Source organism: Oncorhynchus keta, chromosome 34 (assembly GCF_023373465.1).
Source record: "Oncorhynchus keta strain PuntledgeMale-10-30-2019 chromosome 34, Oket_V2, whole genome shotgun sequence".
NCBI lineage: Eukaryota > Metazoa > Chordata > Actinopteri > Salmoniformes > Salmonidae > Oncorhynchus > Oncorhynchus keta.
Window position 1 is genome coordinate 20,517,199 of NC_068454.1, and position 134,474 is coordinate 20,651,672.

Below are 134,474 nucleotides of genomic sequence, written 5' to 3' on the forward strand. Positions count from 1 at the left end.
AGTAACAACATTTTTTCCCAGGACATAGACATATCTGATATGGGCAGAAAGCTTAAATTCTTGCTAATCTAACTGCACTTTCCACTTTACAGTAGCTATTACAGTGAAAGAATACCATGATATTGTTTGAGGAGAGTGCACAATTATGAACTTGAAAATGTATTAATAAACCAATTAGGCACACCTGGGCAGTCTTGATGATAAAATACGTTAAGGCCTTTCTCTTGCATTTCAAATATGTTTTTTCTTTGTATTATCTTTTACCAGATCTAATGTGTTATATTCTCTTACATTAATTTCACATTTCCACAAAAGTCAAAGTGTTTATTTTCAAATGATATTAAGAATATGCATATCCTTGCTTCAGGTCCTGAGCTACAGGCAGTTAGATTTGGGTATGTAATTTTAGGCAAAAATATGAAAAAAGGGTCTGATCCTTAAGAGGTTTTAAACCCCCATGGCAGTGATTCGGTATGTTAGAGTACAAACAGAAAAAGTGTGTTGTTCTTATTGTCTAACTCTATAAACCAACGCCTCTGGCCAACACAGTACAGCACAGCACACAGAACAGTCTGCCTTGTAAAATTCTGTTATGTTGATGGTGTTTGGGTGCTGTGCTCTGGCAACCAAACCACTACAGTGTTGGATACTCAACAGACAGTGTTGCTTTTTTTCAGATGATGTAGTAAGACGAGGGGATACTTGGTACTGTGACCAGACAGCACTAAAGCGGCACCAGAGTTTGTCGACCATCCACTAAAAGCCTACATATCAGTGAAACTATGTTTTAGTTTTTCTAAGAAAAAGAGTAACTGAAAAATGATGGAATGATGTGTGTGTGGGTAGCATTACCTGGATACTTTGGTCCTTTTGAGGCTTCAACTAAATGTATTTGCACCGCTAACATACATCATGTAAACTCATTTCAGTTGGGTTCAAAGGCAGTCCAATATGTTTTGATCCTGTGAAGGTTTTATGATGCTATTCTTGGCTCACCTGAAGAGTAATGTACAGTATACACCTGAATACACTTGAATGATCCCACCTCTCTCTCACGCTCTCATTCTGTCTCATTCTGTCTCCATTTACTCGCTCTTCCATACTCTAGGTCAGAGGAGAAGGTGACAGTTTATTTCTTCAACCGTGACACTATTTAATCAACCGTGACAGGCAGAAGATCACCACTTCCTGTGCCAAGGGCAACAGTTTTCTAGACCTGGTCGTCGACCAAAACGTATATATCGATGGCTTTGGTAAGTTTGTGCCATGGTGAAATTGGTCAACAGACAAGTGGATACAGTCCTGGTTAAATGCTTTACTGTATATGGTGCATGCACTGTTGGCATCCCAACATGGGTCCATATTTCTGATGCTGTGTTTATTTGATAAGATCCAAGACACATTTCCCAGAATAAGCTGAGAAGAAGATGGAGGATGGTATGGCATTGTGTCCATATTAGGGCATGTAGTAAGACTGTCACCCTCTCACTAAGAGTGGCACTTCAACATGCTGCCCATTTACCTCTGGCACTCTGGGCACGTTTGGTTGGTTTCCACTAAATATTTGCATGACTTTATATGGATGAGCCCCAGGATCAAACAGTCTATCCAGACATAGTGATAGAACCGATGGAGGGAGGCAGAGAAGAAGCAGAGAGAGAGAGGGTCAAAGAGAGGGGATGAACATCATATGCGCACAATATGATGTTTGCAAGACTTTCTTTCTCGCTCTATATTTCCCTTTCTCTTCCTCTGTCACTCTTTTCTGCTCTTTTCTTGTGCACATCTGTCCTATTTAGGCATTGACATGATACAATCTGGATTCCTGGAAGGACTCCGGTCTGGGAAACCGGTCTGGTGTTCTCTTCTTTTGCAGATGTCAGGACTTCAACATGGTTCATTTTAGAGTAATCTGGTGAATCATTTTTATGTTCAAAACATTTCCAAAAGAGACACTTAATTGTCTTGATTTTCACATGCTGTTATTAACACTGTCCTCAGGTTAGGTACTTGTCGTACGTGTGTAAGAAATTTACAATTATTAGTTTTTATGAGGAAAAACCTACATTCATCACATTCTTAGTTAATTCTTAGTGACTACCGCATAAAGCTGGTTGACAGAATGCCAAGAACATGCAAAGGGTGGCTCCTTTGAAGAATCTAAAATATATTTTGATTTGTTTTATACTTTTTTTGTGGTTACTATATGATTCCATATGTGTTATATCATATTATTGATGTCTTCACTATTATTCTACAGTGTAGAAAATAGTAAAAACAAAGAAAACCCTTGAATGAGTAGCTGTGTCAAACTTTCCACTCGTACTGTATGTTTTTTTGTGTTTTTCTTACTCAGACTCCCGTGACCCATTCAAAACTTCCAGCGACCCAAATTTTGGTTGTGACCCACCAGTTGAGAATCACTGCTATATAAGACCTCTACGGTAGGGCTACTCAACTCCCGGCCCTCAAAGTATTGCTGGATTTCTACTAAACTAACACCTCGTGTCAAATCATGTGGGGCTCACAATGGCCCGCACAGCCACAAGCAATAACCTAAATGCAACCATTAAGTTGGACAGGCATATCTGGCAACCCAGACTAATAAAGAAGAAACTCAAATTGGGTGCAAAGTTATCAACAATGTTGATGGAGGGCCTGGAGAAAGTAGTTAAGCCAAAGAGGCCCTGGGTGGGGCTGCAGAAAGAGTTCGTTAGCGGGTGGAATGTGGCTGCAGAACAGTGTAAGAGGCGCGAAGGGAAAGGAGAGAGGGAAGGAGAGAGAGAGGGACTCCATTCGTTCTCAATCCTACTTGGACCATGTGAGGCCAAGGCTGGTAAAAACCAAGTGCTCTGATAACATTCTCCTTATTCAGAGAGAACTCTCCTCTCGCAGAAGGAAGGACGTCCTGAATGGAATGTGCATTTCATAGGCTGAACTGATTTTAATGGACTGTTTCTGGGCAGGTCCAGGGTGTGGGTGGAACTGTGTTTTGAATGAACCCAACGCGTGGCTCAGCCAGGTGTAAAGCTCCCAACCTCTCGCCTCTCACAGTGAAAACCGCTACATGCCTTAGAGTAGACATTAATCCAGTAGCTCCAGAACTTTATAGTGCCTTGATCCTCTGAGCCTTCTGGACGTCCATGTCCCATCAAATGAACAAAACAATGTTTTTAGCTCCAACCACACACATGGTGCCTCACTCACTCACTCACTCACTCACTCACTCACTCACTCACTCTCCCCATACTGAAACTGCAGGGTGAAGGTAATACAATGATGTGTTCCTCCAAACGTTTCAATCAAATGAACTAAATGAAAGTCAGTCAAGTCTTTGGCTCTGCTCTACCGATAGATCCTGATATACATCATCGCTTATCCCTCACCCTTTGAGCTGGAAGAATTTAGAAACATGATGTCCTAAACCAGCAATGTACAGTGCACTGTAATGTATTTCAATTGTAATGTAGTCAACATCTGTAATGTACATGATCTAATCCAGTACAGAGTGGTCTGCAATGTACAGTCTCATTGTATTACATCCATTTCCTTTGTAGTTCCCCAACGCAAATTCTTTAGAAACATCTAGTCCAGTTTAAACTTCAGCAGTAACAGTTGAACAAAGCTATACAGTCATTACATATCTTACAGAAGTATAACTCCAAGGTGACACATTCAAACCTGTGCAGTATGGCTACCTTTGTTCTGCCTGGTTTCAACACCCAACCCTGTGTACTCTGTACATACCGTTCATAATGGAGAATGGCCTTGGATATCATTCCAACTAGCTCTCACAGTCTCACATCAGAATTAGATGTGCATACATGTTTCTCAAATGTCAAAAGTGTTTAAGGTTAAGTTTAGGCATTAACTCCACATGTTTAAGGTTATGGTTAAGTTTAGACATTAACTCAGAAATCTTAAGGTTAGGCATTAACTCTGAATGGTTAAGGTAAGGCTTCAGTTATACAAAAGTTATATTTAAATCCAAACTGGTTCTCTAGCAAATTAGTAAGAATATCTCACCCTATGTTCAAAAATGGCCTTTTCCCCTTTATTCAGATTACAACCTCTAACTTTCAGTTATTTGAAAAGGAAATTATCTCCCAAATTGCTATTTTTAAAACAAGCCATAGAAAGTTTGTTGCAATTTCAAGTTAATCCACCAGAAAAGAAAGAACAAATAATACAACAAATATTCTGGTTAAACTCAAATATATTAATTGTTAAAAATACTTTTTTTAAATAAAAAAAGGTATAATCTTCGAAAATGATATCATAAATAGGACTTGTGGAGTTGTCACACATGCAGCTAACAAAAACATATGGAAATGTCTGCTCTACCCAAAATTACACCCAACTGATTGTTTTTTGCATTACCACAAAAATGGAAGAGGAAAGAGGAAGGGGAAAAAAGTAAGGAACTTCTCTGTCGGCCCTGCATTAAAGACAATAATTGGTTAAAGAAAATTGTGATAAATAAAAAGTATACCAGTTTATTAATGACCAAACAATTGACAGCCGTGCCATATACAGTTGGGAGAAAAATAATTTGATACACTGCCGATTTTGCAGGTTTTCCCACTTACAAAGCATGTAGAGGTCTGTAATTTTTATCATAGGTACAATTCAACTGTGAGAGATGGAATCTAAAACAAAAATCCAGAAAATCACATTGTATGATTTTTAAGTAATTAATTTGCATTTTATTGCATGACATAAGTATTTGATCACCTGCCAACCAGTAAGAATTCCGGCTCTCGACGACCTGTTAGTTTTTCTTTAAGAAGCCCTCCTGTTCTCCCCTCATTACCTGTATTAACTGCACCTGTTTGAACTTGTTACCTGTGTAAAAGACACCTGTCCACACACTCAATCAAACAGACTCCAACCTCTCCACAATGGCCAAGACCAGAGAGCTGTGTAAGGACATCAGGGATAAAATTGTAGACCTGCACAAGGCTGGGATGGGCTACAGGACAATAGGCAAGCAGCTTGGTGAGAAGGCAACAACTGTTGGTGCAATTATTAGAAAATGGAAGAAGTTCAAGATGACGGTCAATCATCCTCGGTCTAGGGCTCCATGCAAGATCTCACCTCGTGGGGCATCAATGATCATGAGGAAGGTGAGGGATCAGCCCAGAACTACACGGCAGGACCTGGTCAATGACCTGAAGAGAGCTGGGACCACAGTCTCAAAGAAAACCATTAGTAACACACTACGCCGTCATGGATTAAAATCCTGCAGCGCACGCAAGGTCCCCCTGCTGAAGCCAGCGCATGTATATGCCTGTCTGAAGTTTGCTAATTACCATCTGGATGATCCAGAGGAGGAATGGGAGAAGATCATGTGGTCTGATGAGACAAAAATAGAGCTTTTAGGTCTAAACTCCACTCGCTGTGTTTGGAGGAAGAAGAAGGATGAGTACAACCCCAAGAACACCATCCCAACCGTGAAGCATGGAGGTGGAAACTTAATTCTTTGGGGATGCTTTTCTGCAAATGGGAAAGGACGACTGCACCGTATTGAGGGGAGGATGGATGGGGCCATGTATCGCGAGATCTTGGCCAACAACCTCCTTCCCTCAGTAAAAGCATTGAAGATGGGTCTTGGCTGGGTCTTCCAGCATGACAGCGACCCGAAACACACAGCCAAGGCAACAAATGAGTGGCTCCATAAGAAGCATCTCAAGGTCCTGGAGTGGCCTAGCTACAGCCCCGAAACCTAAAGGATCTGGAGACGGTCTGTATGGAGGAGTGGGCCAAAATCACTGCTGCAGTGTGTGCAAACCTGGTCAAGAATTAAAGGAAACGTATGATCTCTGTAATTGCAAACAAAGGTTTCTGTACCAAATATTAAGTTCTGCTTTTCTGATGTATCAAATACTTATGTCATGCAATAAAATGCAAATGAATTACTTAAAAATCATACAATGTGATTTTCTGGATTTTTGTTTTAGATTCCGTCTCTCACAGTTGAAGTGTACCTATGATACAAAGCATGTAGAGGTCTGTAATTTGTAAGTTGGAAAACCTGCAAAATCGGCAGTGTATTAAATACTTGTAGATGGACAGGTAGATGGACAGGTGGCATCTGTCCTTTTGTCTGATGAGTCCAAATTTTTTATTTTAGATTTCAACCGCCGTGTCTTTGTGAGATGCAGAGTAGGTGAACGGATGATCTCTGCATGTGTGAAGCATGGAGGAGGAGGTGTGGGGGTGCTTTGCTGGTGACACTGTCTGTGATTTATTTAGAATTCAAGGCACACTTAACCAGCATGGCTACCACAGCATTCTGCAGCTTAGTGCTTAGTGGGACTATCATTTGTTTTTCAACAGGACAATGACCCCAAACACACCTCCAGGCTGTGTAAGGGCTATTTGACCAAGAAGGAGAGTGATGGAGTGCTTCATCAGATGACCTGGCCTCCACAATCACCCGAACTCAACCCAATTGAGATGGTTTGGGATGAGTTGGACCACAGAGTGAAGGAAAATCAGCCAACAAGTGCTCAGCATATGTGGGAACTCCTTCAAGATTGTTGGAAAAGCATTCCAGGTGAAGGTGGTTGAGAGAAGGCCAAGAGTGTGCAAAGCTGTCATCAAGGCAAAGGGTGGTTACTTTGAAGAATCTCAAATCTAAAATATATTTTGATTTGTTTAACACTTTTTTGGGTACAACATGATTCCATATGTGTTATTTCATAGTTTTGATATCTTCACTAATATTATACAATGTAGAAAATAGTAAAAACAAAGAAAAACCCTAGAATGAGTAGGTGTGTTCAAATGTTTGAGTGTGTGTGTGTGTGTGTGTGTGTGTGTGTGTGTGTGTGTGTGTGTGTGTGTGTGTGTGTGTGTGTGTGTGTGTGTGTGTGTGTGTGTGTATATGGTTTGCGATAGGCTTAAAACAAAAATCTCAAAGACAATTTTCTATCACTGGATTTGAACTTGCAACTTTTGGAATCAGAGGCAAATGCTTACGCCAATTCACAACACCCCAGCAAAACTGAAACCTACTTGAAGGTAACAGAACTCACTGTTGCCCCGAGTGGCCATTTTCCACGTAATCTCCCGACGTCCTCAGACATGGAAGGACGTCAAATACTGACTTGTATCACAGTTGACCTTCATTCACATCATCACATTGATATCCTAATAAAGTATCATATTCTCATCCATTCATCCCGTAGTCTCTGAGGGATACAGCCCATATGATGGTGATGCAGAGCCAGAATTAGCTCATGGCTTTGTAAGGGCTTTGTAACCATCAACAAGCATCAACAAAGAGAGATGCTAGAGGTGCTCAGCTGTACCATCCGAAGGGCCAGTACTAATTGGAGCTGAACTGACTGGGGAGGTCTTGCCTCACTCGCACTGACCTGTGTCCCTGGAATGAATTATGCTCTACAGTGAATTACATCCAACATAATAAGGCATTATTATGACATAATAGGGCATTCCGTTACTCAGAATGGAGCAATTGTGGAGGCTGGGGGGTTTGCCAGAATGACCCACCCACCACTAACCCCCTACACTCAACTCCCCAGATAGCACAGCGCCAGAGTGTCTAGGGATTCATCCAGAACCAGACATGATATTAATTTAATGCTTTACATTGATATAGCACATTTCACTAGGTCTGAGTTCATTAGCTATATTGATATAGTATAAGCTGTGTCTTGACAGTTTGATTGTGTGTGTGTGTTCCCCAGGTGCGTGTGAGGGGACCCCGGCCTGTTCCACCTGTCATGTGATCCTGGATCAGAAAGGGTACGACCAGCTGGGGCCCATCATTGATGAGGAGAATGACATGCTGGACCTGGCCTTTGGCCTCACTGACATGTGAGTCTCGCACGCACACGCATACACACACAAAGGCATACATACACACACACGTAAGTAGGCATTCCCAAACGCACATTGACATGAAGATCAATGTGGCTTAATGCCTCACAAGTGACACACTTGCTGATGCATACCCATCACATACTTTATACTCTCTCCGAAACACACAGAACACCTACAGTATGAACATGTTGAGCCTGGCCCATGTCTAACCAGCACGTGAGTGACAGCTGGCTAACACCTTCACACCTTCTCATTAGTCACGATACCTCAGGTAGGTTTCAGATGCGATGAGATGAGCAGATTAAAGATATAATCATACTTTGACTATTGACGATTGTTTCTGCCCAATTCACTTCACATTAGAATATAATCAGTTTGGTATGAAAATTGTACAAACTCCCCTCAGGTGACAAATCAGATAAGTACAGTTATAAAACATTTTCTGATTAAATATGTGTTTTTTCTCCCTCACAGGTGCTCTGTGTCAGCAACTTGAGGCTCTCAGCCACCTTGTAGTTTTTAAAAACGTTTTAATTCACCTTTATTTGACCAGGTAGGCTAGTTGAAAACAAATTCTCAACTACAACTGCAACCTGGCCAAGAATAAAGCAAAGCAGTTCGACACATACAACACAGAGTTACACATGGAATAAACAAAAATACAGTAAATAATATAGTAGAAAATATCTTTATACAGTGTGTGCAAATGAGGTAAGATAAGGTAGGTAAGGCAATAAATAGGCCATAGTGGTGGCGAAGTAATTGCAATATACCATTTAAACACTGGAGTAATTGATGTGCAGAAGATGAATGTGCAAGTAGAGATACTGGGGTGCAAAGGAGCCAAATAAATAAATACAGTATGGGGATGAGGTAGTTGGATGGGCTATATTACAGATGGGCTATGTACATGTGCAGTGATCTGTGAGCTGCTCTGACAGCTGGTGATTAAAGTTAGTGAGGGAGATATGAGTCTCCGGCTTCAGTGATTTTTGCAGTTTGTTCCAGTCATTGGTAGCAGAGAACTGGAAGGAAAGGGCGACCAATGGAGGAATTGGCTTTTGGGGTGACTAGTGAGATATAAATATGTGTGTCCAAACCCCACCTCCCCTCAATGAATGTAATTCAATAAATAATTCATCAATTTCATCTCTACAATATAATTGCAGTAGCATTCACTTTTTTACAGTATGATACAATACATTTTTACAGAAATGTACTGTGTGTCATTGGTCTGATGTACAGTAACTTACTAGCAGCCAGTTAATTACAGGAAGAGTATTATTCACAGTAAAATTACTACAGTAGCATTATTGGTATCGTAAATAAATTACAGTAACCATATTGGATACCAGGAATTCTGTTATGGGAACATACTGTAACTCTTTCTAAGGTAACACTACAGGCAACTGTCTGCCAGTAAGTTACAGTACAAACAACAGGACATTCTTACAGTGTACAGGAAATAGGTAGTAACCTACAGTAAATAGCCAGTAAGTGAACATCAAGTTTCCACCTAATTAAAAACAAAGACTTTAATTGTCAGTTAAATACATTCAGTTAGACAACTGATTAGGTATCCCCCTTTCCCTTTGAAATTATCAAATAAAACAGTTTTCCAAATTATTAAGATCACTGCATCCACTCTGTATTTTGTCTCCTACTGTCATTTTACCTTGTGTCATCCATGTTCAGGTAGGCCTAAACCATGATACAAATTGGACAAAACGTGCTTAGCCTTGGGAAGTAGGGGTGCGGAAGTTGCCGTCTATGGCACGGGCAAATCTCCCTCCCCCCACCTAACATAAGATTCTCAGCACGCCCACTCCCGCAGCTATGAAAATGTATCAAACTTTTCAGATTTATAATTTCTTGAAGACATTCTGAGCATTCTTCCTCTGTTCAGCATCTTTACACTGTTGCATTTTTCATTTGACAGACACCTCCTTTCCCCTCTGAGAAATGTGCGTTATGTTGCCTCCACTTTTCCCACAGTTCTAATTGAGACATAACTCTGATGGATTGTGTGGAATCTGTTGAGGCGTGATTAGTGAGAGCAGGGGAAGAAAGGTGGCTTTTACACACTCAGTCACTCGTCTGAGATGTCTCACAGTGATGACATCCTCTTTGTTCTGAGAGAGAGAGCCGCTGACAAACATGTCAATCAATCTTCACTCTGAAAGAGGGAGTGGAAAGAGGGGAGAAATGGGTGAGGGGAGAGACGGGTAAAGGGGTGAAAAGGGGGGAGATGAGCAAAGGTATAGAAAATGAGGTTAGGTGACTAAGTAAAAAAGATACGTGTGAGAGAGGGTTGACGAAAATAGAAACATGGAGAGGAAGAGAGAGGTTAGGTAAAGAGGTGGTGAGGTCAAGGTAGGGGTGAGATGAGGGCTCACAGATAGGTACAAGTAGAAGGAGATATGGGTTTAGGCATATTTTAAGAAAAATGTGAGAGTAGGAATAGAAGAGGGAAGATTGATTTATATATAGAATATTGATTTGATGCTAGGAGGGAAAGACATGAGTTGTAGAAGAGACTTGTAAAGTACATAATTTTTTATTTAACCTTTTTTAACTTGGCAAGTCAGTTAAGAACAAATTCTTATTTACAATGACGGCCTAAGAAACAGTGGGTTAACTGCCTTGTTCAGGGGCAGAAAGACAGATTTTTACCTTGTCAGCTCGGGGATTCGATCTAGCAACCTTTCGGTTACTGGCCACTAGGCTAATAAAGAAATTTGGTTGCCAATCCGAGAACAGAATAATCCTTTACATCATTGATTGGTCTGTACAATGTAACAAACAACTCTGTTTAGTCGCAACACTGTACTGTAGATCCCTGTACATCCCTCACCATCCTAAACTGAGGAATCCTGAGTGCAGATTCCTCTCTCAGTCAAAAGTAAAGGGTTATTAGAAGCAGAACTGCTATAATGATATTGTACTGTAGCTACGTGGAGGCCTTGACACAGATGTACAGGTAGCACAGAACCTTGTGTAACTGAAGAGTTCCATCTGAGTTATGTGTCAAAGGTTATTATAATTATAGCCACCCACCGTCAGGTAATTAGAGGGTGCACACACTCCTGTGGAGTCTAGACACACTCTCACCTCCATCACATGTCTCACACACACACACACACACCCCTCTGTTCCATCTCCACCCATCTCCCCCATCCCTCCCTCGCACAACCCATTGCCTGCATTTAGCGGTCACAGGGTTCACTGTTCTTGAAGTTGCATAAGTGTGCACATGCGCATTCACACAAGTTTAGGTCGCAAGGGGGTCAGTGGGTAATTTGAATAACTGTCGATTCTGAGTTGTAAATCACACACACAGGCGATCACAGGATGAGGGTGGAGACAGTGTCAGGAGTTAGGGTCATCTTCTGCTTTTGGAACAGCTAACCGTAAATACAGTGTTACATCAGGAGTCAAACAGCACCTAAACCTTGTGGTCAGTGCAGGGGCTTTTTAGTGGAGAAACATGTGTTGGACATTATCTCTATTAGAGACTTCTAATCTAGGAAGAAATGGGGTTTAGGCTTCACCAACATAGATATAAGCGCACATGTATGGAAGCAGGGCAGCACAGACACACACACATACACTATTAAGTGTGCTGTAGGGACATAGGGGAACATTTTGTTTTCCAAACATTTATAAGAATGACATTTGTAGCGCTGACTCATACTCATACATGTCGTGTAAAAACAGAAGTATTTCTAGATGAAACGTCCAAAGCCAGGGGATGTTGGGGGGTCAGATTACAGCATGTGAGGTATGCTATGGGGAAGAGAAGTGGTGGTGGGTGGGAATAGGCCATTGGATGAAGGTTAGCCTAATCCTTTTATTTTAATGCCAGCGAAGGTCAGTCCCCTGCCCTCCTCACCCCCTCTGACATGCACATGAAAGGGAGTAGGGACCCATGCACATGGGCCAGGAAAAAGGGCAGCTTTAAAGCCGGGGAATGCATCCGGAGGTTTCCGCACACTGATCCTCAAAGCATCCAGAGAATTCTTGATAAAAGAGAGACTGGTGGCTGATAAGGCAGAGTGTGTGTGTGTGTGTGTGTGTGTGTGTGTGTGTGTGTGTGTGTGTGTGTGTGTGTGTGTGTGTGTGTGTGTGTGTGTGTGTGTGTGTGTGTGTGTGTGTGTGTGTGTGTGTGTGTGTGTGTGTGTGTGTGTGCGTGCGTGCGTGCGTGCGTGCGTGTTAGGACAGTCGGGCAGGGTATGCTCGGGGTATTCGTTCATGTGAGGACACACGTCTTTGAAGATCAGACAGAGGTTTCCGGTGATCTGTTTAGAACACAGCCGAGGCCAGGTGCTTGGAATACACCCCACTGAGTACAGAGACATCACTGTCATTGAGCATTCAAGCAACGTTGGATCAACATGAATTTCCATCACTGCTTGGCTGCTCTTCTGAGACTTTGGCCAGTCCCTGTCTTCCTCTATCACATTTTCTTTCCCTTCCTATCCCTATCCCTCTACCTCTCTCTGACAGGTGTCTTCCACTCTCATCAGCCTGCATCCATCTTTCCCTCTCAAAGCCTAGTGTCCACCTCAGAATCAACTCCTCAACTCGACCAGTCTGATGTTATGTCTTATGCAAACTGGGCTTGGGATTTGGTGTCCAGACACATTTTTCCAAGGCCTGTAATTTTGCAATATTTGGACTACAGTATTTGGAAAGAAAGATCTCAAAACACCTTCAGTAAATTACATGTTTATCTCTTAAAGGAATAGTCCAATCAAGATTGTTGGGGGGTACTTCTTCATTAGTCCAGTGTTTATGAAGTCCCTAATATTTTTAATGTCAGCAATCAAATTTTCAAGTTATGAGTTTCAAAAGGCAAATTGTCACTTGCCACATCGTCATTGTGATGCATTTTGCAACATATGATGCATTTGGCATCTTCTTTTTGAAAGATAGCTTTTGAGTGGATGTTTTTAATAATATAGTCCTAAACTTTTGTTTTAGTACCTAAAGTGTCCAGGCTTGTAAGAATTGCCTCTGTTGCGTTTAACTTTTCCAAAAACTATGAGAAATATTAGTTGTATATCCTTATTTTGACAACGGTATGATTGCCAGAAAGATAACTAATCCAGATTGTACTCAACATTTGCAATAATAAATATAATTTGTCTAACATATTTGTAATGACATAATATGACACATATTGTGATATTATTATCTCTGCCCTAAAGTAACATCATATGCTGGGTCCCACAGCACATTAGGTAGGGGGGACTCACTCCTGCTTCTCATTGTAACAGTGTAACAACACCAGTATGTGTGTTAGACAAGTGATAGCTGGGAGATCAGGATTTCTATGTAGGGAGGTAACATGTTATATCACCCAGGTCAAGAGTGCAAAACGAGAAAAAAATACAGTTAATGGCTGTTTTGACTGGGATTGGTAAGAGAGCCAGATATTATCAACTGTGACCTCATCAGAGAGGGCCTGCCAAACTATCCCACCCAGCACAGCACCCCCCCACCACCACCTCCACCCTCCCCCCTCTCAACTGGTCCCAATCAAAACAAAAGCAAACGCACCATCGCCAAGGAAACCAGAGAGGACCCGGGCATGTTGGCTGCACCTGTGCTATGGGCAACGTGCCCCATTAGAAATAACAATCCCAGAGTGGAAAGAGTGTAGACAGGCAAGAGTGGCTGTCAAAATACAAGCGGACAGATGCTCAGTGTCTCAGTCTATCACTACATGGTCATGAGTTCAACAGGTGATTCTACTGCCTTGGAATTCAACAATGCTGCCAATCAGATGATGTTCTAAATAAGTGTGTATGTTTGGATGGGGTAACCAATCTCGAATGACGAGAAACATTTCATTTGCTCCCCAGTCCCCAAGCTAATGCCTAGGCTTTAGCTTAGCTGGCAAATACAGTCTTTTGACATGCAAGAGACTGGGGTTTGGGCCCAGTCGGTCACATAAACCTGCACTGGGACCTTGTCAGAAGTTCTGTCATCTCTTGCAAATTCTGTCCTCTCAAATGGCTCAAAGTGTCAGGGACAGTAGATCAATCATGTGTATTGCAGGTTGTTAGAGCCTAGGAATGCTCGCCTCTTCAAAAATGTGACTTCTGAGGCCAGTTTAACTTCACCGACTCCAAGGCATCCACAACATATCAATTTCAAGAGTCAAACTTTAGAGTTTGCGTTTCCAAAAGAACACGCTGTTTTACAAGCAGTTGTAATACCCTGTTAAACCATAAATGTTTTACTACAGCCTCTGCTGTTTAGCCTATGTTTTTTTGCATTGCATAGACTAATTGTGTTGCTTTCATGTACAAACTTCAAAGAAACAACATGTCAATCATTTAAGAGGCACTGTTGGTTTGAATTATTTTATGTGCTGTCCACTTAATGTAAACTGGAATGGCCTGATTTGGTTTAGTCAATTAGAAGTTTTTGGGCCAATCACGACTTCTCAGTGGCTTTGCGGTTGCACAGGACTTTTGTGAGCAAAGACAGACACTATTTTATTGAAGTAAAAAATGTGACAGATGAAGAGATTACAAATTGCATTTAGCAAAGAGACTGTTGCTTCATTTTACTTACCTATTGCAAGTCTAGTTAAAGTGGCAGTGCAGTTCAAACATGATTTTCTAGTTTTCCAGCAGAAGAGAACCTCCCCCGACAGTTTTTTCTTCTTCTCGTCAAGACCAGTATGTAGGGATTGTAGTTTCAGGCATTTCTTTTACGCCTGCTACTTTAGGTTATGTGGGATGGAACAATTGGCCCACATAATGACATCACAATTTGATCTGATTATAACAGACCAATGACTGTTCATCTGGGTAAGGGGGTGGTCTCCAGACCATCCTACAATCAGACTAAGCATTTCGAGGGACAAAGGATGTTCAGGGAAATAAATTATTAAAAACATTTGGAGTTATTTTCCTTAATAATTAAATTAACAGACACAGTATTTATTAGACATACACTACAGTGATGATTTAAAAATACAACTACAAAGTCTGCTGCGGGCTTTAAACATCTATCTATCGAATTTTCTTGATTTCGCCTGCTGCTGTTTGGAGAATTTAGACATTGTAGCCTAGGTTGTCAGATCAGGAGCTGCTTGGTTTCAAGCAAGCTCAGGACTTTTTTTTGTGACACTGAACTTCTCTTATGTTGCATGCAGGGCATTTTCCGCCATGAATTATAGATCGGTATCGGCCTTGGAATTATTGTTTCAGGGAGTTTGCTACATGAGTAACATTGGGTTTCACATTCATTTGCTGAATAATTTGTCATACCTTCAATGAGCCCCAACGTGCACCAACATTAGCTTGCAAGCTTGCTAGGTCGACCATTGTCATCAACATCATTTTAAGAGTGCACGCAAATACCCGGGGGTTTTGTTAAATTTCTACAATGAACACAACTATAAATCAATATACAACAATTTCAAAGAGTTACAGTTCATATAAGGAAATCAGTCAATTGAAATAAATTCACTATGGATTTCACATGACTGGGAATACAGATATACATCTGTTGGTCACAGATACCTTTTTAAAAAAGGTAGTAGAATGGTATCAGAAAACCAGTCGGTATTTGGTGTGACCACCAATTGTCTCATGCAGCGCAGCACATATTCTTCGCATAGACTTGCTCAGGCCATTTTTTTGTGGCCTGTGGAATGCTGTCCTACTCCTCTTCAATAGCTGTGAGAAGTTTATGGATATCGGTGAGAACTGGAACGCGCTGTCGTAAACACCACCATGGGGCACTCTGTTCATAACATTGACATCAGCAAAAAGCCCGCCCACATGACCCCATAAACACTGTCTGCCATCTTTTTCTTAATCTAATAATACATTCTAATCAAATCGAATGTACAGTGCATTCGGAAAGTATTCAAACCCCTTAACTTTACCACATTTTGTTACATTACAGCCTTTTCTAAAACTGAGTAAATAATTGTTTTCCTTTAATCTACACAATACCCTATAATGAATGACAAAGTGAAAACAGGTTTTAGAAATGTTTGCAAATGTATTAAAAATAAAACAGAAATACCTTATTTACATAAGAATTCAAACCCCTCGTTTACACCGTGGGACAGACAATGTTTGTTCCCACACTAGCGACTCTGACACTCTATCGGTTACACTGTGTATAAAATATCACTTTTTCCAGAATGTTCTCCAATGAAAAAAGAATAAATGCAGTATGATTCAATGAAATAACCACTCTTGGCCTCCCATCCTATTCTAACCCCCTCTCGTCGGCTTTCTATTAATGTTACCTGATGAAATTGCTGTATAATATGACCTTGTTGCCATCTGATGCACATTCAAATGTCATAAAAAACACACTGCAAAGCTATCCTTGTCCTCTGCAGTTCCCTGATTGCATTACTGGTGATCATACTGTATCTGGAAATGTGAATGTACACCCTGGTCAGTCTACTATTGCTAGCCCATATTCTGACTTCTGAGCTCTGATTTCTGCTTCACTGATTTCTGCTTTCATGAAAACCTGGGTTTTCTGAACATTAACACCAGAAGTTTATTACCTAAAGTTGATCAATTGAAAGTGTGGGTTCACAGCTCCATTCCAGATTTGTTGGTCTTTACTGAGATATGGTTAAGAAAGAGTGTTCTACACACTGATGTTGACCTGTCTGGTTTAACCTTTTTCGACAAGACATGTCTTTCAAGTGTGGTGGAGTGGCAATCTTTACCAAGGAACACTTTCAGTTGCTCGGTTGTCTACACCAACTCTGTTCCAAACTATTTGATTTGCTGGTTTTAAGCATTAAGCTTTCAAATAGCTCTTTGTTGACTGTTGCTGCGTGTTATCGTCCATCATCAACACCGGCCTGTACCCTACCTGCCCTAAACTCTCTCTTGACCCCTTACACTTTACTTACACAATGTAAGTAACCTCATTTATGTCTCTCTAACTGCCCTGAATGCTCCTGCTGATCCCAAAGCTATTGTATCCAGTAATCATGTGCCTATGAAACATAATTATCTCTGAGACTCACTGAGATAATACCTTTGTAACACAGATAAACCCGTCTTCAATTTGATCGATTATTAACGTTTAAAAATAGCTAAAGTTGTATTACAAAAGTAGTTTGAAATATTTTGGCAAAGTTTATAGGCAACTTTTGAAATATTTTGTAGTGACGTTGCACATTTTGGAAGCTGTTTTTTTCTGGATCAAACGCGCCAAATATATTGACATTTTGGATATATATGGACGGAATTAATCGAACAAAAGGACCAATTGTTATGTTTATGGGACATATTGGAGTGCCAACAAAAGAAGCTCGTCAAAGGTAAGGCGTGTTTTATATTTTATTTCTGCGTTTTGTGTAGCGCCTGCGGGGTTTAAATATGCTACCCTCTTTGTTTACTGTTGTGCTATCATCAGATAATAGCTACTTATGCTTTCGTCTGAAAGCCTTTTAAATATCTGACATGTTGGCTGGATTCACAACGAGTGTAGCTTTAGTTGAGTATCTTACATGTGTGATTTAATGAAAGTTAGATTTTTATATCAATTTATTTGAATTTGCCGCTCTGCATTTTCCATGGTTTTTGGCCAAGTGGGACGCAACGTCCCCTATACCATAAGAAGTTAATGTGTTTGGACACCAGGAAGAGTAGCTGATGCCTTATATGTATTTTATTTAACCTTTATTTAACTTGGCAAGCTAATGCAGCTAATGGGGATCCCTAATACATATAAAAACAAATACACTAAGTCTGAATTTGTCCTGCTAGGTGACCTAAACTGGGACATGCTTAAACCACCTGAACAAGTCTTAAAACAATGGGACTGTAATGTGGTCGGTGTGTAGCTTGTGTAGAGCAGTCTGGCAGCAGATATGAGTAAATAAACGTAATATACTCAAAATAGACAAATATAATACAATAAAGCGAGCCCACATAACGGACCGTATTACAGGCTGGTGACGTCGACCTCCGAACGCCACCCGAACAAGGAGAAGGACCGACATCGGCGGAAGTTGTGACAACTCCAGCAGAGTGCCGACACCGACCTCGGGGACAACCTGGAGGACGAGGCGCAGGGAAATCCGGATGGAGACGGTGGAACTCCCGTAGCAACGAAGGGTCCAAGATGTCCTCCACCGGCGCCCAGCATCTCCCAGTCACATTATTGTAGACGTAAGTCCAATAATCACATACACAATAATATTTATACATTAAAAAACAAAAAGTGTGCACCCTATACTAAAAGCTATTTTTGTGTTTACAGCTGACATACAGCCAAGAAGGATAACCTTATGAACCCTGAACGACTTTGGCGGAGCAGATGACACATCAGATGGCACAGAGGCAATTCTCCCGTTCTGTACGAACGTTTTTTCAAACACACCGAGAACAGAGGATTTAAATGTCCTGGCAACTCCCCCAGGAACCTCCACCCGCTCGCTCCATATTCCAGACCCTAACAAGCAACGCACAACTCGGGCTATAGTACTGCTCAGAATCAACTCGGGCTATAGTACAGTATTGCTCAGAATCCTCCACTCCAGAAAAGTACTACTGGGCAAGGCTTCACGAGACGGCGCTCCATGGACACGGTATGAAGCCATTATATATATATTATTGGTTATACATAGTTTATTATTTATTAAAAAAAATTGGCTTGAATATGTTAAAACACGGACAAATAATGTTTTTTCAGGCTCCAACGAGACAGGCCCTGCAGAATCGGGAATGCTTGATAAAAAAAAGTTACCTCCCCGCAGTTTCAGCAATTCTTCAGAACAGCCCTCGTCAAAAAAGCAGAGGTATTTTAATTATGTCTTGTTAAAATATACAGTAGTATTATACCTGAAATGTATTTGAAATTTTTGTATCTAACATATTTGTATATTTAATAACCTATTTTGTATGTATTATTTTCTTTCAGACTCCTCCCCGGCGTATAATGGCACAGAAGACCACACACATCTAGAGCACGTGGAGGATTCCGGCTCACCGAATATTCCCAATGAAACAACCAAACCGGAGGATTTCACCGTTTTAAATGACATTTCAGAGGCTATTATGGGATGCGGCCAACCTTCTTGATTCAGCCAATTCTTTGGCGGAAACATCCGGATCTGAAATAGAACAAGCTAGGTTTTTCACAGCCTTTTCCAGGGTGTTAAAATCCCGAAAGGTTTTGCTCCACAAACGAGTGGGGTTTTTACTTGAGCGACAATACCGTCAGGATCTATCATTCTGGTATAGAACAATTCCAAGTATGTAAAACAGCATTCCGATTAAAAAACGCAAATACAGGTGCTAAAATCATATATGTAACACGGATCCTTCCAGAATAACCCAAGAACGTACATCATTAATTATCCAAATGGCAGAGCCAACAGACCTAATTGAGACAGTTGAAAGCCTCTTATCACAGATTCCAGCCGAACTCCTAGAAATTATTAATCGTATGAACGAGTCAGGGACGTCCGATGAAAACCTGTTATCACAGGTTCCCGAAGCCCTCATATCCCTAATAAATCAGATTAATGAGAGTCCGACATCTTCGGGATCGCACACCCCTCAAAACCAGCCGTTAACCTCTTGCTCCTACCTGACACGCAGGCGTCCCATCTAGACATCTGGAAATGCAAATGCGCTACGCTAAATGCTAATAGCACTCGTTAAAACTCAAACGTTCATTAAAATACACATGCAGGGTATTGAATTAAAGCTACACTCGTTGTGAATCCAGGCAACAAGTCAGATTTTTAAAATGCTTTTCGGCGAAAGCATGAGAAGCTATTATCTGATAGCATGTAACACCCCAAAAGACCCGCAGGGGACGTAAACAAATAATTAGCATAGTCGGCGCTACACAAAACGCACAAATAAAATATAAAACATTCATTACCTTTGACCATCTTCTTTGTTGGCACTCCTAGATGTCCCATAAACACTATTGGTTCTTTTTTTCGATTAAATCGGTCCATATATAGCCTAGATATCGATCTATGAAGACTGTGTGATCAACGAAAAAAATAGCGTTTTATAACGTAACGTCATTTTTTTTAATTAAAAAAGTCGACGATAAACTTTCACAAAACACTTCGAAATACTTTTGTAATGCAACTTTAGGTATTAGTAAACGTTAATAAGCGATCAAATTGATCACGAGGCGATGTATATTCTATAGCTGTACGTCTGGAAATAATGTCCGGGTAATCTCAACCAAAATTTCTGGTCGGAGACCTGAAGAAATGGGCTGTCTCTTCTTCGTTTGACCAAGAAACAAAGCCTAGGCAAATGACAGGACTGTTGACATCGTGTGGAAGCTGTAGGTATTGCAACCTCGGCCCCATTTAATGTGGATCACCTTTATCAATCGGTTGAAGTGGCGCATGGATATATTTTTCCATTTTCAGTGATCAGATTTTCCTTCACTTTTCGATGAAACGCACGTTCGGTTATAGTCACAGCCGTGATTTAACCAGTTTTATAAACGTCTGAGTGTTTTCTATCCACACATACTAATCATATGCATATACTATATTCCTGGCATGAGTAGCAGGGCGCTGAAATGTTGCGCAATTTTTAACAGAATGTTCGAAAAAGTAGGGGGTAGGAGTAACAGGTTGACGCCCATGTCAGAAGAGTCTGAAACGCAATACGATGTTTTTGAGGAATTGGAAAATTGTCTAATAAATCAGGATAGAGCCGGTATTGATAGAAGTGTTCGGGTTGTGTACCGAATTACATTCAACAATACAGAGATTCGACAGTTTTTAAATTTCACATGGGTGAATCAGAATCTTGACTATGCTGTGTTTTACGTAATGATATTGGATACTCTGAAGGAACTGTTAGACATGTGAAGAGATTATGGCGAACCACGCGATGTCTTACGGTTGGAAATTTGTGGAGCCTGCATAACACGGTATCTCTTATTTTACCCAATGGTGAAGTAGATCTTGAACAATTTATCGCCCTGCTAGAACGACTTGTACAGTCAAATTTATCCATCATAGCCGATAGAACCCTCGAGCTTGTAGTGCAAATAATATGTCAACCCCAGGGTGGCGGGGGTCAGAGAAGGAAGCTAGATATCCTAATGCAATCAGAAAACATAAGCAATAAAACGGCCTACCTCATAAACGTTCACAATCCAGGTAATAAGCTATGCTTTACAATAGGGCTATCCCATTTACTCAACCCTGGGTGTACTGATCTAGCGGCGTTACAAAAGGCTAGAGAGCTCCAAACGGCCGTGGGTCTCGGTATACAGGATGCTGTGGCTTTCTCTGACATTGTCAAATTTGAAAACTTTCTAAATATCAAGATTGTGGATATGTACCACAGTAGAGCTAATGCAGCTCTCTTGAAGTTCCAAAACAACCCCCAACCTCATCCTCAGATTCTGTACTTTTATGTGCAAAACGAACATTACTATGCCATTACTAACATCACAGCATTTTTAGGCGCACCATATGTCTGTCTGTACATCGTGCCATACCGGCTACACCCGGATGGGGGGGCACTCGTGCCGGTATAACTGTTCAGTATGTCTGGATGAAAATTGTCCTATGCAACCCTTAAACTTGACACCCTGTGAGGATTGCCACCGCACATGTCGTTCGGCCTACTGTTACGAAAAACACTAAATTGAAACATTAACAAGAAATGTCCTAAATGCCATTGCAATTACAACCTTAAAATAGATAGCCCTGAACGGCATGTGTGTGGAATCATACATTGTCCAATCTGTAAAGGGCCTTTGAAAAGCAGAGATGCGGAAGTGGTTCAAGAAGTGCCACACGAGTGTTATATTCAGCCCTTGGATGAAGATGAACATTCAGAGAAATACGTGTTCTATGATTTTGAGACAAATCAGCAATCAGGGGTTTCATCTGCCTATTTTTGTATCTACCATGACTTTCAAGGGTGAAAAGTGGTCGGCAGAGGGACCCAATTGTGCACTGCTCTTTCTAAAACACTTTAGAAAACCTCAGTACAGAAACTTCACGTTTATAGTGCACAATGCTAGAGCCTATGACTCTTACCTTCTTCTGAACCACTTGATACAGCAAGGCGTTGCACCCAGTGTCATAGCTCAAGGTAGTAAAATCTTGTGTTTTGTAGAACCCGCCTTCAACCAGAGATACCTTGACAGTTTAAGCTTCTTACCCATGAGATTGGCTCAAATGCCAGAGGCCTTGGGTTTTGAAAACTCTGTGAAAGGTTAGTTCCCCCACTTCTTCACATCTGAGGAGAATCTACATTATATTGGATCTTATCCCAGCCCCGAAACGTACGGGTGTGATCAAATGTCTCCCAAAGAGCATGACAGATTCATGACGTGGTACGAGACAGTAAGACATGGCACATTTGATTTCCATAAAGAGATGGAATCATACTGCGACAATGATGTGGTTATACTTCGTGAAGGATGCCTCAGATTCAGAGAAGAGGTAATCAAAGATGCAGGCATTGACCCCTGGAGTTGTACAACTATTGCATCTGAAATATCGTACACACTTTCTACTTACAGCATCTAAAGCTATCCCCTCGCCTGACAATAACCAACGCCAATATGTAGATTTTACAGCCCTTTATCCTCATGTAATGAGTTCCTCATGCTATCCTATGGGGCATCCGGAAATTATTAATCGCGACTTTGACTTACCTCAACTATTTTGGTCTGATCAAAGCAACTGTCTACCCTCCTAGGGGTTTGTTTATACCAGTGTTGCCTTACACGGGCCCTCAAGGAAAACTTTTCTTTCCCCTTTGTCACACCTGCAGTGAAACCACAACCAGCAAAACCCATGTGATCATTCAGATCAAGAAAGAGCCCTGACAGGGGTATGGGTCACAGTTGAATTCTCTAAGGCTCTAGAGATGGGGCATCGTGTGGCCAAAATCTTTGAAGTGTGGAACTTTTCCAGGAAATCAGACACTCTTTTTAAAGAGTACATCAAGACCTTCTTGAGATGCAAGCAAATGGCTTCAGGCTATCCTGCATCGGTCACAGATCAAGAGAGACAGGTACATTCAAGACTATCACGACAGAGAAGGCATACTTCTTGACCCTGACAGAATAGAGGTCAACAAAACCAAAAGAAATGTGTCGAATTGTACTTGAACTCACTTTGGGGCAAATTATCTCGGAGATGCAATATGCTAACAACGTCGATCATTAAAGACCCCAAAGAATTTGGGGGATTTGTTTTTTTCGGACCAATACGAAATTTCACATTTTTCATTCTTGAGTCAAGACATTGCCCTGGTGCAATGGAGGAGCAACAAGAAGTGGGTTCTGCCCCCGGGTAATGTAAATGTGTTTCTTGCAGCATTTACCACAGCCGACTTGAACTGTACACGCTCATGGAGTAGATTCAGAGCCGGGTTCTTTACCACGACACAGACTCTGTGGTCTATGTAAGCAAACAGGGCGATTGGAACTCAGCAACTATCTGGGTGGTTTAACGTGTGAACTCGAAGATGGTGACCATATCACAGAATGGTCCTCCTGTGGTCCCAAAAGCTATGCTTTTAGGACTAAAGACAATCACATGTTGAAAGCCAAAGGCGTGACTCAAAACTATGAAAATGCACAGTGTGTAAACTTGGAATCAATCACACTCTTGGTCGAGGGGTTCATAAACGACAAAAATAGTGACTTGGAGATTTTGAGCTCCTACAAAAAAAATGCCCCACTTACTAAAATATTCAGGGTGGTCTAAGACAAGAGACTGCTTTTGCCTCACGGGACCACATTGCGCTTTGGCTACTGACTTATGCTACAAGCTACAGCGTCTTAAAGCTTAAGATATAATGACTGCTGTAGAAGGTTTTGACCCCCGGTTGCAACTACCATTTTCGGCCTTAATCGCAGGCCCATCTAATAGTGGTAAAACTTGTTTTGTAAAAGGTATATTAGAGAATTCTGAACATGTGTTATCTCAAAAGCCTGATAATATTGTGTGGTGTTATTCGTGTTATCAACCTCTGTATGATGAATTGTTGAAGAAAATAAAAATCAAGTTTGTTGAAGGAATACCTGAATCCCTGTCTGATGAGGAACTTCTCCCTCATAAAAACAATCTGCTGGTTTTGAACGATATGCTATTTGCAGGTAGCGAACATCCCGAAGATGTCGGGCTCTCATCAATCTGATTTATTAGGGATATGAGGGCTTCGGGAACCTGTGATAACAGGTTTTCATCGGGCTTTCCTGACTCGTTCATACGATTAATCATTTCTAGGAGTTCGGCTGGAATCTGTGATAATATGCTTTCATCTATCGGTATTATGTCTGTTACCCCCACGTCATTCATATGTTTAATTATAGCTTGGAGTTCTGGCGGTATCTGTGATAAGAAGCTTTCAACTGTCTCAATTAGGTCTGTTGGCTCTGCCATTTGGATAATTAATGATGTGCGTTCTTGGGTTATTCTGGAAGGATCCGTGTTACATATATGATTTTAGTTGGATTGATGTTTAACACACGTGGAATTGTTCTATGCCAGAATGATAGATCCTGGCGGTATTGGAGCTCAAGTAAAACCCCCACTCGTTTGTGTAGAAAAACCTTTCGGGATTTTAGAGCCCTGGAAAAGGCTGTGAAAAACCTACCGTGTTCTATTTCAGATCCGGATGTTTCCGCCAAAGAATTGGCTGAATCAAGAAGGTTGGCCGCATCCCATAATAGCCTCTGAAATGTCATTTAAAACAGTGAAATCCTCCGGTTTGGTTGTTTCATTGGGAATGTTCGGTGAGCCGGAATCCTCCGCTGGTCTTCTGTGCCGTTATACGATACATACAAAATAGGTTATTAAATATACAAATATGTTAGATGTCAAATACATTTCAGGTATAATACTACTGTATATATTAACAATACATAATTGAAATACCTCTGCTTTTTTGACGAGGGCTGTTCTGACGAATTGCTGAAACCGGGGGGACGTGACTTTTTTCATCAAGCATTCCCGATTCTGCAGGGCCTGTCTCGTTGGAGCCTGAAAAAACATTATTTGTCCGTGTTTTAACATATTCAAGCCTAAAAAAAATGTATAAATAATAAATTATGTATAACCAATAATATATATATAATGGCTTCATACCGTGTCCATGGAGCGCCGTCTTGTGAAGCCTTGCCCAGTAGTACTTTTCTGGAGTGGAGGATTCTGAGCAATACTGTACTATAGCCCGAGTTGATTCTGAGCAATGTACTATAGCCCGAGTTGTGCGTTGCTTGTTAGGGTCTGGAATATGGAGCGAGCGGGTGGAGGTTCCCGGGGGAGTTGCCAGGACATTTAAATCCTCTGTTCTCGGTGTGTTTGAAAAAACATTCGTACAGAATGGGAGAATTGCCTCTGTGCCATCTGATGTGTCATCTGGTTCATAAGGAGCCCGTTATCCTTCTTGGCTGTATGTCAGCTGTAAACACAAAAATAGCTTTTAGTATAGGGTGCACACTTTTTGTTTTTTAATGTATAAATATGATTGTGTATGTGATTATTGGACTTACGTCTACAATAATGGGACGGGGATTGGCTGCAGGCGTTTTGCTCCTGAGAATCCCCGTCTAACGCTGTCTGTTCCAGATCATTTAACCCTCAGAGCAGCTGTGTAAAGGATTGAGAACCTAGTAACGTTAGATAATATTAACATTTATTTATCCTATATTTTAAAAATGAACTTATAAGAATATGTGCAGTGCCTCTCCAGTTTTAAAACACATATAACTCATGTTTAATATTCCAATAATATCAATAATATTCAAACAATTCCCCGACTCCAAATCTTAAAATATATTATTTTCCCTAACTCACCTTCAGAAAGCGCCATTAGGATGGATTCACGGATGATCTTTTAACTGTTCGGTCTGATAACTCTAAAGTATCTGTTTCACTAGACTTGTTCTGCGGAAGTGTCCCTAACGAGAGATAGTACGGAATGAGTTTACAGATCCTGGGGTGATGTTTTTTCGGGCGATATCCTGTATGTTAAAAATGGGCCTGGAGTACAGGCCCATTACAAAGGCAGTGATTTAAACCAGCAGGAGGGGATGTCTATACATTATGTCTACCGGTATTGCCTTTTGATTTCCTACATCCTCAGGGGTAGCAGCTTGGGGGGTGTCCGATGTCAATTTATAGACCGGGGATGGGGGGACCGTTAGTATATGCGCTGATTATAAATAACAATGTTTAACCTCCAGGGGGCTGTCTGGACATATTGTATTCTTTCTGGGGCTGTTTGACTTTTTAGACCCCACATCTTCTGGGGTGAGATAAATTCGGATTTGAAAGACGTGTGAATCGTAAGTTCCCATTTTAAGAGACGCCAAGACACTTTTTGATGGGGGGTAGGCATATATCTGTACATACTGTTGGCCTGATAGTGCAAACCATGGTTTCAAACGAACCCTGCAGAGACACACACCCCCAACCCTTTGTTTTTGAAACACACACCCATGCACACCCGCACACGCACACAGCTTTTCAGAAATATTTTTTCTCCGAGACATGCATGATAGAGAGAAAAGACAGAGCTCCTTCGTTAAATGGTGAGATACTGCTTTCAAAAACATGTATTTAATTCAAAATATTTAGTACATGCAGCTTAAAACATGTTATAATTAATTAACCAATTTTACTGCTCAATATTTAAACATGCCCTAATGTTTTATGTATAAACATTGGTGTACAACAGTTGTACATCATTACCAAACACAGTACTACACTTTTAATAATCTATAAAATGTTTAGAACTATCTGTTGTACGAAGACTGTATTCGTATAAAATAATACTTTTTTTTTTTGAAAACGCACATGTCCATTTTCCCAGAAAAGTCTTTCTCCGCAACAGACCGGGGCGCAATAGAAGATGAGAGCTTCCCGTTCATTAGGGGGTGAGATACAATTTTAAAATCATTTATTGAATTCTAAATCTTTAGTACAGCTAGTTAAAAACACCAAAACCAACGCCAAGACAGGCTCTCTTGCACGCTCCATCAAAGCTCCGTAAGTTTTCACTCCAGGGAAAGATCCTCTGTCGGGCCTGTAGATCCTGGGTATGTTTTAAGGATAGATGCGGCCAGCGCCATAATTGTTCACGATTTTGGAAAAGACTGTCCAGCTTATTCATAAGGGTTATGAATATGGGATAATTAATCAATTTTAAGCTAAACACTGGCATAAAAAAGTTGACATCCTTGCATGCTTTGGAAAATACATATGAACTTACAGACTTCATCGCATTTGCACTGTCAAATTGTTCACATGCTAAAATTGTTACTTTGGAGTCAGGGCTATACACCATTGAAGCGATTCTTAGGGCCTTCAGATCACTGCGTCCGCAGACCAGTTCTTCCAGTGCATATCCAGGGAGCGTTGTACCGCTCAGGGCCTGTTCAATTTGACAGAGTGCTAGCCTTATCTTAAGCCATTCTCTCATCCGCAGCGCAGGAGAAAAACTCCCGGGTTTTGCCTGATAGGGGTTTGGGGCCGCTGTCTGTGAATATTTTAACCGTAGATTCCTCAGGTTGGAATATGTAAGACCTATGGCCCTCACTCGTACCCAAAACTCCTTTAAAACATTCTGGGGTCTCACAAAAAACTTTATCGAGGCTTTTGTCATTGGGTTCATGACAAGAGACACATAGCACCCGAGAATCGGCCTAGGAGACATAATTTTCTGTTTAATGTTCTGGGTTTTATTTTTAAAATCTTGTTTAGTGTTCTGGGGCCGCATGTCTTGTTCTGGGCTTTATTTATAATGCATCTGCCACACCCAATACCCCCGGACATTCCTGTTTCATAGACAACAGCCCTACGGTCAATAAAACAGGGGGTGGGGGGGCCATACTCTTTGAAATGTTCAAACACATCCTCCCAGTTCAAATAGGTCCCTAGACATCAATCATCATGACAACTTCAAAGGAATAGATGCAATATATGCATAAATTAGCACACCCTCTAACGCGTGAGAACAGGCCAGGATGTCCTGACAGGATGCCCAAACATGGGCAGGCACACGTCATCCGGACATAGGGCCATCAATCAATATTTTGATGTGTGCCGTACTTTATTCTCTCTATTTTATATTTGAGATTCTTCAAAGTAGCCACCCTTTACCTTGATGACAGCTTTGCACACTCTAGGCATTCTCTAAACCAGCTTCATGAGGTAGTCACCTGGAATGCATTTCAATGAACAGGTGTGCCTTGTTAAAAGTTCATTTGTGGATTGTATTTCCTTCTTAATGCGTTTGAGCCAATCAATTGTGTTTGAACAGGTAGGGGTGGTATACAGAATATATCCATATTTGGTAAAAGACAAAGTCTGTATTATGGCAAGCACAGCTTAAATAAGCAAAGAGAATCGACAGTCCATCATTACTTTAAGACATGAGGATCAGTCAGTCAAATTTCAAGAACTTTTAAAGTTTCTACTACATGATTCCGTATGTGTTATTTCATAGTTTTGATGTATTTACTATATTTCTACAATGTAGAAAATAGTGAAAACAAAGATAGACCCTTGAATGAGTAGGTGTGTTCAAACTTTTGACTTGTACTATATATATATATTATGTATTCCTTGGGTGGTTATTTAATTCAGTCATGCTGCATTTTTTCTTATTTCATTGGATAACATCCTGAAAAAGGTATTCAAAGCCTGTATACACTTTGTGTACAAAACATTAGGAACAACTTCCTAATATTGGGTTGCTCCCCCTTTTGCCCTCAGAACAGCATCAATTCGCCGGGGTATGGACTTGAAAGCGTCCCACAGTTGTATCAGGTTGGCTGCATGTCCTTTGGGTGGTGGACCATTCTTGAAACATACAAGAAACTGTTGAGTGTGAAAAACCCAGCAGTGTTGCAGTTCTTGACACACTCAAACCTACTACCATACCCCATTCAAAGGCACTGAAATATTTAGTCTTACCCATTCGCTCTCTGAATTGTACACATACACAAACCATATCTCAATTGTCTCAACGCTTAAAAATCCTTCTTTAACCTGTCTCTTCCCTTTCATCTAGACTGATTGAAGTGGATCTAACAAGTGACATCAATAAGGGATCATAGCTTTCACCTAGATTCACCTGGTCAGTCTATCATGGAAAGGTGTTCCTAATGTCTTTTACATTCAGTGTCTATATTTCAGTAATATCTCTAGCTTCTTGTTTTTCCCCTCACTTATCATACAAGTTCATTTACAGAGATGTCATTTTCACCATTATTCCCAAGGTGATTTATCCAAGCCTTGTGGTGAGGGGGTTACACAGTGAATTCTAATGAAGCATGTTCTGTGAGGGCCAGGAGTCTTTCCTGTCCACCCTAGTTATTATAACTTATAACTACTAATGACTCCATCAAGCTCCCTCGCTAAACCAACCATTCCTACTTGTGCTGCTTTCCCACTAAGCTTCTCACCTCTGTAGAGGTGTGACAATTAGACATAAACAGGCAGAATCACTTCAACATCCAGCTAGACCCCTGACCTTAGAACTCCACAGTGCATGTTAACATGACCCATGTGGGCCAGCATATAGTACCTTTTAGACTAGAGACGTAACACTTATTACTGATGGAGTTATGCTCCAGTCATTCAAGTACAACAGTATCCAGCCCTACACAACTTGTACACACACATTTTGAGCAGATATTATACTTTGAGGCAGGTCCAGGAAGGCGGGCCAAACCCGTGGGCTTCATGGCTCTGCTTCCATTACATAATTGTCCGTGCTCATGTCTCCCTGTCTGGTGTGTGAGAGAGAGACTCTCTGGCTAACTCTATCACTTCCAGATCTGTCTATCCACCTAGACCCAGACCTACATCACTCAGCCACCAGAGACCATACAGATGAATTATTAATGGAAATATTATGCTTACATCACACTATGAGTCTGATGATTCATGCTAAACAGGTGTAAAGAGTTGACATTTTATCACTAATACAGCACTGGGCTTTTAGTATAGTACAGCTTGTCCTACTTTGTCAGTCCTGCAGAGTCGTAGCCCAGAACCCAAGTCATGGAGACCCATAACATCAAAAAGAAGGCACAAAATAACAGAAGAACAATTTTAAAAATGTTGCCTTTTTAATAAAGAGAAATTAATACTCCTGTTGATACATAAAGATACTTTCACAAGAGCAACATTTTGTTATAATAGTTTTAATTAATTTTCATAAGCATTAGACATCAGATATACAAACGGTGTGTTCTGTAGCAAATATACTCTATAGGACAGCAGCAGGATTGGCATCATGTACAAAAATACACATATGATTTCTTTCAGGTCGTACAACACTATAACAAAGCATCATATGAACATAAATATAGAGCTCTACCTGTTGTTGAACAACAGACATGCAGAAACAGAGCTCTACCTGTTGTTGAACAACCAAACATCTACTATGACCAGGGGAAAATAACTGTACATATATGACAATATAAACACCAACAACAATACCATATAAACATACAAACGATATGCTATAAACAACATTGATCAGCCATATAAAACAAACCCAGACACTCTTAAAATCCTCTTGGATGTATTAAACGTAGGACTCTTCAGCAAAGAACATTTGGTCAAAGTCGTCAACACACGGGTCACTACACTTCCTGCTCTGCCACTCCCTCTTCCCCTGGACGAGGGCCAGAGCCACCTCTTGACTCCTACCCAGGCATGCGTCTCCATCCACCTGCCCCTGCGAGGAAAAGTAGTCCCTCACTGCCCGCGTGGTGGATGGTGATAGGCAGATCCCTGGCACTGAGTTTGAGCCTGCTCCGTTCCGCTGTGGCTCCACGTCAGAGACTCTAAGTCCGCTCTCAGGGAGCTGCTGATCTTTGACCCTGTGGGTCTGGGACTTGACCCTGGGCCTCTCAAGGGTAAGGCTAGAGGCTGCATCTGTCAGGCATGAGGGCTCGGAGGCTCTGCGAGGCATGGTGAGGACCTTGCGGCTGGCCTCCATGGCCGGGGTGAGGGAATGAGACTTATGCCTCTGGAGGGTAAGTGTTGAGCTACTCTGTCCATAGAACACACACTGGGGGGGCTGAGTGACCTCACTTCCTATTCCAGTGGGCTGCTGGGTGACGTCACTTCCTGTGGGGGGTCTGTGGGTGACTTTGCAGGACTGGTAGTGCAGCAGCCGTAGCTCCCTTACGGTGAGGGGTTTCTCTGTGCCTCTGTAGAAGGGAGACCTACTCCCCTGTAGCTGTAGGATAGCCTGCTGGTAGGATGGAGGGCTACTGGACCTCCTCTTGGTGGTCACCTCTACACCTTCAACCTCTGGGGATTTTGGGAGGCTAACCCCTTCCCCCTCCCCCACTTCCTCCTCCAGGTGTCCGTTGTCAGGTTGCCGAAGCGACAGCCGTCGGTCCCTCTTGAACCAAGTGTTGGGGTGCAGGCCGTGGTGGGTGGACGGGGTCCGGGAGGAGTGGGAGGGGTGGCTTTGGATCCAGTCCACTGTATCTCTCTTGGGGGTGAGCCCTGGGGGGAGCGGGGTAAGCGGGATGAGAGGGGGAAGAGGTGTGAGAGGGGGAAGCGGGGTGAGAGTGGGGAGTGGGGGGAAGGCTCAGCCAAATGGAAGCCGGTGCTGGTGACATAGTCTGTGGAATACTGGGAGAAGGCAGAGTCTAGGGAGCTGAGGGAGGAGCCTGTGGGGGAGGTCGCTGGGGACGACAGGCTGGAGCAGCTTGCATCCAATCGTAAAGGAGGGGGCGGGGCGTGCTTCAGCGTCCTCCGCTCTAGAGTTCCAACCCCTCCTCTTTCTCCATCTGTGACTACAATGTCTTTCAGCTGCAGAGCCCTGAGCCCCTGCTTCAGAAACACTTCATCTTCCCCTTCCTCCTCCTCTTCTTCCTCTCCCTCCATCGCCGCATCGTAGCTCGCTTTACGTGATGCCAAACTGTGCTTATCTGATTGGACAATCAGAGCTCCGGGGGTGTGTCCAAGGGCGGGCTCCGAGCTGCGTCGTAACCTCCGAGGGCCATGTGATTGGACAAAGGACTGACGTGGCTGTGGTTGGCGTACGGCGGAGGTGAACTTCCTGGGTCTGGGCAGTGGAGGGAAATGTAGGAGGTCAGCCTCAGGGTCAGGGTCAGGGTCTGGGTCACAGTCACTCAGCGTGATGACAGAGTCTCTGCTGTGGCTGTCTGGCATGGCCTTGTCTCTCAGAGGGAGGGACTCCTGGAAGGGCGACTCTGGGTCTTCGTTTAACTCGTTCTCCAGGCTGTCGTAGGATGAGTCATTCATCTGGAAAGATGACACATCTATGGAGGGAGCGAGAGAGGGAAAGAGAGAAGGGGGAGTTTGAGTTTGAACAAACCTCCATTTCGTTAGATAGACACAGGATTTGAAAACTAAGCATAAAGTGCTGTAATGGTCCCTAGCATACAGCTGCCATTCAAAGAGGTTGGTTTAGGTGGTTTAGGGGAGAAGGAGGAAATTGGCTGGTGTGTTAATGAGTCACCGAGAGTGTACTAATCACTGAAGTGACTGAGGTCAGCATATTGACCCCAATCAGCAAACCTCACCGAGACACAGGCTTATGGAGAGGCCACGTCTGAGAAAACACTCAACTCGGACACACACACACACACACACACACACACACACACACACACACACACACACACACACACTGCAGCTAGTCAGGGTTAATTTGCTTTTTAACGATGATAAGGGCTCCAATACACAGAACCACTGTCTTGCTGTCGACACACGTACACACACACTCGTGACTTTTTTGACCCTTGTGAAGAGCCGTGTCAAATTAAACCACCTCTGTGTTGTTTCAGTTCTGCTTGGTTTGTGACCTCTGTCTTCCTCACTCCACCTCTAGGAGGCATCTCTTTTCTCCCTGTCTTTTCTGTTCCTATCCAACTTTATCTCATCAAGTTTTCTGCCACCAAAACAAACAGCATTTGTTTAGAGCACTGTACAACATCATTTGGATTTAGATGTTATTTCTTCAGACTTTGTTTACCTGATCCATGGTCGCTGCTGTTGGTCTTCTGAGGGAATGCACCAAACAGAGAGGTGACATCATCTCCCAGGACCTTCCTGCAGTTCTCAATCAGTAACCGTACCAGCTCACAGACCTGGAAACAGATCATAGACCTTGTTACACAGTCACACAAGTTAATGACTGGTCCCAGATCAGGGCTCAGACTGAAATTTATACTGTAGGTTATTTCACAGGTAGTTTCCCGGGTAGACTGTGTCATGGTTTTCACAATATGTCAGCCTGTTTTATACGCCTCTGTTCAGAGGGCTACGGGAGTGAATGGACTGACATATACTGTATTTTAATTTCACAGGCTAGTCTAACACAACAGAACTCCATCAAGGGAATAAGGCTAAACTGTCTTCTCTCTCGCTCTCCTTCTGTCCCTCCCTGTATTTAGCCTGGTTCTGTCTATCATGGGGGCTGCCAATCAAACTCACTGAGATAAGATCTAGAAACTCAATCATTAATCCAGAACCTGTTGTCATTGGTGAAGAAGTAGGGGGGCTTTTTCCGAGGTAAACATTTGACAAACATTTACTCAAGCGACTCAGAGACTAACATGTCTGTAGGAGCCACAAACATCTAAATGATAACCGTGGAGTGATGGAGAAGGGAGCGGAAGTGAAGTGGGTGAAAATCTGGGAGTGGAGGAGAGGGGAGGGTAGCGGAGGAGAGCGGAGGAAAGCGGAGGGAAGGGGAGTGTTCCAGACTGCCCAGTGCCGTTAGAGACCAGACCCATGTCAGCCCACTTTGACTTGGCTCCTTGTGAGACCGCGACCGACGAGGGGAATGTCAAAATCTCACATTTTCCCCCTTCAGAGGCCTTGGAGCCAGTGGGCCACACATACAAACAAACAGAAAGAAGTGTGTGTTGTGTGTGTGAGAGAGAGTGTGTGCTAGAGAGAGCAAGAGTGTCTCCGTGTACGTGTGTGTGTGCGCGCGTGTGTGTGCGTGTCCATGTGAGTTTGCGCAAGTGTGTGAAGACAGAGAGGAGTGTTTAAAGAGGTGGGTTTGTCAAAACACACTCGTCCTCAGGAATCTGTAGGAAATGCTTTGGATTTTTTCCCAGTGAACCTCAACAGGCCCGAGCCTCACCAGAAACAAACACACATTTGACACGGATTGAGAAAGATCGGGAAGCAACCAGATTGAGTGTGTTCCAACAACAATGTGTCCAAAATCGACCGTAATTCAGAGAGTATTATAGACGTGATGACTTATTCTTGTTTATTATTAACCTTACAATACATCTGGGGCCACTCGTGACATATTGAATAATTTCAGGACTAGCATGTTTTGGACACAGTCTAGTGATAGGGCTAGTACTGTCATGTGTTGGACACAGTCTAGTGGTAGGGCTAGTACTGTCATGTGTTGGACACAGTCTAGTGGTAGGGTTAGTACTGTCATGTGTTGGACACAGTCTAGTGGTAGGGTTAGTACTGTCATGTGTTGGACACAGTCTAGTGGTAGGGTTAGTACTGTCATGTGTTGGACACAGTCTAGTGGTAGGGCTAGTACTGTCATGTGTTGGACACAGTCTAGTGGTAGGGTTAGTACTGTCATGTGTTGGACACAGTCTAGTGGTAGGGCTAGTACTGTCATGTGTTGGACACAGTCTAATGGTAGGGCTAGTACTGTCATGTGTTGGACACAGTCTAGTGGTAGGGTTAGTACTGTCATGTGTTGGACACAGTCTAGTGGTAGGGTTAGTACTGTCATGTGTTGGACACAGTCTAGTGGTAGGGCTAGTACTGTCATGTGTTGGACACAGTCTAGTGGTAGGGCTAGTACTGTCATGTGTTGGACACAGTCTAGTGGTAGGGTTAGTACTGTCATGTGTTGGACACAGTCTAGTGGTAGGGTTAGTACTGTCATGTGTTGGACACAGTCTAGTGGTAGGGCTAGTACTGTCATGTGTTGGACACAGTCTAGTGGTAGGGTTAGTACTGTCATGTGTTGGACACAGTCTAGTGGTAGGGCTAGTACTGTCATGTGTTGGACATAGTCTAGTGGTAGGGTTAGTACTGTCATGTGTTGGACACAGTCTAGTGGTAGGGCTAGTACTGTTATGTGTTGGACACAGTCTAGTGGTAGGGTTAGTACTGTCATGTGTTGGACACAGTCTAGTGGTAGGGCTAGTACTGTCATGTGTTGGACACAGTCTAGTGGTAGGGTTAGTACTGTCATGTGTTGGACACAGTCTAGTGGTAGGGCTAGTACTGTCATGTGTTGGACACAGTCTAGTGGTAGGGTTAGTACTGTCATGTGTTGGACACAGTCTAGTGGTAGGGCTAGTACTGTCATGTGTTGGACACAGTCTAGTGGTAGGGCTAGTACTGTTATGTGTTGGACACAGTCTAATGGTAGGGCTAGTACTGTCATGTGTTGGACACAGTCTAGTGGTAGGGCTAGTACTGTCATGTGTTGGACACAGTCTAATGGTAGGGCTAGTACTGTCATGTGTTGGACACAGTCTAGTGGTAGGGCTAGTACTGTCATGTGTTGGACACAGTCTAGTGGTAGGGCTAGTACTGTCATGTGTTGGACACAGTCTAGTGGTAGGGCTAGTACTGTCATGTGTTGGACACAGTCTAGTGGTAGGGCTAGTACTGTCATGTGTTGGACACAGTCTAATGGTAGGGCTAGTACTGTTATGTGTTGGACACAGTCTAGTGGTAGGGCTAGTACTGTCATGTGTTGGACACAGTCTAGTGGTAGGGCTAGTACTGTCATGTGTTGGACACAGTCTAATGGTAGGGTTAGTACTGTTATGTGTTGGACACAGTCTAGTGGTAGGGTTAGTACTGTCATGTGTTGGACACAGTCTAGTGGTAGGGCTAGTACTGTCATGTGTTGGACACAGTCTAATGGTAGGGTTAGTACTGTTATGTGTTGGACACAGTCTAGTGGTAGGGTTAGTACTGTCATGTGTTGGACACAGTCTAGTGGTAGGGTTAGTACTGTCATGTGTTGGACACAGTCTAATGGTAGGGTTAGTACTGTCATGTGTTGGACACAGTCTAATGGTAGGGCTAGTACTGTTATGTGTTGGACACAGTCTAGTGGTAGGGTTAGTACTGTCATGTGTTGGACACAGTCTAGTGGTAGGGTTAGTACTGTCATGTTTTGGACACAGTCTAGTGGTAGGGCTAGTACTGTCATGTGTTGGACACAGTCTAGTGGTAGGGTTAGTACTGTTATGTGTTGGACACAGTCTAGTGGTAGGGCTAGTACTGTCATGTGTTGGACACAGTCTAGTGGTAGGGTTAGTACTGTCATGTGTTGGACACAGTCTAGTGGTAGGGCTAGTACTGTTATGTGTTGGACACAGTCTAGTGGTAGGGTTAGTACTGTCATGTGTTGGACACAGTCTAGTGGTAGGGCTAGTACTGTCATGTGTTGGACACAGTCTAGTGGTAGGGTTAGTACTGTCATGTGTTGGACACAGTCTAGTGGTAGGGTTAGTACTGTTATGTGTTGGACACAGTCTAGTGGTAGGGTTAGTACTGTTATGTGTTGGACACAGTCTAGTGGTAGGGTTAGTACTGTCATGTGTTGGACACAGTCTAGTGGTAGGGTTAGTACTGTCATGTTTTGGACACAGTCTAGTGGTAGGGTTAGTACTGTTATGTGTTGGACACAGTCTAGTGGTAGGGTTAGTACTGTTATGTGTTGGACACAGTCTAGTGGTAGGGTTAGTACTGTCATGTGTTGGACACAGTCTAGTGGTAGGGCTAGTACTGTCATGTGTTGGACACAGTCTAGTGGTAGGGTTAGTACTGTCATGTGTTGGACACAGTCTAGTGGTAGGGCTAGTACTGTCATGTGTTGGACACAGTCTAGTGGTAGGGTTAGTACTGTCATGTGTTGGACACAGTCTAGTGGTAGGGCTAGTACTGTCATGTGTTGGACACAGTCTAGTGGTAGGGCTAGTACTGTTATGTGTTGGACACAGTCTAATGGTAGGGCTAGTACTGTCATGTGTTGGACACAGTCTAGTGGTAGGGCTAGTACTGTCATGTGTTGGACACAGTCTAGTGGTAGGGCTAGTACTGTCATGTGTTGGACACAGTCTAATGGTAGGGCTAGTACTGTCATGTGTTGGACACAGTCTAGTGGTAGGGCTAGTACTGTCATGTGTTGGACACAGTCTAGTGGTAGGGCTAGTACTGTCATGTGTTGGACACAGTCTAGTGGTAGGGCTAGTACTGTCATGTGTTGGACACAGTCTAATGGTAGGGCTAGTACTGTTATGTGTTGGACACAGTCTAGTGGTAGGGCTAGTACTGTCATGTGTTGGACACAGTCTAGTGGTAGGGCTAGTACTGTCATGTGTTGGACACAGTCTAATGGTAGGGTTAGTACTGTTATGTGTTGGACACAGTCTAGTGGTAGGGTTAGTACTGTCATGTGTTGGACACAGTCTAGTGGTAGGGCTAGTACTGTCATGTGTTGGACACAGTCTAATGGTAGGGTTAGTACTGTTATGTGTTGGACACAGTCTAGTGGTAGGGTTAGTACTGTCATGTGTTGGACACAGTCTAGTGGTAGGGCTAGTACTGTCATGTGTTGGACATAGTCTAGTGGTAGGGTTAGTACTGTCATGTGTTGGACACAGTCTAGTGGTAGGGCTAGTACTGTTATGTGTTGGACACAGTCTAGTGGTAGGGTTAGTACTGTCATGTGTTGGACACAGTCTAGTGGTAGGGCTAGTACTGTCATGTGTTGGACACAGTCTAGTGGTAGGGTTAGTACTGTCATGTGTTGGACACAGTCTAGTGGTAGGGCTAGTACTGTCATGTGTTGGACACAGTCTAGTGGTAGGGTTAGTACTGTCATGTGTTGGACACAGTCTAGTGGTAGGGCTAGTACTGTCATGTGTTGGACACAGTCTAGTGGTAGGGCTAGTACTGTTATGTGTTGGACACAGTCTAATGGTAGGGCTAGTACTGTCATGTGTTGGACACAGTCTAGTGGTAGGGCTAGTACTGTCATGTGTTGGACACAGTCTAGTGGTAGGGCTAGTACTGTCATGTGTTGGACACAGTCTAATGGTAGGGCTAGTACTGTCATGTGTTGGACACAGTCTAGTGGTAGGGCTAGTACTGTCATGTGTTGGACACAGTCTAGTGGTAGGGCTAGTACTGTCATGTGTTGGACACAGTCTAGTGGTAGGGCTAGTACTGTCATGTGTTGGACACAGTCTAGTGGTAGGGCTAGTACTGTCATGTGTTGGACACAGTCTAATGGTAGGGCTAGTACTGTTATGTGTTGGACACAGTCTAGTGGTAGGGCTAGTACTGTCATGTGTTGGACACAGTCTAGTGGTAGGGCTAGTACTGTCATGTGTTGGACACAGTCTAATGGTAGGGTTAGTACTGTTATGTGTTGGACACAGTCTAGTGGTAGGGTTAGTACTGTCATGTGTTGGACACAGTCTAGTGGTAGGGCTAGTACTGTCATGTGTTGGACACAGTCTAATGGTAGGGTTAGTACTGTTATGTGTTGGACACAGTCTAGTGGTAGGGTTAGTACTGTCATGTGTTGGACACAGTCTAGTGGTAGGGTTAGTACTGTCATGTGTTGGACACAGTCTAATGGTAGGGTTAGTACTGTCATGTGTTGGACACAGTCTAATGGTAGGGCTAGTACTGTTATGTGTTGGACACAGTCTAGTGGTAGGGTTAGTACTGTCATGTGTTGGACACAGTCTAGTGGTAGGGTTAGTACTGTCATGTTTTGGACACAGTCTAGTGGTAGGGCTAGTACTGTCATGTGTTGGACACAGTCTAGTGGTAGGGTTAGTACTGTTATGTGTTGGACACAGTCTAGTGGTAGGGCTAGTACTGTCATGTGTTGGACACAGTCTAGTGGTAGGGTTAGTACTGTCATGTGTTGGACACAGTCTAGTGGTAGGGCTAGTACTGTTATGTGTTGGACACAGTCTAGTGGTAGGGTTAGTACTGTCATGTGTTGGACACAGTCTAGTGGTAGGGCTAGTACTGTCATGTGTTGGACACAGTCTAGTGGTAGGGTTAGTACTGTCATGTGTTGGACACAGTCTAGTGGTAGGGTTAGTACTGTTATGTGTTGGACACAGTCTAGTGGTAGGGTTAGTACTGTTATGTGTTGGACACAGTCTAGTGGTAGGGTTAGTACTGTCATGTGTTGGACACAGTCTAGTGGTAGGGTTAGTACTGTCATGTTTTGGACACAGTCTAGTGGTAGGGTTAGTACTGTTATGTGTTGGACACAGTCTAGTGGTAGGGTTAGTACTGTTATGTGTTGGACACAGTCTAGTGGTAGGGTTAGTACTGTCATGTGTTGGACACAGTCTAGTGGTAGGGCTAGTACTGTCATGTGTTGGACACAGTCTAGTGGTAGGGTTAGTACTGTCATGTGTTGGACACAGTCTAGTGGTAGGGCTAGTACTGTCATGTGTTGGACACAGTCTAGTGGTAGGGTTAGTACTGTCATGTGTTGGACACAGTCTAGTGGTAGGGCTAGTACTGTCATGTGTTGGACACAGTCTAGTGGTAGGGCTAGTACTGTTATGTGTTGGACACAGTCTAATGGTAGGGCTAGTACTGTCATGTGTTGGACACAGTCTAGTGGTAGGGCTAGTACTGTCATGTGTTGGACACAGTCTAGTGGTAGGGCTAGTACTGTCATGTGTTGGACACAGTCTAATGGTAGGGCTAGTACTGTCATGTGTTGGACACAGTCTAGTGGTAGGGCTAGTACTGTCATGTGTTGGACACAGTCTAGTGGTAGGGCTAGTACTGTCATGTGTTGGACACAGTCTAGTGGTAGGGCTAGTACTGTCATGTGTTGGACACAGTCTAATGGTAGGGCTAGTACTGTTATGTGTTGGACACAGTCTAGTGGTAGGGCTAGTACTGTCATGTGTTGGACACAGTCTAGTGGTAGGGCTAGTACTGTCATGTGTTGGACACAGTCTAATGGTAGGGTTAGTACTGTTATGTGTTGGACACAGTCTAGTGGTAGGGTTAGTACTGTCATGTGTTGGACACAGTCTAGTGGTAGGGCTAGTACTGTCATGTGTTGGACACAGTCTAATGGTAGGGTTAGTACTGTTATGTGTTGGACACAGTCTAGTGGTAGGGTTAGTACTGTCATGTGTTGGACACAGTCTAGTGGTAGGGTTAGTACTGTCATGTGTTGGACACAGTCTAATGGTAGGGTTAGTACTGTCATGTGTTGGACACAGTCTAATGGTAGGGCTAGTACTGTTATGTGTTGGACACAGTCTAGTGGTAGGGTTAGTACTGTCATGTGTTGGACACAGTCTAGTGGTAGGGTTAGTACTGTCATGTTTTGGACACAGTCTAGTGGTAGGGCTAGTACTGTCATGTGTTGGACACAGTCTAGTGGTAGGGTTAGTACTGTTATGTGTTGGACACAGTCTAGTGGTAGGGTTAGTACTGTCATGTGTTGGACACAGTCTAGTGGTAGGGCTAGTACTGTCATGTGTTGGACACAGTCTAGTGGTAGGGTTAGTACTGTCATGTGTTGGACACAGTCTAGTGGTAGGGCTAGTACTGTCATGTGTTGGACACAGTCTAGTGGTAGGGTTAGTACTGTCATGTGTTGGACACAGTCTAGTGGTAGGGTTAGTACTGTCATGTGTTGGACACAGTCTAGTGGTAGGGTTAGTACTGTCATGTTTTGGACACAGTCTAGTGGTAGGGCTAGTACTGTCATGTGTTGGACACAGTCTAGTGGTAGGGTTAGTACTGTCATGTGTTGGACACAGTCTAGTGGTAGGGCTAGTACTGTCATGTGTTGGACACAGTCTAGTGGTAGGGTTAGTACTGTTATGTGTTGGACACAGTCTAGTGGTAGGGCTAGTACTGTCATGTGTTGGACACAGTCCAGTGGTAGGGCTAGTACTGTCATGTGTTGGACACAGTCTAATGGTAGGGTTAGTACTGTTATGTGTTGGACACAGTCTAGTGGTAGGGCTAGTACTGTCATGTGTTGGACACAGTCTAGTGGTAGGGCTAGTACTGTCATGTGTTGGACACAGTCTAGTGGTAGGGTTAGTACTGTCATGTGTTGGACACAGTCTAGTGGTAGGGTTAGTACTGTCATGTGTTGGACACAGTCTAATGGTAGGGTTAGTACTGTTATGTGTTGGACACAGTCTAGTGGTAGGGTTAGTACTGTTATGTGTTGGACACAGTCTAGTGGTAGGGTTAGTACTGTTATGTGTTGGACACAGTCTAATGGTAGGGCTAGTACTGTCATGTGTTGGACACAGTCTAGTGGTAGGGCTAGTACTGTCATGTGTTGGACACAGTCTAGTGGTAGGGTTAGTACTGTCATGTGTTGGACACAGTCTAGTGGTAGGGTTAGTACTGTTATGTGTTGGACACAGTCTAATGGTAGGGCTAGTACTGTCATGTGTTGGACACAGTCTAGTGGTAGGGCTAGTACTGTCATGTGTTGGACACAGTCTAGTGGTAGGGTTAGTACTGTCATGTGTTGGACACAGTCTAGTGGTAGGGTTAGTACTGTCATGTGTTGGACACAGTCTAGTGGTAGAGTTAGTACTGTCATGTGTTGGACACAGTCTAGTGGTAGGGCTAGTACTGTCATGTGTTGGACACAGTCTAGTGGTAGGGTTAGTACTGTCATGTGTTGGACACAGTCTAGTGGTAGGGCTAGTACTGTCATGTGTTGGACACAGTCTAGTGGTAGGGCTAGTACTGTCATGTGTTGGACACAGTCTAGTGGTAGGGTTAGTACTGTTATGTGTTGGACACAGTCTAGTGGTAGGGTTAGTACTGTCATGTGTTGGACACAGTCTAATGGTAGGGTTAGTACTGTTATGTGTTGGACACAGTCTAATGGTAGGGCTAGTACTGTTATGTGTTGGACACAGTCTAGTGGTAGGGTTAGTACTGTTATGTGTTGGACACAGTCTAGTGGTAGGGTTAGTACTGTTATGTGTTGGACACAGTCTAGTGGTAGGGCTAGTACTGTCATGTGTTGGACACAGTCTAGTGGTAGGGTTAGTACTGTTATGTGTTGGACACAGTCTAGTGGTAGGGCTAGTACTGTCATGTGTTGGACACAGTCTAATGGTAGGGTTAGTACTGTTATGTGTTGGACACAGTCTAGTGGTAGGGCTAGTACTGTCATGTGTTGGACACAGTCTAGTGGTAGGGCTAGTACTGTCATGTGTTGGACACAGTCTAGTGGTAGGGCTAGTACTGTCATGTGTTGGACACAGTCTAATGGTAGGGCTAGTACTGTTATGTGTTGGACACAGTCTAATGGTAGGGTTAGTACTGTTATGTGTTGGACACAGTCTAGTGGTAGGGTTAGTACTGTCATGTGTTGGACACAGTCTAGTGGTAGGGCTAGTACTGTCATGTGTTGGACACAGTCTAGTGGTAGGGCTAGTACTGTTATGTGTTGGACACAGTCTAATGGTAGGGCTAGTACTGTCATGTGTTGGACACAGTCTAGTGGTAGGGCTAGTACTGTCATGTGTTGGACACAGTCTAGTGGTAGGGCTAGTACTGTCATGTGTTGGACACAGTCTAATGGTAGGGCTAGTACTGTCATGTGTTGGACACAGTCTAGTGGTAGGGCTAGTACTGTCATGTGTTGGACACAGTCTAGTGGTAGGGCTAGTACTGTCATGTGTTGGACACAGTCTAGTGGTAGGGCTAGTACTGTCATGTGTTGGACACAGTCTAATGGTAGGGCTAGTACTGTTATGTGTTGGACACAGTCTAGTGGTAGGGCTAGTACTGTCATGTGTTGGACACAGTCTAGTGGTAGGGCTAGTACTGTCATGTGTTGGACACAGTCTAATGGTAGGGTTAGTACTGTTATGTGTTGGACACAGTCTAGTGGTAGGGTTAGTACTGTCATGTGTTGGACACAGTCTAGTGGTAGGGCTAGTACTGTCATGTGTTGGACACAGTCTAATGGTAGGGTTAGTACTGTTATGTGTTGGACACAGTCTAGTGGTAGGGTTAGTACTGTCATGTGTTGGACACAGTCTAGTGGTAGGGTTAGTACTGTCATGTGTTGGACACAGTCTAATGGTAGGGTTAGTACTGTCATGTGTTGGACACAGTCTAATGGTAGGGCTAGTACTGTTATGTGTTGGACACAGTCTAGTGGTAGGGTTAGTACTGTCATGTGTTGGACACAGTCTAGTGGTAGGGTTAGTACTGTCATGTTTTGGACACAGTCTAGTGGTAGGGCTAGTACTGTCATGTGTTGGACACAGTCTAGTGGTAGGGTTAGTACTGTTATGTGTTGGACACAGTCTAGTGGTAGGGTTAGTACTGTCATGTGTTGGACACAGTCTAGTGGTAGGGCTAGTACTGTCATGTGTTGGACACAGTCTAGTGGTAGGGTTAGTACTGTCATGTGTTGGACACAGTCTAGTGGTAGGGCTAGTACTGTCATGTGTTGGACACAGTCTAGTGGTAGGGTTAGTACTGTCATGTGTTGGACACAGTCTAGTGGTAGGGTTAGTACTGTCATGTGTTGGACACAGTCTAGTGGTAGGGTTAGTACTGTCATGTTTTGGACACAGTCTAGTGGTAGGGCTAGTACTGTCATGTGTTGGACACAGTCTAGTGGTAGGGTTAGTACTGTCATGTGTTGGACACAGTCTAGTGGTAGGGCTAGTACTGTCATGTGTTGGACACAGTCTAGTGGTAGGGTTAGTACTGTTATGTGTTGGACACAGTCTAGTGGTAGGGCTAGTACTGTCATGTGTTGGACACAGTCTAGTGGTAGGGCTAGTACTGTCATGTGTTGGACACAGTCTAATGGTAGGGTTAGTACTGTTATGTGTTGGACACAGTCTAGTGGTAGGGCTAGTACTGTCATGTGTTGGACACAGTCTAGTGGTAGGGCTAGTACTGTCATGTGTTGGACACAGTCTAGTGGTAGGGTTAGTACTGTCATGTGTTGGACACAGTCTAGTGGTAGGGTTAGTACTGTCATGTGTTGGACACAGTCTAATGGTAGGGTTAGTACTGTTATGTGTTGGACACAGTCTAGTGGTAGGGTTAGTACTGTTATGTGTTGGACACAGTCTAGTGGTAGGGTTAGTACTGTTATGTGTTGGACACAGTCTAGTGGTAGGGCTAGTACTGTCATGTGTTGGACACAGTCTAGTGGTAGGGTTAGTACTGTCATGTGTTGGACACAGTCTAGTGGTAGGGTTAGTACTGTCATGTGTTGGACACAGTCTAGTGGTAGGGTTAGTACTGTTATGTGTTGGACACAGTCTAATGGTAGGGTTAGTACTGTCATGTGTTGGACACAGTCTAGTGGTAGGGCTAGTACTGTCATGTGTTGGACACAGTCTAGTGGTAGGGTTAGTACTGTCATGTGTTGGACACAGTCTAGTGGTAGGGTTAGTACTGTCATGTGTTGGACACAGTCTAGTGGTAGAGTTAGTACTGTCATGTGTTGGACACAGTCTAGTGGTAGGGCTAGTACTGTCATGTGTTGGACACAGTCTAGTGGTAGGGTTAGTACTGTCATGTGTTGGACACAGTCTAGTGGTAGGGCTAGTACTGTCATGTGTTGGACACAGTCTAGTGGTAGGGCTAGTACTGTCATGTGTTGGACACAGTCTAGTGGTAGGGTTAGTACTGTTATGTGTTGGACACAGTCTAGTGGTAGGGTTAGTACTGTCATGTGTTGGACACAGTCTAATGGTAGGGTTAGTACTGTTATGTGTTGGACACAGTCTAATGGTAGGGCTAGTACTGTTATGTGTTGGACACAGTCTAGTGGTAGGGTTAGTACTGTTATGTGTTGGACACAGTCTAGTGGTAGGGTTAGTACTGTTATGTGTTGGACACAGTCTAGTGGTAGGGCTAGTACTGTCATGTGTTGGACACAGTCTAGTGGTAGGGTTAGTACTGTTATGTGTTGGACACAGTCTAGTGGTAGGGCTAGTACTGTCATGTGTTGGACACAGTCTAATGGTAGGGTTAGTACTGTTATGTGTTGGACACAGTCTAGTGGTAGGGCTAGTACTGTCATGTGTTGGACACAGTCTAGTGGTAGGGCTAGTACTGTCATGTGTTGGACACAGTCTAGTGGTAGGGCTAGTACTGTCATGTGTTGGACACAGTCTAATGGTAGGGCTAGTACTGTTATGTGTTGGACACAGTCTAATGGTAGGGTTAGTACTGTTATGTGTTGGACACAGTCTAGTGGTAGGGTTAGTACTGTTATGTGTTGGACACAGTCTAGTGGTAGGGCTAGTACTGTCATGTGTTGGACACAGTCTAGTGGTAGGGTTAGTACTGTCATGTGTTGGACACAGTCTAGTGGTAGGGTTAGTACTGTTATGTGTTGGACACAGTCTAGTGGTAGGGTTAGTACTGTCATGTGTTGGACACAGTCTAGTGGTAGGGTTAGTACTGTCATGTGTTGGACACAGTCTAGTGGTAGGGTTAGTACTGTCATGTGTTGGACACAGTCTAGTGGTAGGGTTAGTACTGTTATGTGTTGGACACAGTCTAGTGGTAGGGCTAGTACTGTCATGTGTTGGACACAGTCTAGTGGTAGGGCTAGTACTGTCATGTGTTGGACACAGTCTAGTGGTAGGGTTAGTACTGTTATGTGTTGGACACAGTCTAGTGGTAGGGCTAGTACTGTCATGTGTTGGACACAGTCTAGTGGTAGGGTTAGTACTGTTATGTGTTGGACACAGTCTAGTGGTAGGGCTAGTACTGTTATGTGTTGGACACAGTCTAGTGGTAGGGCTAGTACTGTCATGTGTTGGACACAGTCTAGTGGTAGGGTTAGTACTGTTATGTGTTGGACACAGTCTAGTGGTAGGGTTAGTACTGTCATGTGTTGGACACAGTCTAGTGGTAGGGTTAGTACTGTTATGTGTTGGACACAGTCTAGTGGTAGGGCTAGTACTGTCATGTGTTGGACACAGTCTAGTGGTAGGGCTAGTACTGTCATGTGTTGGACACAGTCTAGTGGTAGGGTTAGTACTGTTATGTGTTGGACACAGTCTAGTGGTAGGGCTAGTACTGTCATGTGTTGGACACAGTCTAATGGTAGGGTTAGTACTGTTATGTGTTGGACACAGTCTAGTGGTAGGGTTAGTACTGTCATGTGTTGGACACAGTCTAGTGGTAGGGTTAGTACTGTTATGTGTTGGACACAGTCTAGTGGTAGGGTTAGTACTGTTATGTGTTGGACACAGTCTAGTGGTAGGGTTAGTACTGTCATGTGTTGGACACAGTCTAGTGGTAGGGTTAGTACTGTTATGTGTTGGACACAGTCTAGTGGTAGGGTTAGTACTGTTATGTGTTGGACACAGTCTAGTGATAGGGTTAGTACTGTTATGTGTTGGACACAGTCTAGTGGTAGGGTTAGTACTGTCATGTGTTGGACACAGTCTAATGGTAGGGTTAGTACTGTTATGTGTTGGACACAGTCTAGTGGTAGGGCTAGTACTGTCATGTGTTGGACACAGTCTAGTGGTAAAGGTAGTACTGTCGTGTGTGCTCCCTCTCCGGCCTCTAGATCACCAGGCTGCTCGTTATGGCGCACACCTGTCTACCATCGTTAAACGCGCCTGCGCGTCATTAGACTCACCTGGACTCCATCAGTTCCCTGATTACCTACTCAGAATATGTCAGAATATGTCACTCCCATTGGTTCCTTCCCCATGCATCATTATTTCTGTTTCAGTTTCCTGTCTGTGTGTTGTTCGTGTTTCGTTCATTTGTTTATTCAATTATGCACTTCCTGAACTTGAGCTTCCCAACTCCCAGCGCATTCGTTGTGTCAATTGGGGCGGCAGGGTAGCCTAGTGGTTAGAGCGTTGGACTAGTAACCGAAAGGTTGCAAGTTCAAATCCCGAGCTGACAAGGTACAAATCTGTTGTTCTGCCCCTGAACAGGCAGTTAACCCACTGTTCCGATGCTGTTATTGAAAATAAGAATTTGTTCTTAACTGACTTGCCCTGTAAAAAAAATGTTTTTTAAATAAAAAATCTTACTCTGTGTGAGTAACTTAGCGTAAAATGCCAAGCTTTTCTGTCAGTGGATAGATTTCACACTTGTTTTGTGTCACCGTGACTGCAAGGATAGAGATCTCAAACTTATGTGCTTGTGTGTGTCAGTACAGATATTGAAAACCGGTGACTAAATCAATGTAAAATGAGAGTGTAAGTAGGTCAGTCCACGTTTAAAGAGGAAACATACATAGTATAGCCCAGCCTGAGGCTCCTAGCAGGAGGTTGACACACTCTCTAACTCCACACTGCTGTTTGTTCTTCCATTGGACATCCTGCTTGGTCAGACAGCTACAGTAGCAGCAACAGTATGACTTTCCTTTACTCCCTGTCCTGGCCCTTAGCCTCAGCCCTCCAAACCTCCAGACCTTTAGGCATACATTACACTACCGTTCAAAAGTTTGGGGTCACTTAGAAATGTCCTTGTTTTTCATGAAAACGTAAATTAAATGAGTTGCAAAATGAATAGGAAATATAGTCAAGATGTTGACAAGGTTATAAATAATGATTTTTCACTGATATAATTATTGTATCCTTCAAACTTTGCTTCGTCAAAGAATCCTCCATTTGCAGCAATTACAGCCCTGCAGACCTTTGGCATTCTAGTCGTCAATTTGTTGTGGTATTCTGAAGAGATTTCACCCCATGCTTCCTGAAGCACCTCCCACAAGTTGGATTGGCTTGATTGGCACTTCTTATGTACCATACGGTCAAGCTGCTCCTACAACAACTCAATAGTGTTGAGATCCGGAGACTGTGCTGGACACTCCATTAAAAACAGAATACCAGCTGATTGCTTCTTCCTTAAATAGTTTTTGCATAGTTTGAAGCTGTGCTTTGGGTCATTATCCTGTTGTAGGAAGAAATTGGCTCCAATTAAGTGCCGTTCACAGGGTATGGCATGGTGTTGCAAAATGGAGTGATAGCCTTCCCATTTCAAGATCCCTTTTACCCTGTACAAATCTCCCACTTTACCATCACCAAAACACCCCCAGACCATCACATTGCCTCCACAATGCTTGACAGATGGCGTCAAGCACTCCTACAGCATCTTTTATTTTTTTCTGTGTCTCACGAATGTTCTTCTTTGTGATCCAAACACCTCAAACTTAGGTTTGTTTGTCCATAACACTTTTTTCCAATTTTCCTGTCACGCCTTGACCCTAGAGAGCTTTTTATGTCTCTATTTTGGTTTGGTCAGGGTGTGATTTGGGTGGGCATTCTATGTTCATTTTTCTATGTTTTGTATTTCTTTGTTTTGGCCGGGTATGGTTCTCAATCAGGGACAGCTGTCTATCGTTGTCTCTGATTGGGAACCATACTTAGGCAGCCCCTTTTCCCACCTGTCTTTGTGGGTAGTTGTCTTGGTTTGTTGGCACTATTTTGGATTGTTTATTGTTTTTGTCTGCGTCATATAAACAAAGGAATATGTACGCTCACCACTCTGCACCTTGGTCCTCTTCTTTCGACAGCCATGACACTTCCTCTGTCCAGTGTCTGTGTTCTTTTGCCCATCTTAATATTTTATTTTTATTGGCCAGTCTGAGATATGGCTTTTTCTTGCAACTCTGCCTAGAAGTCCAGCATCCTGGAGTTGCCTCTTCACTGTTGACGTTGAGACTGGTGTTTTGCGGGTACTATTTAATGAAGCAGCCAGTTGAGGACTTGTGAGGCGTCTGTTTCTCAAACTAGACACTCTAATGTACTTGTCCTCTTGCTCAGTTGTGCACGGGGCCTCCCACTCCTCTTTCTGTTCTGTGAAGAGAGTAGTACACAGCGTTGTACGAGCTTTTCAGTTTCTTGGCAATTTCTCGCATGGAATAGCATTAATTTCTCAGATCAGGAATAGATTGACGAGTTTTAGAAAAAAGTTAATTGTTTCTGGCCATTTTGAGCCTGTAATCGAACCCACAAATGCTAAAGCTCCAGATACTCAACTAATCTAAAGAAGGACATTTTTCTTGATTCTTTAATCAGAATAAGAAGTTTTCAGCTGTGCTAACATAATTGCAAAAGTTTTCTAATACTCAATTAGCCTTTTAAAACGATAAACTTGGATTAGCTAGCACAAGATGCCATTGGAACACAGGAGTGATGGTTGCTGATAATGGGCCTCTGTACGCCTATGTAGAAATTCCATTTAAAAAATCAGCTGTTTCCAGCTACAATAGTCATTGACAACATTAACAATGTCTACACTGTATTTCTGATCAATTTGATGTTGTTTTAATGGACAGAAAATGTGCTTTTCTTTCAAAAACATAGACATTTTTAAGTGACCCCAAACTTTTGAACGGTAATGTGTTTTTTTTTTTTTTTTTCTGTTTATTTTCACCTTTATGCAACCAGGTAGGCAAGTTGAGAACAGGTTCTCATCAACAATTGAGACCTAGCCAAGATAAAGCAAAGCAGTTCGACACATACAACAACACAGAGTTACACATGGAGTAAAACAAACATACAGTCAATAATACAATAGAAAATAAGTCAATATACAATGTGAGCAAATGAGGTGAGATAAGGGAGGTAAAGGCAAAACAAGGCCATGGTGGCGAAGTAAATACAATATAACAAGTAAAACACTGGAATGGTAGATTTGCAGTGGAAAAATGTGAAAAGTAGAAATAGAAATATTGGGGTGCAAAGGAGCAAAGTAAATAAATAAATACAGTAGGGGAAGAGGTAGTTGTTTGGGCTAAATTATAGATGGGCTATGTACAGGTGCAGTAATCTGTGAGCTGCTCTGACAGCTGGTGCTTAAAGCTAATGAGGGAGATAAGTGTTTCCAGTTTCAGAGATTTTTGTAGTTCATTCCAGTCATTGGCAGCAGAGAACTGGAAGGAGAGGCGGCCAAAGGAGGAATTGGTTTTGGGGGTGACCAGAGAGATAAACCTGCTGGAGCGCGTGCTACAGGTGGGTGTTGCTATGGTGACCAGCGAGCTGAGATAAGGGGGGACTTTACCTAGCAGGGTCTTGTAGATGACCTGGAGCCAGTGGGTTTGGCGACGAGTATGAAGCGAGGGCCAGCCAACGAGAGCGTACAGGTCGCAGTGGTGGGTAGTATATGGGGCTTTGGTGACAAAACGGATGGCACTGTAATAGACTGCATCCAATTTAGTAGGGTATTGGAGGCTATTTTGTAATTGACATCGCCGAAGTCGAGGATCGGTAGGATGGTCAGTTTTATGATGGTATGTTTGGCAGCATGAGTGAAGGATGCTTTGTTGCGAAATAGGAAGCCAATTCTAGATTTAACTTTGGATTGGAGATGTTTGATGTGAGTCTGGAAGGAGAGGTTTTTTGTTGTTGTTTTTTTCACCTTTATTTAACCAGGTAGGCTAGTTGAGGACAAGTTCTCATTTGCAACTGCAACGTGGCCAAGATAAAGCATAGCAGTTTGACACATACAACAACACAGAGTTACACATGGAATGAACAAAACATACAGTCAATAATACAGTAGAAAAAAAAGATGTAGTGAGTGCAAATAAGGTCAAATAAGGAAGTTATTAAGGCAATAAATAGGCCATGGTGGCGAAGTAATTACAATATGGCAATTAAACACTGGAATGGTAGATGTGCCAAAGTTGGATGTGCAAGTAGAGATACTGTGGTGCAAAAGGAGCTAAATAAATAAATACAGTATGGGAATGAGGTAGATAGATGGGCTTTATACAGATGGGCTATGAACAAGTGCATCGTTCTGTGAGCTGCTCTGACAGCTGGTTCTTAAAGCTAGTGAGGGAGATGGGAATCTCCAGCTTCAGTCATTTTTGCAGTTCGTTCCAGTCAGTGGCAGCAGAGAACTGGAAGGAAAGGCGACCAAAGTAGGAATTGGCTTTGGGGGTGACCAGTAAGATATACCTGCTGGAGTGTGTGCTACGGTAACCAGCGAGCTGACATAGGGCGGGACTTTACCTAGCAGAGACTTGTAGATAACCTGTAGCCAGTGGGTTTGGCGACGAGTATGAAGCTAGGGCCAGCCAACGAGAGCGTACAGGTCGCAGTGGTGGGTAGTATATGGGGCTTTGGTGACAAAACAGATGGTAGGATAGACTATATCCAGTTTGCTGAGTAAAGTGTTGGAGGCTATTTTATAGATGACTTCGCCAAAGTCAAGGATCGGTAGGATGGTCAGTCTTACGAGGGTATGTTTGGCAGCATGAGTGAAGGATGCTTTGTTGCGAAATAGGAAGCCGATTCTAGATTTAATTTTTGATTGGAGATGCTTAATGTGATTCTAGAAGGAGAGTTTACAGTCTAGCCAGACACCTAGGTATTTGTAGTTATCCACGTATTCTAAGTAGTGATGCTGGATGGGTGGGCAGGTGCGGGCAATGATCGGTTGAATAGCATGCATTTAGTTTTATTTGTGTTTAAGAGCAGTTGGAGGCCACGGAAGGAGAGTTGTATGGCATTGAAGCTCATCTGGAGGTTAGTTAAAAAAGTGTATAAAGAGGTGCCAGAAGTAGACAGAATGGTGTCGTCTGCGTAGAGGTGGATTAGAGAATCACCAGCAATAAGAGCGACATCATTGATGTATACAGAGAAGAGAGTCGGCCCAGAATTGAACGCTGTAGGCACCCCCATAGAGACTGCCAGAGGTCCGGACAACAGGCCCTTGAATTTGTCACACTGAGCTCTATCAGAGAAGTAGTTGGTGAACCAGGCGAGGCAGTCATTTGAGAAACCAAGGCTGTTGAGTCTGCCAATAAGAATGTGGTGATTGACAGAGTCGAACGCCTCGAACAGGTCGATGAATAAAGCTGCACAGTAATGTCTCTTATCAATGGCGGTTAAGATATCGTTAAGGACCTTGAGCGTGGCTGAACTCGGAAACCAGATTGCATAGCGGAGAAGGTACGATGTGATTCAAAATGGTCAGTAATCTGTTTGTTAACTTGGCTTTCGAAGACTTTAGAGATGCAGGGTAGGATAGATAAAGGTCTGTAGCAGTTTGGGTCAAGAGTGTCCCCCCCTTTGAAGAGGGGGATGACCGCGGCAGCTTCCCAATCTTTGGGAATCTCAGAAGATACGAAAGAGAGGTTGAACAGGCTAGTAATAGGGGTTGCAACAATTTCGGCAGATCATTTAACTTCTTCGATATAGGGGGCGCTCTTTTAATTTTTGGATAAAAAAACGTTCCCGTTTTAAACAAGATATTTTGTCACGAAAAGATGCTCGACTATGCATATAATTGACAGCTTTGGAAAGAAAACACTGACGTTTCCAAATCTGCAAAGATATTATCTGTGAGTGCCACAGAACTGATGCTACAGGCGAAACCAAGATGAAATTTCAAACAGGAAATGCCCCAGATTTTGAATGCGCTTTGTTCCAATGTCTCCTTATATGGCTGTGAATGTGCAAGGAATGAGCCTACACTCTCTGTTATTTCCCCAAGGTGTCTGCAGCATTGTGACATATTTGTAGGCATATCATTGGAAGATTGACCATAAGCGACTACATTTACCAGGTGCCCCGCTTGGTGTCCTCCGTTGCAATTATTGCGCAATCTCCAGCTGCGTGTATTTTACCATTTGCTGAAGGAGGAGAAACCAAACTGCCACGAATTACTTATCCTCGAATAGATATGTGAAAAACACCGTGAGGATTGATTCTAAACAACGTTTGCCATGTTTCTGTCGATATTTTTTGAAAAAAGTTTGGCGTTGTAATGACTGAATTTTCAGTTTTGTTTCTTAGCCAAACGTGATGAACAAAACGGAGCGATTTCTCCTACACAAATAATATCTTTGGAAAAACTGAACATTTGCTATCTAACTGAGAGTCTCCTCATTGTAAACATCCGAAGTTCTTCAAAGGTAAATGATTTTATTTGAATGCTTTTCTTGTTTTTGTGAAAATGTTGCCTGCTGAATGCTAGGCTTAATGCTATGCTAGCTATCAATACTCTTACACAAATGCTTGTGTAGCTATGGTTGAAAAGCATATTTTGAAAATCTGAGATGACAGTGTTGTTAACAAAAGGCTAAGCTTGTGAGCCAATATATTTATTTCATGTCATTTGCGATTTTCATTAATAGTTAACGTTGCGTTATGGTAATGAGCTTGAGGCTATAATTACGCTCCCGGATACGGGATTGCTCGACGCAACAGGTTAAGAAAGAGAGGGTCCAGATTGTCTAGCCCAGCTGATTTGTAGGGGTCCAGATTTTGCAGCTCTTCAGAACATCAGCTATCTGGATATGGGTGAAGGAGAAATGGTGGGGGCTTGGGCGGGTTGCTGTGGAGGGTGCCGGGCAGTTGACCGGGGTAGGGGTAGCCAGCTGGAAAGCATCGCCAGCCGTAGAGAAATGCTTATTGAAATTCTCAATTCTAGTGGATTTGTCGGTTGTAACAGTGTTTCCTAGCCTGAGAGCAGTGGGCAGCTGGGAGGAGGTGCTCTTATTCTCCATGGACTTTACAGTGTCCCAGAACTTTTTTGAGTTTGTGTTGCAAGAAGCAAATATCTGCTTGAAAAAGCTAGCCTTGGCTTTTCTAACTGCCTGTGTATATTGGTTTCTAACTTCCCTGAAAGTTGCACAACACGGGGGCTGTTCGCTGCTAATGCAGAACACCACATGATGTTTTTGTGTTGGTTAAGGGCAGTCAGGTCTGGAGAGAACCAAGGGCTATATCTGTTCCTGGTTCTAAATTTCTTAAATGGGGCATGCTTATTTAAGATGGTGAGGAAGGCATTTTTAAAAAAAACAGGTCAATATCCTTCCAGGATACCCGGGGCAGGTCGATTAGAAAGGCCTGCTAGCTGAAGTGTTTCAGGGAGCGTTTGACAGTGATGAGTGGAGGTCGTTCGACCACTGACCCATTACGGATGCAGGCAATGAGGCAGTGATCGCTGAGATCTTGGTTGAAAACAGCAGAGGTGTAATGTATGTATGTATGTATGTATTTATGTCTGTATGTATGGACATATGTATGGGGCCCTTGTTCTTAACTGGAAATGTAGCTGGAAGTACACGTGAGCAACTCACTCTCACCCAAATTTCCCATTGACATTAATACTTAATATAGGCAAGAGTATGATGTAGTAACACACATACACTGTGTGGTAGAATTATGTGATTGATAAGACATGAAAGTATATTAAATAAATGAAAAGATTTGTTAGCAGAGAGGGAAATCTACAAAAAAGTTTGAGGTTTAGGTCCATTCTCACCTTCTTGGTGGCCTCTCCCTCTCCCCGTGGGCTACAGGGGGCTGGTGTCCACAGCATGCTGGGAGCGATGCACACAGACAGATTGAAGGCATTCATCTGGTTGTCTTCTGCATTTCCTTGGATACAGTGGAGCACGGCAACCACGTGTCTGAGAAGCAAGAGGTTTTCACTGGGCAGAAGATGGACTAACCTGAGGTGGGGGACGACGACAAAAAAATCAGTGATGAAAACACAACATTGACAACATCTGGTAAGACTGGATGTGTCAGACAAATAGATAGTGGGCAGAGAATGATGAGAATGATGGCAGAGAATGATGAGGGTGATCTTTGTTTTTCCTATGTGTTTGTGAAGGTGCGTTACGGGGAGTGTCAGTACCTATGGATGGCTAGCCATTTCTCCTCTTCCTCCTCTCTCTCCATCACTCCAACCCACTGCTCATACAGATCCACACAAAGCAGACTGCCTGGAACGTTCCGCAGGAAGTCCTGTTGGGGGACACAACCACAGGGACACAATTTAGGTTAGAACACCCCTTAAAAACTTATGTGAATATATTGAAGCAACATCTCAAGACATCATTCAGGAAGTTAAAGCTTGGTCGCAAATGGGTCTTCCAAATGGACAATGACCCCAAGCATACTTCCAAAGTTGTGGCAAAATGGCTTAAGGACAACAAAATCAAGGTATTGGAGTGGCCATCACAAAGCCCTGACCTCAATCCTATAGAAAATTTGAAATTTGAAAAACTGAAAAAGTGTGTGTGAGCAAGGAGGCCTACAAACCTGTCTCAGTTACACCAGCTCTGTCATGAGGAATGGGCCAAAATTCACCCAGCTTATTGTGGTAAGCTTGTGGAAGGCTACCCAAAATGTTTGACCCAAGTTAAACAATGTAAAGGCAATGCCAATCAAATACTATTTGGGTGTATGTAAACTTCTGACCCACTGGGAATGTGATGAAAGAAATAAAAGCTGAAATAAATCATTCTCTCTACTATTATTCTGACATTTCACATTCTTAAAATAAAGTGGTGACCCTAACTGACCCAAGACAGGTCATTTTTACTTGGATTAAATGTAAGGAATTGTGAAGAACTGAGTTTAAATGTATTGGCCTAAGGTGTATGTAAACTTCCGACTTCAACTGTATGCTTCTTTTATGTAGAGATTATATGAATCCTGAAAATATGGCACATAAAGTAGAACAGAATGCTATGAAAGAATCTGTGCAACTCAACTATTATGCAGTAATATTTTAGAGTAGTTGAAAGATGGCACAACCAGGTGTGTTTTACTGAAGCAATCTATCCTTTTACACTCAACGCTGTTTGTTTGTCAGCTCAGTTGTTTTCAGTTTGTTGGCTAGGATTGGGTATAGTAATAAAGTAATATGCCTAACTGAACAGCAGCATGTGTTGTGTGTGTGTGTGTGTCCTGTTCTGTCTGATCAAATACAGCTACAGGATTCCAGTAAAGCCTCCCAACATGTGCTTTGAATTGAGTGTGTTTTTCTACCTAAGCTTTGTCTTCCACTCCAATCACTTCACTACTTTCTGTCTGTCTAAGACTTTCTATAATTTCACACACACACACACACACACACACACACACACACACACACACACACACACACACACACACACACACACACACACACACACACACACACACACACACACACACACACACACACACACACACACACACACACACACACACACACACACAGGATATGGCGGTGAATATGTGTGTCTACAGCTGTGTTAGCTCTGTGCTGTGAATTATTCTAATGTGTTGAAGCAGGATGAAACAGATCCTTCAAACCTCCTCTCTCTCATGTCCCATTTTATCTGATCTGACAAGCCTGGCTAAACCCTTTAAACTCTGATTAATACAAAAGGACCCTGGTGTGTGTGTGTGTGCTTGCTTGCATTCTGTCCTACCTTGAAGACTGCGGCGGTGACGAACACAGACTCGTGTGTGAGTGTGTGTGTGTCCTCTGTCCCATTGTCCAGTCTGTCTCTCAGCTCTCTGCAGGCTTTGGCCCCTGCAGAGCGACGGAATATACCCCTGGTGTAGGGACCCTCCTGGTACAGAAACACCAGCATGTCCATGACAGGTTTGGGCAGGGTGTGGTCAGGGCGGCAGACGGAACTGAGAGACCGTCCGAACAGGCGTCCCGGGGTGGGGGACAGGAAGGTGGGGGACAGGGGGACACCGTCCAGTTGGCTACTGGACCCCCTCCAGAAGGCCCAGTTTATCAACAACCTCTTCCTCTTAACTGACTTCTGACCTGGCTCTATAGGGAGAGAGAGAGGGAGAGGGGGGTTTAGTCCAACATTAAAGACATTATTCTATTATGAAGTAGGGCCTACTGCTCAATAAAACACAACGAGAGGGAGAGAGATGGGGAGAGAGATGAAGACTTAATGGTGTTTGGAGAGAGCATAGGAAGGGAAAAAGAGTGAGAATGGTAGTGTGTGAGAGAGAGAGAGAGAGAGAGAGAATCAGGCATTGATTCAGAAAGAGACATGACTAGAGAGGGGTCTGAGTCTCATGGGGTGGAGATGGAGCGGTCTGTCTGGAGAGAGAGAGAGCTAGAGAGAGACAGAGAAAGAAAACGTGTTTGTGTGTGCTTAGTGAAACCATATTTATGAGACTTCGTATATCATGTTAAGTAGCTGTGAGTCCTTTGGAATTATTTCCAAAGGAAATAAAAAATGTAAAAAAGTATGAAATAAGTATTGTGAACCCTTTGGAATTATTTGGATTTCTGCATAAATTGGTCATCAAACTTGATCTGATCTTCATCTAAGTCACAACAATAGACAAACATTGTGTGCTTAAACTAATAACACAAACATTATTGTATTTTTCTTGTCTATATTGAATACATAACTTAAATATTCACGGTGTAGGTCGGACAAAGTATGTGAACCCCTAGGCTAATGAATTGGAGTCAGGATTGGAGTCAGGACTCAGCTAACATGGAGTCCAATCAATGAGACGAGATTGGAAAAATTGGTTACAGCTGCCTTGCCCTATAAAAAACACTCACAACATTTCAGTTTGCTCTTCACAAGGAGCATTGCCTGATGTGATCCATGCCTCAAACAAAAGAGATCTCAGAAGACCTCAGAAGACTTGTATAAAGCTGGAAAGGGTTACACAGGTATCTCTAAAAGCCTTGATGTTCATCTGTCCATGGTAAGACAAATGTCTATAAATTGAGAAAGTTCAGCACTGTTGCTACTATCCCTAGGAGTGACAGTCCTGCAAAGATGACTGCACGAGCACAGAGCAGAATGCAGAATGCTCAATGAGGTTAAGAAGAATCCTAGAGTGTCAGCTAAAGACTTCTCTGGAACATGCAAACATCTCTGTTGACGAGTCTACGATACGTAAAACACTAAACAAAAATGGTGTTCATGGGAGGACACCACGAAGAAGCCCCTGCTGTCCAAAAAAAGCATTGCTGCACGTCTGAAGTTTGCAAAAGTGCACCTGGATGTTCCACAGTACTACTGGCAAAATATTATGTGGACAGATGAAACTCGGGGCGGCAGGGTAGCCTAGTGGTTAGAGCGTTGGACTAGTAACCGGAAGGTTGCAAATTCAAATCCCCGAGCTGACAAGGTACAAATCTGTCGTTCTGCCCCTGAACAGGCAGTTAACCCACTGTTCCTAGGCCGTCATTGAAAATAAGAATTTGTTCCTAACTGACTTGCCTAGTTAAATAAAGGTAAAAAAAACAATTAAAAAAACAACTCCAGTTGAGATGTTTAGAAGGAACAATGTAGAAAAAAAGGCAGAGCACACCAACATCAAAACCTCATCCCAACTGTAAAGTACGGTGGACGGAGCATCATGGTTTGGGGCGGCTTAGCTGCCTCTGGGCCTGGACAGCTTTCTATCTTCGACAGAAAAATGAATTCCCAAGTTCATCAAGACATTTTGCAGGAGAATGCAATTTGTCTGCAAATTGAAGCTCAACAGAAGTTGGGTGATGCAACAGGACAACGACCCAAAACACAGAAGTAAATCAACAACAGAATGGCTTCAACAGAAGAAAATATACCTTCTGTAGTGGCCCAGTCAGAGTCCTGACCTCAACCCGATTGAGATGCTGTGACATGACCTCAAGAGAACAGTTTACACCAGACATCCCAAGAATATTGCTGAACTGAAACAGTTTTGTAAAGAGGAATGGTCCAAAATTCCTCCTGACCGTTGTGCAGGTCTGATCCGCAACTACAGAAAACGTTTGGTTGAGGTTATTGCTGCCAAAGGAGGGTCAACCAGTTATTAAATCCAAGGGTTCACATACTTTTCCCACCCTGCACTGTGAATGTTTACACAGTGTGTCCAATAAATACATGAAAATGTATAATTGTTTGTGTGTTACTAGTTTAAGCAGACTGTGTTTGTCTAATGTTGTGACCTAGATAAAGGTCAGATCAAAAGTTTATGACCAGTTTATGCAGAAATCCATGTATTTCCAAAGGGTTCACATACTTTTTCTTGCCACTGTATGTTACATACCGTGTGGGTCTATGTACAGTACCAGTCAAAAGTTTGGACACACCTACTCATTGAAGGGTTTTTCTTTATTGTTACTATTTTCTACGTTGCAGAGTAATATTGAAGTCATCAAAACGATGAAATAACACATACGGAATCATATAGTAACCAAAAAAGTTTCTGGATAAAAACATTAAATGTGTGTGAAGCACAGTTTATACTGTGTTTATAAGGGTGGGGGGTGGACAATAAAAGGCCCTTCCACATTAGCGGCACAACACCCCTAGCTGCCCAGGACCCTGCACGTTCAAATCTGACTTTAACACTCCAGCTTTACTCTCAGTTACATTTTGGAATCTAAATCAAAACAACATTGTTATAGAGCCGCTCCAACATTCTTAAACGAGCCCAAGCATCGTTAAATGTTTATAAAGTTGTAAATCACGCATCACTATATACCAGTGTGAGAAATCTTGGAGAGGGGGAATATTTAAAAGAGAGGGAACGAGGGGGAGAGAAAGAGAGAGAGGGCTGGTTGTATGGGCAATGTTTTGATCCTTTTATGGATTTTAATGGATCCATTTGGGTTTGTTGCAAAACAGATGCCATATTTCTCTCCTAGCCAATAAAAACCTTTCATTTTCTGGATGGATGGGTAAAAATATTTGGTGTCATAGCAGAGTTGACACACAAATCCATCAGTGACACCCTTCGCCATGTTTGTAAAACACTTGTTAGATGGAAATAATTAGGCTGGTGTAGCGAATATTGGACGGTGTGGTTAAATGGAGGCTTATGTAAGAACTTGACGGGGATAGAGAGGAATCTGAGGGTCTTGTGGGTGATTCAGTGGAGCGTCCTCAATGAGCATCCTGGAACACACTCTCTATATTCTCTCTCTCTCTCTCTCTCTCTCTCTCTCTTCTCTCTCTCTCTCATTCTGTACTTTCAGAGAGAAAGACGTATGAGGGAAAAGAAGGAGGTATGAAGTAAACAAGTGCAAAAAAGGGATGCAACACATTTTTGAAGGAAACGTAACCCTTTTTTTCTCGTTAATCCGTTCACTGTCGGTAAGGGGTCTCATACCTATGAGCGGAGCCTGTCTGAGGTCCACCCGGCTGGGCTTGAGGATGAACTGGCACTGGGTGTCTGGAGGGAGACACTGGTCCAGCAGCATCGTCCCCTGGTCCTCCTCCAGAGGAGGAATCGCATCCTTCCCTCCATCTCCTCCTGCTCCCACATTACGAATGTGACTCATCTTGATACTGAAGGGAAACTCGTGCCCTGAAGGGTTAGAGAGGAGACGGTCAGGAGGTTAGATGTCAGGGGACGTGAGTCTGTCCTGAGATGTGACCAGACCAGGTTTACAGTATTCAGCTAGTCTTTTACCTACCTCGTCGTTAACGGGAGGAAGAATACCAAAGCAGAGCAACTTTTGACCGCGGAGTAAAGAGTTGGAGTAGGTAGAAGTTGCCCCTGACCACTGATTAAGGTGTATGCTGGGTGTAAAAGGGCTGAGTAGGGTTGGGTAATGGAGGTAAACTCACCAATCAGAGGATAGGGGGAGTTATCCTTATAGGAGCTCATCCACAACTGGTGGTCTTTCACACAGCCCTAGAGAGAGAGAGAGAGAGAGAGAGAGAGAGAAAGAAATAATGGCACCAAAGAACACACTTCCAAAACATACCCACTCACACACACACACTCAGAAACAAGCGGACACACTTACCGAAATGCCGAACAGCTGTAGTGCCATTCGGATTACATCAGTGGTGCTGTCAGAATTACTGACAGCTAGAGTCTTAGCCTGGGGAAAAGCACAAAAACATTAAATAAATTAACACAAGCACACACACAACCATGAAAGAACCCCCACACACACACAGACCTGCACCACCGCATTCGTAAACTTACATAAGCACAATTCCCAATGTCCTTTGCAAATATTTTCAAAGGAATGGTCTTGGGGTCATCCTTCTCTTTCTCTTCATTTATTCGACTGGAGGAATGAAGGAAGTCAGAATTAGAAAATAACACTTTATTTCACACAAGCCATACTTCTAGTCTATTCTATACTGAAGTCAAGCCATAGAATATTACTGTCAGAGTAAGTTATGAAAAATATTGTCTCCCGTCAATTTTAGTTACCTTTTGATGAGAGAAAGCCACTTCTCCTTGTGCTCCACAGAACTGCAGACAGAGGAGACCGAAAATAAGAAGGGGAAATGAAGTCGGATAACCATCTTATTTTTCTCATCTTCTCTTACATAATGTGTCCCTCTAAAACTGCATAGTTCCTATGAATTCCTGGTGTCAAGGCATATAGTGTGTGTGTGGGATATTTTGAAATCCCTGGCTCTCTGTGGTCAGAGTAAGGGGGGATTACGATTAGGAATATGACCCAGGTTGTGGTGTGGTGGAGGGTTAAGAATTTAGTGGTTGTTACTCGTTCTGAGACACAGTACAACAAGTCCTGTGCTGTGCATACTCAATTAGGATTTATTATAGGGACTTTCTCACTATAAGTACAGAGTATACAGTAATAATACACTAACCAGTCTGCTTTCATACATAGGTGTGTGTGTGTGTGTGTGTGTGTGTGTGTGTGTGTGTGTGTGTGTGTGTGTGTGTGCGTGCGTGCGTGCGTGCGTGCGTGCGTGCGTGCGTGCGTGCGTGCGTGCGTGTACCTGAATGTGGCGACACAGTTGAAAGTGGGCCAGCCCATGACGAAGCTCCTTTCTGGACTGGTGGTGCCTTCACACACATCCTCCATACAGCCTGCTGTCCACATCTCACACATACGCACCTGAGCCTTCAGCTTGAAGTGTGTGGACGACCTGCAGGAAACACAAGAGGGTCACAAACAGTTTAATATACTAGCACACACACACACACACTGAATCACATATTTCTGAGCACATACAGTACATTAATTAATATCCATGGTCGAATTCTCAACATTCCTACATTATATATATATTTTCTACATTGTTGAATAATGGTGAAGACATCAAAACTATGAAATAATACTTATGGAATCATGTAGTAAACCAAACATTTGAGATTCTTCAAAGTAACCACCCTTTAACTTGATGACAGCTTTCCACTCTCGAATCGCCAGGGTCGAGAGGAGTTGTAGCCATCAGCGTGCCCCGGAGACGGGACGGGTCATGCAGTAAACCACGTCACATCCTGTTGGGCCCACAGCGAAACCACCAGCACCCATGGTCCCGGGGAAAGTCAACGGTCACGACACCCACGCTCTGTTCAATTCCTGGAGTGTGGTAACGCTCGTACAAGCGCGCCTGCTGGCCCATCCTACCAACCATGGTGAGGAGATGTCTGTCTCCTGTGTCCACGGCAACACCAAGCGGTATTCGACCGGGCAGGCCACCATCGTGATGCCACAAGGGAGCTGCCAGATGGTGGTAGGTGCCGTACCTGAATTGTCCAGTACCCCTCCTTGTGGGACGAGATTGTCCTCTGTTCACGGAACTGTGGAGGCACGAGCTTGGAAAAAGAGTACAAGCCGGCGACCGACGAGAGCACCGTCGGACTGCCACCTGTGTGACCCCGAAGCAAGTGTTTGCCAGCCCCGGGTCTTCGGACCAGGAGTCGGGGATCCGTGGGGGCGCCGGAACCAACCTCACCTGGTGAACAACCGGAGGAGGAACCCATGCCCCCCTCCTCAATTTCGAGGGACCCGCAGAGATACCTGCCCTGAGACCCCTGAGGGTACAGTTTGGGACCACCCAGTGGGAGGATCCAAACTTGAAAGCCGCCGCGGCCCAGGTGATAGTAGTGGATGGCCAGCTGTGGTATCAGGTGTTGCACGAACAGGGGGAACTTCAAAAAGTGTTGTTGCTGACCCGCCAGTAAGTCGGAACTGTTCTTCAGCTGGTCCACACTTATTTGTTTGGGGCCCACCTGGGAATGGAGAAAACCTGGGAACGGATCACCGCACGGTTCCACTGGCCAGGATTTGAAATGTATTTATTTAACCTTTATTTAAGTTGGCAAGTCAGTTAAGAACAAATTCTTATTTACAATGACGGCTTACCAAAAGGAAAAAAGGCCTCCTGCGGAGACGTGGGCCTGGGATAAAAATAAAAAAATAAATCCAATATGAATATAGGACAAAACACACATCATGACAAGAGAGACAACACTACAGAAAGAGAAACCTAAGACAACAACATAGCAAGGCAGCAACACATGACAACACAACATGGTAGCAGCACAAAACATGATACAAATATTATTGGGCACAGACAACAGCACAAAGGGCAAGAAGGTAGAGACAACAATACATCACACAAAGCAGCCACAACTGTCAGTAAGAGTGTCCATGATTGAGTCTTTGAATGAAGAGATTGAGATAACACTGTCCAGTTTGAGTGTTTGTTGCAGCTCGTTCCAGTCGCTAGCTACAGCGAACTGAAAAGAGGAGCGACCCAGGGATGTGTGTGTACTTTGGGGACCTTTAACAGAATGTGACTGGCAGAACGGGTGTTGTATGTGGAGGATGAGGGTTGCAGTAGATATCTCAGATAGGGGAAGTGAGGCCTAAGAGGGATTTATAAATAAGCATCAACCAGTGGATCTTGTGACGGGTATACAGAAATGACCAGTTTACAGAGGAGTATAGAGTGCAGTGATGTGTCCTATAAGGGGCATTGGTGACAAATCTGATGGCCGAATGGTAAAGAACATCTAGCCGCTCGAAAGCACCCTTACCTGCCGATCTATAAATTATGTCTCTGTAATCTAGCATGGGTAGGATGGTCATCTGAATCAGGGTTAGTTTGGCAGCTGGGGTGAAAGAGGAGCGATTAAGATAGAGGAAACCAAGTCTAGATTCAACTTTAGCCTGCAGCTTTGATATGTGCTGAGAGAAGGACAGTGCACCGTCTAGCCATACTCCCAAGTACTTGTATAAGCCTAAACCCTCAGAGGTAGTAATAACACCTGTGGGAAGACGGGCATTCTTCTTACCAAACCACATTACCTTTGTTTTGGTGGTGTTCAGAACAAGGATATGGGTAGAGAAAGTTTGTTGGACACTAAGAAAGCTTTGTTGTAGAGCATTTAACACAAAATCCGGGGAGGGGCCAGCTGAGAATAAGACTGTAACACCAGCATATAAATGGATGAGAGAGCTTCCTACTGCCTGAGCTATGTTGTTGATGTAAATTGAGAAGAGCTTGGGGCCTAGGATTGATCCTTGGGGTACTCCCTTGGTGACAGGCAGTGGCTGAGACAGCAGATTTTCTGGCTTTATACACTGAACTCTTTGAGAGAGGTAGTTAGCAAACCAGGCCAAAGACACCTCAGAGACACCAGTACTCCCACAAGAATGGAATGGTCTAGTGTATCAAAAGCTTTGGCCAAGTACATAAAAATAGCAACACCGTCTTGCTTAGAATCAAGGGCAATGGTGATATCATTGAGGACTTTTAAGGTTGCAGTGACACATCCATAACCTGAGCTGAAACCAGATTGCATACCAGAGCAAATACTATAGACATCAAGAAAGCCAGTCAGTTGATTATTGACAGGTTTTCCAACACTTTTGATAAACAAGGCAAAATAGAAATAGGCCTAAAACAGTTAAGATCAGTTTGATCTCCCCCTTTAAATAAAGGATGAAATGTGGCTGCCTTACAAGCAATGGGAACCTCCCCAGACAGGTGAGACAGGTTAAAAAGGTTGGAGATAGGCTTAGCGATGATAGGAGCAGCAACCTTAAAGTAGAAAGGGTCTAGTTTTGGGGTCAAGTTTACATAGCTCGTTTATTACCTCGGACTCAGTGACTGCCTGCAGGGAGAAACTTTGTAGAGAGGCAGGGGGAAAAGAGGGAGAAGCATCGGGGATAGTCGCATTAGAAGGGGTGAGAGATGAGGAAATGTTGGACGGACAGGGAGGCATGGCTAATGAGGGAGTCAAATAGGAATCCTGACTTTTGAAGTGGTGATTACAGAGCTGAGCTATGTGCTTCTTTCAGTAACAACCACATCATCAACATTAAGGAACATGGGCAGCTGTGAGGAGGAGGGTTTATTCTCTAGGTCTTTAACTGTTTTCCAGAACTTCTTGGGGTTAGACCCACAGGGAAGGAACTGCTCCTTAAAGTAACTAACTTTGGCCTTCCGGATATCCTGAGTGCACTTATTTCTCATTTGCCTGAACGTTAGCCAGGGATGAGGTGGGCCGTGGAAGACTATTGCTGCAGCTGCCTGGATTGTCAAATCACAACCCCAAAAGCACACTTCCGGAACCCACTGGTTCCCCTTCCGATCATCGGAGTGCCATTTGAACGCATCGCCATGGACGTAGTGGGCCCCTGGAAAAAATGGCTTGAGGACACCTGTTCATCCTGGTGGTAGTAGATTATGCGATCCGATATCCCGAGGCCATTCCCCTAAGGCGGCAGTCTCCAAGGGAATCGCCGGGAGCTGTTCCACCTCTTCAGCCGGGTGGGCATCCCGAACAAGATCAAGGTACCGAGTTCATGTCCCGACTAATGAAAGATTTGTGTGCTCTCTTATGGATAAAGCAGATCCGGAACTACGTCCTTCATCCGGAGACGGATGGGCTCATCAAGCGGTTAAACAAGACGCTCAAACAAATGTTGCGGAAGGTCATTGAGCGGGACAGGAAGAACTGGGACCAGCTACTACCCCACCTAATGTTCTCGATCCGAGAAGTGCCCCATTCTCCACTGAGTTTTCCCCCTTTGAACTCCTCTATGGGAGGAGACCATGCAGCCTACTATATCTTGGCAAGGAGGTGTGGGAAGCCCAGCCAACCTCCTTACGCAGTGTGGTGGAACATGTATAGACGATGAGGGAGTGGATAACAGCCATATGGCCATTGGTAAGGGAACATATGGAGAAGGCCCAGTGCGCCCAAGCCGGGGTACCCAGCCCCGAGAGTTCCATGTGGGTGACATGGTGCTCATTATAATCCCCACCACAGAAAGTAAGTTCCGGACAATACGGCACTGGCCATACGAGGTGAAAGAGAAGATGGGACCCATAAATTACTGCGTACGGCAGCCGGGGAGACGGAAACCCCAACAAATTTACCACGTGAATCAATTGAAGAGGTGGCACGTAAGGACAGCCTTGGCAGTGTTGTGGACAAAACCCGGGATATCAACTGGTCCTGAGCAATGAGGACCTCAAACTGGCCCAGAAGCAAGCGATCCAGGAGCTCATCTGTCACGCCTTGACCTTAGTTATCTTTGTTTTCTTTATTATTTTGGTTAGGTCAGGGTGTGACGAGGGTGGTATGTGTGTTTTTGTCTTGTCTATGGTTTTTTGCATATCTATGGGGTTTTGGTTTGTCTAGGTAAATGTAGGTCTATGGTGGTCTGAATTGGTTCCCAATCAGACTCAGCTGTTTATCGTTGTCTCTGATTGGGGATCCTATTTAGGTTGCCATTTGCCATTTTGGTTTTGTGGGTTATTGTCTATGTATAGTTGCCTGTCAGCACTCGTGTCTTATAGCTTCATGGTTGTTTTGTTGTTTAGCTAGTTTGTTTAGTGTTCTTCGTCTAAATAAAGAAGAATGTATTCTTATCACGCCGCGCCTTTTTCTCCTCGTTACGACGAACGTGACATCATCGATCGGAACACCAACGTGTTTTCCGAGAAGCCGGGACGAACGACCCTCATTCAACACCACGTCCTCACCCAGCCTGGATAAACGGTACAAGGTGGAGTACCTTTTGTTATTTGATTGGATGTGGGAACGTCAAGCTCCAGGAGAGGAAGGTCCAGGCGGTTTGTGACTAGCCCGTTCCCCGCACCAAGACACAGGTCAAGTCCTTCCTGCGGCTGGCGGGATACTATAGCGGGTTTATCCCAACTTTGCGGCTATAACCTCTACCCTTACCGATCTGACCAGGGCCTGCCTCCCGAAAACAATGAAGTGGTCAGATGAGGCCAAAGCGGCTTCAGGTGCTTGAAGGAAGCCCTGTGCTCCCATTCAGTTCTCGTGAGGCCCGATTTCCAGGTACCAATGCTGGTGCAGACGAGGCCTGGTGACAGATAGAGTTTACATCACGGGGCAGTGGCTCCCTCTGCTGGATGTGTCAGGTCTCGAACTGGTCCTTTTCTTTATTGGTTTAAATAAACACCCTTGAAACTGAGGTATAACACTAGTCCGTGTCTGATTTGTGTAAACGTCTAGATCAAACCCCCTGTTCTGCCACAAGACACATAAACACATAAATAAACCTATATACTGTACACATGTCTCTGTCTGTGCACACATGCACACCTCCGATACACACACGTACTCCTTCCTAACTTCCTAGCCTACTATTTTTCACCCATAATGTAATTATAGCTGTCTCCACTGTATGGGTCAGCTCCACCCAGGGGCACGTGATGTTGAATATAGGTTGGAGAGAGAGGCCCAGTTCTGCTGACACAACATCTCAGCAACGTTGGTTCAACACCCTGATCGTTGCCTGAAGGTTGTGTTGTGGGTGGGGAGCCCCTCGGTGGTCTTTGATCTGGGATGGATCAGATGGATTTGATTGGCTGAGAGGTAATTATAGACTGGATAGGAGTGATGGAGGGATGGAGTAGAGGAAAGATGGGATAAGAGAGGGATATGTCTCACAGACCTGGAACGGGTGTTTTTAGACTTGCTGGAGGGAAAAGAGATGGAATGCTGTTTTTAGCGCCTCTCTCTCACTCTCTCACACACACACACACACACACACACACACACACACACACACACACACACACACACACACACACACACACACACACACACACACACACACACACACACACACACACACACACACACACACACAGAGAGACACAGAGAGAGACTCACTTGGCCTTGGCGATAAGGAGTGTGTCAGTGAAGAGGAAGAGGTGTCTCTCCTGTGTCTGTAAACCGGTCTGCAGCTGGGTGTGGGCGTGGGCCAGGAACACCCTCCATGGAGAGAGGAATGCCTGCACCAGGGGACACTTCTCTGGGCTGCTTGGGGACAGGCAGTTCTCCCTGTCAACACACACACACATCACACACTGTTAGAATAACCAGGTCATCAGACAGTAGAGGGGTCATTTCACGTTGGCTCCCAATGGGCCAATGGGTCAGGAGGATAACTGTTTGGGGTCAGAATGAGAGGAGGTGTGGGTCCCCTGGGTTGAGTTTATGGATGAACCCTGTGGTCATACAATTACACATGCAAAGACACACAGAAGCACAGAGATATAACCTCTGTATCAGGTTCTAGGGAAAGATACGTCTTTCTGAATGATGTCAATATCTGCCATGGGCAAGTACAGCAGATGGAACAAGTTGGCCTTTTTCCAGGAACAACGGAAATAGTTGCAGGGCTCTGTCCTTTCCTGTTTACAGCAGGCAGTAAGATCGGATTCTCAGCTCACATTCGAGAGATAATGGCCCTGTACACACACGGGTGCACACACAGATATTCCTAACCACCAACCCCAGAGAACTCCCTTCAAACAGTTTCTTCCTAACACTGGGAAGAACCAAAAGCTTGGCATCAAATATCCCTGCACACTCATTTTACAGATCTCTTTTGTCATTGACTTGTGTAATTAATCAGTTATGTATTGTAATTACCTAATGAAAGACAGAGTGACTCCGACGTGCCTTGGTCTTTCTATGTTTTTAAAACTCTTCCTATTCCAAAAAGAGTGAGTGAAAGAGGATCACAGACTAAGGTCTTCAGTTTCCTATTGATTCATTGCTTCTGGATGAGTATTAAAGGCCGAAACCACGATTCAAAACTAGGGTGGAATTTGTAGGAGGGACAATTGGGAGAGGTTCATACCCCTGGACCCCTAAAAAGTCTGAAAATATAACCCTAACTAACACCATAACAAAAGACCACTTAGAACAAGCTTCAACGACTCTCAGGGTGATTATAAAACCATATCACACCTACCTTCTCTAACCACTTTTCTTAATACATAATATATCAAGGAAGTGCCTAAGTCATAGAGTCCACACACACACAGAACAGATTCACATAATATCTCTCTCTCCTTCTATACAGACACCAAACTTCCATATTCAACCCACATCCCTTCCCCTGAATGGTTTATTGGCAGCTGAGCTCCTGTTCCGTTGAAGCTGATGGATGATTGGCTAACAACACCATTGTGTGTCATATAATGTTGATAAATTGGACACAGAGGTAATTTGCATACACACCACATACACGGCCATTTTTGTTGGGGAACAGTCCTGTGGAGCGAGATGTTGACTTTTCAGAAAAGGGTTGTTTATTCTCGGGGGGCTCCTGTGGGGTAAGGCCTCTAAGCCCAACCCTGTGAGACAACAGCACAACACAGCATACTAATGTCCCAGCATACCTTTAGGGAGAGAATTGTGAATATTGATGAGCCTGCCATCACTATATCAGACCTAGTAGCCAATCAGAATGCCACCCTCTTATCCTGATTATAGTCACATAGGCTTTCCTTGGTACCTAGACTCTCTCTCTCTCTCTCTCTCTCTCTCTCTCTTGCTCTCTCTGACACACACACACAAGGAGGTGGGGTGTGTCAAGGTTACCGGGGGCTGCAGCCACAGGAGATGAGGTCACCCTGGTCCAGATGTGTGTGTTGTAACACCCCCCGTCTGGATGAGAACATCTGTAAGAAGAGACCCCCCAGAGGACAGCAGCTGTCCCTCAGATGCCACACACACACACAAACCCTACCTCATCTCCACACTACGTATGTTCTCTAGGCCCTGTGACCCTCCTGCTCTGTATCACCGAGACAGACACATTACACATCCTTATAGTATCTTAATAATGGCTCAACCCCGCCTATTTCTACAATTGTTCTTCTTAAAATCTGATTTTAAACCTAAAATAAAGCATAATGTTAAAGCAAATGTTTTTTTTTTCATACATTTTTATGACAGAGACAATTTTGACTTTGTGGTTATAGTAACTAGTGACAACACAGCACAACCCAGCATGCCTTTAGGGAGAGAATGGTGAATATTGATGAGCCAGTCATCACTATTTCAGGCTGACTAGCCAATCAGAACGCCTAACGAATATCACCGCCCTCTTATACTGATCATGGTCACACTGGCTTTCCTTGATGTACCCTCCCTCCCTCCCTCCCGCTCTCCCTCTTTCACTCTCTCTGACACACACACACACACACACACAAGGAGGTGGGGAGTGTCAAGGTTACCGGGGGCTGCAGCCAGGAGATGAGGTCACCCTGGTCCAGATGTGTGTGTTGTAACACCCCCCCCCGTCTGGATGAGAACATCTGTAAGAAGAGACCCCCCAGAGGACAGCAGCTGTCCCTCAGATGCCACACACACACACAAACCCTACCTCATCTCCACACTACGTATGTTCTCTAAGCCCTGTGACCCTCCTGCTCTGTATCCCCCAGACAGACACATTACACATCCTTATAGGACACTGTCCTTTTGCTTTGCTCTGGTTAAATTCTGTGTGTTAGTGTTATCTCTACCATATACACTCCAACAATGAATGGCCAACAGCTCTCCTGAGAATTTGAGCTAATTTATTGTCGAGGCTAATTTATCATCAATTTGTCTGCACCTGTCTAGACCTAAGTAGTGCACTTGACTTCTCAGAGGTGCACGAAAGGTTTAGCAGTTTATGATAACAATCCGAGGGAAAAGTAAATCAATTGTGGTTTAACAAGACCCCTTGGTTAGAAACAGGGGGGGAGAACTTTTTGTAAATCTCATTGGCTTACTGTATGTAACTTTTGAACTTTGACCGGGTTTGTCAAACAGTGTGTTTGGACCTAGAGGTGTGTGTGTGTTTTGCGTGTTTATCGTGTGTGTGTGTGTGTGTGTGTGTGTGTGTGTGTGTGTGTGTGTGTGTGTGTGTGTGTGTGTGTGTGTGTGTGTGTGTGTGTGTGTGTGTGTGTGTGTGTGTGTGTGTGTGTGTGTGTGAAAAGGGTTAGCATTAGCTTGAGTTATCCTCCAGACCAACACCACTGACACTCTGTGAAGTGCTGTGATTAACGGTGCAGTGTGTGTGTATACATGCGTGTGTGTATGTATGTTAGCCATCTTGTCAACCATGGTGAGAGACCTAAGCCAAAGTGCACACTGCACCAATACACTGCTGCCAATATACCATGGTTACGTCTTGAATGAAGATGACACAACTGACAATTGGATTTATAATCCAAACTTTAGCTGACCAAGAGGACTACACTCACTTTATCTCTTTTCCCATCCACCCAAGCTTTCTCAAATATACACACTCACACACACCCCTGCACACCTCTTCTATTCACAATCTGTTCCCTTATCTAGCATGAGTCATCCAGTGTATCCAGTGAGATGGAGTGGACCCCTGAAGTATGGGAGATGGAGTGGACCCCTGAAGTATGGGAGATGGAGTGGACCCCTGAAGTATGGGAGATGGAGTGGACCCCTGAAGTATGGGAGATGGAGTGGACCCCTGAAGTATGGGTGATGGAGTGGACCCCTGAAGTATGGGAGATGGAGTGGACCCCTGAAGTATGGGAGATGGAGTGGACCCCTGTAGCTGGCAGATGAGATGTAGCAGGAGTGGAACCCCTGTAGCAGGGAGATGGATGGAGGACCCCTGTAGCAGGGGAGAGATGGAGTGGACCCCTGTAGCAGGGAGATGGGTGGACCCCTGTAGCAGGGGAGATGGAGTGGACCCCTGTAGCAGGGGAGATGGAGTGGACCCCTGTAGCAGATGAGATGGAGTGGACCCCTGTAGCTGGCGAGATGCAGTGGACCCCTGTAGCAGATTAGATGGAGTGGACCCCTGTAGCAGGGAGATGGAGTGGACCCCTGTAGCAGGGGAGATGGAGTGGACCCCTGTAGCTGGCAAGATGCAGTGGACCCCTGTAGCAGGGGAGATGGAGTGGACCCCTGTAGCAGGGGAGAAGGAGTGGACCCCTGTAGCAGGGGAGATGTAGTGGACCCCTGTAGCTGGCGAGATGCAGTGGACCCCTGTAGCAGGGGAGATGGAGTGGACCCCTGTAGCAGGGAGATGGAGTGGACCCCTGTAGCAGGGGAGAAGTGGGTAGTGGGGAGACCCCTGTAGCAGGGGAGATGGAGTGGACCCCTGTAGCAGGGGGGAGATGGAGTGGACCCCTGTAGCAGGAGGACCCCTGTAGCAGGGGAGATGGAGTGGACCCCTGTAGCAGGGGAGAAGGAGTGGACCCCTGTAGCTGGGAGATGGAGTGGACCCCTGTAGCAGATGAGATGGAGTGGACCCCTGTAGCAGGGGAGATGGAGTGGACCCCTGTAGCAGGGGAGATGGAGTGGACCCCTGTAGCAGGGGAGATGGAGTGGACCCCTGTAGCAGGGGAGATGGAGTGGACCCCTGTAGCAGGGGAGATGGAGTGGACCCCTGTAGCAGATGAGATGGAGTGGACCCCTGTAGCTGGCGAGATGCAGTGGACCCCTGTAGCAGGGGAGATGGAGTGGACCCCTGTAGCAGGGGAGATGGAGTGGACCCCTGTAGCAGGGGAGATGGAGTGGACCCCTGTAGCAGGGGAGATGGAGTGGACCCCTGTAGCAGATGAGATGGAGTGGACCCCTGTAGCAGTGAGATGGAGTGGACCCCTGAAGTATGGAGGATGGAGTGGACCCCTGTAGCTGGCGAGATGGAGTGGACCCCTGTAGCAGGGGAGATGGAGTGGACCCCTGTAGCAGGGGAGATGGAGTGGACCCCTGTAGCAGGGGAGATGGAGTGGACCCCTGTAGCAGGGGAGATGGAGTGGACCCCTGTAGCAGGGGAGATGGAGTGGACCCCTGTAGCAGGGGAGATGGAGTGGACCAATGTAGCAGGGGAGATGGAGTGGACCCCTGTAGCAGGGGAGATGGAGTGGACCCCTGTAGCAGGAGAGATGGGGGTCTTATAACAATACCACCAGTGTGTTCTTTCCAAAACTCACTTCATGGTTCTTGGAAAGCAATGCCAACACACTTTGTCTTTCATAAATAGGGTAGAAGGAGTGCTGTAGGGTGGTATGGTTGTTGAGAGTGATGTTGTAGCGTAGGGAAGGACAAGAAGCCATGTTCTGTACCTACATAAGTTCTCGTGTGGACAATGACCATAGTCAATGTACCGTATATACAGTAACTGTCATATAACGCCAGTGGTAGAAGGTAGTAGAGAGGGCTCCAGGCTATTAGAAATAATAAGAGAAGTGAAGCTCTGTGTTATAAAACTCTCCATAACAGGAAATCTCCTGCATGACACATGGTGCCTGGTGGCCATGGAAAACAGGGTCTTGAATATTGTTAAAACTATGTTTAGTTTCTAGTATCCCCCTCCTCCCATATCTATTTCACTGCTGCAGGCCAGGGTGCTCTGTGGAAGTGTGTCCTGTATTATATTGTTCCTCAGGGGGGACTGACTTTAGCCCTGGAGTCATAAAGCTGGAGCAGGATGAGGAGACATTTAGATGAGGTGACGGGGGGAGGGGGTGACATAAGGGCCTAAGCGAAAGGAAGGAGCGAAAGGACAAACAGCAACTCTGGGCACACACACACATGCTAACACACACTCATTCACACTCATTCACACACACACACACACACACACACACACACACACACACACACACACACACACACACACACACACACACACACACACACACACACACACACACACACACACACACACACACACTCTATGGCAGACACACAGTACCTCCATCCACGAGGGCAATGACCCATTAAAGCGTCAAAAGTGTTCAGCTCAACACTCCTTAGTGGTCCAGTTTCACACTTAATATGCTCCAACTCAGCCTAAAATCACTGGGTAAGCAGTCAGCACTAGAACACACATAAACACGTGCGCACACACACCTCAATCTAAAGATATTAAAAACACGTGCGCACACACACCTCAATCTAAAGATATTAAAAACACGTGGGCACACACACCTCAATATAAAGATATTAAAAACACGTGCGCACACACACCTCAATCTAAAGACATTAAAAACACGTGAGCACACACACCTCAATCAAAAGACATTAAAAACACGTGCGCACACACACCTCAATCTAAAGATATTAAAAACATGTGAGCACACACACCTCAATCTAAAGACATTAAAAACACGTGCGCACACACACCTCAATCTAAAGATATTAAAAACACGTGCGCACACACACCTCAATCTAAAGATATTAAAAACATGTGAGCACACACACCTCAATCTAAAGATATTAAAAAACCTTTTGATGGCTGTACTTTAGAATCCCCTTGTCAGAACTAACAATGATGGATAGTGAAAAAGAGGCAATTCTCCCTCTGCATTGGCCTCCAGGGAATGTGCTTTCTCATAAGTCAGGCCAGTGCTGAAAGATGGAAATGATATCACTATGCCCTAGAAAGAGAATAAATCCCCTAGAGTGGATACCAGACCTACTTTCCCTTTCTAAGTCAAAAGTTGAGAGCAAACAATATAGCTGAATCTGGAACAGTGGTTTTGTTCCTAACCATTTGGTCTGACTCCTGACCCTATGTATGGGCACTGTCTATAGAGACTACACGTAGTGATAGGTAGCAGTTAGTTGAATAGAGGTATCTGACAAGCTGTTACTGTACCTGGACATGCTTCGTGATTTGGTAAGAGCTTTGCTGATGACCAGGGAGGGGGCAGACTGTCGTCGGTGGGCCAGGGTCTTCATCTGCTACGGAGAGAAAAGAGGGAGGGAGAGAATACTGTGTTCACTCCAGAATAGGCTAGAGTTCACATAGTTAGTGAGTCCAGAATAGGCTATATTTCAAATAGTTAGTGAGTCATTATTCATATAGTCCACTGTAAGTTCTGCCCTGCCCTGAGCAAGGCAGTTAACCCACTGTTCCCTGGGCGCCGAAGACATGGATGTCGATTAAGGCAGCCCCCCGCACCTCTCTGATTCAGAGGGGTTGGGTTAAATGCAGAAGACACATTTCAGTTGAAGGCATTCAGTTGTACAACTGACTAGGTATCCCCCTTGCCCTAATTTACTGTAGTCATACTTACAGAGGTCATACCGGAACACACCCTGCTAGTCATAAACCACATCTCTGTCTAGTGGGGGATAAGAATGGGTGGGGAAAGAAAGAAAGAAAGAAAAAGAAAAAAGAAAGAAAGAAAAAAAAAAGAAAGAAAGAAGTAGGATTGTGGTTTGTTGCACAATGTTTGCCATCTCTCTCTGTACTGTTGATGTTTCTAGATAAATCATAATCTCTCTCACAAAATCAGGAATTGAGTAGGCCACCACAGAAATGTATGTGAAAAAAAACATGGGAATTGTGAAGCAGTCTCTGCCAGTGTCTTGGGTAACATACAGTACACTACAAAAGTATGTGGACACGAACAGATTCGTCCATTGGACTGCCAGATGGTGATGCGTGATTCATCACTCCAGAGAACGTTTTTCCACTGATCCAGGGTACAATGGCGGTGAGCTTTACATCACTCCAGCTGACACTTGGCATTGCGCATGGTGATCTTAGACTAGATCTTAGCTCCCGACGAACAGTTCTTGTGCTGACATTGCTTCCAGAGGCAGTTTGGAACTCGGTAGTGAGTGTTGCAACCAAGGACAGACAATTTCTACTCCTTCCTAATATTGAGTTGCACCCACTTTTGCCCTGAGAACAGCCTCAGTTCGTTGGAGCATGGACTCTCCAAGGAATCGAAAGCATTCCACAGGGACGCTGGCCCATGTTGACCCCAAGGCTTCCCACAGTTGTTTCAAGTTGGCTAGATGTCCTTTAGGTGGTGGACCATTCCTGATACACACGGGAAACTGTTGAGTGTGAAAAACCCAGTAGCGTTGCAGTTCTTGACAGAAACCGGTGCGCCTGGCACCTAATACCATATCCCGTTCAAAGGCACTTAAATCTTTTGTCTTGTTCATTCACCCTGTGAATGGCATACATACACAATCCATGTCTCAATTGTCTCAAGGCTTAAAAATATTTCTTTAAACTGTCTCCTCACCTTCATTGAAGTGGATTTAACAAGGTTGGCTTAACAACCTCTTTTCAACGTGCCATTGAAGTCTGCAAATTCTCTGTTTTACCCTATGATTTCTCACCACATCATTTCATATCGTAAACCTAATCACTATGGAACAAGGTTTAACTCTCAAAGTAGCTTGGTCAGGCTGGCAACCATATTATAACATTGCACAACATGTTACATGATGCTACATGAAGAGCTGCAGCTTAGCGGTTGGTTTTACAATTCTTAGACGATGCCATTGCAATGCAGTGGCTAACCTCAATGAATCGATATCAATAAAGCCATCAGCATTCGTGGATCATAATATTTGATTGATTCACCAAGTGAACTCAATCATGAGGACAAGCTGTATGGAACTTTCCAAAGGATCCTTTTTTCATTGGTTGCACGCATTAGAGGGCATTAGGGATAAACTGAGAACTTCCCTCATAAAAATATTTGTTATCAGAGAACAGTTTGACTTGATTCTTCCTACTACAGATGTAGGATCTTAATTCGAGGCAGTTTGCTACAGCAGTAAAATAATCCTGCAGCAACAGGAAATGTGAATTATCATGTGGATTATAATTAATGTCGATTTTTGTTGGGATTGACACATTTTTTCCAAGTGGAAATTACCAACTTCCGAAGCCTTTTTAAACCTCAAATATACTACAAATTGAAAATGTCCTGTACTGGAGCAGGGTTCCCCAACTGGTGGCCGAGTACCAAATGTGGTAATTTATGTTCCAGCCCCCGAACTAGAGATTGATATTTGTATATGACAGAAAATGCATATTGAGTGTGTCAATCATCCCACTGGGCACACACTGTTTAAATCAACATTGTTTCCAAGTCATTTCAATGCAATTATATTGAACCAACGTGGAATAGACATTGAATTCACTTCTGTGCCCAGTGGGATGTGACTTTCAAAGACCACTTCCAATTAGCTCAACGACTTGCTTGTTTGCACTCAAGTAAAACTATTGTAAAGGCAAGTTTACCACTGACCTCATACCTTCAAAGTGCAGTTACATATTCCAAACAGGAGTAGAATGGAGGCGCTGTTAACTATAACTTAATTTCATTGATTAATTGTTGTTGGCTCGGAATGTATTATCAGCAATAGTAAGGCAACGCGTTTATTGACATAGCATACTATACTACACATATGTGTTAGGATTGTAGGGAAATAAGTGTACATACAACGCCGCTGAGTAGCTGTGCTGAACATCGTGATATTTGCACTGAAACTGAAGCTATGCTGCAAGTCTATTTCATGAATTACGTGAATGATTTATGCTAATTAACATTAACAAAACTAAATGGGATTGTATGCTGAGTGGGGCGACGGATGGGCCAGACAGTAGGTCAATCCATTGACTCTGCTCCCAGTGCGCACGTACTGTAGCGGCTCAAGCACAGCGTGACTGTTGTCTGTCTGGTGACTTGTGATCTGAGAGCAGATTATCAGCATGTTGCGTAGTTTATTTGCTTTCATAGTTCATTTGCTTCCATATTATAAACATTACCAATATGTATCTCATCAAACTTTGAGTAGGAGACTCACGCGAATATATATATTTTTTAAATGGATGTGAAACATTCTGCCGAATATGCTATCTTAATATTTTTTATCTAGGTATATGCAGTAGGTGGCAAGGCGTAATTTTACACATGCATTTCCACAAACTGAATAACATTTAGCCGAATCAATTTGAAATACGACTGCATTAACTTTTTTTCTTCTTAGAACGCATTAGTAACCATAATATAATTATCCAGCAGCTGTCTGATATTATGAAATACACACAAAAAAAACACTAGTAAGTATGAAATAATATTAAAGGTTAAAGCGCAGGAATCCATCCCTCAAATCAAGTGGCACAAAGAGAAGACCCAGATTGAACAAGCTGGAAATGTAGATGATAACATACCCTCAGCTTCAAGTATGACCAGTAACGCTCAATAGCATCTGTGAATAATGCACACAGCCTCAATTAGGCTGGAAGCCAAATTATCATATAAATTCCCATTTAGCCTATACTTAGCCAACAATACAACTGCATGGCATGCTACCTGGCGATAGACAATATAGAGCAAGTAGAAAACCCAATGACAAACCCAAAATAAAACCAATACTATCCCCCCCACTACATAATTGCACAATAATACGTTATAATGCAAATTTAAAAAATCCACAATTCTCTAGTTACCTTTTTGCTGTCTGGTAGCGCACAGAACTTGCTTTTCCCTGTCAAAGAGCCAGACCTATTCTGTCCGATAGTTCCCTGCTGGGGAGACATGGTTTCCATCAAGGCTACTACAGTAGATCGACACCGAGTCTGCTGCCTGCTGCCTCAGACCACAGCGCACGTATTCCTATTCCCATTGCATCCACAATTATCCAGCGACCGGACCAAACGAAGAAGACAAACCGGTGGGAAATCCCCCATTCACGCCAATAGAATGGATAAAAAGGAAACAAAACGCGTTAAATAACTGGACTGAGTTCTTTACTGACAGCTCACAGAACGCACTTCTTGACAATCCTCTCTCGTCCCTGTCAACATTCGGTTTGAAGCGCAGTAGTTATCTCCGCTCAAACCCAGGGGTGCATTCATTTAATCGATTCAGTTGCAAAACGTTTTGCAACAGAAACAGTTTACTTCAAACGGAAAACGTTTTGAAACTAAAACGAGAGTTCAATTGGACACATTCAGATACGTCCCTTTGGCTCTTTCGTTTAGTTCTTAAACGGTAAACGATTTCCATTGCAAGACGTAATGAATACACCCCATGTGTAAATGTGCCTCTACAGCCTGAGCTGAAGGAGGTCCTAGCGCCGCTGGGTTCCTAACCTGAAAATAAGCACTAATTGAGGTGGTAACAGCTCTAGCTCAGGAATCACTTGAAAACAGTTTGCAGACCAGGTGAATGAATGTACTCTGCATGCCAAAAATAACATGAATAATGTTTAAAAAATCCAATGCATGATTTCTCTCCATAGCCATGAAACAGTCCACCCCACTGTATGCACACCCAACAAATCCAAAGCATTATTTTTCTCCATAGCCATGAAAGATAGCATATTCGGCAGAATTCATTACGTCTTGCAATGGAAATCGTTTACCGTTTCAGAACCAAACGAAAGAGCCAAAGGGACGTATCTGAATGTGTCCAATAGAAACTCATACACACACACACACACAAACACAAACACGCACGCACGCACGCACGCACGCACGCACGCACGCACGCACGCACACACGCACACACACACACACACACACACACACACACACACACACACACACACACACACACACACACACACACACACACACACACACACACACACTTCTCAGAGAGGGGAGAAAGGAAAGGAAAGGAGAGGAGCGGTGAGGTTGGCCTTGCTGATAGACTGGAGGTGACTAAAGGTTTAGAGGGTTTGGGCAGAGAGGAGACGCTGGGGTCCGACAGACAGACAGCATCCACTTTGGGAATGGGAATCTTCCACTCTGGGAAGCTCTTACTCCCTGTCTCAGTCCCAAAAATTAGGAAATGTTTCCCTTAATGATTCCTAGTCTGAATCCCCAGTGACAAACACCGGGAAGAAAATAAAAGGCAGAAATTTCAACATTATTCTGCAACAGTCGCTACGCCTCTCTTGGTCTCTTTAGGTTTCTCAAAACATTAGTCATGGGAGATTTGGAAGAGAGAGTTGTATAGACAGACAGAGAGTGAAATTGAGAATTGAAAGACAGGGTTTGTGATTGAAGTGACCATAGAGGTGGCAGAGATACACAAAGAGACAACTATGGGTTACCATGGGTTAGCCTCTTATAGACAGACATATATATCTATAGAGAGACCTACAGAGAGACGGACAGATAGAGGGACATGGGCAGGCAGTCTGACCGACAGTATTAGACAGATGGATAGAGGGACAGACAGTAAGAAACCCAGGGACAGTCAGACGGTCTTAGCCTGTCTGCCTTTCACATCTGCTCTCCTGTGGACACACACACACGCCCCTCCCCCAGCTAATCTGATTAACTAAACTACCCAGAGAGCTGACTACCCTAATAGCTGACTTGTTAGTAGAGAGCATTGATGTATGTGTGTGTGTGTACATGAGTGACCAGAGAGGACCGGTTTAAGTTGTCCCCTAGGGGTGGAATGGTTTTGGTTTCACAGAGGGCTCAAACTGGTGTTAGAGAGGAGATGGATGAGCTGAACAGGGGATATGTTCATAAGACCCAGGACCCATTGTGCATGTGATGATTTAGTTGACTAAATGTGAGCCTGAGGGTCCTATGTTTACTGTAAGAGAGTAGCCTTTGAGCCACAGAGTGGAATTAACCAATTCATGAGGTAATGGAATAATTGGTTTTGGGACATTTTTAGGGTTGAGCAGGGTAGTAAGTAAATGGGTTGGGATGCACTGGAAAGTTCAGGAAATGCCCTCTAAATTGCAATTGCTACATAAAACAAAGCTGTTGCCCTACATATCTGTCCTGGCATGTCACTGACAGCAGAGCAACTGCAAAGGTTTTCATCCAGCCAGTTATGCATGACCACACTTGCTCTCTGTCAGGACAGTCCAGCAAGTAGCCAACAAAGGCAGGCTAATGTTGACCATTTAAAAGAAGGAGGATAGTGGAGGAAAGTGTTTATGTGTGGCAGGCTGGTTTATCACTGGCAATGGCTTTGTTAGTCAGCGCTAATGTTTACACTGTGAGAGCCACGCTGTGTATGTGTGTGTTTGAGCTGCTATCAGCGCCAGGGACCTCTTATCGTCCTCTCAGGGGTTAAGGGTCAAGGGTCAAGCCCTGCATTCCAGAAGGGGTCAGAATCATTAGATGAAGGTCACCACTGACTTCATCCAGAGGACAGATGGTGGAAGGTTTGGTGAGGTGGTCATTAGGATGAGTGGTTGGCCGAATGCTTCCATCATTTTTGGTAAACGTACGCCAGGGTTAGTTAACTAACAAACTTTACTCTAACTGAATGAGTGAAGACCATGACTAGTTAATTAGTTGAATCAGTTGTGTTATAGCTGGGCTGGAACAAAAGCCTGCACATACTATGGATACAGTATATCTAAGTGAATGTTACATATAGCTACATATCACACTGCCTTGGTTGCCCCACAGTGATTGCCAAGTCCACAACCTCCTCCATAGGTTGAAAGGTCACCAGAGGTCAGATTAGCATCCGGCAAGTACAGGGTTGCATTCAGTACAACAGAACTTGGTGCAACGTTGAATTGAATGGAAACGGTAGTGTACTGAACGACCAGTTGAAAAACATGATTTTGGTGGCCCAAAACGCAGTTACCCTATGGTGGCAGCATGACTTTTTCCAATTATTTCCAATGGTCATACCCATCTTGATCAGGCTACATACACCACACCCACCAAACGGGATTAAACACACCTCAAAGGCTGTTAAAGAACAGTGCGCACCATTCGTTCAGTACAAACCGTCATCCGACATAGCACAAACGTTGAAGCAAACTGAACGCACCCCAGGACACAGAAGTCATATGACCTGTTAGAGGAAGGTTCAGAGGGGTCAAAAATCCTGTTGCAAATGGTTGAGGTTGTGTTACAAAATGACCTCATCTCAGCAAGTGAACTTGTGTGAGAGTTATGTGAACGGAACTGACTTACAGTGGGGAGAACAAGTATTTGATACACTGCCGATTTTGCAGGTTTTCCCTACTTACAAAGCCTGTAGAGGTCTGTAATCCAGAAAATCACATTGTATGATTTTTAAGTAATTAATTAGCATTTTATTGCATGACATTAGTATTTGATACATCAGAAAAGCAGAACTTAATATTTGGTACAGAAACCTTTGTTTGCAATTACAGAGATCATACATTTCCTGTAGTTCTTGACCAGGTTTGCACACACTGCAGCAGGGATTTTGGCCCACTCCTCCATACAGACCTTCTCCAGATCCTTCAGGTTTCAGGGCTGTCGCTGGGCAATACCGACTTTCAGCTCCCTCCAAAGATTTTCTATTGGGTTCATGTCTGGAGATTGGCTAGGCCACTCCAGGACCTTGAGATACTTCTTACGGAGCCACTTCTTAGTTGCCCTGGCTGTGTGTTTCGGGTCATTGTCATGCTGGAAGACCCAGCCACGACCCATCTTCAATGCTCTTACTGAGGGAGGGAGGTTGTTGGCCAAGATCTCACGATACATGGCCCCATCCATCCTCCCCTCAATACGGTGCAGTCGTCCTTTCCCCTTTGCAGAAAAGCATCCCCAAAGAATGATGTTTCCACCTCCATGCTTCACGGTTGGGATGGTGTTCTTGGGGTTGTACTCATCCTTCTTCTTCTTCCAAACACAGCGAGTGGAGTTTAGATCAAAAAGCTATATTTTTGTCTCATCAGACCACATGATCTTCTCCCATTCCTCCTCTGGATCATCCAGATGGTAACTGGCAAACTTCAGACGGGCCTGGACATGCGCTGGCTTCAGCAGGGGGACCTTGCGTGCGCTGCAGGATTTTAATCCATGACGGCGTAGTGTGTTACTAATGGTTTTCTTTGAGACTGTGGTCCCAGCTCTCTTCAGGTCATTGACCAGGTCCTGCCGTGTAGTTCTGGGCTGATCCCTCACCTTCCTCATGATCATTGATGCCCCACGAGGTGATATCTTACATGGAGCCCCAGACCGAGGATGATTGACTGTCATCCAGGGTAGCCTAGTGGTTAGAGCATTGGACTAGTAACTGAAAGCTTGCAAGTTCAAATCCCTGAGCTGACAAGGTACAAAATCTGTCATTCTGCCCCTGAACAGGCAGTTAACCCACTGTTCCTAGGCTGTCATTGAAAATAAGAATTTGTTCTTAACTGACTTGCCTAGTAAAATAAAGGTAAAAAAAAAAACATCTTGAACTTCTTCCATTTTCTAATAATTGCACCAACAGTTGTTGCCTTCTCACCAAGCTGCTTGCCTATTGTCCTGTAGCCCATCCCAGCCTTGTGCAGGTCTACAATTTTATCCCTGATGTCCTTACACAGCTCTCTGCTCTTGGCCATTGTGGAGAGGTTGGAGTCTGTTTGATTGAGTGTGTGGACAGGTGTCTTTTATACAGGTAACGAGTTCAAACAGGTGCAGTTAATACAGGTAATGAGTGGATGAACAGGAGGGATTCTTAAAGAAAAACTAACAGGTCTGTGGGAGCCAGAATTCTTACTGGTTGGTAGGTGATCAAATACTTATGTCATGCAATAAAATGCAAATTAATTACTTAAAAATCATACAATGTGATTTTCTGGATTTTAGTTTTAGATTCCGTCTCTCACAGTTGAAGTGTACCTATTATAAAAAATTACAGACCTCTACATGCTTTGTAAGTAGGAAAACCTGCGAAATCGTCAGTGTATCAAATACTTGTTCTCCCCACTGTATATGTACAGAATCAACATCCCTCAAAAACATATATTTAGGACATGTTTTGGCACGGTGCATAACTCTGCTGTGAAATCACTGTTAGAGGAATACATACAGCAGGACACATGGTGCTATGTACAGGACAGGAACAGAAAGAATCATGTTCAATTGTGAGGGAGCGGCTCTGAAGATTTGTAATTTTACGGGATTCCGTTCCGTTGTGGGTTTGTTAACCAGCAAGAGGAGAGGGAAGGCGTGGTTTGGTTGATATTAAAAGGCATGGTGTGTATGTGTGTGTGTTTTAATGAGAGTGCAAAGCTAGCCTTGCCCATTCACTGTGCAGGGACAGAAATAAACTTGGATGCAGAATTACAGTATTGAAGTTTTTCCATTTTCAATCCCAGAACCAACCGTCTCCAATGTAATTATGCATGCACGCACAAAACAAACGCACACACAAACACATGCACGCACACACGCACACATACAGTACATACACACACACTTGGACAGAGGATCCTCTCAGTTCCTCAGCAATATTTGTAGACTGTTTATAACTTACAGAACTGAATATGTCTAAACATGCTTATCCTCTAATTATAGAGACACTACCCAATTAACCCTTCACTAAGCCCTGCCCCCCTTGGTTACTGTTGCAACATTGTACAACATTTTCCCAGGGGGACCAATTCCCCATTCAACCACTGGCGAAATGCCCTCACAAGGATCTCAAACTGTGTTTATAATACAAACTGAAATTAAACACAGATGACCCCTTGTTAATCAGGAAACTCTTGGGTATGTTGTGGAGGACTATCATTACAATTGCACCCCTGGAACCTGGTAAGCCGATGTTTGTAGTGTAGCTAAACACAGAATGTCTCTGAATTCATTGTCAGCATGCAGTCTATGCTATAACCACTTTTGGAGCTAACTAGTATCCTGATGTTGACAGCAGATGGCAGTTGTATTCATAACATTTCTAAATTAGCTAGCTAACATTCATTTTGAGAAAACAAGTTATATTAAGAGGCTAGCTAGCTAGCCTTAGCAATGATTGGTGGTCAAATGTGACGGAGCTAGCTAACCAGCTGAGCTAGCAAACATATAACAAAAGTATCATTTTGGATCAGAAACTTACTCCATGAATTTAGGAATCACAGAAGCAAGTACTCAAGTACTTAAAAAAAAGAAAACTCTGTTTGTATGCCACCTGTAAATAACAATACAATGGTTAAATTATGAGCCTAGTTGGTTTAGCCACATTAAAGACAGGAACCATCCCACTATCGATGATTGGCTGAGATAATGGATGGGCTGGACATCCCGAAAGATGAGTTCGGATTGGTCTGCCATGTACCACGCTTCTGTCTATAACATTAGCTGCTCAGTATGGAAAGGTAATCCTTTCTAACGTGGCTATTTTGCAGAGTATGCTAGAAAAGGAGATGGAGAAAATTCAAGCATTTGTTGCAAATCATTCAGAGGGAGTCAAAAAGAGAACACATAGAAGAAGGCTGTTGCATAAAACACCTGTCTCAGTAAGGACAGACACCGGGGACAAGAAGCAGGTACAGGGAGTGAACATTTAATGAATAACAAAACAGAACAGCAACAGCAACAGAATACGGGCAGCGTCTGGACAGGGGAAATGGAAACGACAACAATGCTGATACAGGGAAAACACAGGGAAGCAGACAGAAATAGGGAAGGCAACCAACAAATTAAAGGAGTCCAGTGAGTCCAATGATGTGCTGTACACCCCCTCTAGGGGCACCACCTGGCGTCCCTCCTGTGCGAGCCTGACGGACCGGCCGAGGCATGGGTGCTGGACAAACCAGCAGAGGTTGGGAGCCTGGGAGCCGGCTCAAGCGTGGGAGCCTGACGATCCAGCTGAGGCGTGGGAGCCTGACGATATGACTGAGGCATGGGAGCCTGATGGCCTGCTGAAGCATGACGTGGGGTGGGCGCCTGCCGAGCCCACCGAGGCAAGAAGACCCCAGAGCCAGCTAAGGTGTGGAAGTCCGACGAGCTGGCTGAGGCATCCCGGTTCCCTCGGCGATGGAAGCTTAAAGAGTGTGCGGGCCGTCTTGTTCATGACTAGCTATATGATATGGTCATTATTTGAACTACAGTGCCTTGCGAAAGTATTCAGCCCCCTTGAACTTTGCGACCTTTTGCCACATTTCAGGCTTGAAACATAAAGATATAAAACTGTATTTTTTTGTGAAGAATCAACAACAAGTGGGACACAATCAACAAGTGGGACACAATCATGAAGTGGAACGACATTTATTGGATATTTCAAACTTATTTAACAAATCAAAAACTGAAAAATTGGGCGTGCAAAATTATTCAGCCCCCTTAAGTTAATACTTTGTAGCGCCACCTTTTGCTGCGATTACAGCTGTAAGTCGCTTGGGGTATGTCTCTATCAGTTTTGCACATTGAGAGACTGAAATTTTTTCCCATTCCTCCTTGCAAAACAGCTCGAGCTCAGTGAGGTTGGATGGAGAGCATTTGTGAACAGCAGTTTTCAGTTCTTTCCACAGATTCTCGATTGAATTCAGGTCTGGACTTTGACTTGGCCATTATAACACCTGGATATGTTTATTTTTGAACCATTCCATTCAGATTTTACTTTATGTTTTGGATCATTGTCTTGTTGGAAGACAAATCTCCGTCCCAGTCTCAGGTCTTTTGCAGACTCCATCAGGTTTTCTTCCAGAATGGTCCTGTATTTGGCTCCATCCATCTTCCCATCAATTTTAACCATCTTCCCTGTCCCTGCTGAAGAAAAGCAGGCCCAAACCATGATGCTGCCACCACCATGTTTGACATTGGGGATGGTGTGTTCAGGGTGATGAGCTGTGTTGCTTTTACGCCAAACATAACGTTTTGCATTGTTGCCAAAAAGTTCAATTTTGGTTTCATCTGACCAGAGCACCTTCTTCCACATGTTTGGTGTGTCTCCCAGGTGGCTTGTGGCAAACTTTAAATGACACTTTTTATGGATATCTTTAAGAAATGGCTTTCTTCTTGCCACTCTTCCATAAAGGCCAGATTTGTGCAATATACGACTGATTGTTGTCCTATGGACAGAGTCTCCCACCTCAGCTGTAGATCTCTGCAGTTCATCCAGAGTGATCATGGGCCTCTTGGCTGCATCTCTGATCAGTCTTCTCCTTGTATGAGCTGAAAGTTTAGAGGGACGGCCAGGTCTTGGTAGATTTGCAGTGGTCTGATACTCCTTCCATTTCAATATTATCGCTTGCACAGTGCTCCTTGGGATGTTTAAAGCTTGGGAAATCTTTTGTATCCAAATCCGGCTTTAAACTTCTTCACAACAGTATCTCGGACCTGCCTGGTGTGTTCCTTGTTCTTCATGATGCTCTCTGCGCTTTTAACGGACCTCTGAGACTATCACAGTGCAGGTGCATTTATACGGAGACTTGATTACACACAGGTGGATTGTATTTATCATCTTTAGTCATTTAGGTCAACATTGGATCATTCAGAGATCCTCACTGAACTTCTGGAGAGAGTTTGCTGCACTGAAAGTAAAGGGGCTGAATAAAATTTTGCACGCCCAATTTTTCAGTTTTTGATTTGTTAAAAAAGTTTGAAATATCCAATAAATGTCGTTCCACTTCATGATTCTGTCCCACTTGTTGTTGATTCTTCACAAAAAAATACAGTTTTATATCTTTATGTTTGAAGCCTGAAATGTGGCAAAAGGTCACAAAGTTCAAGGGGGCCGAAGACTTTCGCAAGGCACTGTAGCTAGCAACCTAACAATATAGAAAATAACAAAAACATTGTTTAGAAAGTTGCTTTAAGTTGCCTGATTGACATGTACTAAATTCATTTTTAAACGGTTGGGTTTATTGGTGTTAAAATACACCAGTTGCACTATTTTAGACCACCAGGCTGCTGATGTCATGCGTTTTTGTGTTTATACTGTTTCATAACGACAATAACAAGTTTGATGTCGGACGACAATAGAATGTTTATGATGCCACTGCGAGAACGGTCTACAGACATGTCGATAGACGTAGTATAAACCAGCCTTTAGTCTTGAACTCTTTGGTTGTTTAGTACACTACCTCTCACTCTGTATAGCAAATGGCCTCACATGTGAATCCTTAAAGAGATGGGTGGGGCTATGGCTTAAGAGGGTGTGAACGATTCTGAATGAGTATAGCCAAAGAAGAGGTCTCCAGTAGGTGTACCAAAACATTCAAGGAACATTTTCTTAAAAGTGGGGTTACAAATGAATCAACTTTCAAAGCAGAATTACTTTCCCATTGTTCCTCAATTGTAGGGTATGATATCTAATGTAAAAACATGATGTCAAATTTTGCTACATAAGACCGAATCAAGCCGATCGGACACAAATTAACAGTAGGCTGAGAATAGTAGTGGGTCAATGCATTTACAAAGTCCATGAGTTTACAAAGAGAGGACAGAGGTTCAAAAACGTGATGTACTTGAGTGTTTGAAACAGACGAGTGTGTGGAGGGAGAAGAGTGGCTTATGTGAGTCAGGATTTTCAGGAAGTGGAGATGACTCATGGTTTTCTCGAGCGACAGTCGAAACATGACATCTTTGTGATTCGCACTTCAACAGTGTTTTGATTTAGAAAAAAATCTAAAGACTTGCGTTTGCCATGGTAGACGTTATTTTCCAAACTTCTCAACTCACCCTAGCACTGTGCTCTAGCGGCAAGCACTGTAATCAGTAAGTATCAGTAGGGTCAAAGGTTAGTAATGCTCTTGAATGAGGGATTGAAGGTTTGGCTCCAGAAAAGGAGCTTCTGCTACATCTACTGGGCAGACAGTGTGTCCGCTCACTTGGAATGGAGAGAAGAACTTATGAGGTGGTGGTGTCCTTTGTTTATCAGTTTAAAAATATAGAGTGGGAATTTGAGAGGATTCACTCAGAGCACCTTTGGAATGTGAATACAATATGTACATGTCTCTTTCTTTATGTTTACAATGTGTGAGTGTGTGCCCTTTGGTGCTGCAGATTCATTATAGGGAGGTGTGAGCAGAGGGACTCTGATGATGGTCACACAAGGGACTAATGGACAGTTATATTGCTTAGTTATTATTGAACTGCACTCCCTTTCGCTCTCAGAGCAGCCTCAATTCAACTCTACAAGGTGTTGAAAAGTGTTCCACAGGAATGCTGGCCCATGTTGACTCCAATGCTTCTCACAGTTGTGTCAAGTTGGCTGGATGTCCTTTGGGTGGTAGACCATTCTTGATACACACACAGGAAACTGTTCAGCGTGAAAAACCCAGCAGCTTTGCAGTTCTTGACACACTCAAACCGGTGCGCCTGGCACCGACCCTGTTCAAAGGCACTTAAATATTTTGTCCTGCCCATTCACCCTCTGAATGGTACACATTCACAATCCATGTCTCAACTGTCTCCAGGCTTAAAAATCCTTCTTTAACCTGTCTCCTCCTCTTCATCTACACTGATTGAAGTGGATTTAAGAAATGACATCAATAAGGGATCATAGTTTTCACCAGTCAGTCTATGTCATGGAAAGAGCAGGTATTCCTAATGTTTTGTACACTCAGTGTATTTCTTAGTGGGCCTCATGCCAAAAACACACCAATGCTTGCGCTTGCGCTTGCGCTTTGTGCTTGCACGCACGCACGCACACACACACACACACACACACACACACACACACACACACACACACACACACACACACACACACACACACACACACACACACACACACACACACACACACACACACACACACACACACACACACACACACACACACACCTAGGGAGAAGTTCTAAACATCAGCATTTAATGAAATATTTTGTTGCCATAGAGGGAAACTGGTCCTGAGGAGAAATAATGGAATCCCATAACTAACCTTCACCTGCTAAAAATCCCTCTAATAATCAGGCAAATGCCCCTCTGTTTCTCTTTATATTCTCTTCCCTCCCTCCCTCATTCGTCTCTCTCTGCCTCCCTATCAACAGATGAGCCAGACTTGTGGAAAGCCGCTATCTTGCTCTCTGTTCTCGTGTATTGATGATAAAGTGAAAATGCAGCCGGTAGATAAACTTCACTGTGCTCAAATTCCTATCAGATCAAAGTGAACATATAGGAGACAAGAGACACAAACCTCATTGCAGAGGAAGGAGTTGATTAAGTTATTTATACCACCTACCTCTCACAACATTCAGTAGACATTAAAAGACAGAAGAGAGAGGGAGATGAGAGAGGAGAAATGAACCAAATAAATGCCATTCTCTCTCTCTTTGGTGTGTGTTATCTTGTGTCTGACGGATGAAGGACAAGGGTTTGCTTTTTGCCCTAGTTCTCCCCAGAGACAGATATTGACTGTGCTTCTGCCCTGACAATATATGATATCTGTACATTTTCAACCTGCCTGTCAGTGCAAGAATTGGCCACAGGATTTATCAACAGTGTCAATCAGACGAGTAACAAGAAATCGAAAACCAAAATATATTAAACCATAGCACGGTACAGGGGTTATCTGTCAAATCAAAACACTGTGTTCTGTAACTGATGTAGGATCTTCATTTGATCACCCCTTTGCAAGGGAAACATTGTAGTGTATTTGAGCTTTAAAAAGGCTTTAGAAATGTGTAACTTCCACCGTGAAATTTCAGACTTGATTTTCCCTTACAAAAATGTGCATTAATTATAATGCACATAATAATTAACATTTCTTGTAGCTGCAGGATTATTTTCCTGCTGTAGAAACATTTGCTAAAATTAAGATCCTATATCTGTTAGCTTTCAGAGATTAAACTGACACCATGACACAACACATGTTGATACAACGCAACGCACACTGCATGTACATATTCATTACTGTACAGTAATTAATTTTAGCATGCAAGCAAACAAACATAAAACTATCAGCAGTATGGTTCAAATTCATTCATCATTAAACCGTTGAAGGAATTTGAAACCACTAGTGTTGTTCTCTTCTCTGTGGCTGGCTGCAGACTCTGAAACAAGATTTTCCCTCCCTCCCGGAAAATGTCCCTGTGTTCAATAAAATCTCTCTCTATTTTCTCCTTCCAGCTGTCCTGTCGGTCATCCATCATCTGCCACATCCCAGAATAGAACAGTATAGCCCAATGGATGAATCAGATGCTCCATTGCTTCGTTGGGTGCTTGAAGGAAAACTTTATTTCTCTATTCTCTGCTCTATCGCTCTGAATTCTGCAAAAGTCCACATGAAAGCCAATTATCCTGTTTATATATTTTTCAAGCACTGTGAATGGACAGCCTTCTATGCCTCCATGGAGGTTTCACACAGTGTGATTGGGTGAGGGCTTCAAACAGAATAATAAGAAAAAATAAAACATTGTGTTTTTACTACATTATTCCCAGCCAAGATTCCCTGGTGCAGAAACCACCGTGGACCAACCAACCTAATGACCTAATTGCTTCACGGATGGCTTGGGAGGCGGAGCAACCCAGAGAGCCCAACTCAAACCAGCCAATCTAATAGGCCATCTTGAAGCAGCTTGGCTCACAACATTCCAACTATGATGTGGAAATAATCCCACTAACATCGGCCGCAGAATAGTACTTCCAGAGAAACAGATATAGTAGACAGAACTGTGCGAGTTCCGGAAATCAAACCACAGAGACAAACATCCTACCTCTCTTCCTCATACTTCAGTGTCTAATTGTTCAATCTGATCTCTAGATCATGAATTTACTAGATAGTGAATGACGGCCTGGAGCACTCTAGTTCTTTCTCCATTTCTCTAGTGGCTTGTGTGCTAAAAGGTAGCCATGTTGACTCATGTTGTCTTTGACCAAAACAAACCCTGTTAACCCCTACCTACCCCCTTTACCCCCTACAAACCCCCCACGCTCTTTAATCCTCCCTGACCCAGGCGCTCATTCTGGGGGGTCGGCTAATTCTCCTTCATCTAATTGGGGGGGAGGGGGCTGTTTGCACCAAAGGTGAACAGTAGAGGGAGCTCCTCCCCTTTCTCGCCCTTCTCTCCCTCTCCGGCTTCTTGCCCTTCTCTCCCTCTACTCCCTCTCCTCAGAGTCCTCAAAGCTGTAGTCCAAAAGGGCGCCTAGGGCTGTCAGAGCCCATCTCATTATAAACTCTATTATCCCTCCATTCCTCCATCCCTCCTCCCTAACCTGAAAACATGGGGTCATTGAGACATAATATTTCTTATTTGGTCTAATACTTTGCACTGTCACCCCGACCTCTAAGATCCGACCGCCTCAGCTTTCAGAGACAGATCAATTTGAGGGTTGTTATTAGCATCTACAGAACTGTACTTCCGTAAGTACATTTCTGGGAATAGGTGTGATTCTGAGAAAAGGTGTGCTGCGTAAAGATACAAAATGACCATACATGAACAAATATTTGTTACAGTAGACTTACCAGTGTTAGCCACCTGTTGATTAGGCAACAAATGGACCCCCCTCTCCATACACTCTGCTTGCAGTATGTGTGTGCACATGTGTGTGTGTGAGATAATAGGGATGTGATGGGGACACAAACCTGATCATATCACTCCCTCTATGTACACAACAACTACCCACATTCCCTTTCACCAACCTAACTAGCTCACGCTATAGAGTCAAGGCACATGCATTAACACATGCAATCCACACTTACATTTACTCTAAGTAATATGTACTCTAGTAAATATTTACTCTAAATGTAAAACGCTTGGAAGACCTATAGCCAGAGGTTGGAACTGGTTCAGGGAACAGATCCAAAAATTGTAAAAGAACAAACATTTTCAAGGAAGAGAAATGAAACCTGAAACGAAAGCGATCCATACTGTTCTGGAAAATAAACATTATATTAAAAGCATGGGAACCGTATTTTGTGTTTTCTTTAATTATTTGTTCAGGCCAGGGTGTGACATGGGTTTATTTCATGTATCGCTTTTCTTCATTAAAGAACACGAGTAACCACCACGCTGCATTTTGGTCCGCTTCTCCTTCAACAGACGAACGCCGTTACAGAATCACCCACCACACCCGGACCGAGCGGCGTGGTAACAGGCAGCGACAGCAGGAGCAGCGAAAGGAGGAATGGACATGGGAAGACCTGTTGGATGGCAAAGGTTGTTACACTTGGGAGGAGATACTGGCCGGAAGAGATCGCCTCCCATGGGAACAGGTGGAGGCACTTAGGAGAGCAGGGGCAGCCAGAGATAAGAGCCAACGATACGAGGGAACACGGTTGGCAAGGAAGCCCGAAAAGCAGCCCCAAAAATGTATTGGGGGGGGGGGGCTCAGGGAGAGTATGGCAGAGTCAGGAGACAGACCTGAGCCAACTCCCCCTGTTAATCGTGAGGAGCAGCGTTCAAAGGACTTCTGGACCTGGGAAGAGATTTTGTACGGAAAAGGACCATGGGCACAGCCTTGAGAATATCGCCGCCCCAAGGAAGAACTGGAGGCGACGAAAGCGGAGAGGCGCTGGTATGAAGAGGCAGCACGGCGACGCGGATGGAAGCCTGAGAGTCAGCCCCAAAAATGTATTGGGGGGGGCTTACAGGGAGTATGGCTATGCCAGGTAGGAGACCTGCACAAACTCCCTGTGCTTACCGGGGGCTAGAGAGACTGGGCAGGCACCGTGTTATGCTATGGAGCGCACAGTGTTTCCAGTGCGGGTGCATAGCCCGGTGCGGTTCATACCAGCTCTTCGTATTGGCCGGGCTAGAGTGGGCATTCAGGTTGGGCAGGCCGGTGCTCAAGAGCTCCAGTGCGCCTGCACGGTCCGGTCTATCCAGAGCCACCTCCAAACACCAGTCCGCCGGTGGCAGCTCCCCGCACCAGGCTTCCTGTGCGTGTCCTCGATCCAGTACCACCAGTTCCAGCACCACGCACCAGGCCTTCAGTGCGCCTCGCCTGTTCAGCACAGCCAGAGCCATCCTTCTCTCTAGCACTGTCGGAGCCTCCCGCCTGTTCAGCGCAGCCAGCGTTTTCCTCCTCTCCTGTGCTGTCGGAGTCTCCCGCCTGTTCAGCGCTTCCAGAGCCTTCCTCCTCTACAGAACTGCCGGAGCCTCCTGCCTGTTCGGAGCAGCCTGAGCTGCCAGACTGCATGGAGCAGCCAGAGCTGCCAGTCTGCATGGAGCAGCCAGAGCTGTCAGCCTGCATGGAGCAGCCTGAACTGTCAGTCTGCATGGAGCAGCCAGAGCTGCCAGTCTGCATGGAGCAGCCAGAGCTGTCAGTCTGCATGGAGCAGCCAGAGCTGTCAGTCTGCATGGAGTAGCCAGAGCTGCCAGTCTGCATGGAGCAGCCAGAGCTGCCAATCTGCATGGAGCAGCCAGAGCTGCCAATCTGCATGGAGCAGCCAGAGCTGCCAGTCTACATGGAGCAGCCAAAGCTGTCAGTCTGCATGGAGCAGCCAGAGCAGCTAGATCCGCCAGTCAGCCATGATCTTCCAGATCTGCCAGTCAACCAGATTCTTCCAGATCTTCCAGTCAACCAGACTCTTCCAGATCTGCCAGTCAACCAGACTCTTCCAGATCATCCAGCCAGCCAGGATCTGCCGGAGCTAACTACCTGCCTGAGCTTCATCTCAGTACTGGGCTTCCTCTCAGTACTGGGCTTCCTCTCAGTACTGGGCTTTCCCTTAGTGCTGGGCTTTCCCTCAGTGCTGGGCTTTCCCTCAGTGCTGGGCTTCCCTTCAGTGCTGAGCTGCCCCTCAGTCCCAAGTTTGCCCTCAGTCCCGAGCTTCCCCTCAGTCCCGAGTTTCCCCTCATTCCCGAGTTTCCCCTCAGTCCCGAGCTTCCCCTCAGTCCCGAGCTGCCCCTCAGTCCCGAGCTGCCCCTCAGTCCCGAGCTGCCCCTCAGTCCCGAGCTGCCCCTCAGTCCAGTGGGGTTCTGGGTGAGGACTATTAGGCCATGGTCGGCGGCGAGGGTGGATTATCCCAGGACGCGAGGGGGAGGAACTATGACATTTATGGAGTGGGGTCCACGTCCCGAGCCGGAGCCGCCACCATGGACAGACGCCCACCCGGACCCTCCCTATGGTTTTGAGGTGCATCCGGGAGTCCGCACCTTAGGGGGGGGGGGGTTCTGTCACGCCTTGGTCTTAGTATTTTGTGTTTTCTTTAATTATTTGTTCAGGTCAGGGTGTGACATGGGTTTATTGTGTTGTCGTATTGTTTTTTTTTGTAGGCATTGGGATTGTGGCTGATTAGGGGTGTGTCTAGCATAGGCTTGGCTGCCTGAGGCGGTTCTCAATCAGAGTCAGGTGATTCTCGTTGTCTCTGATTGGGAACCATATTTAGGTAGCCTGGGTTTCACTGTGTATTTTGTGGGTGATTGTTCCTGTCTCTGTGTTAGTTATTTCACCAGACAGGCTGTATAGGTTTTCACGTTCCGTTTGTTGTTTTGTAATATTTATAAGTTATTTCATGTATCGCTTTTCTTCATTAAAGAACATGAGCTTCTCCTTCAACAGACGAACGCCGTTACAGATTCAGAAAATAGGAAGAGAGATTTTTAATTAGCTAGAGAAGAATGGATAATGCTAGTTAAGGATACAATAGGCCTAGAAATCCCGTTTCACGTTGGATTTGTTAACTGCAAGAAGGTAAGAAGTGTTTTTATTTCTGATGCTCCTATGCACACACAAGCTTGTTAGCCAGCTAGCTCAAAGGACATTCAAAGTTCTTCCATAGAAGCCGCTCCTCCAAGGTATAACTCTGTGGACCTCAGATAATGTATGTAATATTAAAGATGCCCAGCGCTTCAAGCCTCCTCCTCAACTCTCTCGCTTTCTCCCCACCCATAAAATTGCAGCTGCATCTTGCAACAGTGGAACATAACAAAAAAAGAGTACTTCTGTTCAGAACAAAATGATTGGAAAATAATTTTGGTTGATACCCCTGCCTATAGCACATTCCTGCTTCACGCCCCCAAACTCTCCTGACCATTACTATACTGTAATAACTCATATGGAGTCAATATATAGCTAATCCAAACAAAAACCTGGGCCGCAATCTTTTAAATCACAGACCTTATAGGTCTCTCATGTTTCATTACCAGCATTCCACCGCATTCTTCTCACTTCTATACCAAGCACATGTGATGGACACACACACACACACACACACACACGCACGCACGCACGCACGCACGCACGCACGCATGCACACACTCCTAACTTGCTGCTAACATGCTCACACGAAGGCACCTGATGCTCTACTGTAACCCTGTGAACTACCTTCAGAAAGACAGTCACAGTCATGGGACTCTGTACTGGTGCCAGATCGGTCACACAGGTCACATAAATATAGTCATATACACTGAGTGTAAAAAACATTAGGAACACCTGCTCTTTCCATGACATTGACCAGGTGAATCGAGGTGAAAGCTATGACTCCTTATTGATATCACCCATTAAATCCACTTCAATCACTGTAGATGAAGGGGAGGAGGCAGGTTAAAGAAGAGTTTTTGAGCCTTGAGACAGTTGAGACATGGATTGTGTATGTGTGCCATTCAGAGGGTGGTGAATGGGCAAGACAATTATATTTAAGTGCCTTTGAATGGGGTATGGTTTGAGTGTGTCAAGAGTTTAGACACTGCTGGGTTTTTCATGCTTAACAGTTTCCTGTATCAAGAATGGTCCACCACCCAAAGGACATCTAGCCAACTTGACAACTGTGGGAAGCATTGGCGTCAACATGGGCCAGCATCCCTTGTAGAGTCCATGCCCCAACGAACTGAGGCTCTTCTGAGGACAAAAGGGGGTGCATCTCAATATTTAGAAGGTGTTCCTAATGTTTTGTACACTCAGTGTATATTACAAGGTCACGTATTATCACAAGGAACACTAACCCACATATTAGAGCATATGGCAAAGTGATATGTCTGAATATTCTTCGAGACTGACATGATGTCATGACTGATCAAGTCTCTATATTGAATTTGATTTGTTTGGATTATTTGACCACTTTAGAGATTTCAGTTGAGAATCTTTAGAGGTAGATGATAGCCATAGCTGTCTATCCGAAATGTACAATGTACTTCACACGATAACTATATTAACCCAAAAGGAAAACTACAAATTCCACAGCTAGTGAGCAAGACTTGATCAACAGGTGTCGCTCACTCACTCACGGCGGCAGAAATCGCGTCTGGCATTTCTAACACGCAGACCATTTTTTCCCTTGAGGCCTCCATTATTAACCTGATAATGCTAATTTAGTGCACATATTTTTTGTTAGACAGGCCCACTAAGCTAAAAATGGACCAGCCCTGTCTGCCCCTGCCCCTGCTCAAGCTTCATTGAAAAACAGACACATGCCTGAGCCCACATTGCCAAAGCCCAGTGTAGAATTATATCCTAGTACAAAACATGAATAAGTGTGCCATGTGGGTAGAAAAAGCAAAACATTAATAAGGTAAGATAAGGTAGTGTGGTTTTTCACTCACTTTCACCTGGTAGAACTCTACACAGCTCCCAGACCTGTCCCTCTTGTGGTCTTCAAGATTTCCGTCTCCAAGTAAGAGCTCCATGACTAACTTCTTCTGTACATCTCCTCTCAACTTATCTCTGAGTGTCTGTGTGTGTAGACACAGGTTCAGTCACAGGTAAGTTGAGATACAGCAAGTTTGAGATTTAGTTGGTCTAACTTGATTTCTGTATTCCTTCCTCCTCTCTTCTTCCTCTTCTTCTCTTTTTTACGTATCACCTCTCTCCCTCCCTCCCTCTGTCTCTCTCTCAGGTGTGGACTACCCACACATTCACATCAACAACTGTCTGGGTGTGTGTGCTGCCTCAGGTCCTGGTAGAAAGCAGATAGAGAGGATATCTGAAGCTGAGCCCTATTACTTAGAGTCCTCCATTAGTAGATGGAGAGAGCATGGCCACTCTAACCAATGCTCCACTCTTTGGCCTGCTTGGCTGTCTCCAGGCTGCTCACGTTATCCCGTCCAGAGTAGCCCCATCGTGGGAGGGTGAGTCAGGCAGTGTGTTGCGCTGTCCAGGCTAGCTCTGTCTGTCCCTCTCAGCTCAGCATTCTGTTAGGTGGAAGATCTGCTCACACAGGTCGGAGGAGGGGATAGGGGAGGGGCTCAGGTGGTAAGGGGTGGGGTTTGTGGCGCCCTCCAGGCATATTTAAAAAAAGAAGGGAAGCAGCGAGCAAATTTTTGCAAATCCCCAACACCCCCCGCTCTCTGCCGCCCCTGCCTTTAGTTCACTCTTAACAGATTACCCTCTATCTCCAAATTCCACACGTTACTCTTCTCCACCTCTGGGCCATTTCTCATACAACTCCTCTATAGCCAGTCAACTCTTCAATCACTCATCTCGCCTCTCCGTGTCCTCTATTCCTTTATCGCAACCTCTTCCCGTTTATACCTGGAGGTGAGAGAGATCAGGGAGAGGAGAGGGGAGGAGATGGAGAGGTAGAAGAGATGGGAGATAAACTGACGGCTAAAGCCTGAGGTCAGAATAACAAACGATGACTTGTCTGTCAGTGTCACTCAGGGCTGCTCCCTGTTGTTGGGCTCCTTCACACCCAACACTGATTCAATACCCATTCAAATTCAAATAAATACATGTCATTGTTTTGTCCCAAGAAGCACAAAACGCCCATGTAAGTGAAGACAGGCAGTATTTGTCTTCTGCTTTGGCACTGTCCACTCTTTTATGCAAGTCACACGTGTTTGACTGAGAGTATGTGATAGTGTCTGTTTATTTGTCTGTCAGGCATTATGTTTATGTGTATGTATGTGTGTGTGTGTGTGTGTGTGTGTGTGTGTGTGTGTGTGTGTGTGTGTGTGTGTGTGTGTGTGTGTGTGTGTGTGTGTGTGTGTGTGTGTGTGTGTGTGTGTGTGTGTGTGTGTGTGTGTGTGTGTGTGTCTCCATGTACTGTATGTGCATTGTGCGTGTGTTTACATACATGTTCAGTACTATACAATTCAGAATGGTGCAATTTCTCATGGAACAGGTGCCAGGTTGGACAGCCAGTCTGCTGGCACAGGAACAGGGTAATAAAACACATCCTGTGTCTGGAAACCTGTCTGTCAGCAGGGAAGATTAGGGGATCCCACCGGTGCCTGCCTGCCACCAACACAATGTCAGACTGACAGCCATGGTTACGGAGGTTTAGTGTGGAAACCAAAACACACAGAGGTGCATCCCTGTAGAGTGCAGACTCTCTCTCCCTCCTTGACCTCTCTCTCTCCTTACCCCTTCTCTCCCTCCTTAACCTCTCTCTCTCCTTACCCCTTCTCTCCCTCCTTAACCTCTCTCTCTCCTTACCCCTTCTCTCCCTCCTTAACCTCTCTCTCTCCTTACCCCTTCTCTCCCTCCTTAACCTCTCTCTCTCCTTACCCCTTCTCTCCCTCCTTAACCTCTCTCTCCTTACCCCTTCTCTCCCTCCTTAACCTCTCTCTCTCCTTACCCCTTCTCTCCCTCCTTTGCTCTGCACCCACCTGTGCGTGCCTCCAGTAAGAGGCGTGTGGAGACGTTTCAGTGAAAAATAGAGGATTAGCTACCAACACTCAGCCAGAGACATTTAGAATGGCTTCAGTCTCATTCACAGGATAAAGCAAATCATCCTGGAGAAACTAAACTAAACAAAACCAAAACAGTGAAAGAATAATCCTGGGGGGCTAATAAGGACTAAGCTGGAAGAAGAAAACGTGCACACTTTATGCAAACCTGAGTGTGAGATGTGTTGAGAGAACGAGGCTGGCTCTATATATAATTCTGTCACACAATAGAGATATTTATGATAACAGACTTTTGTTAGTGTGTTGTCATGATGCAAACATACACACTGACATTACTTTATACGGTGATGAAGCCAAGGATTCTAACCCTAGAGCCACGGTCCCCCTGACAACACTGCACAATGAACATGGACGGAAGGTTTGCCAAGACCATCTGAGTATCTGATATTCACTGTTCATAACGTTTCTCAATACGGAATCGTACATTTGAATTTAACTGAAAGTAAGCTAGTAAAAATAACACATCACTTTGCCTTAACCAGTCGGTCTTTCTAGGAGTAATCCTATTTCTGAGAGAGTTGCAAGAGAAAAGATCTGTGCTGGTAAAGAAGGCCATATTTTGATGACATTTGACTGCTCTGTGTATACTGTGTTGATTAAGTAATGTACCATTACTAAAAACAAACTCTTATCACAACATGCATATGTTTATGTTCTCCAATTTCAATGGTTCATGAAAGCAATGTGAGTGTATATGTAAGAATTACACTCCTTTCAGCACGCTAAGAGGCAAATGTAACTGTTTGTGTAGTCATTTATTATGATGGGGATTTTCTCTGCCTTAAGTTTGGACAGAGATTCACTACATGCATGAAATGATGCCTAAAAACTATCCTTACACACACAAAAACATGCATCTTTTCTCTCTCATATGCATTGCACACGCATTGGTGCATTTACCAACCCAGTATCACAGATTATTGTGAAATAGACATAAATTGCTTATTGGAATTTTGTGACAGGCACACCAAAAAGTATATATTTTTTGTGTGCAGTACACAATTATGTTTTCAGTGCATTTCAATCACAAATAAAGACTGTATGTTACTTAACACAGAAACGATAGGAGGGAGATTGGTTGGGCATGTAATGCGATAGGAGGGAGGTTGGGGGGGCATGTAATGCGATAGGAGGGAGATTGGGTGGGCATGTAATACGATAGGAGGGAGATTGTGTGGGCAGTTAATGCGATAGGATGGAGGTTGGGTGGGCATGTAATGCGATAGGAGGGTGTAAGGGATTCCGAAGAGGAGAGGCGAAAAGGATCAGAGGACCAATATGCGGCGTGGTAAGTGTCCATGGTTCTTTTAATACGTAAATGTACACATGAACAACTGGATACAAAAACAAGAAATGTGAAAACCCCAAACAGTCCTATCTGGTGCAAACACAGAGACAGGAACAATCACCCACAAACACACAGTGAAACCCAGGCTACCTAAGTATGATTCTCAATCAGAGACAACTAATGACACCTGCCTCTGATTGAGAACCATACTAGGCCGCGAGGGGGGGGCATGTAATGCGATAGGAGGGAGGTTGGGGGCAGGTAATGTGATAGGATGGAGGTTGGGTGGGCATGTAATGCGATAGGAGGGAGGTTGGGTGGGCAGGTAATGCGATAGGAGGGAGGTTGGGGGTCAGGTAATGCGATAGGATGGAGATTGGGTGGGCATGTAATGCGATAGGAGGGAGGTTGGGTGGGCATGTAATGCAATAGGAGGGAGGTTGGGTGGGCATGTAATGCGATAGGGGGAGGTTGGGTGGGCGTATAACTCGAAAGTATAGCAACCTAAAGGTTGTGCGTTTGAATCTCACCACGGATAACTTTACTTACTACTTTTGAGCTACTTTTGAGCTAACCCTGACCATTTAACCTGTGCCTGTCACAAATTTTGAATAAGTAATTTGTGTCTATTTCACAATAAGCTGTGATACTGTGTTGGCATTTACACAACATGCTGATGTGGAGATTTACTTCCAGCTAAACAGTCTTATCATCTAGCAGCAGCAGCATTCTCTCACCTCACATTTTAAACAACCACCTTTGCTTCTGTTGGCCCATTGAAGCTTCATTAATCCCTAGCAGCCACCTGACAAGTCGTGCTAACAATGAGTTTAAAGGGAGTGGGAAAGAATACATCTAATTAGGCATCTGTCTGTGTAGGCCACCCACGGCCCACGGTCACCCCACCACACCGTGTTTTCATTTAAAACTCTTCATGATATTCTCATTATTTTCCTGCAGGAGAACTAGGCCATTAGATAGAGCATGTTCTCAGACCACGGGGTGGTTGTTAGTGTAGCACTAGGCTAGCCGACCTGATTAGCACATCAGGAGACAGGCAGGCAGGGTTCCAAAGGGTCATCCAGTAAGCTATGCGTTCAATCAGTTGGCAATGCTATAGAACTGTAGTGGGGTTATGAGATGTTTATGTAGCTACAGGAGGAACTATGTTTCTAGAGGTAATATGTTTCTAGAGATTGATTAAAGAACAAGTACACTGAACATTTGTCTATATGCAGAGATGGGTTGACAATACCTTAAGATTCAGGGCTTTAGACTGTAAAAAAGATAGAGACACAGCTTTTGGTTAAGCTAGTGACTTACAAAAAATAACAAAACATAACAATTCTTAAAGGAGAAGTTTACCCAAAATCCAGAAACTCTCAAGTGATTACATACATTGGAGAGAGCCGGGCATTACATTGAAACTAGTTCAGTGCAGTTTGCCCTCTCCCCCTCTCTCTCCCGGGATTTCAGAACTGAGACAGCTGAAAAAACGGGTCATGTGACCTGCTACGTTTCTGGATGCAGGCCTCACTCTGCTCCATTGTCGGTGAATGCTTGATTTACAAATCAGTGAGCTGTGGACAAATTCATTGTTTTATTGAAAGCATACAGCCAAATTAGCTATTTTTGTCAAAATTACTATCAGTTTTGAGTCAGGAGGTGTGTACTTTTCAATCAAAAACATTGTTTTATATCATTATTTTATGTAGCTGACTGCCACAGCAGTGGAGATGAGTAACAACTGTGCATGTGTGCCGTTGTGGGGGAAACCCTGATCACGATATGCCCTTATGTCACAGCTTTATTTGGTGGGAGAAGGAGCTGGTGCAAAAGTTGATCGAGTTAGGCCCATCGCAGGTAAATTTAGTGACACAAAATGGAAAAGAAATGGTAGCAAGAGCAGGCTGGCTGCACTTTATACTTAATACATTGCTTACCGCCCCAATAGGTCCACAGACGACGCAATCGCAATCACACTGCACACTACCTTAACCCATCTGGACAAGCATTTAACACCATAGTACCCTCCAAACTCGTCATTAAGCTCGAGACCCTGGGTCTCGACCCTGCCCTGTGCAACTGGATCCTGGACTTTCTGACGGGCCGCCCTCAGGTTGTGAGGGTCGGAAACAACATCTTCCTCCGCTGATCCTCAACACTGGGGCCCCACAAGGGTGCGTTCTCAGCCCTCTCCTGTACTCCCTGCTCACCAATGACTGTGTGGCCATGCACGCCTCCAACTCAATCATCAAGTTTGCAGACGACACTACAGTGGTAGGCTTGATTACCAACAACGACGAGACGATCTACAGGGAGGAGGTGAGGGCCCTCGGTGTGTGGTGTCAGGAAAACAACCTCACACTCAACAACCAAAAAACAAAGGAGATGATCGTGGACTTCAGGAAACAGCAGAGGGAGAACACCCCTATCGACATTGAAGGGACAGTAGTGGAGGTGGATAGTTTTAAGTTCCTTGGCGTACACATCACAGACAAACTGAAATGGTCCACCCACACAGACAGTGTGGTGAAGAAGGTGCAACAGCCCCTCTTCAACCTCAGGAGGCTGAAGAAATTTGGCTTGTCACCGAAAACACTCACAAACTTTTACAGATGCACAATCGAGAGCATCCTGTCGGCTGTATAACCGCCTGGTACGGCAACCGCTCCACCCACAAACCTAAGCATTTCGCAAGCATTTCGCTACACTCGCATTAACATCTGCTAACCATGTGTATGTGACCAATAAAATTTGATTTGATTACATGAAATCAAGGGAGGACGGCACCAAATTTCACAGTTTTCCAGTGAAAGACACATAGAGATGCAGAAAATGGTGAGTAGCAATTATAAATAGTAAATTCGATGTACAAACTTCTGCCGCCAACATTACATCCCTGTCTCCACCCCTTCCAGGTGTCGCTTATTTTCCCCAGTGTATTTATCCCTGTTTCCTGTCTCTTTGTGCCAGTTAGTCTTGTATGTTTTTCCCATTCTCCTACTTTTTGCTATTCTCCTTTTTCTAGTCCTCCCGGTTGTGACCCTTGCCTGTTTCTGGACTCTGTAACCACCTGCCTGACCATTCTGCCTGCCTTGACCATGAGCCTGTCTGCCACTCTTTACCTCCTGGACTCTGATCTGGTTTTGACCTTTTTGCCTGTCCACGACCATTCTCTTTTTATATTTTATTTATTTATTCTTTATTTAACTAGGCAAACCAGTTAACAAATTCTTATTTTCAGTGACGGCCTAGGATCAGTGAGTTAACTGCCTTGTTCAGGGGGACTTATTACTTAAACAATAAGGCCCGCCGTGTTGTCTTGTGCCTAAGAACAGCCCTTAGGCGTGGTACAGTATATTGCCCATATACCACAAACACCCTAGGTGCCTTATTGCTATTGGTTATTAACTGATTACCAACTTAGAGCTGTAAAAATACATGTTTTATCATACCCATGGTTTAAGGTCTGATAAACCACGGCTTTCAGCCAATCAGCATTCAGGGCTCGAACCACTCAGTTTATAATAAAAGATACAGCTGTTACTACTGTATTTCCATGGACTAGATCTGGTGCAGTGCCAAAATACAAAGGTGTGTTTGAGAAGAGAAAACGACAAAGCAAGGGTGCAGAGGTATGTAGCCTGATCCTTGAAGTTCGAGGCATTCTTATTGTGTTATTACCACTGCACCATCATGTAGACATATAGGCCTAGGTGCTCTACAGGTTAGCATATCTTCGCTGTCTGATGATAACCTAGTAAGTAAGTTTTGCCTTTAAAAAAAAAATGTTTTTATCGAAAGCAGTAACTTCCCTCAATGTACTCTGAACATTTCATGACTCTATGCCCAAGAAAATGTATTCAAAATAGCTTCTGTAGTTTCATAATTGTATGTTTGTTAATGGGAAAATATGGTCATTTAGTTGGAGATAAGAGGTTTTCATCAGACAACAACGATATGTGCCCTATGCATTTATGACAGGGGGTTGAGAAGACAATTATCAGGTTTGAAGGTAAGACCCAGATGCAGACTGTCAAAGTAATAATGTTTATTATAGCAACAGGGGCAGGCAAACAACAGGTCAAGGCAGGCAGGGGTTGATAATTCAGAGTAGTGGGGCAAAGGTATAGGACGGCAGGCAGGCTCAGGGTCAGGCAGAGTGGTCAGGCAGGCGGGCTCAGAGACAGGACAGGCAAGGGTCAAAACCAGGAGGGCGAGAAAAAGAGAGACTGGGGAAAAGCAGGAGCTGAGACAAAATGCTGGTTGACTTGACAAACAAGATGAACTGGCAATAGACAAACAGAGAACAGGTATAAATACACAGGGGATAATGGGGAAGATGGGCGACACCAGAGGGGGGTGGAGACAATCACAAAGACAGGTGAAACGGTGTTGTGTTGAATAAACATAGGCTATATAGTGGTTTGAGATAATGTGAAAACATAAACTAACTAACGGTCCCGCTCATAGAGGTTTATTATAAGTGATCATTCAATGAAGTAAAGTTTAGCTACTTACTCGTTAGTGAACTGCCCATTTGGCACAGCTGGAACAGGGTTGTGTCTCTAATTCCGTTTAGGGTTGGGGCTCTGGTCCAGCTGTTGCTGTGGCCTCTGTGTCTAAAACGGTGGCTGACATCTGAAGTTCAATTCCCCTCAATTCTTCATCAGAATAAATAAATAAGGTTCGACAACATCAACGCCCCTCTAGTAGGCTACTCTTCCTTCTCACTCGCGACTCTTTCGTCGTTAGACATGTTCTTGTTTTTTTTGCAAGAGAACTGTACTGTCTTTAGTGTCCTCACTACTTCTACCCCCCAAAATAACTGTAATCTATGACATCAAGCTCCATATGAGGGCATATCCTGACTTTTCAACTTAGCAAAGTTTCCAATAAGAGGGCAATCATGCACAGTTGTTACCCGTCTCCGCTGCTGTGGAGAGTCAGCTACATAAAATAATGACATAAAATAATGTTTTAGGTGCGAAAGTACACATTTCCTGACTCAAAACTGCCAGTACTTTTGACAAAAATAGCTAATTATTCCGTACGCTTTCAATAAAACAATGAATTTGTCCACAGTTCGCAGGTTTGTGGATCATGCATTCACTGACAAAGGAGCAGAGTGAGGCCTGCATCCAGCAACGTCACGTGTCAGGTGACCAGTTTTTGCAGCTGTGAGGGAAGAGGGAAAACTCGACTGAACTACAGTAGTTTGAATGTATGGAATGACTTGGGAGACTCTGGATTTGGGTAAACTTCTCCTTTAATCTCTAAATCGTGGCCAAACTGGCCCCCAGAGCACATTAAAACCACAGCACACAAAAACAATAGTTGCGGTCTGTCAGTGTTGCAATTCCCGTCTCAGTAATTAGGCAGGCCAGGGGTATCAATCCTTCACTCACATGACCATGTTGACATAGTGATGACTGTAAGAGACAGGCGTGATCCTGAGCATGTTGAAAAAATACCACACATGCCTTATCACCCCAGATCCAATGGCAGAATAACGACAAGTGAAAGGTTAATGTTATTCTTGGAGATGAGTAGTTTTAGCGAAGGCTTGGCAGGTGACCTGACCTCACCTGGACCGGTCTTCATCAATAACGCTCCAGGAAAACATTCCTGTGTCGTGATCGGGAGGAGGGAAGGAGGGGGGAGGGAGTCACGGGGTGCAGTCATCCAGTAAGAGACCACACACAAAGCACTGAATGTCTGCTGTTCACCTGCCGTTTTCCTGCCGTTCCCCTGCCGTTCGTCCGCCTGTTCACTGCATGGTATGTTTTTGGGACCAACAACAATGGCGTTTGACTGCCATCTGATTTTGCCCGCCTTGCCGGTCGATACAGACATTTTACTCTGCACCAATCAGAAAAGAGGATTTTAAAAAAATACGGAAACAAATAGGGTACTTTTCACACCCCCTTGCAGCTTGCTAAATGAGCCAGTCACACTTCATATGCAATGAATGGGATGATAGCTAGCTAAGTGCACAGACACAATGCACACAACACTAAATCCTCATCTAAGCTAGCTATCTGGCCACTGTAACTAGTAACATTATAAATCAATCACAATGGATTAGTTTCATGAAGCAGCTGCCTGTTAACTGCTGATCGAGTCAGTGGAGTGTCTTTAGCTAGCTAGCTATGTTGTGCGAGCTAGCGAATTACATGCTAACCATTTAGCTAACATTAGCTAGCTAGAAATGTGCCTAGTTGGGCTAGCACTGTCAGTATGGGATTATGGAGAGTGGATTAAATTAATAATAATATAATATAATAATAATATATAATAATAATATAATAATATATGCCATTTAGCAGACGCTTTTATCCAAAGCGACTTACAGTCATGTGTGCATACATTCTACGTATGGGTGGTCCTGGGAATCGAACCCACTACCCTGGCGTTACAAGCGCCATGCTCTACCAACTGTGCTACAGAAGGACCACTAAATTATTTCTTCATCATCTTGCTAGCTAGCTATCTAGCTGTGGCCATCTAGCTAGTATCAACAAGAGCTTTCTAACATAAGCAGCTAAGTGGTTAGCTGACATTGGCTACCTACAACTAGCAACAATGGGACATGCCAAACAAAGCTTATGAAAGTAATGCTCCTGGCAATTTCTGGTTGGGAGTATTTTAGCAAAGCTGACGGATGTTGATATGTGCGGATCTGTGCTATGTAAAAACCAAAACGATTTCCGACATTCTGTTCAGAGGTGCTAAGTAGTCCTACTCTCGGCAGGCAGACGCTCAACAATCCTACCGCTCTGAGCCCTAAGGTATGCAGGCAATCAGTTGGCTATGCTATGGAACTGTAGTGGGGTTATGACATGTTTATAGAGCTACAGGCCAGTGGTAGTATGTCTCTAAACATTTATTAAAGAACAAATCCACTGAACAGTTTTCTATATGTTGTCTATATGCAAGATGGTTTGACAATACCATTAGTCTATAAAAAGTTAGACAGTTTTGGTAAAGCTAGTGACCCCCAAAAAGGTATGAAACAAAACAATCCTTCATCTCTAAATTGTGGTCAAACTGGCCCCCAGAGAACATGAAAACCACAGCACACAAAAACAATAGTTGCGGTCTGTCAGTGTTGAAATCTGTGTCAGTGACTAGGAAGGCCAGGGATACGTATCAATCCTTCACTCACATGACCGTGTTGACATGGTGATGACTGAAGGAGATAGGTGTGATCCTGAGCATGTTGAATAAATATCACACATGCCTTATCGACCCAGATTCAATGTCAGAAAAGCGTAAAGCGAAAGGTTAATATTATTCTTGGAGATAGGCCTAAGTGGTTTAGCGAAGCCTTAGCGCATGTTTAGGGATATCTCTATCTCACCTCTTCTGACCTAATCTCCACACATCTGCTCTCATATGGAGTGGAGGACAAACACATGAAGTGGAGGGCAAACACTGCTCTCACATAGAGTGGAGGGCAAACACTCTGAGGAATCCATGTGTGCACCCCCCTTCATCCCCTTCCACTCACAAACCTCTTTCTCTCATTCACCAGGCATGAGCTAGGGCTGAAGTCACACGGGACTGTTGTGCCTATTGCTGGTACAGGGCACGCAGCAGGCTGGCACTGCCAATAATCATACTGGTTGTAATAATCTAGATATCTGCTTCAGTTTCCAGCACTGTCTCTCTCTCTCTCTCTCTCTCTCTCTCTCTCTCTCTCTCTCTCTCTCTCTCGATGTACTCTAGGAAGAGTGCCTGCTGCTTTGTGTTAAATTATCACGGCTCATGCTGCGTTACGAACAACACTGATCCAGCACATAAAATTACAATTAGAACACATTTAATTTTCCATGATCTAGCATGCAATGTACTACCAAAAATCTGAGGGTGACTATAAACCCTAGCGCCTGATGTCGCCAGTAGCCAATAATTCCAATCACCCATGGCCTCTGGAAGCCGACTCCCTGCTTATGCTCTGACTTCAGTTTCCATTGACCCATATTGTGTTTTATATACAGGCTAATGTCATCGCCTTCAGTTTATTCCTTAGCTTCATGCTGCTAGCGTGTTGCTGACCTAATTCTGAGGCCGTAGACTCATTCCTGTTGGGTTCAACCCTCCCTATGGCTGATATACAGTATGATGCAGGGTCTCATTGATCTAATTTATAACAGCCATCATCACGCCGCAAATTAGCACCTTGTGAGAGAGGAGCAGGCCTCTGTGTTAATGGGAGAATTAGCGTCCTCCTCTAATTTGGCTAGCTCGAAGCGTTAAAAACATCACAAATGTCTAAGGATGCACAGATTACTACATAACATCTATTTAAATGTACCCCCCTTGTTTGTATACTGCTTCTACTTGCTGTTTATTTTCTATGCATAGTCCCTTTACCCCTACCTACATATTCAAATTACCACGACTAACCTGTAGCCCCGCACATTGACTCGTTACCGGTACCCCCTGTATATAGCCTCATTATTATTTAATTTTTTACTTTGTATTTTATTTTTTACTTTAGTTTATTAAGTAAATATTTTCTCAACTCTGTTTCTTGAACTGCATTGTTGGTTAAGGGCTTGTAAGTAAGCATTTCACGGTAAGGTTTTATTTGGCGTATTTGGTGCATGTGACAAATAAAATGCGATCTGAACATATGCAAAACTAAATTGACATTTGAGTAGCCCACTTTAGTGTGGAAAAGAAACACATGGCTTGTCATCACAATATCTAGTAAATGTCAGAAGAAATTGGTCAGAATATGCTTTTCACCCAAGTTTTGCTGGAAATAATTCAATCCCAATTTACCTTAAATAGCTGAAGCAAAGTTACGTTTGGTCATTGTATGAATAAGAGAGATATAGAGAGAGAGATAAGGAGAAGAGAAGGAAGGGAGCAGTCCCTTTGAGGAATATTGCCCTCGTGGATGGAGGTACTGTGTGTCTGCCATAGAGTGAGTGTGTGTGTGTGTGTGTGTGTGTGTGTGTGTGTGTGTGTGTGTGTGTGTGTGTGTGTGTGTGTGTGTGTGTGTGTGTGTGTGTGTGTGTGTGTGTGTGTGTGTGTGTGTGTGTGTGTGTGTGTGTGTGTGTGTGTAGAGGTTTCTCCATGGCAGGGGCACATAAGCTCAGCCAGCCAGGCATGATGCTGATGATGATGATGACTCAAGTCTGCTTGGAGGGTCAGCCCAGCGCCCAGCACTCCTTCTTTGTCAACTCCAATCCTCCTCTCATCCTGCACTCCCTGCTAACACATCACATGGCCTCTCACTCTGCATCTCTGGCTCAATACTCTGGAAATACTGTTTGAGCTGTGCTGTGGCCTATTTCGAAACAACACGGTCAGCAATTCCTCCCTATACAGCAGTACTCACTCAGGCTGACTAAATTAAACTTTGCCATGAAGACCAAATAAACTGTTGTTTACAGTTTTGAGATGATTGTACTAAAAATCACAAAATATGTTTGTATTGGTAGTGTGGCAGCACATTCATTACTTTGGATACACTGTGCTGTTTGTTCGACTGGCTGGGTCCTAAAATGAGATCCTACATCTCTAGCTAAAAGTATTATGATAATGATTCTGTAGTGTCTTACTTCAACACGGTCTGTTCTGTATGACAGATGTACTGCCCTCTGTAGAGACATGAGCATAATGTGATTTATTTGCATGTTTTTTCAAAAGTTTCTTTGATGATTTTGATGTGGACAAGGGGGCACACACATGCTCCCCCCCCCCCCCATACTCCATTAACAGGAGAGCCTCTTGAGACTCTGAGTGTCACGTCCTGACCATAGAGAACCCTTCATTTCTATGGTAGAGTAGGTCAGGGCGTGACTGGGGGTTTTTCTAGTTGTTATTTTCTATGTGGGGTTCTAGTTTCATTTTTCTATGTTGGTGTTTGGTATGATTCCCAATTAGAGGCAGCTGGCTTTCGTTGTCTCTAATTGGGGATCATATTTAAGTAGCATTTTTTCCACCTGTGTTTTATGGGATATTGTTTTGAGTTGGTGTATGTTACACCTCTTTGTTACGGTTCGTTGTTTGTTTCGTTCTTTCTTTGTTGTTTTGTGGTTTTCTATAAAATAATATGCAGATCAGTCAGGATTTCTTCACCTTATCCTGCTAGTAGCCAAGCCCCACACATAGGCAATCAAAACCATAGCTACACAATATGGAGGTAATTAGAAGGAATGAATGACAAACCTCACTCGCAACAATGGGCTGGCACATTGGGCAATGCCCAGGAATGCCTCTGGGACTCGCAGCGAACCCACCACTAAGCTATGTTTGGCACCAGGCCCTTGCTAAAATCAAATCAAATTTTATTGGTCACATACACATGGTTAGCAGATGTTATTGTGAGTGTAGCAAAATACTTGTGCTTTTAGTTCCGACACTGTAGCAATATCTAACATGGCATCTAACAATTCCACAACAACTACCTAATACACACAAAGGAATGGAATAAGATTATATACATATAAATATATGGATGAGCAATGACAGAGCGGCGTAGGCAAGATGCAATAGATGGTATTCAATACAGTATATACATATGAGATGAGTAATGCAAGATATGTAAACATTATTAAAGTGACTAGTGATCCATTTATTAAAGTGGCCAATAATTTAAAGTCTGTATGTGGGCAGTCTGGTGGCCTTGAGATAGAAGCTCTCGGTCTCAGCTTTGATGCACCTGTACTGACCTCGCCTTCTGGATGGTAGCGGGGTAAACAGGCAGTGGCTCGGGTGGTTGTTGTCCTTGATGATCATTTTGGCCTTCTTGTGACATCGGGTGCTGTAGGTGTCCTGGAGGGCAGGTAGTTTGCCCCCGGGGATGCGTTGTGCAGACCCACCTTCTGGAGAGCCTTGCGGTTGTGGACAGGGAGTAATGATGATGGAGACCAAACCCAATCTTAACTATGGTTTCAAGCAAAACATTGCCTGCATGAAGGAAGACATGTTCTATTATGTAATATCCAAGTCACATTCAACAACATCACAAACATTGGTGCTTCCTCCTCATGGAGTAATGGCCTCAGCCATCTGATTGTATTGTTTTACAGAATGGGTTGTGGAGACACCGTGAGGGGCAAATACCAAGATACATGAATACTAAAAGGGACACAGTGTGAGTCAAACCTCTGAGTCTATATGACAGCAACGGAGGATGATGACATATCTGACTAGCCTAATATAGCAAGCGTAGAAAGACACCTGAGCAGAGATCCCACTTCCGTTTTTCAGGGAAATAGAAGTAAAAATTACTGTATCCCTGAAAAGCATAAACTTCTGCTTTCTGCCAACACCGCTATAAATTGTGCTATAATTCTATATAAGTGCTATAAATTCATAGACAACACAAAGATTCCTTGATGTCCTTCCAGACTCCCTCTGTCTACCCAATGACATCAGAGGACAAAAATCAGTTAACCACCTAACTAAGGAACTCAATTTAACCTTGCGCAATACCCTAGATGCAGTTGCACCCCTAAAAACTAAAAACATTTGTCATAAGAAACTAGCTCCCTGGTACATAGAAAATACCCGAGCTCTGAAGCAAGCTTCCAGAAAATTGGAACCGAAATGGTGCCACACCAAACTGGAAGTCTTCCGACTAGTTTAGAAAGACAGTACCGTGCAGTATCGAAGAGCCCTCACTGCTGTTCGATCATCCTATTTTTCCAATTTAATTGAGGAAAATAAGAACAATCCAAAATGTATTTTTGATACTGTCGCAAAGCTAACTAAAAAGCAGCATTCCCCAAGAGAGGATGGCTTTCACTTCAGCAGTAATAAATTCATGAACTTCTTTGAGGAAAAGATCATGATCATTAGAAAGCAAATTACGGACTCTTTAAATCTGCGAATTCATCCAAAGCTCAGTTGTCCTGAGTCTGCACAACTCTGCCAGGACCTAGGATCAAGAGAGACTCTCAAGTGTTTTAGTACTATATTTCTTGATACAATGATGAAAATAATCATGGCCTCTAAACCTTCAAGCTGCATACTGGACCCTATTCCAACTAAACTACTGAAAGAGCTGCTTCCTGTGCTTGGCCCTCCTATGTTGAACATAATAAACGGCTCTCTATCCACCAGATGTGTACCAAACTCACTAAAAGTGGCAGTAATAAAGCCAAACAGTGACCCAGAAAATATAAAAAACTATCGGCCTATATCGAATCTTCCATTCCTCTTCCATTCCTCTTAGAAAAGCCTGTGGCGCAGCAACTCACTGCCTTCCTGAAGACAAACCAATGTATATGAAATGCTTCAGACTGGTTTTAGACCCCATCATAGCACTGAGACTGCACTTGTGAAGGTGGTAGATTACCTTTTAATGGCATCAGACCAAGGCTCTGCATCTGTCCTTGTGCTCCTAGACCTTAGTGCTGCTTTTGATACCATCGTTTATCACATTCTTTTGGAGAGATTGGAAACCCAAATTGGTCTACACGGACAAGTTCTGGCCTGGTTTAGAGCTTATCTGTCCAAAATATATCAGTTTGTCTCTGTGAATAGTTTGTCCTCTGACAAATCAACTGTAAATTTCGGTGTTCCTCAAGGTTCTGTTTTAGGACCACTATTGTTTTCACTACATATTTTACCTCTTGGGGATGTCATTTGACTTAACTGTCACTGCTATGCGGATGACACACAGCTGTACATTTCAATGAAACATGGTGAAGCCCCAAAATTCCCCTCGCTCGAAGCCTGTTTCAGACATAAGGAAGTGGATGGTTGCAAACCTTCTACTTTTAAACTGACAAAACAGAGATGCTTGTTCTAGGTCCCAAGAAACAAAGAGATCTTCTGTTGAATCTGACAATTAATCTTAATGGTTGTACAGTTGTCTCAAATAAAACTGTGAATTACCTCGGCGTTACTTTGGACCCTGATCTCTCTTTTGAATAACATATCAAGACTGTTTCAAGGATAGCTTTTTTCCATCTACGTAACATTGCAAAAATCAGAACATTTCTGTCCAAAAATGATGCAGAAAAATTAATCCATGCTTTTGTTACTTCTAGGTTAGACTACTGCAATGCTCTACTTTCCAACTCCTCGGATAAAGCACTAAATAAACTTCAGTTAGTGCTAAATACAGCTGCTAGAATCCTGACTAGAACCAACAAATTTGATCATATTACTAGCCTCCCTACACTGGCTTCCTGTCAAGGCAAGGGCTGATTTCAAGGTTTTACTGCGAACCTACAAAGCATTACATGGGCTTGATCCTACCTATCTCTCTGATTTGGTCCTGCCGTACATACCTACATGTACGCTACGGTCACAAGACGCAGGCCTCCTAATTGTCCCTAGAATTTCTAAGCAAACAGCTGGAGGCAGGGCTTTCTCCTATAGAGCTCCATTTTTATGGAATGGTCTGCCTACCCATGTGAGAGACGCAAACTCAGTCTCAACCTTTAAGTCTTTACTGAAGACTCATTACTTCAGTGGGTCATATGATTGAGTGTAGTCTGGCCCAGGAGTGTGAAGGTGAACGGAAAGGCTCTGGAGCAACGAACCACCCTTGCTGTCTCTGCTTGGCCGGTTCCCCTCTTTCCACTGGGATTCTCTGCCTCTAACCCTATTACAGGGGCTGAGTCACTGGTTTACTGGTGCTCTTTCATGCCGTCTCTAGGAGGGGTGTGTCACTTGAGTAGGTTGAGTCACTGATGTGATCTTCCTGTCTGGGTTGGCGCCCCCCTTGGGTTGTGCTGTGGCAGAGATCTTTGTGGGCTATACTCAGCCTTGTCTCAGGATGGTAAGTTGGTGGTTGATGATATCCCTCTAGTGGTGTGGGGGCTGTGCTTTGGCAAAGTGCGTGGGGTCATATCCTTCCTGTTTGGCCCTGTCCGGGGGTATCATCGGATGGAGCCACAGTGCCTGACCCCTCCTGTCTCAGCCTCCAGTATTTATGCTGCGGTAGTTTATGTGTCGGGGGGCTAGGGTCAGTTTGTTATATCTGGAGTACTTTTCCTGTCCTATCCGGTGTCCTGTGTGAATTTAAGTATGCTCTCTCTAATTCTCTCTTTCTTTCTCTCTCTCTCGGAGGACCTGAGCCCTAGGACCATGCCTCAGGACTACCTGGCATGATGACTCCTTGCTGTCCCCAGTCCACCTGACCGTGCTGCTGCTCCAGTTTCAACTGTTCTGCCTGTGATTATTATTATTGGCCACCCCACATAGCCTGGTTCCTCTTTAGGTTTCTTCCTAGGTTTTGGCCTTTCTAGGGAGTTTTTCCTAGCCACCGTGCTTCTACACCTGCATTGCTTGCTGTTTGGGGTTTTAGGCTGGGTTTCTGTACAGCACTTTGAGATATCAGCTGATATACGAAGGGCTATATAAATAAATTTGATTTGACAAACAACCACATATTTCAAACGTGGTATGACTGAGTCCAATATAGGTGTGCCATCATAATGATGATTGCACAACCCCATGCTAACATGTTCATGATGAATGCTCTTGTTTTGCAAATAAAAGTGTTATTCACTGCTTCTAAAGGTTTAGGGGTGCTTAGTGCTTATGACAGTGTCGCTCACTTCTTACGAAGGTACATTGTCTTACGTCAGGTAGCGCAGAGAATCATCTGCACTGATCGGTTGAGGGACGAACATTATGTAGGTGTAACGCTACCTTTCAGAAAAACAATGATGCTTATGGTGTTATGTTGTTTATCTGGTTTTAAATCAAAACATCCTGTGTCAGTTACATTACAAGAGCTATGTCCATCCCCTAACATCTTGTTTCAGATGCTGTATATATCTTGCTGTGTACTAAGTAAATATGGTAGAAGCTCTATGACGTAAACAGCATTCCTGCCTCCATATTATTAGCAGTGTTTGTTTGTGAACTGTACTGTGGGTCAACAGGAAGTGGCACTAAGGGATGGACAGTGGGCGCTGAAACATGCTGTTATTTTCCCATCATCCCCCAGCCTGAGTATAAAAACATGTGGCGATCTAACCCCCCTACGGTGTATCTCCTTGGCACGACTGTAAGGACACTAGGTAAATCTATTATGTTTGTAGTTTTGTTTCTGTGTGTGTGTGTGTGTGTGTGTGTGTGTGTGTGTGTGTGTGTGTGTGTGTGTGTGTGTGTGTGTGTGCGTGCGTGCGTGCGTGCGTGCGTGCGTGCGTGTGTGCATGCGTGTGTGTGTGTGCATGTTCGTGTATTGGGAGAAGACGGGGCCAACCCCACTTTTCAATGACCCTATTTAGAAATCTTGCCTCTCCCTATTGTCTCCCAGTATTTTTTATTTTAGATTATTTTATTGAACCTTTATTTAACTAGGCAAGTCAGTTCAGAAGAAATTCTTATTTACAATGACGGCCTACCAAACGGCAAAAGGCCTTCTGCGGGGACGGGGGCTGGGATTAAAATGGTCAAATTAAATAAAAATATAGGACAAAAGAACATATCACAACAAGAAAGTATCAGTAGCCTACACAACAACGGGCCAGTGCACCTTCCTTTGCCCTCTCTCGCTGCTGTTACATAAACCTCCCCTTCAAAACCTAACACATACAGTGCCTTGCGAAAGTATTCGGCCCCCTTGAACTTTGCGACCTTTTGCCACATTTCAGGCTTCAAACATAAAGATATAAAACTGTATTTTTTGGTGAAGAATCAACAACAAGTGGGACACAATCATGAAGTGGAACGACACTTATTGGATATTTCAAACTGAAAAATTGGGCGTGCAAAATTATTCAGCCCCTTTACTTTCAGTGCAGCAAACTCTCTCCAGAAGTTCAGTGAGGATCTCTGAATGATCCAATGTTGACCTAAATGACTAATGATGATAAATACAATCCACCTGTGTGTAATCAAGTCTCCGTATAAATGCACCTGCACTGTGATAGTCTCAGAGGTCCGTTAAAAGCGCAGAGAGCATCATGAAGAACAAGGGACACACCAGGTAGGTCCGAGATACTGTTGTGAAGAAGTTTAAAGCCGGATTTGGATACAAAAAGATTTCCCAAGCTTTAAACATCCCAAGGAGCACTGTGCAAGCGATAATATTGAAATGGAAGGAGTATCAGACCACTGCAAATCTACCAAGACCTGGCCGTCCCTCTAAACTTTCAGCTCATACAAGGAGAAGACTGATCAGAGATGCAGCCAAGAGGCCCATGATCACTCTGGATGAACTGCAGAGCCAAATACAGGACCATTCTGGAAGAAAACCTGATGGAGTCTGCAAAAGACCTGAGACTGGGACGGAGATTTGTCTTCCAACAAGACAATGATCCAAAACATAAAGCAAAATCTACAATGGAATGGTTAAAAAATAAACATATCCAGGTGTTAGAATGGCCAAGTCAAAGTCCAGACCTGAATCCAATCGAGAATCTGTGGAAAGAACTGAAAACTGCTGTTCACAAATGCTCTCCATCCAACCTCACTGAGCTCGAGCTGTTTTGAAAGGAGGAATGGGAAAAAATTTCAGTCTCTCGATGTGCGAAACTGATAGAGACATACCCCAAGCAACTTACAGATGTAATCGCAGCAAAAGGTGGCGCTACAAAGTAGTAACTTAAGGGGGCTGAATAATTTTGCACGCCCAATTTTTCAGTTTTTGATTTGTTAAGAAAGTTTGAGATATCCAATAAATGTCGTTCCACTTCAAGATTGTGTCCCACTTGTTGTTGATTCTTCACAAAATAATACAGTTTTATATCTTTATGTTTGAAGCCTGAAATGTGGCAAAAGGTCGCAAAGTTCAAGGGGGCCGAATACTTTCGCAAGGCACTGTAGCTAACTAAGTGGGAAATTTAATCAGCGGTATATCCTTCCATTACACAACCAGTACAGGTTGTCACTGGAGAGAGAGAGGGGCAGAGAGGGATAGGGTTAGAGAAAGAGAGAGAGAGAGATTGAATTGAGAAAGAGAGAGAAAGGCAGAAAGGAGATCCGCTGGGATGCTTCCTTCCTCAACTAAATGAATTTTAAATGCTGAGGCTCTGTAGCTGAAGCTAGCCTGTGGGTAGGAGTTAGCGAGGCTTAGCGTAACTAAGAGCTATAACCTCCACCTGTCTCCTCTTCCCTCTCCACAACATCCCCTCAGGGACTCTGGCTGCTGCCACTACATAAAAGCAACCTCTGGTCATGCATAAATGTCAGAGGAACATTGTGGAAAATGTGTTGCAGGGGTGGAAAGGTGGAGTTTTGTGGTTTTAAATGTTGAGAAATGTTGTTTGCTTCTGAATGACATTTACCCAAGAGGGAACATGTGCTGCATGAAGTACTGTAAGACTGTTGTTTGTAGATACGTGGTAGATACACATTGATCAGGGCTAGAATAATTTAACGAACATCAGATTGTCTTTGAATAGCCTTTGTCAAAAGGTGAGAGGACCAGGGATGGCATTTTAAAATGAAGTAATTTAGCAGACGCTCTCATTCAGAGCGACTAGGGTGAAGTGCCTTGCTCAAGGGCACAGACTAATTGTATTTTCTTATCTAGTCAGCTCTGGGATTTGAACCAACATCCTTTTGGTTAACGGCCCAATGCTCTTAGCCGCTAGGCTACTTGCCACCCAATTCTAGGGTAAAGTATTGTAGTAATCTCCTACTACTGAGCCAGGTTGATGGTTTCTCAAAACTCAATTGCATTCACAAGATTAGGTCATAAAAAGAAGGATTAGGTTAGAAAATACTGAATTACATCACATACCACATGGACTGACATATTTTCATAAAAGAGGAGTTTTCCTTGCATCCTGGGAAACAAGAGGATTATGGTCTATTACAATACAGACCTTTTATTGTTTTGTTTCTTCCATTATGTAACATAGTTTCATGGACCTTTGGATGACAAACTAGGTACATTCTTGGACTACAGAGGCTGCTGGAGAGCATTGTGGCGAGACGGTGCAGTATGGTTTTACACAATATAGCCTATAGCGTTCCTGAGACTTTGTTTGAAACAACCATACAGTATACTGTATGTCAGATAAGAGTAGATGTAACACTGTGTACACACCAACACAGTTCTGTTTTTATGGTATGGTGGTGACTAAAGCTATGTATGGTAGCTGAAGGCTTCCCACTGGGCACATACGTCGATTCAACATCTATTCCACGTTAGTTCAACATTAATTTCATTGAAATGACGTGGAAACGACGTTGATTCAACCAGTGTGTGCCCAGTAGGTTGTCGTCATTCTCAGTCTTTGCACTTGGTTAACAACAAGATTTAGTAAATGACAAACAGAAAAAGTCCTTTCCAACTTAGAGCAGGCAAACAGCTGGACATGATCTGACCGAAACTGGTATCAAACATCCATCCACCCCCCCCCCCCCCCACACGCACACACATTCTCTGTCAGTGAAGAGATGTGGTTTGAGTTCTTTCTGAGTTTTGTTTGTCACTTCCAGATGGCAGATGAGGCAACTATTTGGGTCAGTGATGTTCCACATTTGCTTTAATCCAAAAAAGGCAAATTACATCAACACTTGTGGGAGCTCTGAAGGAAGGGGAGGTCTTACAGTGAACTGAATCACACAAACAAACTCTCACAATCACTTTTAACACACTTTCAACATAATATATTTTCACAAAAGATGCCGCCGGCATGGGCCTAGTCACTTAACTAAAGTGTTAATTGTAGATCTGTGAAACTCAGTGTACGAAATAGACAAGGGATTTTTAGCAGGAGCTACATTTTGCTGCATCTTTTCTTTAAAATCAAGCAACATGTTATATACTGTAAGATGATATTTAATCTTCCTCCTTCAATTTAAATTATATTTAAAAGTCTTTGTTGGCATAAAGTTACTGTTTACCAGTACAATCCCTGGACACTACTTTACTGAGGGGCGGAGGTCAGCAGCTGTGTACACAATGACAGCACTGGTCACGTCTTATAACAATTAAGGTAATGGCTGCTGTTATGAATGAACCATTATCATCAGGGTATGGCTATCCTCTTCTTTATAGTTTATTTACTAGTGACAGAGCTTGGCTTTTCCATTTACAGTACTGTGCAACTTGATTGTGCATTTGTATTTGTATTAATTATGGATACCCATCCTGGGGTCAAGGCAGCTATATAATTTTAACAATATACAATACATTCATAAGAGATTTCACAACATACTAAGTGTGTGCCCTCAGGCCCCTACTCCACATCTACAACACAAAATCCATGTGGACGTGTGTGTATAGTGCGTATGTTATCATGTGTGTGTAGGCATGTGTCTGTGCCTATATTTGTGTTGCTTCACAGTTCCCACTGTTCCATCTGTTTTTTAAATCTGATTCTACTGTTTGCATCAGTTACCTGATGTGGAATAGAGTTCCATGTAGTCATGGCTCTATGTAGTACTGTGAACCTCCCATAGTTTGTTCTGGACTTAGGGACTGTGAAGAGACCTCTGGTAGCATGTCTTGTGTGGTATACATGGGTCTTTTAGCTGTGTGCTAGTCATTTAAACAGACAGCTTTCAACATGTCAAAACCTCTCAGAAATACAAGTAGTGAAGAAGTAAATCTCTCCTCCACTTTGAGCCAGGAAAGATTGACATGTATATTATTAATGTTAGCTCTCTGTGTACATCCAAGGGCCAGCTGTGCTGCCCTGTTCTGAGCCAATTGCAATTTTCGTAAGCACCTCTTTGTGCGACAAAACTAGAGCCTGTGGGACCTGCCTTGTTGATAGTGCTGTTAAGAAGGTAGAGTAGCACTTTATTATGGATAGACTTCTCCCTATCTTAGCTACAGCTGTATCAATATGTTTGACCATGACAGTCACCTCAACTTGCTCAATTTCAAAATGATTTATTACAAGATTTAGTTTAGGTTTAGGGTTTAGTGAATGATTTGTCCCAAATACAATGGTTTGAGTTTTTGAAATATATAGGACTAATTTATTCATTGCCACCCATTCTGAAACTAACTGCAGCTCTTTGTTAAGTGTTGCAGTCATTTCAGTTGCTGTAGTAGCTGACATGTATAGTGTTGAGTCATCCGCATACATAGACACACTGGCTTGACTCATGTCATTAGTAAAGATTGAAAAAAGTAAGGGGCCTAGAGAGCTGCCCTGGGGAATTCCTGATTCTACCTGGATTAGGTAGGAGAGGCTTCCATTAAAGAACACCCTCTGTGTTCTGCTATACAGGTAACTCTTCATCTACAATATAGCATAACACATATTTCCAGCAGCAGACTATGATCGACAATGTCAAAAGCTGCACTGAAGTCTAACAAAACAGCCCCCACAATATTTTTATCATCAATTTCTCTCAGCCAATCATCAGTCATTTGTATAAGTGCTGTGCTTGTTGAATGTCGTGCTGAAAGCATGCTGTTGAATAAGCGTGCTGAAAGTCTGTTGTCAATTTGTTTACTGTAAAATAGCATTTTATCTAGTCAAACACATTTTTTTCCAAAACTTTGCTAAGGGTTTGTAACAGGCTGATTGGTCAGCTTCATGAGCCAGTAAAGGGGGCTTCACTATTCTTAGGTAGCGGAATTACTTTTGCTTCCCTCCAGGCCTGAGGGCACACACTTTCTAGAATGCTTAAATTGAAAATATGGCAAATATTGATAACCCATTTAGCTGAATGCGTGGGGTCAAAATAAAAGCCCACCTAGCTTAGATTGCAAGAGAACACCTTTGAATTCCTGAAGTTATATAGACAAGGTTGAACTGGTTCAAACAGAAAGTATGTGTGTGTGTGAGTGTGGGTGTGGTCAGCCCTCTATGTAGTTCCCACAACAAACAGTCTCCCCTGCCTCCTCTAACCTTAGCACAAAGTGTCATGCAATGGTGTGAGGTGTAACTTATACAAGGAATTATGTAAGGTCATTCTATAGCAAACCCTAAACGCCTAGCACAGTCCATAGCACATCTTATCTCTCTAACTAACTGACACACACACACACACACACATAGAGGTCTAGCTCAGATTAAACACAGAGTGACGTACACACTTATAGCGTATAGCCCTGTGCACATCGTGTGTGTGTGTGTGTGTGTGTGTGTGTGTGTGTGTGTGTGTGTGTGTGTGTGTGTGTGTGTGTGTGTGTGTGTGTGTGTGTGTGTGTGTGTGTGTGTGTGTGTGTGTGTGTGTGTGTGTGTGTGTGTGTGTGTAGGGAATGCACGATGGCTCTCCTTAAGTGATTGAGTAATCCTGTATGGCACACACATGTTGCTGCAGGGCTGAGGAGGCTCCATATGTCTTTATTAAGGCTGTTTCACAGGCTATCAGTGTTCATTAACACACACACTCACACACGTCCACTCTTTCTCATACACCACCAACGCTGCTTTCCAACCTGCGTGTCTTCTTCCCTCTTATTTCCGCTTTATTCACATTTTACACTTCTCCCACCTCTGTCAACCTGACATGACATCCCTCTTTCACCTCTCCTCTATTCCCTCTTTCATCATACCTATTTTCAGGCTTTAGTCTTTCACTCCACAGTTGCAATGCTTGATCATGTTTTTAAGTGCCCTTAGTCAATAGTGTCAGTTCATCTGTTTAAAGACAAAGTTAATGTTCAGGGACCTGTCACCAACAAGCACACTTCAGCCACAGGCTTGCATGGCTTATGGGTTTTGGCATCACAAATGTAGACAGACCAGTACAGAATGTTCTTCTTTAGTAAACACCAAAATAACATATTTTTTAGGACCACAGGAGTCTTATGTGCTACATTTGGGAGACCTGGTTGGAACCGGAACCATACTGCAACTTTGCTAAACCAAAACAATTGTGTGGTCAAAAAAGCGAGCAAATCCAGACTGATAAATGAAGTCCTGTTATGAAGGAGTAGGCCTTCTGTATATGTGTCCTCCACGTTGGTCTGGGAAAGCTTGGAGCATCGATGCTGCGTTGGCAGAGCATTGTGCTGAGGGGGAGGATGACAAAACATTCTGGAGACGTATGGGGGAATGGTTTAAGATCTTCCCAATGTGTTCTACAATCTCACAAAACATTTTAGAAAAATGCTCAGTGTCGTTATTTTCTCGGGTGGGGGGATTGAATTAGTATAAAATAATATAATTTATATAATTTGTTTAGCATACAATATGGCTCTTCAGGTCGGAAAGTCGGAGCTCTACCTTCGGTCCGCAGGTAGTATAACTTTTCATTACATTTCATTACATTTCATTATAGTACAACGGTTTGATTTGTCTAATCTTAGCAATTTCTTCTTAGCTAGCTACATAGCCGTCTTTGTATCAAAGATAATTGCGTAATTATCGTATTTCGTCGTCCTAACGTAGTCTACACTGCTATCTGCCCAGCAGCTAGCCAGCTAGCAAACGTCCACCGTCTACCGAATAGCAGCACTGTAGAAACTACTACACTCAACTGAACGACTTGATTAGTGTAGTGTTAGCTAGCTACATAGTTGTCTTTGCTGTCTTCGTATCCAAGATAATTGTGTAGTTTAGAGTGTGTAGTCTTAGAGTGATTATCTTAATTTACCGAGGTTAGCTAGCCAGCTATTTGTCGTCCTTAACGTAGGAGACACTAATAGCTAGCCAACAGCCAGCCAACGTCTACCGAATAGAACTTCCGCACTCAACAACCCGGTCGCATTCCGCTTCGCTCCACAGGTAGTATCACATTTTCATTTCATTACAGCGCAACGGTTTGATTTGTTTGATCGTAGCTAGCTACATAGCTAGCTACATAGCCGTCTTTGTAGCAAAGATAATTGTGTAGTCTAGAGCGATTTTCTAGGTTAGCTAGCCAGCTATTGTCGTTCTTTTAACGCAACGTAACGTAATCAACACTGCTAGCTAGCCAGCTAGCCCCCGAATAGCAGCACTGTAGAAACTATTACACTCAACGGAACGACTTGATTAGTGTAGTGTCAACAACGCAGCCACTGCCAGCTAGCCTACAAAGTCAACAACGCAGCCACTGCCAGCTAGCCTACTTCAGCAGTACTGTATCATTTTAATCATTTTAGTCAATAACATTCTTGCTACGTAAGCTTAACTTTCTGAACATTCGAGACATGTAGTCCACTTGTCATTCCAATCTCCTTGCATTAGCGTAGCCTCTTCTGTAGCCTGTCAACTATGTGTCTGTCTATCCCTGTTCTCTCCTCTCTACACAGACCATACAAACGCTCCACACCGCGTGGCCGCGGCCACCCTAATCTGGTGGTCCCAGCGCGCACGACCCACGTGGAGTTCCAGGTCTCCGGTAGCCTCTGGAACTGCCGATCTGCGGCCAACAAGGCAGAGTTCATCTCAGCCTATGCCTCATCCCAGTCCCTCGACTTCTTGGCACTGACGGAAACATGGATCACCACAGATAACACTGCTACTCCTACTGCTCTCTCTTCGTCCGCCCACGTGTTCTCGCACACCCCGAGAGCTTCTGGTCAGCGGGGTGGTGGCACCGGGATCCTCATCTCTCCCAAGTGGTCATTCTCTCTTTCTCCCCTTACCCATCTGTCTATCGCCTCCTTTGAATTCCATGCTGTCACAGTTACCAGCCCTTTCAAGCTTAACATCCTTATCATTTATCGCCCTCCAGGTCCCCTCGGAGAGTTCATCAATGAGCTTGATGCCTTGATAAGCTCCTTTCCTGAGGACGGCTCACCTCTCACAGTTCTGGGCGACTTTAACCTCCCCACGTCTACCTTTGACTCATTCCTCTCTGCCTCCTTCTTTCCACTCCTCTCCTCTTTTGACCTCACCCTCTCACCTTCCCCCTACTCACAAGGCAGGCAATACGCTCGACCTCATCTTTACTAGATGCTGTTCTTCCACTAACCTCATTGCAACTCCCTCCAAGTCTCCGACCACTACCTTGTATCCTTTTCCCTCTCGCTCTCATCCAACACTTCCCACACTGCCCCTACTCGGATGGTAGCGCGCCGTCCCAACCTTCGCTCTCTCTCTCCCCGCTACTCTCTCCTCTTCGATCCTATCATCTCTTCCCTCTGCTCAAACCTTCTCCACCCTATCTCCTGATTCTGCCTCCTCAACCCTCCTCTCCTCCCTTTCTGCATCCTTTGACTCTCTATGTCCCCTATCCTCCAGGCCGGCTCGGTCCTCCCCTCCCGCTCCGTGGCTCGACGACTCATTGCGAGCTCACAGAACAGGGCTCCGGGCAGCCGAGCGGAAATGGAGGAAAACTCGCCTCCCTGCGGACCTGGCATCCTTTCACTCCCTCCTCTCTACATTTTCCTCCTCTGTCTCTGCTGCTAAAGCCACTTTCTACCACTCTAAATTCCAAGCATCTGCCTCTAACCCTAGGAAGCTCTTTGCCACCTTCCCCTCCCTCCTGAATCCTCCTCCCCCTCCCCCCTCCTCCCTCTCTGCAGATGACTTCGTCAACCATTTTGAAAAGAAGGTCGACGACATCCGATCCTCGTTTGCTAAGTCAAACGACACCGCTGGTTCTGCTCACACTGCCCTACCCTGTGCTCTGACCTCTTTCTCCCCTCTCTCTCCAGATGAAATCTCGCGTCTTGTGACGGCCGGCCGCCCAACAACCTGCCCGCTTGACCCTATCCCCTCGCTCTCTTCTCCAGACCATTTCCGGAGACCTTCTCCCTTACCTCACCTCGCTCATCAACTCATCCCTGACCGCTGGCTACGTCCCTTCCGTCTTCAAGAGAGCGAGAGTTGCACCCCTTCTGAAAAAACCTACACTCGATCCCTCCGATGTCAACAACTACAGACCAGTACCCCTTCTTTCTTTTCTCTCCAAAACTCTTGAACGTGCCGTCCTTGGCCAGCTCTCCCGCTATCTCTCTCAGAATGACCTTCTTGATCCAAATCAGTCAGGTTTCAAGACTAGTCATTCAACTGAGACTGCTCTTCTCTGTATCACGGAGGCGCTCCGCACTGCTAAAGCTAACTCTCTCTCCTCTGCTCTCATCCTTCTAGACCTATCGGCTGCCTTCGATACTGTGAACCATCAGATCCTCCTCTCCACCCTCTCCGAGTTGGGCATCTCCGGCGCGGCCCACTCTTGGATTGCGTCCTACCTGACAGGTCGCTCCTACCAGGTGGCGTGGCGAGAATCTGTCTCCTCACCACTTGCTCTCACCACTGGTGTCCCCAGGGCTCTGTTCTAGGCCCTCTCCTATTCTCGCTATACACCAAGTCACTTGGCTCTGTCATAACCTCACATGGTCTCTCCTATCATTGCTATGCAGACGACACACAATTAATCTTCTCCTTTCCCCCTTCTGATGACCAGGTGGCGAATCGCATCTCTGCATGTCTGGCAGACATATCAGTGTGGATGACGGATCACCACCTCAAGCTGAACCTCGGCAAGACGGAGCTGCTCTTCCTCCCGGGAAGGACTGCCCGTTCCATGATCTCGCCATCACGGTTGACAACTCCATTGTGTCCTCCTCCCAGAGCGCTAAGAACCTTGGCGTGATCCTGGACAACACCCTGTCGTTCTCAACTAACATCAAGGCGGTGGCCCGTTCCTGTAGGTTCATGCTCTACAACATCCGCAGAGTACGACCCTGCCTCACACAGGAAGCGGCGCAGGTCCTAATCCAGGCACTTGTCATCTCCCGTCTGGATTACTGCAACTCGCTGTTGGCTGGGCTCCCTGCCTGTGCCATTAAACCCCTACAACTCATCCAGAACGCCGCAGCCCGTCTGGTGTTCAACCTTCCCAAGTTCTCTCACGTCACCCCACTCCTCCGCTCTCTCCACTGGCTTCCAGTTGAAGCTCGCATCCGCTACAAGACCATGGTGCTTGCCTACGGAGCTGTGAGGGGAACGGCACCTCAGTACCTCCAGGCTCTGATCAGGCCCTACACCCAAACAAGGGCACTGCGTTCATCCACCTCTGGCCTGCTCGCCTCCCTACCTCTGAGGAAGTACAGTTCCCGCTCAGCCCAGTCAAAACTGTTCGCTGCTCTGGCCCCCCCAATTGTGGAACAAACTCCCTCACGACGCCAGGACAGCGGAGTCAATCACCACCTTCCGGAGACACCTGAAACCCCACCTCTTTAAGGAATACCTAGGATAGGATAAAGTAATCCTTCTCACCCCCCCCCCTTAAAAGATTTAGATGCACTATTGTAAAGTGGCTGTTCCACTGGATGTCATAAGGTGAATGCACCAATTTGTAAGTCGCTCTGGATAAGAGCGTCTGCTAAATGACTTAAATGTAAATGTAAATGTGCTTTTTGTTCACCTTTATCAAGGGTGAAAATAATTGTCATGCCTGAGCATTCTTTGTTTTCTTTATATATTTTGGTTAGGTCAGGGTGTGACATGGGTGATGTATGTGTTTTTGCACTGTCTAGGGGTTTTGTAGGTTTATGGGGTTGTGTACCATCTAGGTGTTTATGTATGTCTATGGTTGCCTAGATTGGTTCTCAATTAGAGGCAGCTGTTTATCGTTGTCTCTGATTGGGAACCATATTTAGGCAGCCATCTTCTTTGGGTATTTCGTAGGTTATTGTCTATGTGATGTTGCATGTTTGCACGCAATTTTGATAGCGGTCACGTTCGTCTTGTTATTTTGTTTGTTAAGTGTACTTCGTGTTTTTTCGTCTTTCATTAAAAAGATGTATTCACATCACGCTGCGCTTTGGTCTCCTCACTATGACGATCGTGACAGAATAACCCACCAACAATGGACCAAGCAGCGTGGTAACAGCCAGCAGCAGCAGCGGCAAAGAACGCAGGACTCATGGACTTGGGAGGAGATTCTAGACGGCGAAGGATCCTGGGCACAGCCAGGGGAATATCGCCGCCCCAAAGCAGAGCTGGAGGCAGCAAAAGCAGAGAGGCGCCGGTATGAGGAGGCAGCACGGCGGCGTGGCTGGAAGCCCGAGAGGCAGACCCAAAAATGTATTGGGGGAGGCACACAGGGACTGTGGTGAAGCCAGGTAGGAGATCTGCGCCAACATTCCTGTGCTTACCGGAGAGAGAGAGAGGAACCGGGCAGGCACCGTGTTATGCGGTGGAGCGCACTGTGTCCCCGGTGCGTGTGCATAGCCCGGTTCGGTACATTCCAGCTCCTCGTATCGGCCGGGCTAAAGTGGGCATCGAGCCAGGTGCCATGAAGCCGGCTCTACACATCTGGTCTCCAGTGCGTCTCCTCGGACCGGCATACATGGCACCAGCCGTACGCATGGTGTCCCCGTTTCGCCAACACAGCCCAGTGCAGGCTATTCCACCTCGCCGCACTGGCCTGGCTACGGGGAGCATTCAACCAGGTAAGGTTGGCCTGGCTCAATGCTCAAGATCTCCAGTGCGCCTTCACGGTCCGGTCTATCCGGTGCCACCTCCACGCACCAGCCCTCCGGTGGCAGCCCCCCGCACCAGGCTGTCTCTCCGTCTCATCTCTACAGGTGCTCCCGCCTGTCCAGTGCCGCCAGAGCCTCCCGTCTGCCCAGCGCCGCCAGAGCCTCCCGTCTGCCATGCGCCGCCAGAGCCTCCCGTCTGCCCAGCGCGGCCAGAGTCTCCCGTCTGCCCTGAGCCGCCAGAGTCTCCCGTCTGCCCTGAGCCGCCAGAGTCTCCCGTCTGCCCTGAGCCGCCAGAGTCTCCCGTCTGCCCTGAGCCGCCAGAGTCTCCCGTCTGCCCTGAGCCGCCAGAGCCGCCCGTCTGTCCTGAGCCGCCAGTCAGCCAGGAGCCGCCAGGAGCCGTCAGCTAGCCAGGAGCCGCCAGCCAGCCAGGAGCCGCCAGAGCCGTCAGCCAGCCAGGAGCCACCAGAGCCGTCAGCCAGGAGCCGCCAGAGCTGTCAGTCAGTCCGGAGCTGCCCTTCAGTCCGGTTAGCCAATGTACGGGAACACTGGTTGGTTGGCCCAATAGGGGTAGTATGTACAGGTGTTTAGTCCCAGGATCCTTAGCTTCGTGATGAGCTTTGAGGGCACTATGGTGTTGAACGCTAAGCTGTAGTCAATGAATAGCATTCTCACAAAAGTGTTCCTTTTGTCTCGGTGGTAAAGGGCAGTGTGGCGTGCAATAGAGATTGCATCATCTGTGGATATGTTTGGGCGGTATGCAAATTGGAGTGGGTCTAGGGTTTCTGGGATAATGTTGTTGATGTGAGCCATTACAAACCTTTCAAAGCACTTCATGGCTACGGACGTGAGTGCTATTGGTCTGTAGTCATTTAGGCAGGTTGCCTTTGTGTTCTTGGGCACAGGGACTATGGTGGTCTGCTTTAAACATGTTGGTATTACAGACTCAATCAGGGACATGTTGAAAATGTCAGTGAAGACACCTGTCAGTTGGTCAGCACATGCCCGGAGCACAAGTCCTGGTAATTCGTCTGGCCCTGCCGCCTTGTGAATGTTGACCTGTTTAATGGTCTTACTCACGTCGGCTATGGAGAGCGTGATCACACAGTTGTCTGGAACAGCTGATGCTCTCATGCATGCCTCAGTTTTGCTTCCCTCGAAGTGAGCATAGAAGTGATTTAGCTCGTCTTGTAGGCTCGTGTCACTGGGCAGCTCGCGGCTGTGCTTCCCTTTGTAGTCTGTAATAGTTTGCAAGCCCTGCCACATAAGACGAGCATCAGAGCCGGTATAGTATGATTCAATCTTACCCCTGTATTGACGCTTTGCCTGATTGATGGTTCGTCGCAGGGCATAGCAGGATTTCTTGTAAGCTTCTGGGTTAGAGTCCAGCACCTTGTCTAGTCACTGGCACTGAGGCCCGGAAACAATCTGTCAAGGTCCACTAACCAGGCCCGAACCAGAGGCCTGAATCAGGAATATCAGCTTCGCAGACATCCCATGTCAAATTCTGTTCCCCTTGGTTAATTCTGTTAAAGTTTCTCCACCATCAATTGACCTCATCAGCTTAACAAGCTGTTATCTAACTTCTAATGTATCTAACTTTTATTTTAATTTAGAGCTAAAGTTAACCTGGAAGAGGAAGACATCAGCTTGACGACGAAACATCAGTCACCTGGACCGGCGGACAGCTCTAGGAAGAGTCTTGGTGATTCCAAACTTCTTCCATTTAAGAATGATGGAGGCCTCTTATGTTCTTGGGACCTTGAATGCTGCAAGCATCTAAATTATTCAAAATTATTTCCCCCTAAACCTACCACCCCTCCCCTAATTGGAGTAAACTAATTAAATATATTTCCTTCTTTATTATTTTCCCCTAACCCTACCACCCCTCCCCTAATTGCAGTAAACTAACAGACAACAAAACTCTACAAGAGTGTGCAAAGCTGTCATCAAGGCAAAGGGTAGCTACTTTGAAGAATCTCAAATATAAAATATTTTTGATTTGTTTAACACTTTTTTGGATACTACAGATTCCATATGTGTTATTTCATAGTTTTGAAGTCTTCACTATTATTCTACAATGTAGAAAATAGTACAAATAAAGAAAAACCCTTGAATGACTAGGTGTGTCCAAACTTTTGACTGGTACTGTACATTCAAACAATCTTGCATATCTTAATTCTTTCCCACAATTGCTGAATAACACACATCATAATATTAGCACCTCTAGGAAGGATTGTTACCCATAACAACAGCCAGTAGTAGGAATTCTACATTTTTGTCAACAGATGTGGGATGCATACACTCACTCACCCACCTCTGCCCATCTCTCCCCTTCCACCCATAGACCGACCTACACCCCCCCATCCCTCCCCGCCACACATACACAACCTCAAATGTTCAACGGTTATTCCATCCCTGAGCCAAACTCAAGAGAAGACTTGATGTGTGAATGCGTATAGTTTTATTTAAAAATGTATATCCCATATCTGTGCAAAAGTGAAGACTATCGCTCTGTCACAACTCCTGCTCGCAGACACATGGGCTCCGGCATTTGCAACCATTTTCCTTACTCACTCACTTTACTCATCACACTTTTCCAATCACACAAAACACACACCCGCTCTTCTCTCAGAAATATACCCGTTCATACCCACATACTGTGCCATTTATGTCCTCGGTTTGTCATTTTTCTATTTATACTTTTGTGTTCAAGTTCCTTGTATTTGGGGATTTATTATTTCATGTATTGTCCTATCTTTTATCTATTTATAAATACTATACATAAAAAATAGAATACAAATTATTTTTCAACATTCCCTAACTTGAATAGTATAGTGTATTTATAGTTTCTTTAACGGTTGTATTTGATTATTTCTGTTTATCTTTTACTACAATCCCTACCATTAATAGTGTTGGATGTTCCATTTGATTTAGAATAGCCATGGAGTGGTCTTGGTGTCTCAGAAACAGTTGGTTATCAATGTATAGCTTGTCGACTACGAGAGCACTGAGAGCACTGTACATTCTTGACCAAAGACCAAAAGCTACAGCCAACTCCTCTGTGTGTCAATATCCTCAAAGGCTAAATAAACTGGTCCTGATTTCTTCATTGCTGAAGCATACAGTACTGTAAATACATACCACTAGACAAAGACCATGAGTACAATGGAGGATTTAAGTCAATGGAGCAAAAAATCACTTTGCCACTTCCCCTTTTGTTGAAAGCACATTCCACATATTTCTGGGCATGCTTCCTGAATTTACAAATAGTTTTATTCCAATCTTGAAGTTGAAATGAAGGGCTTAAGAAAACTTAAGCATTGGAATGTGGTCATACAGGAATCAAGTGAATGGGGCAATATGTTGACATTATGGTCGGTCTGAAAACGTGTTCTGCTCAACCTTCAGTCCTATTAACCTATTTTCACAGAGGAGAGACTGACAGTGCTGGGGCCAGGCGAATGAGGTATGGCTGGATTCCAATGTGGCCCTCACTCCATCCACACTGTAAAACAAAGCAAAGAAAGACAAAAACGCACAACACTCAAATATGTAGAGTCTCACTCAAGCTTAAGAGCTGTGACTGCAAATTTTCTGATTGGACAGGTTTTTTTCCTCCACTGTTTTTACTGTGTAAATCTGATCCACTTGAGCGACATTGTCTGTTTGACAGGTAGAGCATATAGAACACAAACATATGAATTCCTCTCATCTCTCACTCTGAGCCGACTATGGCACTTGTGCAATATCTTAAAACAGCCCAAAAACCCAGTTCACAGTTATGTTGTTGTGCGTAGACCCAAACGTCAATGAAAACCTGTCTTGTTATTATCCTAAATATTGTGCAGACTCTGCCTCAGCATGAGAACCATTACATTAAAGTCTTAATGGATGTCACAGATTGAGCCGCTGCACGACACCAATGAAATAAAATTATATTTCCAGATTACATTCAGAAAGTTTTAATAAAATCCTGTTCCCCAATAAACTGGGAATACCTCAACACGATATATCGCCATGGTAACCCATTGTTTTACAAGATGGTGGCGGTATCCAACGGGCGAGGTCTTTGGTGTGGGCAGATTAGTTCCACATGTAAATGACTCAAACCCAGTAGGATGGAGAGACATCATCAGTCCTATATCGCATAAACAAAGGGGTGTAGTCCCAGGCTGATGGTCTATGCTTGCATCTGGCTAATATAGTGCAGTAAAATCCCAAGCACACAACATCTGGGTGCAGGGGTAGAGGGAGACATTACAAGAGGCAAAAAATGGCCGAACAGCCTCACTTAGAGGTATTGTCATCATGACCACCCCTCAAGAGAACGCCTGGTTTGACAAGCACTTCATCAGTCAGTACACACATAGAACTGTGTCTAGCTACCAAAGTGTGTTAGTGTTGATCTTTTCATTACAGTGACATCCATCCCAGAGTCAGTACTAGTGTGCCTGTGTGTGTGTGTGTTCATACGTGCATGTGTCTCCCTGTTTGGTTGAGTGCTAATGCAGCACTGCGTCACCTAGAGCAGTGAGTGTGACAACACAGAGGCGGATGCAAGATGCAAGCAACAATGGTTTAATGAATACAGTTTACAACAGCAACAGGACAGACAGACTGTACTTAGACGGAATCCGACCCAGGGACTAGGGCGCATCTTCCAATGATAGCGTGCTGAGAAATCCAGGGGAGTGTGTCCGGATGGGTAGGAAGGAGCACAGCAGATAATCCACACAAGGACGGCGAGAGAAGAGCACAGACACACGACACAACCTCAGGGAAGTAACAACGATCTGACAACAAGAAACACTGGTTACAGAACATATAAAGGGAAGATAAGTGGTTCCAGCTGGCGCAGACAATCAGGCCGAGATTGGGAACCACGCCCACACAAACACGGAGAGAGAGAGAGAGAGAGAAAGGGAGGCAGTGGATTCATGAACCGTGACAATACCCCTCTAGGAACGCCTCTTGGCGTTCCCAGGCGAATTTACCTGTCGATTGAAATCATCGATAAGGGAGTGATCCAGAATGTCCCTAGCAGGTACCCAACTTCTCTCCTCCGGGCCGTAACCCTCCCAGTCCACCAGGTACTGGAATCCGCGTCCCCTCCTTCTAGAGTCCAAAATACGATTGACAGAAAAGGTGGGTTCCCCATCAACAAGTCGTGGCGGCGGGGGAACCGGGACCAGCGGGTTAATGCGTGCCTGAAACACAGGTTTTATTTTAGACACATGAAAGGTAGGATGAATTCTCCTATACGCTGGAGGAAGCTTGAGCCGGACCGCCACCGGACTAATGATCCTGATGACTTTGAACGGGCCGATAAATTTGGGGGCAAGCTTGTTCGAAACAGATCGGAGTGGAATGTTCTTAGTAGAAAGCCACACTCTTTGGCCAACGACGTATACCGGAGGCTTCGACCGTGGCGATCGGCCTTAGCCTTGGTGCGCGCCCCCACCCGGAGAAGAGTCTCACGGGCTCTGCTCCATGCGTGACGGCACCTCTGGATGAAAGCGTGAGCGGAAGGAACAGTGACCTCGGACTCCGTACTGGGAAAGATAGGTGGCTGGTAACCTAAACTACACTCAAACGGAGAGAGACCCGTAGCTGCCACTGGCAACGAATTGTGAGCGTACTCAACCATAGAGAGTTGTTGGCTCCAGGAAGAGGGATTCTTAGAAACCAAACATCGCAACACTCTCTCCAAATCTTGGTTGGCCCTCTCCGTTTGACCGTTGCTCTGGGGATGAAACCCTGAAGACAGGCTGACACTCGCTCCCAGTAACCTACAAAACTCTTGCCAAAACTTGGACACAAATTGGGGCCCCCTGTCAGAAACTACGTCCATCGGCAGGCCATGTAAGCGAAAGACGTGATCGACGACAGCTACCGCTGTCTCCTTGGCAGATGGTAATTTAGGCAAGGGAATAAAATGAGCTGCCTTCGAGAACCGGTCCACCACGGTCAAAACAACCGTCTTGCCCTGGGAGGGCGGTAACAAAATCTAGCGCGATGTGGGACCAGAGTCTCGAAGGGACCGACAGCGGTTGGAGTAACCCATCTGGGGGTCGATTAGAAGTCTTCCCAGTGGCACAAACCGAGCAAGCCAAGACAAAACTGTGAATGTCACGAGCCATCAGTGGCCACCAAAAGCGTTGCTTAACCAAAAAGCTAGTGCGGCTGACTCCTGGATGACACGCTACGTTGGAGCAATGCCCCCACCGAATAACATCGGACCGACACCCCTCCGGCACAAACAACCGATTAGGCGGGCAACCGGGCGGAGGCGTGACCCCTTCTAAGGCCGTTTTGACCCTCGATTCAACCTCCCATGTGAGTGTGGATACTACTAGGGTCCCGGGTAGGATGCACTCGGGAGTGGATGGGCGTTCGGAATGGTCAAAAATGCGAGAAAGGGAATCGGGTTTGACATTCTTGGAACCCGGGCGATACGAGAGAGAGAAGTCAAAACGTCCGAAAAAGAGTGCCCACCGCGCCTGCCTGGAGTTGAGTCGCTTGGCGGTTCTGATATATTCCAAATTTTTGTGATCGGTCCAAACTATAAAAGGTACCCCGAACCCTCTAACCAATGGCGCCACTCCTCCAGTGCTAACTTCACTGCCAACAACTCTCTGTTGCCAATGTCGTAGTTGCGTTCCGCAGGTGATAACCGATGGGAAAGGAACGCACAAGGGTGCATCTTGTCGTCAGAAGAGGAACGTTGGGAAAGTACCGCACCTACCCCCACCTCTGAAGCGTCCACCTCTACTACGAACTGACGCGAGGATCGGGAGCTATGAGGATGGGAGCCGAAACAAAGCGGCTCTTGAGTTTGGCGAATGCAGCCTCGGCTGTATCGGACCACCTGAACGTCACTCTGGGGGAGGTTAAGGCGGTAAGAGGAGCGACTATCTGACTAAAGTTGCGAACGAAACGCCGGTAGAAATTGGCGAATCCCAGAAACCTCTGTAGGGCCTTACGGGAATCTGGACTTGGCCAATCCACCACAGCCTTAACCTTGTCAGGATCCATGCGAATACCTTCAGTCGAGACGATGTAACCTAGGAATGGAACGGATTGTGCATGAAAAATGCATTTCTCCGTCTTGACAAAAAGTCCATTCTCCAACAACCTCTGAAGCACTCGTCTGACGTGCTGAACGTGTTCCTGGAGAGAAGAAGAAAAAATCAGTATGTCATCCAGGTAAACATATATGAACTGATCGATCATATCTCTCAGCACGTCATTGACGAGTGCCTGGAAAACCGCTGGGGAGTTGGATAGCCCAAAAGGCATGACCAAATATTCGAAGTGCCCTCTGGGGGTGTTAAACGCGGTCTTCCATTCGTCCCCCCCCCTTATGCG

At 44.4% G+C, this 134,474-nt stretch overlaps 1 protein-coding gene across 3 annotated transcripts; it reads right to left on the minus strand.

The window, feature by feature from the left end:
* Positions 1–30,960: 30,960 nt before the first annotated feature.
* Positions 30,961–97,399, minus strand: LOC118366628 (rho GTPase-activating protein 20-like). 3 transcript variants are annotated; one of them, XM_052493376.1, is made up of 14 exons: positions 96,520–97,399; positions 74,258–74,343; positions 67,492–67,662; positions 61,320–61,469; positions 60,781–60,822; positions 60,547–60,631; positions 60,362–60,439; positions 60,180–60,246; positions 59,719–59,916; positions 56,055–56,410; positions 54,488–54,597; positions 54,110–54,299; positions 32,850–32,964; positions 30,961–32,133 (listed from the first exon to the last, which is right to left on the minus strand). In XM_052493376.1, the coding sequence occupies exons 1-14, from the start codon at positions 96,601–96,603 to the stop codon at positions 31,136–31,138; spliced, it is 2,730 nt and encodes a 909-aa protein (XP_052349336.1). In that variant the 5' UTR covers positions 96,604–97,399; the 3' UTR covers positions 30,961–31,135. The 3 variants fall into 3 exon arrangements, with proteins under 3 accessions (XP_052349336.1, XP_052349335.1, XP_052349334.1); XM_052493375.1 differs by lacking the exon at positions 96,520–97,399 and adding an exon at positions 77,867–78,236 and having other exon boundaries at positions 74,258–74,340; XM_052493374.1 differs by lacking the exon at positions 96,520–97,399 and adding an exon at positions 77,867–78,236.
* Positions 97,400–134,474: the final 37,075 nt, after the last annotated feature.

Bases quoted from the DNA above. Each gene is read 5' to 3' on its own strand.
- LOC118366628 (XM_052493374.1), bottom strand. From the start codon at position 77,965: ATGGAAACCATGTCTCCCCAGCAGGGAACTATCGGACAGAATAGGTCT. The intron at 67,663-74,257 runs GTACAGTAACAG...GTGTGTTGACAG, and splicing joins AAATCACGAAGCATGTCCAG to GGAGAACTGCCTGTCCCCAA. The intron at 60,823-61,319 runs GTACACGCACGC...CTCTGTCTGCAG, and splicing joins AACTGTGTCGCCACATTCAG to TTCTGTGGAGCACAAGGAGA.